The sequence below is a fragment of the Salvelinus fontinalis genome, chromosome 2, assembly GCF_029448725.1.
Source record: "Salvelinus fontinalis isolate EN_2023a chromosome 2, ASM2944872v1, whole genome shotgun sequence".
In the NCBI taxonomy this organism is placed as follows: Eukaryota; Metazoa; Chordata; class Actinopteri; order Salmoniformes; family Salmonidae; genus Salvelinus; species Salvelinus fontinalis.
Window position 1 is genome coordinate 65171233 of NC_074666.1, and position 142257 is coordinate 65313489.

General features: G+C 44.5%; 6 protein-coding genes across 17 annotated transcripts; 3 read left to right on the top strand and 3 right to left on the bottom strand.

The window, feature by feature from the left end:
- Window positions 1–737: 737 nt before the first annotated feature.
- sh2b1 (SH2B adaptor protein 1) lies at window positions 738–22461 on the top strand. Of its 6 annotated transcripts, XM_055941599.1 has the most exons (11): window positions 739–1075; window positions 1566–1617; window positions 2257–4452; window positions 5790–5891; window positions 6131–6222; window positions 6416–6498; window positions 10343–10489; window positions 10659–10864; window positions 14710–14884; window positions 15496–15586; window positions 20696–20815. In XM_055941599.1, the coding sequence occupies exons 3-11, from the start codon at window positions 2677–2679 to the stop codon at window positions 20715–20717; spliced, it is 2694 nt and encodes an 897-aa protein (XP_055797574.1). In that variant the 5' UTR covers window positions 739–1075; window positions 1566–1617; window positions 2257–2676; the 3' UTR covers window positions 20718–20815. The 6 variants fall into 6 exon arrangements, with proteins under 6 accessions (XP_055797553.1, XP_055797533.1, XP_055797543.1 ...); XM_055941578.1 differs by lacking the exon at window positions 15496–15586 and having other exon boundaries at window positions 738–1075; window positions 1566–1714; window positions 20696–22461; XM_055941558.1 differs by lacking the exon at window positions 15496–15586 and having other exon boundaries at window positions 738–1075; window positions 20696–22461.
- A 162-nt stretch (window positions 22462–22623) lies between these two features.
- atxn2l (ataxin 2-like) lies at window positions 22624–43303 on the top strand. Of its 2 annotated transcripts, XM_055941535.1 has the most exons (24): window positions 22624–22948; window positions 23226–23332; window positions 24553–24592; window positions 24840–24896; window positions 25069–25140; window positions 26893–27076; window positions 27255–27376; window positions 28242–28333; window positions 28620–28838; window positions 31587–31897; window positions 31988–32074; window positions 32183–32308; window positions 32455–32532; window positions 32641–32702; window positions 32788–33086; window positions 33988–34054; window positions 34303–34452; window positions 34582–34645; window positions 34809–34972; window positions 35208–35340; window positions 35535–35650; window positions 41099–41281; window positions 42411–42582; window positions 42675–43303. In XM_055941535.1, exons 1-24 carry the CDS (start codon window positions 22928–22930, stop codon window positions 42731–42733), a joined length of 2985 nt encoding a protein of 994 aa, XP_055797510.1. In that variant the 5' UTR covers window positions 22624–22927; the 3' UTR covers window positions 42734–43303. The 2 variants fall into 2 exon arrangements, with proteins under 2 accessions (XP_055797510.1, XP_055797520.1); XM_055941545.1 differs by lacking the exons at window positions 22624–22948; window positions 23226–23332 and adding an exon at window positions 23626–23750.
- A 489-nt stretch (window positions 43304–43792) lies between these two features.
- On the bottom strand, window positions 43793–80601 carry spns1 (SPNS lysolipid transporter 1, lysophospholipid). Of its 3 annotated transcripts, XM_055941761.1 has the most exons (22): window positions 78980–80601; window positions 77488–77706; window positions 75655–75857; window positions 71848–71999; window positions 71658–71724; window positions 71282–71424; window positions 70856–71008; window positions 70258–70447; window positions 69083–69148; window positions 68545–68643; window positions 67661–67829; window positions 62247–62286; window positions 61996–62027; window positions 61836–61893; window positions 61688–61737; window positions 61527–61559; window positions 59537–59579; window positions 58724–58800; window positions 56471–56572; window positions 52607–52696; window positions 50657–50746; window positions 43793–44674 (listed from the first exon to the last, which is right to left on the bottom strand). In XM_055941761.1, exons 2-22 carry the CDS (start codon window positions 77696–77698, stop codon window positions 44667–44669), a joined length of 2076 nt encoding a protein of 691 aa, XP_055797736.1. In that variant the 5' UTR covers window positions 77699–77706; window positions 78980–80601; the 3' UTR covers window positions 43793–44666. The 3 variants fall into 3 exon arrangements, with proteins under 3 accessions (XP_055797736.1, XP_055797729.1, XP_055797720.1); XM_055941754.1 differs by lacking the exons at window positions 43793–44674; window positions 50657–50746; window positions 52607–52696; ... (6 more) ...; window positions 61996–62027; window positions 62247–62286 and adding an exon at window positions 65391–66896 and having other exon boundaries at window positions 77488–77703; XM_055941745.1 differs by lacking the exons at window positions 43793–44674; window positions 50657–50746; window positions 52607–52696; ... (6 more) ...; window positions 61996–62027; window positions 62247–62286 and adding an exon at window positions 65391–66896.
- Window positions 80602–80696: 95 nt separating this feature from the next.
- Window positions 80697–86983, bottom strand: nfatc2ip (nuclear factor of activated T cells 2 interacting protein). 2 transcript variants are annotated; one of them, XM_055941964.1, is made up of 9 exons: window positions 86881–86983; window positions 86163–86276; window positions 85740–85794; window positions 85191–85308; window positions 84471–84554; window positions 84006–84258; window positions 82324–82468; window positions 81527–81639; window positions 80697–81278 (listed from the first exon to the last, which is right to left on the bottom strand). In XM_055941964.1, the coding sequence occupies exons 1-9, from the start codon at window positions 86959–86961 to the stop codon at window positions 81117–81119; spliced, it is 1125 nt and encodes a 374-aa protein (XP_055797939.1). In that variant the 5' UTR covers window positions 86962–86983; the 3' UTR covers window positions 80697–81116. The 2 variants fall into 2 exon arrangements, with proteins under 2 accessions (XP_055797939.1, XP_055797931.1); XM_055941956.1 differs by lacking the exon at window positions 86881–86983 and adding an exon at window positions 86582–86791.
- A 9232-nt stretch (window positions 86984–96215) lies between these two features.
- On the bottom strand, window positions 96216–109561 carry LOC129868280 (SAGA-associated factor 29-like). 3 transcript variants are annotated; one of them, XM_055942115.1, is made up of 10 exons: window positions 109343–109561; window positions 107027–107100; window positions 101867–101942; window positions 101282–101354; window positions 100870–100934; window positions 100598–100727; window positions 100217–100363; window positions 100030–100065; window positions 99721–99883; window positions 96216–99440 (listed from the first exon to the last, which is right to left on the bottom strand). In XM_055942115.1, the coding sequence occupies exons 1-10, from the start codon at window positions 109347–109349 to the stop codon at window positions 99324–99326; spliced, it is 888 nt and encodes a 295-aa protein (XP_055798090.1). In that variant the 5' UTR covers window positions 109350–109561; the 3' UTR covers window positions 96216–99323. The 3 variants fall into 3 exon arrangements, with proteins under 3 accessions (XP_055798090.1, XP_055798105.1, XP_055798098.1); XM_055942130.1 differs by lacking the exon at window positions 109343–109561 and adding an exon at window positions 109065–109213; XM_055942123.1 differs by lacking the exon at window positions 109343–109561 and adding an exon at window positions 109071–109212.
- A 1973-nt stretch (window positions 109562–111534) lies between these two features.
- nupr1b (nuclear protein 1b) lies at window positions 111535–112906 on the top strand. Its single transcript, XM_055942271.1, has 3 exons — window positions 111535–111771; window positions 111992–112129; window positions 112413–112906. The coding sequence occupies exons 1-2, from the start codon at window positions 111672–111674 to the stop codon at window positions 112117–112119; spliced, it is 228 nt and encodes a 75-aa protein (XP_055798246.1). The 5' UTR covers window positions 111535–111671; the 3' UTR covers window positions 112120–112129; window positions 112413–112906.
- The last annotated feature ends 29351 nt before the right edge of the window (window positions 112907–142257 follow it).

A 142257-nucleotide genomic window follows, 5' to 3' on the forward strand; every position in this document is an offset into this window, starting at 1 on the left:
TGTTTATTTTTGTATTTAAGATTTCCAGTATACATTTTTTAAATGAAAGCCAAATTATGATCACACCGGCTAATCCTTCTCTATTCTATTTTAGTCTATTCAATACTATTCTATTGTAGTCCATTCATCTATTTTAGAAAACTTTATTTGAAAACAATCACAGTAAGAAACTTAATTGTTACCTGGAAAGGATCAATATTGAGATTTAAAAAAAACATCTGCATTGGACCTTTAAACACATGCTGGTGAAATGAAAGAGAAATGCCATAGAGGATGAAGAGAAAGGTGGAACCTGAATTGACAGTAAGTACACACTGTGTATAAACAACACAATACTATAAGCAAGCTATAGAGACAACACCAACACCAAACACAGTAGTAGGTCTATGTGCTCATATGGTCACTGATACAGAAAGGCTGCATGTAGGTATACTATAGACTACAGTAATCACGGATCTATTCAGCTAGTTTGAAATAAATGATTTACTAATCTCCATAAGGATATATTTTAATTACAAAAACATTTTAAATTATATGCAATTATATAGGCTTGTTGTAAACATTCATGCATTTTTAAATAGAAAATCTAGTAGTTCTACTCCCTTCCCTGGGAGTAATTTACTCCTCACACAATTCACAGACGGTGGTGATTGTTTTTCAAAATGTTTTCAGTGCCCCTCCATTTTCCCACCATCCAAGTACCCTGAATGCAAACCCCGTCCCTGCAACTCCTCCTGCTGCCACCCTCTTCGCTAGTCTACTTTCCCTTCCCATCCTCTCTCTCCCACTATATCGCGAGAGATAGGGAGCACAGAAATATTCATGTTAGCATCAACTATTATAAAATTATATTTATATCGCGGATATATGAACGAATTGTATAAAACGCTGGAGCGTATCAATTACAATTCTAATGTAAGCCAACGCAAGATTACTAAATTCGTTGTTTTATTAATAGCTGGCTAGCTAATAATAATATCTAGGTAGCTAGCTAGCGATTCGCCTGTTGTCTGTAGCACGTATGGGAGGCTAGCTAACTGTAAGTGGACACTATTTTCAAGACAAGCGTGTACAAGTGGGTAAACATAACATTACTTCAATTAGCTAGCACCCCTTATTCAACGATAATAGCCATAGTCTAGGTAGCTACTATAACAAATGATAGCTCGCTACTATTAGCTGACTAAACCGCTGTTATTTAATTAAAACAGCTAACGTTAGCTAGGCTTACATTTTAGCTACATTGTTGAATATTGGCTAGTTAGCTACTTAGCTAACTGCTTCAAGCTGGTGCTTTTTTATTTAGCTAGCTAACATGGTTCTGTTAAGATGGATGGCGTTACTAGCTAGCTGTGATGGGTCGCTAGTTAGCGACCGTTAACTAGCTAGCTTAGTAACGCTTACGCTAACTAGATTGTTTATCACGCGATGTGCTGGCTCATGTTGCTAGTTAACGTTAGTTAAGCTAACATGACATCATTGTGTGTCATTTTGCCATGTCCATGCACTATCATTACTCTGTAATATCAGCTATCTAGTTAACTGTCTCTCCTCCTCTCCTTTAGGTTATTTTAGCCATCAAGCACTGGCCTCGAGTATCTGACTAGGCCGACAATGGTTTGTGAATTCCAGCTAACCTCGTTAGCCAGTAACGCCAGTACTAACCAGGCTCTCTGGATTGTTTACATCCAGCGCCAGTTTGCACACTAGCTGGGTAATGTTGTTAGCGAGCTAACTGGTTTCATACGCAGTCAGTTGTTTAGCTACAATAATCTAGCCAACAAGGTATTTTATTTATTTTGTTGCAAGTAAGGGGGTTAGTTAGCTATGCCACACTATATTTGGCTTTGCTACAGTGTGTGAAAGTGATTAAGCCACTAGTTATCCGAACACTGACAAATCAGTTGGTGTCTCACAAGCAACCATTTGGATCTTCACCACATCTAGCTACCTAAGTACCGTTATGTGAAGATATCTAGCTAGTTAATTGAATGGGTTGTTAGTAGAACGGGTTGCTTATCAATTTGTTTTTGTGGATGTAAAGCATTGACTCAATTTAAATCAATACTTGACACAACTGTTGTGACCACTAGTCCAACAGACAACTACAGGTGGCAACCGGTGCTAGGGGTATTTGTATTAGTTAGAGTGGATTAGATATTGTAGATCATATTAGAGTTGGTTATGTCTCTGGAAAATATATGTAACAGGTAATGTGATGTATCACCATTGATTGTGCTTGTATTGTTTTCACAGGCTGCAGTTGTGTTCTTGTGGATGTGTGGTGGACCGTAAGCAGGGCGGCCACTTGTGAACCTCACCTATTTACCTCGCCTCTTTGTCTTATACCTCCTCCCTGACACCGATTTTACCCTGTCTTTTATCATAAATATTTTTACATGTGTGAAAGCATGTTGCACAGAGACAGACCCCCTATATTTCTACCTCTTCGCAGTCTGTGCTCATCAGTGTGTTACAGTAGTCTTTTAGCTGAAGGTTCAAAATGGGGGTGAATCTACTCTATGCCTGGCATAGTACGGTACTTGAATTCCCACCCGTTTGTAAATTAGCCCTGATGAGCTGTGCAGGTTTCATTAATTAACCTTAAGTGATAAACCAAATAGCAGCCAGCTAGTTGGCCAATCAGCCCCCTCCCCCCCACGCCCTCCTGGTAGAATGAACGGCTCTCTTTTAACCCCACCTAGCCCGCGGGCAGCCAACTCCTCCCCGCTACCCCTTTCACCCTCCCCTTCTCCGTCCCCTCCATCCCCCTCCCTGTTGCCCATGTTCCCTCGGCCACCCCCCCTGCCCCCTCCCTTGGCCCAGCCTCACCCCTCCTCGCTGTCGGACACCCCCACACCCTCCCCCTGCCTGAGCTGGACGGAGTTCTGTGAGCTGCATGCCCGCATGGCGGCCGGGGACTTTGCCCGCCACTTCCGGGCGTTCCTCCTGGAGAACCCTCACTACTCCCCCGACTCTGCTGCTGCCTTCTGTCGCCGCTTCACTGACCGCTTTGTCCGACATTTCCAGAGCGAACTGGAGGGAGTGGCAGGGGCGCCGGGTACAGCACCTGGGATGGAGGCGGGGAGCTGGGCCCCCCAATCAGACGCCACGTCCCTGGAAGAGGAGGCGGTCTCTCCCACTCCCGTCACCGAGGGAGCCTCCTACCACTCCTGTGCCCCAGCCAACCCGGTGAGAGCCCTGCCCAAGCCTGCCTCCACACGACTGGTGTTGGAAACCAGAAGTGGGGACCAATTTCAAGACTCCTATGCTGTCACAACAGTCCTCCCCCCATCCTCCTCCTCCTCCTGCTCCTCCTCAGTGGGAGGAGGAAACAACGGCAGGCGGGAACAGAGGGGTGCCCTAGTTACTGTTAAACACTTCACTGGCGTCGGCACAGGCAATGGAGAAACGACAGCCGAGGAAGAGGAGGAAAGCTGGGCGGGCGTAACGGTCATGGAGGAGGAGGTGGAGCCAGATGAGGGGGAGGCGGAGCTGGAAGTTTGCTTGGACAATGAAGACCCCTCCCATATGCCCCAAACGCCTGCCTCCCCTTGCTCCGACACAACTCCTCCCCGCTCCAAGGGTAATGGCACCCCGGCCTCGGCAGGAAGCCAGTCCAAAACCAAACTGAAGAAGCGCTTCTCTCTGCGGAGTGTTGGGCGCAGCGTGCGGGGTAGTGTCCGGGGCATCCTGCACTGGCGCAGCTCATCCAGCGACTCCCCCCAGAGCTCCTCCCAGCTGCCCTCCAGCTACAGCTACACAATGGGGGTCCAGGACGCTGCCACCGGCTCTTCCTCCAAGAGGAACTCTGGCACTCAGCCCCCTACACCCACCTCCTCCATGCCTGTCTCTCTCTCCCTGCCCCTCTCCCTCCCCCACTCCTCCTCCTCCTCCCTGCCCCCATCTTCCTCCAGTAGTGCCACCTCCCTCTCGCTATCGGAGGCACGGGACCGCCGGCGGAGCAATGGTGAGGGGGGAGAGAAGGAGAAGTGGAGCCACCGGCTGGAGAAGCTGCGTCTGTCTCGCTCCCCGCCCCCCGTTCTCTCTTCGGCACCCACTTCGGCCGTGGTGTCACCTTCCGGCCTGCCCCCCAGCAGCAGCAGCAGCGCCACCCCGAGGAAGACGGGCCGGCTGGTGAGGGAGGGAGGAGTCAGCGTCAGCTCCTCCATGCCAGATGAGTTTGCCGGGAGCCACGGTGGTTTCCCTGGCTTTTCCTTCGGCCTGCTGCACCACGGCACACAAGAACACAACAACGCTGGTACTGGCTTAAACAACACCTCGTCCACTGCTAACGCCGCTCAGACAGCCGCAGTGCAGCCTCTCGTCCCCGGGGGCACTGTGGGCTGGAGGGGTGGTCGGTGGCACAAGTGCCGACTGGTCCTGAGGGAGAGGGACAAGGAGGGGGAGCGGGGCGAGGAGTACTATCTGGAGTTCTTCATCCCGCCTAAAGTGAGTGAGAGACCTGTTCAGTGCAACTCAATATTAGGAAGGTGTTCTAAATGTTTGGAGTATATAGCTGCCAAAAAAAATCATATTTGATAATGATACATTAATAATACGTTTGCAATTTTATTTTCATGTGAACATAATCAATGATGAAATTTAAACGTAATAATCCAGTTTGCATTTTCATGTTTCACAGTTTTTGTTTAATTTCCTACCAGATAAAACTGCCGTATTGAGAAGTAAAATTATTGGAAGATACATTTTGTAATTTGTAATTGTACTACATTATACTGATCGCATTATTTGTGACAAAAAGATTAAAACTTAATGCGCAATTTAACAATGCTTATTCTTAACCTACAAAGTACAACATTTTATTCAAATCGTTATTGGGTAAAACTATGTTATTCCTCCCATTTTCGATTTAATTTCCTCATAGTCATTTGTTATCCTGGCCACGTTAACAGTTTAGCCTGGCAATCGATCACTGTGGCTGGGATTGTCAGGGGAGGACCTGGATATTTGTCAGAGTCACAGGGTTGGTAGGGTTTTCAGACCTGTTAAGGAATTCAGGGAAGGGAGTAGATTAGTAATTGAGTCATTAAAACACTTTTTCAATATAATTTGTTGCAAAACCTAAGAACAATATGCTAAACAAAAATATAAACTTAACATGTACATAAAAGATACCAGAAATGTTCCATACGCACAAAACAATTATTTCTCTAAAATTTTGTACACAAATTTGTTTACGTCCCTTTTAGTGAGCATTTCCAAGATAATCCATCAACCTGACAGGTGTGGCATATCAAGAAGCTGATTAAACAGCATGATCATTACACAGGTGCACCTTGTGCTGGGAACAATAGAAGGCCACTTTAAGATGTGCAGTTTTGCCACAACACAATGCCACAGATGTCTCAAGCTTTGAGGGTGCAGGCAATTGGCCTGCTGACTGCAGGAATGTCCACCAGAGCTGTTGCTAGAGATCCTCGTTTTAGGTAATTTGGTAGTATGTCCAACCGACCTCACAACCGCAGACCACCTCAGGACCTCCACATCTGGGGGGAGGGGGGGGCTGAGGTGTATATCTGTCTATAATAAAACTATTTTTGTAGGGAAAACTAATTCTGATTGGCTGGGCCTGGCTCCCCAGTGGGTGGGGGCCATCAGTAGATTGTGTATCTTTGATGTAACACTGAGCCATGACAACCTATCAACATGCTCATTTGGAATGCTTGGAGATGAATGATGTCATTGGCAGGCATTGTGAAAATTACACTTTCTCTGAGTGCACAGATGTGTCTTATTCAATGTTCTTCTCTGTCCCCCTGTCTCAGTCCTCCAAGCCCAGGCTGACTATCCCATGCTGCTCTATTGTGGATGTGAGGAGCACCACAGCCCTGGAGGTGCCTGACAAGGAGAACACCTTCCTCCTCCAGGTGATGCTCTGCTCTGTCCATCCTTTAATTTCTCCTTTCTTGTTCTCTCTCAGTTCATTTTGTTCAGGTAGTCAGCTCCTGTTCAGCTTGCATCTGTAGACTGACTTGTATTTCGCTCGCTCTCTCACACCCTCTCTCTCACCCCTTCCTCTCACCCCTTCCTCTCACCCCCTCTCTCTCATCCCCCCTCTCTCTCACCCCTTTGTCACTCTCACTAACCCTATCTTTCTCTCTGTCAGTTGGAGGGACAGGTGCAGTATGTGATTGAGACGCGAGACGCTGTGCAGATGAGAGCCTGGTTGAGTGACATCAGGAACGGTATATGTATCAGGTAAGCAAATTGTGTGTGTTAAGTGAAGAGTTTTCTTTCAAGTCAGTGATTAGGGGGGGGGGGCAGTGAGTGAGAGTTGAGGGACCATATATATGCTTGTATTCACTGACTGTCAAATATTGATGAGGTCAACAGAAGAAGCAGCGACGCCCCAGCTACTGTAGAACAAGCTTTGTGTATCTTGACTCTACAGTGAACAGGAGGACATAGAAGCTGTGTGTGGGGGACCCATGGACATCAGTGGAATGCCAGAATTCAGTGACCGCCTCTCTCAAGGTGAGTGGGGCATGCCAAATCCCAAGCTACGACACCTCCAAGCTACTACTCTTAGACCAGTATATACCAACCAGTCAATCACAGTCCTAGTCAACTAGGCATTCCTAGTCAATCGCCGAACATTTCTTTGAGCTCCTCTTTTTTAAAATGTATTTTTGTTGCCTTGAGCCGTTGGTGGTAGATGCACTTGATTCGGCAGCCCTGTGCGCCGGGTAGGCAAAGTGTTCCCATTTTTAACCATTTAATTTGTCGGAAGGAACAAACTCTGCCTACCCGGTAGAGCTAAATCAAGTGCGCCTACTGCGCTGGCCAATCGGATAGCCGTGCCAGTAGCTTCCACTACCCCACAGCAAAGTTTGATACTAGCCTAAATGGGATTTTAATGACTTTTAAAACCCTGACCAGAGAGACTGCCAAAGAATACAGCAAATAGCTGCTGCTTTTACGATTCAACACTTTTCAAAACATAAAAAACGTGTATCGATGGGCCTGCGTTTTTATTATTATTAACGGCTCGTCGTGTCTATTTTAATGTCGACTAATAATTCACTTTCTCTGGTCATAGGAGCAACATGAATTTGTGCATGAGGCAGAAATAATGCGGTGTGACTCGAGTTTGGTCATCAGACTGTCTCCCCTCTCTCTGGTCAGTCTCACTGGAAAAAGGAGAGATCGGGGACCGTGAGAGGCGGACCGTCTGCTGCTCGCTCTCTCTCTCCCTCCATCCGCTGAGACTGACCATCAGATGCAGATACAACCAGACATGGAAACGGTTTGTGGGTTTATGAAATGCACATTCCTTTATTGAATATAATATGTGTATGATGCCTTGTCCTTCGGCGCCGTCGACGTAGCCTGTAGAGCGAAACGCAGGTTGTGAGTTCGCCGGGCCATTAATTTGTTTTTGGCAACAGCCATTTGTTTGTTGCACTGCATTTAATGTTTCTTATCATGCCTTTTCTTAACAGTGTTACAATTCAAGTGCACAGAGTTCGGTAATCACTATGTGAAGTAAAGTAATAATTTTAAAAACGTAGCCTACCTGTGAATTGTTTGTTCCTCTGTCATGCTCCTGCTGAGACGGGAGGTGGGTCAAACGGAGCTTCTTCTTCTTTGGGATTTGGTTGTCAAATCGCATCCAACTTTTAGGTGCATACACCGCCACCTACTGTACTGGTGTAAGGCCATTCACGGCCTACCTACATTCAATTATTTGATACGGTAATATATACAATTGAGACAAAGGGAAATTGCCCAGCCAACTATTAGCCCTCTCTACAAAACCCACCACCCCATTCCACTATTTAACCCTATCAAGTCCTACTTCTGACCAATGGTCTGAGAGGACAGAACACTACCACTCAACACCCCCCGCAACTGTTCTGCTGTAAAAGTGCTTCTCTGCCACCTCTATTTTCTGTGATTTTCTGCAGTACAATTAACAACCAAGGCTATAAATGCTAAAAGGTCCACTGTACTGAAGCACATATTCTTCCCATCTCTCAGGATCCCTCACCCGGTCCCCATCTTCCTCTACCACTCTCTTCACTGCTTCGGCATATGACACTTTCTGTACTACTCTAAGGCTACCTCAATGTCCCTTTCTCTCACCGGACACCTCCAAACTCCAGTTCCATGGGAACCCCCACAACTAACATGTATTACTTTCTCCTCCGATACCACACATTCCTTCGTCTCATGCCCTCCTTTCTCACATCAAGGCATCTCCCTCCGACACACTGCTGCAACATGCCCATAAACTTGACACCTAAAACACTATTTTATTTTTGGAACAAAAGCTATCACGGGGTAATTGACACATCCTACCATGACCTTATCTGGCAAAGACTGCATCAAAACTCAGCTTGACAGATGATGTCTTCTCCGTTGCTCTCCACCAAATCTACAACTCACCAAACGGCGGGAATCTTCCATTTCAACTGCTCCTCCTCAACACTTAATGCCATCCCTGTTATCACTCCTTTCAACGGCACCCTGCTCTGCAAAGCAAGTCATAATTGTTGTCCCTAATCGCGTAATGCGGAGCACCCACTCCCTCTGGGTGAATGTAACATAATAAATCATTACGAGTCCACTCCGAGTTAACTTCACCAACTCAACAGTCCCCAACCTGACACCACATATGGATCAGCCAAAATACAAGGATACATTCGCTCTACAAATCTCACTCCCACTGGGCCAGAATCATCCTCAGGACAAGGCCCGAATTCGGCGGTCCTCACTCTCGCCAAGGTTCCATCTCGGAAGGACTTCACGCCGACCTTCCTCACCACACCACTTCTCCTCTATATTCAACTTCTTCTCAGCAGTCAGCAATGCACCTGCCACCACAGTTAATTCATCCTCATTCTCATCACCTTCAATTTCCATGGGGCACTCCATGAGGCACTCACCATGGGGCACACAACGTTCAGCAAACTGCTCGGCCACACGACGCCATACATGCTGTTTGCCATCTGCCCGGTACAGTTGAAACTGGGATTCATCCGTGAAGAGCACACTTCTCCAGTGGCCATCGAAGGTGAGCATTTGCCCACTGAAGTCGGTTACGACACTGAACTGCAGTTGGGTCAAGACCCTGGTGAGGACAACGAGCACGCAGATGAGCTTCCTTTAGACGGGTTCTGACAGTTTGTGCAGAAATTCTTTGGTTGTACTAACCCTCATTTCGGGTGGCTGGTTTCACCCGCAGGTGAAGAAGCTGGATGTAGAGGTGTTGGAGGCGGCTTATGGTAGAGAAATGAGCATTAAATTATCTGGCAACAGCTCTGGTGGACATTCCTGCGGTCAGCAAGCCAAATGCACGCTCCCTCAACTTGCGACAGCTGTGGCATTGTGTTGTGTGACAAAACTGCACATTTTAGGGTGGCCTTTTATTGTCCCCAGCACAAGGTTCACTTGTGTAATGATCATGCTGTTTAATCAGCTTCTTGATATGCCACACCTGTCAAGTGGATGGATTATCTTGGCAAAGGAGAAATGCTCACTAACAGGGTACTAATTGTCCACAACATTTCGAGAAATAAGCTTTTTTTGCATATGAAACATTTCTGGGATCTTTTATTTCAGCTCAAGAAATGGGACCAGCACTTAACGCGTTTTATATTTTTGTTCAGTGCATGTTTATTGTGCTGTTCAGGCCTTTATGTAAGGTAATTGTTACCATTGATTTGTGATTAGTCTAAAATTGTACAGTCCGAGGTGAGGCCTGATGGGAATTGTATTTGAAACCCTGTCATTTCATTGGTTGCCATGCTGGCTGAACGCTATATTTTCAGCTATTGATTGAAGCTTGGTTTCTTTGGAGCTCAACTTATTATTTGATTAATTTTCCAGTTTATGTTCCTGTCCAGTTATTGTTATGTTTGTTATTTTTGATTGTACATAGTGTACAGTTTTCCGGCGGCTCAGAAACAGTTCTGAGCTGTAGATCTCGGCTTGCATTTTGAAAGTGAACGTGGCTCAGAAAAGGTTGGTGACCACTGCCCTAGACACTTAATCTGTAAGAATCTACAAACAGCAGACACGTAGCATAAGGTAAGGAGGAGCTACTACCATATTCCTTACCTATACAATCTTTTCAAATATGACTGCACAGGATAGGATCGAAGAGCCCATTTGGGATTGTTGTGACGATTTCCCTGTTTCACTATTTTCTGCAGCTTTACAAATTTACAGTTAGATCACTTAACACCTGATGCAGAAAGCGAGACGAAAAAAGTTGTTTTAACTATGAGTCCAACGTTTCGTTGCTGTTTGAAAGTAAAAGAAGTCTGGTTAAATAAATAATAAGACTGATGTTTTTGCTCCTGTCCTGTTGCAGTGTGTTATGGAGGTGTGGGCGGCTCCTCCCCGCTGATGGACCCTCTCCCTCCAGAGTTACCGCCCCGCGCCCCTCTGGACGAATCAGACGGACGTGTGGGTGGAGCCGGCCTGGGCACACCATTTGCGGAGACGCCAGATGCCACAGGTTAAGCCTGTTACTTACGCATTAGCACACACGCAAACGCACTCACAAACAAACACGCATACACACCAGAATGTACAGAGCAAGTCTGGCGACACCTTTTTTTTGGGGTCTAATCTTTTCATCAATCCCTCTCATCCATCCATCCCCTCATCCCCCCTCACCTCCCCAGGTTCCTTCCTGTTCTCAGACGTGGCGGAGGCGGTGGAGCACCCTCTGAGCGAGTGCCAGTGGTTCCACGGGACGTTGTCGCGCCTGAAGGCGGCCCAGCTGGTGCTGGCAGGGGGTACGGCCAGCCACGGCGTCTTCCTTGTGCGCCAGAGCGAGACACGCCGCGGGGAGTACGTCCTCACCTTCAACTTCCAGGGCAAGGCCAAGGTACACGAGACGGGAGAGGGAGAGTGTGTGTCAAATCAAATCACATTTTATTTGTCACATGCGCCGAATACACCTGGTGTAGACTTTAATGTGAAATGCTTGCTGACGAGCCCTTCCCAACAATGCAGAGTTTTAAAATGAAAATTGAAATAGTAACAAGAGGAGTACAGTATAATACACAAGAATGGAGCTACATACAGGGAGTATCAGTACCAGATCAATGTGGGGCTACATACAGGGAGTACCAGTACCAGATCAATGTGGAGCTAAATACAGGGGGTACCAGTACCAGATTAATGTGGAGCTACATACAGGGAGTACCAGTACCAGATCAAAGTGCAGAGGTACGAGGTGCTTGAGGTAGATGTATACATGAAGGCAGTGTAAAGTGACTAGGCATCAGGATAGATAATAAGAGTAAAATAAAGAACAGAGCAGCAGCAGCAAATTATGTTTATGTTGTCAGTCTGCGTGTAGGTGTTCTGTGGGTTTTGGTTGTGTGTGTGTGTATACATGCAAAAAACAAACGTCCCTTTTTCAGGACCCTCAAAGATAATTTGTAAAAATCCAAATTATTTCACAGATATTCAATGTAAAGGGTTTAAACACTGTTTCCCATGCTTGTTCAATGAACCATAAACAATTAATGAACATGCACCTGTGGAACGGTCGTTAAGACACTAACAGCTTACAGACGGTAGGCAATTAAGGTCACAGTTATGTAAACTTAGGACACTAAAGAGGCCTTTCTACTGACTCTGGGAAACACCAAAAGAAAGATGCCCAGGGTCCCTGCTCATCTGCGTGAATGTGCCTTAGGCATGCTGCAAGGAGGCATGAGGACTGCAGATGTGGCCAGGGCAATAAATTGCAATGTCCGTACTGAGACGCCTAAAATAGCGCTACAGGGAGACCGGACGGACAGCTGATCGTCCTCGCTGTGGCAGACCACGTGTAACAACACCTGCACTGGATCGGTACATCCGAACATCACACCTGCGGGGACAGGTACATGATGGCAACAACAACTGCCCGAGTTACACCAGGACCCCACAATGCCTCCATCAGTGCTCAGACTGTTCCTAATAGGCTGAGATAGGCTGGATTGAGGGCTTGTAGGCCTGTTGTAAGGCAGGTCCTCACCAGACATCACCGGCAACGACGTCGCCTATGGGCACAAACCCACCGTCGCTGGACCAGACAGGACTGGCAAAAGGTGCTGTTCACTGACGAGTCACAGTTTTGTCTCATCAAATCAAAGTGTATTTGTCACGTGCGCTGAATACAACAGGTGTAGACCTTAGCGTGAAATGCTTACGTACAGGCTCTAACCAATAGTGCTAGGTAAACAATAGGTAGGTAAAGAAATAAAACATCAGTAAAAAGACGGGCTATCTACAGTAGCGAGGCTATAAAAGTAGCGAGGCTACATACAGTAGCGAGGCTACATACAGGGGTGATGGTCAGATTCGTGTTTATCGTCGAATGAATTTAGTGTTACACCGAGGCCTGTATTCTGGAGCGGGATCAATTTGGAGGTGGAGGGTCCGTCATGGTCTGTGGCGGTGTGTCACAGCATCATCGGACTGAGCTTGTTGTCATTGCAGGCAATCTCAATGCTGTGCGTTACAGGGAATACATCCTCCTCCCTCATGTGGTTCCCTTCCTGCAGGCTCATCCTGACATGACCCTGCAGCATGACAATGTCACCAGCCATACTGCTCTTTCTGTGTGTGATTTCCTGCAAGACAGGAATGTCAGTGTTCTGCCATGGCCAGCGAAGAGCCCGGAGCTCAATCCTATTGAGCACGTCTGGGACCTGTTGGATCGGAGGGTGAGGGCTAGGGCCACTCCCCCCAGAAATGTCCGGGAACTTGCAGGTGCCTTGGTGGAAGAGTGGGGTAACATCTCACAGCAAGAACAGGCAAATCTGGTGCAGTCCACAAGGAGGAGATGCACTGCAGTACTTAGTATCTGGTGTGGCCACCCGCTGCATTGCCTGTTACTTTTGATTTTGACCCCCCTTTGTTCAGGGACACATTATTCCATTTCTGTTAGTCACATGTCTGTGGAATTTGTTCAGTTTATGTTTCAGTTGTTGAATCTTATGTTCATACAAATATTTACACATGTTAAGTTTGCTGAAAATCAACACAGTTGACAGTGAGGACGTTTCTTTTTTTGCGGAGTTTACATACACACGTGGGTCAGTGCAAGATACAGGCATTGCAGTTAGTTTGGGTACCATTATTTGACTATTTAGCAGTCTAGCTATTTAGCAGTCTTATGGCTTGGGGGAAGAAGCTGTCTCTGAGCCTGTTCCTCTGAGAGCCAATGCTCTGGTACTGTTTTCTGGATGGTAGCAGAGTGAACAGTCTGACTTTGGTGGCTGGAGTCTTTAGCAATTTCTCTGGCCTTCCTCTCTGGCCTGATGTAGAGGTCCTGGATGACAGGGAGCTTGGCTCCAGTGACGTACTAGGCTGTCCGCACCATCCTCTGTAGCGCTTTGCGCATTTGCCATACCAAGTGGTGATGCAGCCAGTCAAAATACTCTCGATGGCACAAAGGAACTTGAAACTCTCGACCCACTCCACAACAGCCCTGTGAATGGGCGGCGTGCTCACTCTTTCTCCTATAGTCCATGATCAGCTCCATGGTCTTACTGACGTCGAGGGAGAGGTTGTTGTCCTGCAGGTCTCTGACCTCCTCCTTGTAGGCTGCCTACCACCGCTGTGTCATCAGAAAACTTGTTGGTGTTTTAGTCGTGCGTGGCCATGCAGTCGTGGTTTAACAGGGAGTACAGGAGGGGACTAAGTACACACCCCTGAGGGGCCCTCGTGTTGAGGGTCAGCGTGGCAGAGGTGTTGTTGCCTAACCTCACCACCTGGGGCTGACCCGTCTGGAAGTCCAGGATCCAGTTGCAGAGGGAGGGGTCCAGTCCCAGAGTCTTTACCTTGGTGATGAGCTTGGACGGGACTATGGTGTTGAACGCTGAGCTGTAGCCCATTCTCTCATAGTTATTTCCCGTCTTGTCCAGGTGGAAGAGGGCAGTTTGAAGTGCAATTGAGATTGCTTCATCTGTGAATCTGTTTGGGTGGTATGCGAATTGGAGTGAATTTTAGTGTGTCTGGGATGGTGGTGTTGTTGTGTGTCATGACCAGCCTTTCAAAGCACTTCATAATTACAGATGCAAGTGCTACAGGGTGATAGTCATTTAGTCAGGTTACTTTGGAGCTCTTTGGAATGGTGAAAATGGTGGTCTGCTTGAAACATGTTGGGATGACAGATTGGGACGAGGTCTGCGCATGCTTTGAGAATGCGCCGTGGTATTTCATCTGGCCCATCGGCCTCGTGATTGTTAACCTGTTTAAACGTTTTGCTTACATCGGCCACAGAGAGCGAGATCACACAGTTATCTGGAAAAACAGTGTCTTTCACGCAAGGCACAGTGTTATGTTCCTCAAAGCGAGCATAAAAGGAATTTAGCTCGTTTTGGAGTTCTGCATCGCTGGGCAACTCATGGCTGGGTTTCCCTTTGTAATCCGTTATCGTCTGCAAGCCTTGCCACATACGACGAGCGTCGGAGATGGTGGAATATTATTCCACTTTCCTCCTATATTGTCCTTGTGTGAAAGAGAGTAAGACAGTATTGATGTTTACGTGTGTGTTGGAAAGTACCAGTGTGTTTGCATGTGAAATGGTAGCGGAAACATCTATACCACGTTAGGAGATATACCTGCTAAGTAGCGTCCAAAGCTAACCCATATCCCCCTCTCTTCTCCCTTCTTTTGTTTCTGCTCCTTCTCTCTATCCCCTTCTCTCTCTCTCCCTTCTGTCCGCTGCAGCACCTGCGTCTGTCTCTGAACGAGGACGGCCAGTGCCGGGTGCAGCACCTGTGGTTCCAGTCCATATTCGACATGCTGGAGCACTTCCGCGTGCACCCAATCCCCCTGGAGTCTGGGGGTGCCTCGGACGTCACTCTCATCAGCTTTGTGGGCGCCACCGCCGTCCGGCAGCCAGGTAACAGGTCAGGGGTGAAAGGTCACCGGATATTCCACTAGGATGAAACTACACTGGTTTTACACTGGCCTCTAAAGGCAATTCTTGGGTGTTGTATGTACGTTGTATGTCTGGTGTATGTGTTTTATGCATTATGATTTGGTTACACTATGCTATTACGTCAGTGAATCAATATAGTGTGCGTGTGTATCATCCCATTGAAAATACGTGTACAGGCCATAAGTAATGTTGTGTGTGCTAAAACATGGCCACTACATGATGTTTCTGTCAATGTCATTATAACATAAGACTGGCTGCTTTGCATCCTCATTCTGTGTCCATTACAGCATGCATGCTTAGGTACACACACTGGAGTGGCTCCGCATGGCTTGGTCCCATCAATTTGCACTGATGCTCCCTCCCATAAACCCCTGCCTCTTACAACTTCCCCCCCACACACAATTCCAAATCAACCCCTAGCCCCTACTACCCTCTGTCCCTAGGCCCTAGCACTGCCCTAGCACTCTACCTCCTTTCCTTCTACACCCTTCTTTCCACCCCCTCACCCCCGTGCCTTCCAGAGCTCTGATTGGCTGTCTCTTATTGTGTTTTCGTTGGGTCATTCTTCGCAGGCCGGGACAGGGCAGGCAGCCGGCCCACAGTCTGTGATGTCATCACCACGCGCCACCCTGACTCTCCATCAACCCCCATCTCTGACTGTGTGTAAGTGAGACCAGACTCCACAGAGAGAGAGACACCGAGTTAGAGAGAGAGGGAGATGTAGCGCGAGAGACCGGGAGAGAGAGACGGCAAGAGGGAGACCTGGAGAGAGAGACGGCAAGAGGGAGAGGTGGCGAGAGAGAGAGATCGAGAGGGGGAGAGAGAGAGAGACAGACCGAGACCTAGCAAGAGAGACAGACCGAGACCTAGCAAGAGAGACAGACCGAGACCTAGCAAGAGAGACAGACCGAGACCTAGCGAGAGAGACAGACCGAGACCTTGCGTGAGAGAGAGACCTTGCGTGAGAGAGGGACCTTGCGTAAGAGAGAGACCTTGCGTGAGAGAGAGAGACCCTGCATAAGAGAGAGACCTTGCGTGAGAGAGAGAGACCCAGAGCGAGAGAGCGAGAGACCCAGAGCGAGAGAGCGAGAGACCCAGAGCGAGAGAGCGAGAGACCCAGAGCGCGAGAGAGAGAGACCCAGAGCGCGAGAGAGAGAGACCCAGAGCGCGAGAGAGAGAGACCCAGAGCGCGAGAGAGAGAGACCCAGAGCGCGAGAGAGAGAGACCCAGAGCGCGAGAGAGAGAGACCCAGAGCGCGAGAGAGAGAGACCCAGAGCGCGAGAGAGAGAGACCCAGAGCGCGAGAGAGAGAGACCCAGAGCGCGAGAGAGAGAGACCCAGAGCGCGAGAGAGAGAGACCCAGAGCGCGAGAGAGAGAGACCCAGAGCGCGAGAGAGAGAGACCCAGAGCGCGAGAGAGAGAGACCCAGAGCGCGAGAGAGAGAGACCCAGAGCGCGAGAGAGAGAGACCCAGAGCGCGAGAGAGAGAGACCCAGAGCGCGAGAGAGAGAGACCCAGAGCGCGAGAGAGAGAGACCCAGAGCGCGAGAGAGAGAGACCCAGAGCGCGAGAGAGAGAGACCCAGAGCGCGAGAGAGAGAGACCCAGAGCGCGAGAGAGAGAGACCCAGAGCGCGAGAGAGAGAGACCCAGAGCGCGAGAGAGAGAGACCCAGAGCGCGAGAGAGAGAGACCCAGAGCGAGAGAGAGAGAGACCCAGAGCGAGAGAGAGAGAGACCCAGAGCGAGAGAGAGAGAGACCCAGAGCGAGAGAGACCCAGAGCGAGAGAGAGAGAGACCCAGAGAGAGAGAGACCCAGAGCGAGAGAGAGAGAGACCCAGAGCGAGAGAGAGAGAGACCCAGAGCGAGAGAGAGAGAGACCCAGAGCGAGAGAGAGAGAGACCCAGAGCGAGAGAGAGAGAGACCCAGAGCGAGAGAGAGAGAGACCCAGAGCGAGAGAGAGAGAGACCCAGAGCGAGAGAGAGAGAGACCCAGAGCGAGAGAGAGAGAGACCCAGAGAGAGAGAGAGAGAGACCCAGAGCGAGAGAGAGAGAGACCCAGAGCGAGAGAGAGAGAGACCCAGAGCGAGAGAGAGAGAGACCCAGAGCGAGAGAGAGAGAGACCCAGAGCGAGAGAGAGAGAGACCCAGAGCGAGAGAGAGAGAGACCCAGAGCGAGAGAGAGAGAGACCCAGAGCGAGAGAGAGAGAGACCCAGAGAGAGAGAGAGAGAGACCCAGAGCGAGAGAGAGAGAGACCCAGAGCGAGAGAGAGAGAGACCCAGAGCGAGAGAGAGAGAGACCCAGAGCGAGAGAGAGAGAGAGACCCAGAGCGAGAGAGAGAGAGACCCAGAGCGAGAGAGAGAGAGACCCAGAGCGAGAGAGAGAGAGACCCAGAGCGAGAGAGAGAGAGACCCAGAGCGAGAGCGAGAGAGAGAGACCCAGAGCGAGAGCGAGAGAGAGAGACCCAGAGCGAGAGCGAGAGAGAGAGACCCAGAGCGAGAGCGAGAGAGAGAGACCCAGAGCGAGAGCGAGAGAGAGAGACCCAGAGCGAGAGCGAGAGAGAGAGACCCAGAGCGAGAGCGAGAGAGAGAGACCCAGAGCGAGAGCGAGAGAGAGAGACCCAGAGCGAGAGCGAGAGAGAGAGACCCAGAGCGAGAGCGAGAGAGAGAGACCCAGAGCGAGAGCGAGAGAGAGAGACCCAGAGCGAGAGCGAGAGAGAGAGACCCAGAGCGAGAGCGAGAGAGAGAGACCCAGAGCGAGAGCGAGAGAGAGAGACCCAGAGCGAGAGCGAGAGAGAGAGACCCAGAGCGAGAGCGAGAGAGAGAGACCCAGAGCGAGAGCGAGAGAGAGAGACCCAGAGCGAGAGCGAGAGAGAGAGACCCAGAGCGAGAGCGAGAGAGAGAGACCCAGAGCGAGAGCGAGAGAGAGAGACCCAGAGCGAGAGCGAGAGAGAGAGACCCAGAGCGAGAGAGAGAGAGAGAGACCCAGAGCGAGAGAGAGAGAGAGAGAGACCCAGAGCGAGAGAGAGAGAGAGAGACCCAGAGCGAGAGAGAGAGACCCAGAGCGAGAGAGAGAGACCCAGAGCGAGAGAGAGAGACCCAGAGCGAGAGAGAGAGACCCAGAGCGAGAGAGAGAGACCCAGAGCGAGAGAGAGAGACCCAGAGCGAGAGAGAGAGACCCAGAGCGAGAGAGAGAGACCCAGAGCGAGAGAGAGAGACCCAGAGCGAGAGAGAGAGACCCAGAGCGAGAGAGAGAGACCCAGAGAGAGAGAGAGTCCCAGAGAGAGAGAGAGAGTCCCAGAGAGAGAGAGAGAGTCCCAGAGAGAGAGAGAGAGTCCCAGAGAGAGAGAGAGAGTCCCAGAGAGAGAGAGAGAGTCCCAGAGAGAGAGAGAGAGTCCCAGAGAGAGAGAGAGAGACCCAGAGAGAGAGAGAGAGACCCAGAGAGAGAGAGAGAGACCCAGAGCGAGAGAGAGAGAGACCCAGAGCGAGAGAGAGAGAGACCCAGAGCGAGAGAGAGAGAGACCCAGAGCGAGAGAGAGAGAGACCCAGAGCGAGAGAGAGAGAGACCCAGAGCGAGAGAGAGAGAGACCCAGAGCGAGAGAGAGAGAGACCCAGAGCGAGAGAGAGAGAGACCCAGAGCGAGAGAGAGAGAGACCCAGAGCGAGAGAGAGAGAGACCCAGAGCGAGAGAGAGAGAGACCCAGAGCGAGAGAGAGAGAGACCCAGAGCGAGAGAGAGAGAGACCCAGAGCGAGAGAGAGAGAGACCCAGAGAGAGAGAGAGACCCAGAGAGAGAGAGAGACCCAGAGAGAGAGAGAGACCCAGAGAGAGAGAGAGACCCAGAGAGAGAGAGAGACCCAGAGCGAGAGAGAGAGAGACCCAGAGCGAGAGAGAGAGAGAGACCCAGAGCGAGAGAGAGAGAGAGACCCAGAGCGAGAGAGAGAGAGAGACACAGAGCGAGAGAGAGAGAGAGACCCAGAGCGAGAGAGAGAGAGACCCAGAGCGAGAGAGAGAGATACCCAGAGCGAGAGAGACCCAGAGCGAGAGAGAGAGAGAGAGACCCAGAGCGAGAGAGACCCAGAGCGAGAGAGAGAGAGACCCGGAGCGAGCGAGAGAGAGAGAGAGAGACCCGGAGCGAGAGAGAGAGAGAGAGACCCGGAGCGAGAGAGAGAGAGAGAGAGACCCAGAGCGAGAGAGATCCAGAGCGAGAGAGAGAAAGAGACCCAGAGCGAGAGAGACAAGGACCGAGAGCGAGAGAGAGAGACCCAGAGCGAGCGAGAGAGAGACCCAGAGCGAGCGAGAGAGAGAGACCCAGAGCGAGCGAGAGAGAGAGACCCAGAGAGCGAGAGAGAGAGACCCAGAGAGAGAGAGACCCAGAGAGAGAGAGACCCAGAGAGAGAGAGACCCAGAGCGAGAGAGACCCAGAGCGAGCGAGCGAGAGACCCAGAGCGAGAGGAGGGGAGAGAGAGACCCAGAGCGAGAGGAGAGGAGGGGAGAGAGAGACCCAGAGCGAGAGGAGAGGAGGGGAGAGAGAGACCCAGAGCGAGGGACCTAGAGTGAGGGACCCATAGCGAAGAACAGCAAGAAAGAGAGAGGCAGCGTGAGAAACCTAGACTGGGAGAGACCTAGTGAGGGAAAAACGGCGAAAGAGAGCCAGCATGAGAGAGAGGGAGAGAAACCGAGAGAAAGACCTAGAGCGAGAGACACCTAGGGACCCAGAGCGAGACTGAGAGAGATCCCAGAGCGAGGGACGGCAAGAAAGAGAGAGAGGCAGCGTGAGAGACCTAGAGAGAGGAGAAACCTAGTGAGGGAAAGACGGCGAGAGAGAGAGAGATATCTAGAGTGAGAGAGACAGCAATTTAGGAAACCGAGAGAAAGAGCGAGAGGGGCCTACTGGGAGAGACCTAGTGAGGGAAAGATGGCGAGAGCGAGACAGTGACCTAGCGAGAATGATGGCGAGAGAGGGGCAGCGTGAGAGAGAGACCGAGAGAAAGACCTAGAGCAAGAGGGAGCGAGAGGGACCTAGGGCGAGAGGGACCTAGGGCGAGAGGGACCTAGGGCGAGAGGGACCTAGGGCGAGAGGGACCTAGGGCGAGAGGGACCTAGGGCGAGAGGGACCTAGGGCGAGAGGGACCTAGGGCGAGAGGGACCTAGGGCGAGGGACCTAGAGCAAGCCAGCGAGAGGGACCTAGAGAGAGAGAGACGGCCGTCGAGAGAGAGAAAGCGATGGAACGCACCATAGCGTGAGTGTAGAGCTAGCTAGTGGCCATTCACCTCAGTGTACTGCTCAGTCTTCCAGTGAAGTTAGTCTGTACTAACCTTATCTAGAACTGGACCTACCATAGAGTCTTTTTGAGAACACAGATCACTCCTAGAGCAATGACTTGAGAGACCACCCCTGCTATAGAATGTTATATCTGCTAAAAAGTTTAGGGTCATGTAGAATCTTCATAGAACATTTTCAGACGATGCGTTGTTTTGTGTTTTACATGAAATATATTTAATAGACGGGATCAAGGTGTGTGTGTGAGCACACAGTGTGTTTGTGTGTGTCTCGACTGATTCCATGACATGGACCTGTCACACAGACGTCGCGGCCATGACACTCACTCTGTTTCTCCCCCTCTTCCTCCTCCTCTTCTCCCTTCTCACCACTCGCTCTCTGGAAATGTCACCTTTTTATCTTGTCCCCCGCCCCGCCCGCCCGCCCCTCCTTTATTTACACCTTTTACCACTCTTTCTTTCTCTGCTTTTCTCTCTCGGCTGTTCTTTCCTCCCACCAGACTTGACCAGCAGACCCCGTAGCCCCCCCCAGCCTCCTCCTCCACCCCTGCCCCCCGGCCGGCCGCCACCCCCAACCCCACCCCAGGAACGAGGGAACGAGACCGAGCTGGGAGGAGGTGGAGGAGGAACTGCAGCAACTGCAGGAGGAGGTGAAGGAGTGGAGGACTGGGAGGAGAGGGAAGCTCCTCTTCGCCAACTGGAGGGGGTGGAGGGCGAAGAGCGGGAAGGAGGGAGGGCAAGAGCCATTGACAACCAGTACTCCTTCTTCTGAGGAGGGAGGGGGGTGTTTGTGCGAAAGGGAGAGTGGAGGAGGCGGGAGTCATAGCCATTCATAACCAGTATTTGTATTTTATTACGAGACTGTGAGGGGAAGGGGTTAGAAGGATGTACTAACACTATTAAAACACAAGCATTCTGGGAGATTTAGCAAGATGGAGAGAAAGAGAAAACGGGTGAAAGAGAAGAGAGAGGGATGGGAGCACCTTACAACACTAAGTACAGGTACACTAATGTTTAGCGAGATAAGCTTTTTTGCCGGTACACCTCTTGGTACGCTTTTTGTAGACTTTTGAATCCATTTATGGATGTAGGTAGTGAGAGATATCCTCTGAACCCAGCAGTACCATACCTCAATATCCTGCAGACATTCTAATGGCCAACAGTACACTTTCACAGAGGTAGAGATGGAGGACAACCATATACTTACAAGGTGGCAAAGAGACTAGGCTAGAACTGGCAGGCAGGATACATATACCTCAGTCACTCTTTCAACCTCACTCTTTCTCTCCGTCTCTTTTTCTCTCCACTCATTTTCTGGTTTTCTTTAATGGTAGAGAAGTGGCCAGAGGTAGAGAGAGCGATTATATCTATCCTTCAGATTTAAAAAAAAAAAAAACAAAAAAAAAAACACTTTATTATTGATAATAATGATATGATTAACAATAATGATAAAGGAAATAATGATGATGGTCGGAAATAATAGTATTAATTTTATTTTTTAAATGCCTTTTATTGTATGTTGTTTACTCCATGTAATGCGTAACACTTGTTCCTGCCCCCATTCGGTTATTTCAGTTGAAATTTGTTTGCCTTTTTAAAATATTCCTAAGCCTCATACTCAGTCTTTCCCTCACGCTCATACAGTCCTCTCCTCCTGGACCTCATCCAAATTTAATTTTAATGTGCAGAAATAGAAAATAAGATAAATATAATGGGGGGGGACATTTTTCTACTTGTGCCTTTCTTTGTTGTCACCTCTGTCGTACTCCTTCAACCTCCTACTCCTGGGTTGTGTGGCCATGTCCGTCTTTCTGCCATTCAGTTCAGTGCCTCTTTCTTTCTCTTTGTATCCCCCCTCCTTCCTCTCTTTGTTTATACCTTCACTTCTTCTGTTTGTCCTCTACTCCGAGCTTTGTCATCTTTTACACATCTTACCCCCCCTGTTCACCCGTTTCAAATGTTGATCTCTACTTGTGCCTTTCTGTCTCTGTCGCTCTCTCTTTTGCTGGGACCTTGTGTTGACGGTGGACAGGGTTTTGTCCAACCTGTGTGGTTAGTTTCAGGTACTACATTGAATTAAATGATAATATGATATAATATAATTATACTGAAACATTTTGGCCTCGTGTGCTGTTGCTTTGGTTCACTGTTATTGTTTCTTACTGAATAAAGGGGAAGGATGTAAAGGAATGTTACACTAATTCTTGCAGTTTTGTGTTGCCACAAAGTCCAATGGCTATGTCATAAAAATTCATGAAAACAAAAATTTGTTTTTGGGTCATATTTTAAGGTTAGGCATATGGTTAGCAATGTGGTTCGGGTTAGGTTTAAAATCACATTTTAAGAAGATACATTTTAGATATAGGCGGGGTTTGGCTGGAAACTAGTGATGACCGCAGTTTTGGGGTCTGTTTATCGTGTGCACGTTCTTAATTTGTGAATGCGCACGTACACGCCCCCATCAACCCAGTCAGCCACGCGCAGACTACAGCATCTTTGTGGTGCCAAACCGGCGAATTTGTTTTCCCCGAGTTTTAGAATTTGTTCAAGTTACAAATGACATGCAATCGGAGTAAGCCACACGCAAGAGTATATCTACGGAGAGGAAACGAAAAGGACGTGCTAAAAGTTTTAGCTACAGAAGGGACATTGCTTGTTCTTCTAGCTAGCTATAACGTGCAGGGCTGTACTACAGTAGCCAGATAAACTATCGATTGAGTTCCGAAGAGGCAATGTCTTTTCGTCGACAGAACGTGAGTTGTAGTTGTGTCAAGTTGCTAATGGTCACTTGCTGCAACATGTATTGGTTTCTGTGTGTATGCATTCTAGCTAGCTGGTTCGATATTTGTTAGCAGCTAGCTAAAAGTTGGCTAGCAAACGTGATCTTTATCGATGGTGTCCTGATTGATTTAATTGTACACTAGCGTGGTATCCAATCTGGCAATGTCAAATACTATTTAGTAGACTAAAGACATATTTCATCCGTATAACTGTTACTTGAGGTGTAATTATTGGCACGTGTCACACCAGCAACAACCCGGTTCAGGCGGACGAAAAACCTCCAATGGAACAGCAGGGCCAGCCGGTTTGCACCCTCATATCAGCGGGAGCAATACCAACAGAGTTGTGCCTGGAAGGTAAGCACATGTTCGGCCACAGACGTCAAGCAAGTCCGGGGATCTGCCACATATCCATAGAGGTTTACCGGTCAATACGAGGATTACAGTGGGCGTGCCCATGTCAAATGGAGGCTTTAACTCGTCGTTTTAAGCCAATTGTAACCAAGTAAATATAATTGATGTGGGTTGCGGCCAATGGGCACAGAGGTTCTACTAAATCGACATTGCTATGATTGACGGGTGTCCGAACCAATGGGATAGACGATACATTTTGATTGACGCCAATATGCCCATTCACTTTCTGTGGGGAGGGGATTATCCGTGTTTTGTTGTGTTTTTAAGCATTTGCTTTAGATTTTGTTTGGCCTGTCAAGTCGTGTGATTTTTCACAGAATCAACAAGACTGCGGAGTAACAGGGATGCACATGACTAAAAAGTATTAATACGTGTTCATTATTTATTGTATTCAAGGTCTCTCTCGATATCTATACATTCTTAAATTATTTACCAGTTTGCAGTTGGTTTCCTCTTACTAGCTGTCTTGTTTAGCTTGCTAGCTAACGTTAACTAGACAACAAACAGCTAGCTATTGTATTGTACCTAAACTAGCTAATGTTTAGATTTTTGATCTTTTGACAATCTCGCCAGTTACTCAATTGTTAGCCAGTTACTAGATTACTTTAGCTAAAATAGTTGCACGTTAGCTGGCTACCGCTAGTTAACGTGAGCTACATTGTTAGCCACATCGCTTTAACGTTACCTTCGGTTTTAGCTAACCCTAGTTAGCCAGCTTGTGTCAACACAATTGTTTTGGTTAAGCTTTGAAAACAATGTCGTACGGCACTGTAATAGAGAACAGAACATGATCCGCTACGGGGCTAGCTTGTTTCCCCCTCCCCCCACCAAATGTCAAGGCTAGCTAACGTAGATCACCGGCGTCGGCACGGGTTCGTGACGGTGATAAGTCTTTTGCTCTACGGCTGCATAGACGGGTCTTCTAGATCATCTAGCTAGCTTCATGCAGTCCTATGACAGATAGAGAACCACCAGGCTAAAAAGTCCACATTTGATCAACGCAAAATGTCCCGTGTCCATAATGCTTCGCAAGTTTGCATGTTAGTTAGCTACATTGAAAGTGGTGCAGCTGCCGGCCTGTTTCTTGCGTTGCAGCATTTTGCCCCGGAGCCAGCTACACCCATTTGTCTTGTCTGTTGCTAATGTTCTCTTTTCACATTCAGGACAAGAAATACAATGAAGCCGCCATCTCAGTCCTCTCCCGTAAGTCATATATCATGAAATGTAGGCTATCCAGCATGTATTACAGAAGTGCATAGCCTAGTACCCTTTTGATGACATAATGTAGGTTGTCTTTCTCTTTGTTTGCTTCCGTACTAGTGCACTATTGTATAAAGTGTAAACTCTAAAATGTTGAAAGGAAATTGCGTCTAGAGTAAAGTCACATTTTTTGGAGCTTTGACATAGAGGTCCATGCCATACTGAAGTCAGACATGCTTGTTTACAACAGGTATTTGAAGGTGTCTACAACAACACCAGGATGCTTCACTATCTCACAGCTGTAGTGGTGAGTGTTCATTTGGTCAAATAGGCCTGGTCCACCATGGTGCCTTACTTTGATGCAGCACATACACTATGCCCTAATGTGCACTATTTCCACTATTTAAGTTGTCGGCAACTGTCTAATGTATATCGTCATGAAATGACCAATAACCATATTATTGTTATTATTCCTCAAGGGCTCTACCTGTGACGTCCGAGTGAAGAGTGGAAATGTGTATGAAGGCATCTTCAAGACCCTCAGCTCAAGGGTAATTGTATACTTCCTTGTATTAGACCATACAGGGGTGTTCTGCATACCGACACGTTATAGACCACTCCTAGAAACATGGTTGTGGTCAGATGTTCACCTTGCGCTCTGGTGTATTCATTAGTCGGATTCGTTACAAAACCTAGTCAGTTGCACATCTGAATGCATTCAACCGAAATGTCTTCCGCATTTAACCCAACCCCTCTGAATCAGAAGGGTGCGGGGGTTTGCTTTAATCAACGTTCACGTCATCGGCACCCTGGGAGCAGTTGTTCATAGGCTCTGGGATTTGAACCAGCGACCTTTCAGTTACTGGCCCACTGCTCTTAACCGTTAGGCTACGTGCTACCCCTTTCACCGTTTACTCTAGGGACTAGTGTTATCATGATACCAGATTTTTTTAAACTTCGATACCATGTTTACTCGATATATCACGATAGATGCCAAAGTGATACCACGGCAAAGAAAAAGCATATTAGCTAAAGTCACAGAATGGCACCTGATCCAGACCGATAAACTCAGCTACTGTTCTATTCAACCGTTGGGCATCTTTTGAGCAAAATATTTTGACACTTTCTTTTAGGCACAGCCATGTGTATGCATTAATGAATCAATTTCACAATCCAACAATCAATTTGACTTTGGTAAAAACAATTTAACTACTTAACAACATAATGGTAATTTATTTGAATGGTAAATATCTTGATAAACTGGGTAAATTTAAGATGTAGCCTAGGCCTATCCAAAAACAAGGTCAATGCATATTCAAAAGGAGTGTGCATGCATTGAGTTACTGAGCTTATTTTGGCTGATTTCATGGGGCTACAGGTGACAATCTGTTTCTCTTACATTTTTGGACTTATTTTATTGTACCGATCAACATTGGCATTGAAGTAGCTTATTTTATAAAAATGTGCGCTGTATACCAGGAATGACATCATTCACGAGGCAAGAGGGGGACGGCCCGTAGGCGCACAGTCAGTTCGCCGAGGCAATGGATCATCTTTGTGAGAGAGACCGAAATAAAAGAATGGATAACGTTTTTTGTGGCAATCAACTTTGAAATCAGCATATTTTGCGTTATGGTTGGCGCTATAGTTCACAAAGCACTAGGGTAGTGAATTGATGTTAGCTTTACCTGTCAGCTAGCAAGGAAAGTTGGCCTGCAATAGCTGGAAGCTACTGGTATCATCTTGCATTGTAAAGTGTTCTAGCCTATATTAACATTGTTTTACGAACAGTAAGAAACAGTTTCAACATTTCTACATGCTGTCGTGTCGCGTTGCGTTATTAAAGTGTGTTAACTTGTGTGCAGCATGAGTGAGGAGCTAACATGATGCAGCCCAGACTCCCAGTGCAGGCTAGCAATGAGTAAGTGGAGCAGGCACAGTGCACACTATAATAAGAGGTCGGCTGTGCTGATAGACACGCTTGATCCGGAGACACATTTGACAGAAGTACCGTAAGTAACAAAAAATCTAGTACCAAACAGTTTTTCATGTTTTAGTATCGAAAAACTACTGAAGTTTCGGTATACCATGCAACACCAGGAGGGACCTGAAATTGTCCAATAGAAACTTGTCGTTGCAAAACGTCTTACGTTTGGAGTAAATGGATTCCGTTGCAAAATGTTTTGCAACCGACAGCGTTTTGCAATAGAATCAGCGTAAGGAATACACCCACAGGTCACATTGACCACTGCCTGCGGCCGCTCTTCACTTAACCTCTGTGGTTCTAATGTGTTTTTCTCCAGTGTGAGCTGGTTGTCGACGCGGTCCACAAGCGGAGTGAGGGAGGAGAGGCGGATGGAGACGGAGGGGGAGGCTTGCCCCCCTCTCTGCCCAGGATCGAGGAGATCACAGACACCATGATCTTCAGCCCCAGCGACCTGGTCACAATGACTTGCCGAGATGTGGATCTCAACTACGCCATTAGAGGTGAGAGAGTGCGATGTCAGTGTGACTGAAACTGATTCAAGATAAGGATGTGTGTTTAAGTAAGCAGTGGAACTGAATGAGACAGATGGGAGGGTGAGCCAAGTGTGTGTGTGTATCATTATGTACCACTAGTGACACATTAGATGACACATTATACCTTCAAGTTGGGGCTTTGTAGATGCTTTCACAGATACAGCAATCAGCTCATCGCGGGTGAACGGGGAACACCGGGAGAAGGTGCTGCAGCGGTGGGACGGAGGCGACAGCAACGGAGAAGGCTTCGACCTGGAGACGGACACGGTGAGGCGCGCTCACACACGCAGAGAAATGCATAGACACAGTAGCTAGGTTTCCATCCAATTTGTAACAGATTCTAATCTGCAGTATAAAAAAATCCCACCTCATTTGGGTTTCTATCAAACAGACTTGTTGCTGATTAAAAAAACAACTGTGTGATGACCTAGTGCACATGAACACTTGCGCTTCATTTACCATGTAAACAGAAGTTCAGTGGGTTTCCATCACATGTTTTACTCTACCGATGGTTTTGTCACACAAACTGTTGTGATAAATAGCAAACTATCCCAATCTGGTTTTAGTGCATGCTCTCTAGACAAGTTTGCTGATAAAGTTGACGGGGTTACATGATGATATAGATAAGAGCAAGAATATTTTTATTTTATAATGGCAGCCAATCATCATGTCACCAGTGTTCAAATAACACCCTCCATATTTATTGGACATTTTCATGAATCTCACCGTGCACTTACCCACAACGGGAAGTTCATAACTTATTTCATCTGCCTGTAAAGTCTTTATGCTTTCACACGTCATGACGGTAGTGGGTTACAAAAACGTAACATATCATTGCGTGACTCCCAAGTTTATTTCGACATGATGGTTATTATTTCAATAGTTGCACATCGCAGCTTTTCCATCGCAATTATGGCATAATCTATTTCACCGACCAAAAAATGGTGTAAGGACAAATTAGCTGTTTCTATTGTCGATATCAGGCCTTTTGAGTTTTTATTTAATAATTTTTGTCAAGTAATTAATCTGCATGAAATGGTTGGATGGAAACCTGGTTACTGCCGCGCTCACACACACACACTTGGTGAGCCATAGGCACACACTTACCGTACGGTTCTTCTGTCTCTGTCAGTCTAATGGCTGGGATGCCAGCGAAATGTTCAAGTTTAACGAGGAGACGTATGGCGTCACGTCCACCTATGATTCCAGCCTCTCCATGTACACGTGAGTGTTCTCCCCTCAGCTCTTTATTCTGATTGTGGAATATGCTCAGGTCACTCTGTCTATATAGCTCAGTATCATTCTGTGTTGTTTTCTCCCCATGTGATTGGTCTTTTGACCAATTTTATTTTATAATGGCAGAGCTGATCGGTCAAAAGACCAATTAGTGAAACAAATATCAGAATTGGGCTTCCTGTGTGAACACAGCCTTATTCACTCACATCTCCCTTTCTCTCACATGTTTTTGAATGACCTTGGAAGCCTTATCTCTGTCTTTCTCCCTCTTCAGTGTTCCCCTGGAAAGGGGCAGCTCGGATGGCTTCCGGCAGCGGGAGGCACGTGCGGCCCGCTTAGCGAATGAGATCGAGGGAAGCCCCCAGTACCGTCACCGCACCAACCTGGAGAACGACGATAAGAGCGAGGAGGACAAGTACAGTGCCGTGGTCCGAGAGAGAGATGAGGGGAGGGAGAGGGGCAGCCCTGGATTCCAGAGTAGTGCCGTGAGCAGGTGAGACCGTAAGGGAATCGCAGACATACACTACCGTTCAAAAGTTTGGGGTCACTTAGAAATGTCCTTGTTTTGGAAAGAAAAGCACTTTTTTTTTGTCCATTGAAATATCAGATTGATCAGAAATACAGTGTAGACATTAATGTTGTAAATGACTTGTAGCTGGAAACGGCTGGTTTTTAATGGAATATCTACATAGGCGTACAGAGGCCCATTTTTCAGCAACCATCACTCCTGTGTTCCAATGGCACGTGTCAGACGCCTCACAAGTCCTCAACTGGCAGCTTCATTAAATAGTACCCGCAAACCACCAGTCTCAACGTTAAGTGACGAGGCGACTCCGGGATGCTGGCTTTCTAGGCAGAGTTGCAAAGAAAAATACAAATATCAGACTGGCCAATAAAAATAAAAGATTAAGATGGGCAAAAGAACACAGACACTGGACAGAGGAACTCTGCCTAGAAGGCCAGCATCCTGGAGTTGCCTCTTCACTGTTTATGTTGAGACTGGTGTTTTGCGGGTACTATTTAATGAAGCTGCCAGTTGAGAACTTGTGAGGCGTCTATTTCTCAAACTAGACACTCTAATATACTTGTCTTCTTGCTCAGTTGTGCACCGGGGCCAGTTTGCACTGTTCTGTGAAGGGACTAGTACACAGCGTTGTACGAGATCTTCAGTTTCTTGGCAATTTCTCACATGGAATAGCCTTCATTTCTCAGAACAAGAATAGACTGACGAGTTTCAGAAGAAAGTTCTTTGTTTCTGGACATTTTGAGCCTGTAATCGAACCCACAAATGCTGATGCTCCAGATACTCAAGCCCAGTTTTATTGCTTCTTTAATTAGAACAACAATTTTCAGCTGTGCTAACATAATTGCAAAAGTGTTTTCTAAAGATCAATTAGCCTTTTAAAATGATAAACTTGGATTAGCTAACACAACGCTCCACTGGAACACAGGAGTGATGGTTGCTGATAATGGGCCTCTGTACGCCTATGTAGATTTTCCATTAAAAAACAGCCGTTTCCAGCTACAATAGTCATTTACAACATTACTAATGTCTACACTGTATTTCTGATCAATTTGATGTTTATTTTAATGGACAAAAAATGTGCTTTTCCTTCTAAATCAAGGACATTTCTAAGTGACCCCAAACTTTTTAACGGTAGTGTACAGGCACTTAGTTGTACACTCAATACATTGATGCATAAACACAGTTGGCAGAACTGTATCTGTGTGAGGATGTAGGCTACTCAATCAGTTGTATATAGACAGACAGACACAACAGTCTACATGTTGCAGTTATATTTTCGTTCAGTGCATGTGTTGGTTTCATGAGCTTTTTTCCATGTGCACCAGAAGCTTATTTTGCTCAAATGTTGTACACAAATTTGTTTACATCCCTGTTAGTGAGCATTTCTAAAATGTGCAGTTTTGTCACACATCACAATGCCACAGGTGTCTCAAGTTTTCAGGGTGCGTGCAATTGGCATGCTGACTGCAGGGATGTTCACCAGAGTTGTTGGCCCCTAACACGCTGGAGAAGTGTGCTCTTCACGGATGAATCCCGGTTCCAACTAAACTGGGCAGATGGCAGAAAGCATGTATGGCTTTGTGTGGGCGAGCGGTCTGCTGATGTCAACATTGTGAACAGAGTGCCCGGTTGTGGTGTGGTTATGGTATGGGCAGGTATAAGCTATTGACAATGAACACAAGTGCATTTTATCGATTGCAATTTGAATGCACAGAGATACTGTGATGAGATCCTGAGGCCCATTGTCGTGCCATTCTTACTCCACCATCACCTCATATTTCAGCAGGATAATGCAAGGCCCCATGTCACAAGGATCTGTACACAATTCTTGGAAGTTGAAATGTCCCAGTTCAGGAGGCCTCCCGAGTGACGCAAGGCACTGCATCGCAGCGCTAGCTGTGCCACTAGAGATCCTGGTTCGAGTCCAGGCTCCGTCGCAGCCGACCGCGACTGGGAGACCCATGTGGCGGCGCACAATTGGCCCAGCTTCGTCCGGGTTAGGGGAGGGTTTGGCTGGCCGGGATGTCTTTGTCCCATCGCGCTCTAGCGACTCCTGTGGCAGGCAGGGCGCATGCACGCTGACACGGTCGCCAGGTGTACAGTGTTCCCTCCGACACATTGGTGCGTCTGGCTTCCGGGTTAAGCGGGCATTATGTCATGAAGCAGTGCGGCTTGGCTGGGTCGTGTTTCGGAGGACGCATGGCTCTCGACCTTCGCCCCTCCCGAGTCCGTACGGGAGTTGCAGCAATGAGACAAGACTGTAACTATCCATTGAATACCATGCAATTGGGGAGAAAAGGGGGTAAAAAAAATATCCCGGTTCTTTCTTGGCCTGCATACTCACCAGACATGTCAACCATTGAACATGTTTGCGATGTTCTGGATCAACGTGTATGACAGTGTGTTCCAGTTGCTGCCAATATCCAGCAACTTCGCACAGCCATTGAAGAGGAGTAGGACAACATTCCACAGGCCACAATCAACAGCCTGATCAACTCTATGCGAAGGATATGAGGCAAATGGTGGTCACACCAGACACTGAGTTTTTTTTGATCCACGCCTCTACCTTTTTATTTATGTTATCTGTGACCAACAGATGCATATCTCTATTCCCAGTTATGTGAAATCCATAGATTGGGGCCTAATTTATTTAAATTGACTGTTACTCAGTAAAATCTTTGAAATTGTTGCGTTTATACTTCTCTCTCTCTCTAGGGAGGGTAAATACATTCCTCTTCCCCAGAGGGCCAGGGAGATGGGTGTGTCCCCCAGCAGCCTGAGGGGCGGAGCCTCTGGTCCAATACCCAATCGAACAGGAGTCCCCGGCTCCTCTAGGCCCTCCCAGGGTTCTGATAGGAGCAGCCCGCTGTCCGTCAGGGGCGCCTATTCTCCCCACCAGTCCCAAGCCAGCCCCCCGGCCCAGCCCAGTAGCCCTACCCCCTCCTCTTCCTCCTCTCACCCGATCCCTCACTCCATCTCTCACCCACAAGCTCTAGCCGATGCTTCACGCTCTTCTGTCAACGGAGGTAAGGCCTCTGTCTGTTTGGGTATTTTGAGGGAGGGAGTGTGCGTTTTTGTGTATATTGAGTTTTAAGTGTGCTCTTTCTGTGCATCAGTGTCATCCAGAACTTCTCCCAAAGCCCAGAGAGCTGTACAGACCAATAGAACTCTGCGCAACCCAAGTTCCCAGTCCTCACCTGCAGGTACACACACATACCTCATCTGAAAGTGCACACAAACACACATTTCCACCACTCATATTCTAGACTATTCACATCCCTCTCCTTTCCCTTCTTTCTCTCTCCCCGCAGTCTCTCGCTCTCCAAAACTAGACGACCCCGTTCTGGCTGGCCCTGCCTACCTGGACACTTCCTCCTCCTCGATCGCCTCGGCAACACCCAAGTCCTCTGGCCCCACCCCTCTGTTCACTGTGGATGGTGAGGAGGAGGAGGATTACTACACTATTATTCTTATTTATTGTTCTTTTGAAGTTAATTTTGTGAATAATGTAATGATTTCGGTTCCTTTTTCTACGTCAATATTTCTCCATCTGTCTCTTGCTATCTTTTTCTCTCACTCTCAGTGAATGAGATCCTGAGCTCAGCGGCTAAGGAGAGGACAGAAGGCCCAGTCAGCCCTCAGGACGGCAAGAGCGGCAAAGGTTAGCTCTCTCACTTCCTCTCCATTTGACTGGTGCCTGTCCTTCCCCTCATCTCAGGTCTTTTGAAAAGTAGATTTTTCTTTTCATGATTTTCTCTCCCCCTCTCAGTTCCCTCAGTCCTGCAGAGAACACAGTTGGAAGAGCTCCGGAAATTTGGTAAAGAGTTCAGGGTAAGTGTGTGTCTCGTGTCCATGCGTGCCTGTGTGTGACCCCATGTGTCTTATCTGATTCTGACACTCTCGCTCTCTTCCACAGCTCCAGCCCAGCTCCTCCCCTTCTGCTGGCCCCACTTCCTCAGATCCCGCCCAGCCCTCCCCATCAGACTCCGCCACCACAGCCGAGTCTATACCCGCCCCAGGCCACACCCCCTCCCAGGACCCCCAGACTGGAGAGGGGTCCTCCTTCACCCCGAACCCCACTACCCCTACCCCCTCTCCAGCCCCCAACACCACCTCTCAGTCATCAGGTCAAGACAGACAGGCTGCGGGGACACCCCAGCCAGCCAGGACCCCTGGCAGCGAGGAGGGCGGCGAGCGAGTGGAGGGCGTGGCTGAGTAAGTACAGTACATTACAGTACATTATTCCACAGTGTAGTACAATAGTCTACTCCTAAGTCAACCTAATACCTACAGTTCATCTGTTTATATGTAGAAGTGTTGATTAGGGGGTTTAACGGTTCACCAAACCCATGGTTCGGTACATAATACGGTTGTTGGGTCACAGGAAAAATGTAATGTCATTCACAATGTTCCTTGCATTGTCTGTTTTGACTGGATTTTTGTGTTCGGCCTCAACTTTCTACTCCGATGCTGCGTTTGTAACCATGTGGAAGGTGGGAAGTTACCCGTTGTGAAGTCGTAAATACTAGTTGGATGCATTCATGTAATTTGAACTCGTTGCAAAATGCCAAACGGCCAATGGCCAGCAAACTGTCAACCATAAACTAAAAGTACAGCTATCGTGCTTGTAAACAAATGGTAGAGTTTAAACACATGAGTAAATAGCTTTTTATAAATAATGTTTTGTTGCATTGAACTGCCGAAAATGCTGTTTTAGAGACCATTTCCTTAATAAGTGATGTCAGAGGTCAACATGTGGGAGAAGTGGGTGCTCAGGATGATAGACGAGTTTCCCCACTAGTAGTTACCAGCTTGAGGACTGTTCAAGTGGGTTTTTCCCAGTCGTATGTGGTAAATTCACCTTTCCCTCTTGGATGCAAACGCACAAAGAAAGGTACAGGTTCACAGTGCGGACCGAACCGAGGTCCCTGTACACCCCTATAGTCCCTGTACTCCCCTAGTGTTGATAAGATGTGTTGACACACTTATCTGTAGGTATTATGCAGGATCTGGATCTTACAATACCGTACATAACAATATGTTGATACAGTGTTAAGAAAAAGGGATTTGAAAGATGATTTAGAGTAGTCAGCTCGCTCTCCTTCTGTGTTTTTAGCCAGGTGAAGAAGTCGACGCTGAACCCCAACGCCAAAGAGTTCGTCTTCAAGGCACCCATGACCCTGGTCTGTCTCTCTCACACACACACACACACACACACACACACACACACACACACACACACACACACACACACACACACACACAGGGAAGTAGTTGAACAAATTCTCTCACAACAACCTGTTTGGCCAGGAGTTCAACTATGTTCACGCCAACTCACACACCAAATGTAACTGTGTGCGTGATTTGTTCAACTAAACACATACATTATCTCACAAACCAACCTAAACTGTGCACCTTCTCTCCTCCCCAGGTGAAGCCGTCCCCAGCCCCCACCCCCCCACGGCCCACTCCTCTCAGCCCCTCCGTGGTGCTCCAGCCCCCCCCGGGACAACAGGCCATCTACAGCACCCCCTACCTGTCCTACCTCTCCCCCGTACAGATACAGGGACACTCTGTACAGGTAAGACTGAGGCTGTGTTTGAATTTGGTCTCTGTGAAAAATAAGCATTAGTGTGTCTGGGGTGTAAAAAAAACAAATGGCGCGTGTATAAACTTGATGTTGGGGTCTAACCGTCCTTTTGTTTCCCAGCCTCCCCAGATGTATCAGTACACCATGTCCACAGTCCAGCAGGGGAAGTATCCCAGAGCCAAAGGTACACACACTCGCACCATTTTGTTGCCTAATCAATAGGTTGGTCGCAACACTGTCCTAACCTTTCTCTTTTTTAATTTAGCAACTGGGGAACATTTTGAAATCAACAAGTAAAGAATTAAAGTTACAATCAGTATGTTAAAAACCCTCTCTCCCCCCCCCAGGCCAGGTGGTAGGCCCTCGTCCGGACCACCACGGCTCTTCTCAGCCCCAGATGCTCCAGGCTGCAGCGTCTGCAGCAGGCCCTCCCCTGGTGGCCTCCCCCTACCCCCAGGCCTACCTGCAGTACAGTCAGGTCATCCAGGGCATGCCCCACTACCCCGGACAGGTAACTATTGTGCTAGTGGTGCTGGCGCTAATACTTATCCACGCTTATAACAGCATAGGTCCGGAGACCCAAATGTGTGTTGTGGATGGAAGTTTTGTTTCAATAGAAGCCTGACCTGCATAGGATTTTTTTTAAATATATATGTTTTGTTCATATAATTAAATGTTCTTATCGCACTCTTTTTCCTCCTTTCGTTCTTTATCCTCTCCCTCTCGCTCGCTTGCTCGCTCTATAGCCGATGTACTCCATGCTGCAGGGTGGGGCCAGGATGTTGACTCAGGCGGGCCACCCCCAGGCTCTGGGCCCCCCAGGCCCTCAGTACCCCGGACAGACAGAGGGGCCCCCGGGACCACAACCGGCCATGTATGGTAAGATAACGCACCGTCTCTGTTTAAAAGTACACTCAGCAAGACGTCATCATTTTAGTCGTGTACAGGACAACGTCCTGCTTATAGGCAGTCGCATCAATTCATTTCTTCTAAGACTGTCATTGTTCAAGGCTCTTTGGTTTGTAAATGATGTTTGAATCCACATTCAAGTTAGTCTTTCATCTGTTTCTTAGCTCCCCAGCAATTCTCCCACCATTCTAGCTCCATGCACCCTCCGCAGCCCTCCAGCACACCTACTGGGAGCCAGCCCCCTCCCCAGCACACTGCCCCCAGCCCTGGGCACGGACAGGTAAACCAACAGGCCCAGCTGTGTCTTTGTTTTGTCACATACACCGGATAGGTGCAGTAAAATGTGTTATTTTACTGGGTCAGCCATGGTAGTACGGCGCCCCTGAAGCAGGGTCACATCAACAGATTTCACTTTGTCAGCTTGAGTATTCAAACCAGCTATCTTTCGCTTACTGGCCCAACGCTTTAACCGCTAGGCTGTGTGTGTGGGGTGGGGGGGCGGCAATTCATGTAATGGTGTAGGACAGATTCTGTCTTGTCGGTATCTTTGCTGCATGTTTCCTGTGAGGAACCTGTAAATAATCTGGCACTCCAGCAGTGTAGGGCGTTATGCTTTAAGTAAAGTAACTTGTTACATAATCAGATTACTTTAATGAGTAGTCTTTTTACACATTACTTTCAGAATCGGGCACGTGTTTCCATGATCCGATCTTGATCTGTTCCCTCATTTAGTTCTCAAGCAAGCGTAGAAAGGCTGTTTTTAGAGAAATGTCATGACTGCTGCTGTCCACAGAAATGTATAGAGGGCGCACCTCTGATCTTTGCTATTGATCGCTTCTGTGATAGCAAAGCCCATAGAGGGTTTTTCCCATCTAGTAGAACGTGTGCCCTTTTATACATCTCTATGGGTCGTGAACGTGCGGTCTATAACCAGAACTGGTGGCTTGAGAGAGATTTTGATTGAAGAGAGAATCTGTTCAGATGTTTGGCTTAGTCAGGGCTGGTGTTATGGGCAGGCCTTAGTGGGCCTGGCCCACCCTACCCCGTACCACCTCGCCAATCCAAATGAAATATTGATATTTTATTTCACCGAGACGCACGCCGACAGAGACGCATCAATCTCAGATATAGCATCCAAGCGAGCGAAACGGCGCCCCTCTGTCTCAGTATGTGTTGTCGACTGCATAGAGCCCCACAGTGTCATAATACCCATAAAACCTAGCGGTCAAACAGGGAAATGGTTCCAATCGCTTTTCTTTTGCTTAACCTGCCATGACTTTTCTCTCGTACAAGGTGACTTTTATCAATATATTCGGCTCTCATTACACTGATTGGAAAATGCTAATAAACATTAAAGTAGACATCATGCAAGACTACAAATCCCTGCAAGCTCCTGCATGTCATCTCTAGCTGACACCTTTGCTAACCGGTATTGTGTCAATGTGAAACTTGCACAAGACGGTTCACAGAATTGTCAATTTAAAGAAATGTAGCCTATTCATTATTACATTTAGCTAACATTAGATAGTTAATCCAGAGATTTTTACCTTTGCCTCGATTCGGCAGTCTCGACCAGATCATCATGGCATTTGTAGTTTTTAATGATAGCCGCATTTTATTTTGCCGGGGGTAAATACAGGCGAATATATTGGTTTAGAAAAAAGTCGCCTTGTCCTAGAGAGATTTTCAGTTATCAAAACGTCAATGTTATTTTAAGTATTTCTAAATAGCATTATGGAAAAAATGAATGGTGGAAAAACAACCATTTCCCTGTTTGACCGCAAGGTTTTCAGGGTATGTTGACTCATGCAGGGGCTCCCAAGTGGCGCAGCGTTATAAGGCACTGCATCTCAGTGCTAGAGGCGTCACTACAGCCCCTGGTTCGATTTCAGGCTGTATCACAACCGGCCGTGATTGGGAGTCCCATAGGGCGGCGGACAATTGGCCCAGTGTCGTCTGGGCTAGGCTGTCATTGTAAATAAGAATGTTCTTAACTGACTTGCCTAGTTAAATAAAGGTTCAATAAAAATACAGTGCTTCTCTATTCCCACCTTTGGGACAACTCCCATCGTTAGAGCGGAGACATGTGCATCATTACATAAACATTTCTGGTTCCAAGCCAATTGGAAAGGAAAGTTTGTGGGTGCACTGTACCCCTAAATTGATGTTTTGTAAAAAATTATATAGTTACTCCATTCTAAATAAAATACTAAAAAATACTTCACCAGAGAGCATGACTTAGCCACAGAGTATCGTTAGCTTCTTTTTTTTTTTTTTTTTTTTTTTTTTATCTGTGGAGTGTGTAGGGCTATGGCTATTTGGGTTGCAAGCGTGGTAGAACTAGATGATTATTAAGTTGCGGCTGTCAGTGAATAGCTAAAATGTGTAAAGATGATGTGTCTAGAGTATCATTTAAAATGTTGAGACAAGGGGAGGGCTGTGTGGTGCCGATATGGGCGTCTCTCTCCAGAATGCATGCGCTCAGCTGTCTCCCGCCAATTCTCGCAAATTGTGTGAATTGTTGGCCCTTAGTTTATTTTGATCAATTCCCCGTTACATATGTAACCAGTGAGCCTAGTAAATGTACCGTTAATCCCCGTCATTTGGTTACATACATTTTTGTTATGTATTAGTCATTTACTTTTCACAACCTGCTACACTTGTGAGAAAGTTTAGTAAGCATTTTGTCTTTTGTTTGGAGTGCTCCATGTGAGCATGTCTGGTTTCTCTGTCCTGATGATGTTGAGCACACACAAGTGCCCAGTTGAGGATGTCTGATTGTCTTAACTCACCCCTAATAAGCTGCGCTTTTGCAAGTCTGCTTATCATGATCTCATATATCCAGTGGAAACATTAAAAAAAAGTCTGTCTGTCCCGAGCTCTGGGCCCGGAATAGACTAGTTGATACATTGTTACACTTCACTAGTGATAGCTCAAGTCAAGACCGATAGAAAGGCGGAGTAGAGAGATTAATGTGATTGAAAGAACCTGCATTCTCATCAGGATATTTCTTCCTGTTTTTATTTGTCGGCTTTAGGACTATGTATTTTACTTAGTTGACGATGAAAGTTATAGCTTACAGGCCAATGCAGCAAGTGGACCTATCTGAATTCCATGCGCTCATTTCTTTAGCTGACAATGGATCACGGTATATCTGTGTCCATGTGACAGAGGCTAGTGCCTTTGCATTAGCTGAATTGTAACTTTTAGATTATAATTTTAATTCAGATTTTGGATTAACCACATGATTTATTTAGTAAGTAGCATCTTTTTGGTAGAGCCGCATGGCTCGCCTTATTCCGTCAAACAAATGCTGAGATTTAGATTTGTTTTCATGAAAGTAAAGTAGTAGGGATACACGATATCGGAATCGGACAATATTAGCTAAAAATGCCAACATCGGTATCTGCCCATGTTGAGTTTATGCGATGTGCAAAACCGATGTCAAAGATGACGTGCATACGTACAGTGGGGAGAAATATTTGATACACTGCCGATTTTGCATGTTTTCCTACTTACAAAGCATGTATAGGTCTGTAATTTTTTATCATAGGTACACTTCAACTGTGAGACGTAATCAAAAAAAATAAATAATCAAATCCAGAAAATCATATTGAAATTGAACTTCAGGTCATGAAAATAAATAGCAGCCAGCTACTTAACCCTGTTGCCCAAAGATAACGTTATAAGCAGCCAGCTAGCTTCATCTGGCTAGTGAGGCTCGACCGGACCGGGTGATGTGTTATGAAGCTAGCCACGATAAGGATTAGGCACAATAGTTGAATACATATAGTAGAATTGTCGTACTTTTATTTTGAAGGCGAACTGCAAAATCCACTATTGTGCCTAATCCTAATCTTAGTCCCCAATAGTCCACTAATCTTTTCACCTCTTAACAGGAGCGGCAGGTAAATTGCTAAATTGTAATTGCTTTGCTACTATGGCCTATTTATTGCCTTACCACCTCACGCCATTTGCACACACTGTATATAGACTATTTTTCTGTGTAGCTGTTTGTGTCGCACTGCTTTGCTTTATCTTGGCCAGGTCGCAGTTGTAAATGAGAACTTGTTCTCAACTGTCCTACCTGATTAAATAAAGGTTAAAAAAAAAAAAAAAATTTTTTAAAGAGGCGGCGGGTAGCCTAGTGGTTAGAGCCAGTAACCGAAAGGTTGCTAGATCAAATCCCCGAGCTGACAAGGTAAATATCTGTCGTTCTGCCCCTGAACATGGCATTTAACCCACTGTTCCTAGGCAGTCATTGTAAATAAGAATTTGTTCTTAACTGACTTGCCTTGTTAAATAAAAAACAAAAAGGCACATCTCAATAGGTGGTCCAGCTTTCCTCATGACATGGCACAAGTGGCAGGGTGGGCTTCCCTCCTTTTTGTTCTCTATTGCTCCACAAGCAAGGGGGAGGCCGATGACATCACAAATTCCTATCAGACCGACTCCTTCGCAGTGTAAAAAAAAAACTATTTTGCTCAACATATTTACCCTTTAGTTGTGGGTACTTTACAGTATTTATACTTGGAATATTTATTTTCAACAGGAAAAGTTCAAAAATCACTGGAAGACATCTCACCAGCCTGTAAGGCCCCTGTTCAGTGTTTTCCATTAGCACCGGCTAACTCTACTTTTTCCACTTCAATAACTAGGCTACTTGTCCGTCGAGCCTTGTCCCGCTAGAATGAACAATATGGATCTTCTAGCGATCTATTGATAGGATAGGCGCCTGTCAGTCAAAGCGAGCGATGACGGGTAAACGCAGTCTGCTGTCTGTCCCGCCTGCCATTACAACTTGTGTGCGCTGTGGTTGGTTGCATTCAAATGTCTTTACACGTCCCATATAATGTAAGTGGTAACGATAAGTTGAAATCCACTTCGCCTAATTGTTTTCTTTGCATTTTTGTTTACGTAGCCAGCCACGCAGCGTCATGGCGCATAGGCTATATAGCCTAGTGTGCTTTGGTTGACAACTGAACAACTGTTGACTAGTTTATAAAAAGGTGTCGAACTGACTGAATAAAGTCGATCTATATCCGTTTGTCATTCATAAATCATGCAAAGTGGTTATATGTACATGGTATCGCATCGGGACAAGTAAAACAAAATATTTCCTTTCGTAGGATGTCGGGGCTTGCCAGACTGATGGACTCTTGTCAGTATGTGTATACTATCAAATTGCAACAGTTAATTTGGCTCCCTAATTTGCCTAGGCTTTTTTTGTGATTACTGCAGATACTGTAAATTATGAAAACATCTGACGATGGTGAATCATTACTGCAGCAGTGGGGAGCCTCATTCTGGTCCAAATATGATAATTAGGACCCTCATGGTATCAAACAATATTCCAAAATGTATTGACTCAAATCATCCAAGATTGTCTACTGCTAGAGCAAAAACAAATGTTCACCCCTTTGGGTCCCCAGGACCAGGATTACGAAACACTGAGTTTACCTTTTAATTTATGTTAATGTGGGGTATTTACTTAATTTAAATGACATTTTATTAAAAACAGAAATTAAGATTGGTGTGGCAATTCATATCTTGCAGTAAAACCGTGAACAACTTTAATCTCAAGATGCAAAATGTTTAAAGTTGAATGTTCTCCTTGAAAATAGTCCTGACCAACCTGTTTTTAGTCTACTGTATGTTCCTGTGTGTGTGAATATAGTGTTTGTCTCACGTATGTGATTTCCTAACACATTTGTCTTCCCCTCTTCAGTCGGGCCAGGGAGGCCCCCAGCCCCAGTCCATGTACCACTCTGGGCCCCTGCCAGCACCCACACCCCCTAACATGCCCCCTGGCCACAGCTCTCCCCAGGCCTCTTACCCCATGCAGGGCTACAGCCTGCCCACCCACCAGCCCATGGCCCAACACTACCCCGGCCTGGGACAGCTCACACAGGTAAAACACCAGACTACTCTGGACCCACAGCCCACATACATTCAACTCGCCAGAGAGTAACAGATTTAAGCAAACAATGATACAACAATAGATGTAGCACAAGTCAGAAGTATTTTTGTTTCAATTACGTAAGGCTGATTCACGCCATTGATCTACGTGCGTGGGTGGGGTCAGATTTTTATTCCAAATTTTTTGGGGGGGGAGCAGTGGACACCAGTTGGGAACAGGATTTCCTCACCAGGCTGTGTTTCCTAGACTCCCATTTGTGGTGAAGTTACGTTAGTCTTCCCTTGATAGTATATTATAGTTGTTATACTTGCCAGTGTAACCTACAACATTATCTCAATTTGATATGCTGCTTTAAAGTTCAAGACTAGTGAGACTTGCTCCCATATCAGCCTAAAATAGTGGTATATCAGAGGAAAGGCACATGGCTACGAGCTGCTTTTACTGTTTCAAAATAGCCTGGAATCAGTTATTACTTCAACAAAATACCTTTGTGTGAATTCTATTAAGGCAACAATGTTTTTTTTAAACAGTCACTGAGATTGTAGTTGGTTATCAATGCTACTTTGCGTAGCCTATGTAGATCGGATCAAGGAACCAAGCAACAGCTTCATTCCCTACATAACTTTAAGCCAGAGCCCACGACGTTCAGGCCCTACCCAGGCCCGATTGCTTCTGCCAAATGTAAGGCCCCGGCCCTGCCCGAAATAACCTCCATTAGTAAATCCATTAGCTGCTCCTGTCACTCGCTCCCTGCGCACAGCTTATGGTGGCTCTAAGTCTGGGTATCAATAACTACGGCTCAGGTGGTGCTGCTCTGCTCAATGACGAGACAGGAGAGCACTGTTAGCTACTTTTGTTCACTCTAAACTGACAGCTCGGAACATTATATTCTGTGAAATAATCACTCCTGTCTTATATTTGATGGCACTTCTGGCACCATGTCATGATCTTAGTCAGATTTGGAGCTCCAAAAAGTCGGCGTTCTACAAGGAACCACCCATTTTGACGGAAAACATTCGCGTTGCGCTCTGAATCGTTCTAGCGCCGTAGTCTGTAGATCACTAGTCTTGAATTTAAATGTTTTTTAGAAAGGGATGACACCATCTCGCTCTTTCTCCAGGCCCATGTTGCCCAAGGTATGTCTGGCCCCCACCACCAAGGAGGCCACGGCCCGCCCCAGATGATGCTGCACTACGCCCCGCCGCCACAGCAAGGCCCAGGCTCCGCCCAGCAGCACGGCCCTCCCCCCCAGCAGGGGGCGCACCAACACTACTACATCCAACACCCACAGGGTAAGTAACTTCAAGTCATGAAGCTACATCTCCAATAGAAATTAGCTTTACATTTACAGATCTTTGTCAGTGACTGTTGTTCTGTGTTCTAGCTGTACAGGTGCAGGCTCACCCCACCCAGCAGCTCTCCTTTCACCCCCCTGGAAACTGACACCCCTACCTACACCTTGAGGACCACAGAAGAAGCAGGACACAGGATGGAAGAGGGGAGCTGAGGCCTCCAGTCCCTCACTGAGTCTTTGACTGACCCAATCAAGTTGTTCTCTGATCGGCTAAACTGGTCTGAGAACTGAAGCACCCTTCTGGAACCACCGCAGCCACACTTCCCTCTCCTCTCGCCCACAAAATAAGCAACTTGTTTTTTTTCCCTAGAGTCCTTTTAGTTAAAGAGAGCCCATCAAAGGCTCCCTTTCTGCTACTCTGTTTGGGACGGAGAAAAAAATTGACTTATTTTGTTTTTATGAAAGCCTAGAAAGACTAAGTCGTCCTCGCTAGCTGGATCCATTTTTAAGTTGAGAGGATTGACATGGCGAAAGCATCGTCTCACAGTAGACTGAAGTGACTCTGCAGAGAATTATAGGAGTTATCAATGAAACTGGCTCCCTTTTAACCTGACCCACTTCCTCCCCATCTCCTTTTACAGGTAACCATTAATAAATAATGAAACTATTAAAATACAAAAAAATTGAAAAATCATACAAAAATAAAGTTTTAAACTCAACCTCATGCCGCCAGAACTCTTATTTTCTGTGCAAGAGCGAAGGTGAAATGGAATCTTGTTCATTTAGATTTATTTAAAGGTATATGTGAATTTCACCATAAACTGATTTGAACCACTAATCTTTAATAGTAAACTATGCCACGCATCACCACACATGGTTTAAGCCCTATTTGCACAGGATTAGTATAGAAAGGCGGCTATAATTTACCACAGCATGTCAGTTTTTCCAGATGGGATTCATTTTTACCAAACTGCCCCTGTAATAATTTTTTTCTCATTCAAAATTGACCATTATGACTGTAGGCTCTCTACAGGCATGAAGATATTTCACATCTTGGAACAGCCTAATATTGACCTAATGGCCTTCAGTTCAGAGAAAGTCATAGCAATAAGAATCACGAACTAACCTATGCAGACTTTTAATTACCGGACGTATATGGCACAATATCAACCACTTAATCTTTTAAAAGAAATATGGCACTAGGAAAGTTGTGACAAAACAATTTATTATTGGGGCTACATGCATAGCACTGTTTTAAGCAGCACCTGTTAAACTAATATCCCATCAGAGGACCCAACCTTGGATGGGATTATGAAAAAAAAAAAAAATGTATTACTAATATGGGACTGAAATTAGATGTGATTTGTGCTCATGCAAATTACACTAACTGAGCCCACCCAGTAAAACGTATCCTGTCCGAATAGGGCTATAGATTATGGCAAAGCATTTCTTATATAGTGACAAAAGTAACTTCAACTATAAAACCAGATTTGAATGTAGTTAACATGACTCCACAGTCAAAAAATATATATAAATACAGCTAAGAGAAAATGGGTAAACTAGAACGAACATTCTCAGGATTCGTCAGCAAATCCATACATTGAAAACGGTAATGCCGCAGCCGTCGGCATGGGTTCAAATCTGGCCTACTGCCCTTCGACACCACCTTTCTTTCCCCACTGACATCCTCTCTTTAATAGTCAGGAAAGAGCTTAAAGATAAGAAAAAAAATCATTATGGTTATAGCTGGTAGCTCACACAAGCAGCTGGGGCACCAAGAGAGGTGTTCGAAGGCATTTGCCCTACGCCATACAATAAATTTTACAACATGTCCTCCCTAGGCCTTATTACCGCATAGTTCGGAGAGAGATGGCTGGTGGATGAGATTAAGGTATTTTGAAAAGTTTCAGCCACAGCAGTGAGTTGCACAGTGCTCTTGCCCATATTGCAGAACCCCTATGTAGATGTAAGTTACGCTGTGTAGTCTTCCCTTTGACTGAAACTTGGTTGCACTCAAATGAAGCAGTGGAGTGACTCATCAATTTCCTCCCCGTCGGAATCAGCTACATGATGGGGGAGGCTTCACATATCTAAGAGAGAAAAAAAAGTTTCTTTGTTATGTAAAGCTGAGTTTCAGAATGGTATCACCCACCTGCTTGGTTATTAGATGGTCTAGCAGTTTAAAATGTAACACGCTTGTTTTTGCAACAATCTTATTAAAATCGGTTCATATACACCCCCAGGAATGAGGCTGTTGTACATTTTCTGACAATGGAGCACTTCTTTCATAGAATGTATGGGAATGACATAGTAAGGCATTTGTGAAAATTGTATAGCAATATAGTGGGGAAGCGGCCTTACGTTTGGACAATTAAGTCACTGCAGTAAATTAAACATCTGTCCTGTTCAGGACCTGAGTCTATGCAGACCGTGCATCATAGCCAATCAGATACAGTAGGCAAATCAATTTTTCAACACTGGCCTGCCATCATTCACTTTAAACTGGACTGTGTGATTACAGGCCGTAGCAAGTGTGCCTTTAGATCATTAGAACGCATTTGCCAAAAGCCACCTGACTGGATTTCTGCAAATGTGTAAATACTACAGGAGTCCTCCTACAGTTGCGAACTTCATAGCCCTATTGATGAAAACCATGAAAAAGGTAGGCTCGCTCCCTCAGTTGCCTATGCACAACAACTGCTAGCCTGAGCTAAAATCTAACGAGAACATTAGATGAACCCTCAAACTTTTTCAGCTAGTTGGGCATCAGAATCGTACTGATAAATGGGGAATAGTAGCCTGCTCGCCCTTCCGCAGCATGCCTGCCAATGCATGCTTGTCCCAACCCGCGTTTTGACAACTGAATGGAACTTTTATAAAATGTCCACTTATGTACATAGGATACATATAGCATTAACATAGCTCTAGTTACAACCGCCCTTGCTGAACCGCCCTTGCTGTCTCTGCCTGGCCAGTTCCCCTCTCTCCACTGGGATTCTCTGCCTCTAACCCTATTACAGGGACTGGCTTACTGGTGCTCTTTCATGCCGTCCCTAGGAGGGGTGCGTCACTTGAGTGGGTTGAGTTACTGACGTGATCTTCCTGTCTGGGTTGGCGCCCCCCCTTGGTTTGTGCTGTGGTGGAGATCTTTGTGGGCTATACTTGGCCTTGTCTCAGGATTGTAAGTTGGTGGTTGAAGATTTCCCTCTAGTGGTGCGGGGGCTGTGCTTGGCAAAGTGGGTGGGGTTATATCCTTCCTGTTTGGCCCTGTCCGGGGGTATCTTCGGATGGGGCCACAGTGTCTCCTGACCGCTCCTGTCTCAGCTTCCAGTATTTATGCTGCAGTAGTTTGTGTGTCGGGGGGCTAGGGTCAGTTGGTTATACCTGGAGTACTTCTCCTGTCTTATCCAGTGTCCTGTGTTAATTTAAGTATGCTCTCTCTAGTTCTCTTTCTTTCTCTCTCTCTGAGAACCTGAGCCCTAGGACCATACGTCACGGCAAACCGGGCATGATGACTCCTTGCTGTCCCCAGTCCACCTGGCCTTGCTGCTATTCAAGTTTCAACTGTTCTGCCTGCGGTTATGGAACCCCCACCTGTCCCAGACCTGTTGTTTTCAACTCTTAATGATCGGCTATGAAAAGCCAACTGAAAATTATTCATGATTATTATTTGACCATGCTTGTCACTTATGAACATCTTGGCATAGTTCTGTTATAATCTCCACCCGGCACAGCCAGAAGAGGACTGGCCACCCCTCATAGCCTGGTTCCTCTGTAGGTTTCTTCCTAGGTTTTGGCCTTTCTAGGGAGTTTTTCCTAGCCACTGTGCTTCTACACCTGCATTGCTTGCTGTTTGGGGTTTTAGGCTGGGTTTCTGTACAGCACTTCGAGATATTAGCTGATGTACGAAGGGCTATATAAAATAAACTTGATTGATTGAAACATTAAAAAAGAAGATAAATATGTCCAGCCTTTGCTGCCATGCATAATACGCTGCGACCCTAATGAAAAGGTATTTAACTCCAAATATGGTTTTGTTTGCCACTGCACCGATCACCGGTGCGGTTGAATGCAGCATTCCTGTATGGTGCCCTCAATGTATTGTCGTTGAGTATAATCGATTTGTTAATTGGACTGATAATCATAAACAAGATTGTCCACTTCCTCATTCTCTTTCCTGTTTTCGCAGAGATCGCAGCGTTTTATCCGTCTCATTATGTTGTATGTGCAGCACCATTCAAATTTTAGTGGTCGCATACACATATTTAGCAGATGGTATTGCGGTTGTAGCGAAATGCTAGTATCATTGCAAACAGGGCATTATTGGTCAATTTCTTATTAAACTAAATCTGAAAAGCTTTTCACAGGGGTTTTATGTATTTTTTTTTTTTTAAATGTAATTTTATTAACTCAACCCCTGTTCTATGTGCTCTTTATCTTATTTGTTGCTTTACCTCCACAGACGCTGTCATGAAGCACTTCCCAGGTGCTGGGGGACAAGTGGAACAAGTGGGAACGGCTTAAAACAGTAAATAGGCTGAATTGAGAAGCGATGAAAGAAAATGAATAGGATTAAATTCAGTTTTTGTTCAATTTTATTACCATCACTACTATTAGAACTGAAATTATGCTCCCGTAACGTGTATTGTGACAAAGGACATATGTAATAAACATGTGAATACTGTGTGTCACACATGAGCATAAGGTAACATGTGAATACTACATGTATCACATATGAGCATAAGTATTATACATACTGTAATAAGGTCAAATGTCACAAATTATTGTATTTTTCAACATACAAGTGACGCGTGGATGCATTTATGGGCATTTATTGCAGGTTTTGTTTTTGGTTAATCATTAAGCTTTAAATACCGAAGCCAGACTGCAGCATTTTAGTTGCCTAGCTAGTGGCATGTGTACACTGTAGCATGTGTCCGTACACTTCCCATCCACTGTGCGCTGTGAACGGGACACACGAAAGCAGCGCAATTTAAGTTGAATTCACTCATGCGAGCACATCACGCTGTAGTTTCATCAAGTAAATGACTCAATTGTTGATTCATTTAAACTTGCCTGTGAGACCTTTTCGACCCGCGGGCCTTGTGTGCTAGCCGATTAGCCACGTTATGACTGACATGTGATCATTGCCCTTGCTAGTTTGATTGTATTAACATTCCGAGCCTTAGTTACAGTCGTCCGTTTTCATTCCAAATATTTAGTAATTGAAGATGAAACAGTGCATCCCAAATGGGTGGAGGCAGCAAACAATGTATCAGGCCAGCTGTGATTTACAACCTGATAACAATATTTTTTGAACTACCAAGAAGTGTATTGGTGAATTGTATTTATTATAAATCCCCATTAGCTACTCTTCCTGGGGAACAGCAACATTAAGGCAGTTCTACCTTTTTTTAAACATTACAACATATTGTGTGCCCTCAGGCCCCTACTCTATTACCACATATCTATACCACAAAATCCATGTGTACGTGTGCACAGTGTGTATGTTATTGTGTGTTTGTATGCATGTGTCTCTGTGCCTATGTTTGTGTTGCTTCACAGTCCCTGCTGTTCCATAAGGTGTAATTTATCAAAATTTTACTGCTTGCATGAGTTATTTGATGTGGAATAGAGTTCCATGTAGTCATGACTCTGCAGTACTGTACGCCTCCCATAGTCTGTTCTGGACTTGGGGACTGTGAAGAGACCTCTGGTGGCATGTCTTGTAGAGTATACATGGGTGTCCGAGCTGTGTGCCAGTAGTTCAAACCGACAGCTCGGTGTATTCAACATGTCAACACCTCTCACAAATATAAGTAGTGATGAAGTCAATCAAATATGAGTAGAGAATAAGGTTGTGTCCCAAACGGCATCCTAATTCCTTTATGGTGAACTACTTTTGACCAGGGTCCATAGGGCTCATCAAAAGTAGTGCACTATATAGGGAATACGGTGTCATTGGAACATAACACTTAGGACTATGTGACGCCGCACAGGGGTGGAAGAGGGGCATTACTGCTTCATATGGGAAAGAGGCATTGGAAAGAATATGGTGTAATTGCAGACCACAACTCGGGGTGTTTCTTGATGTGGGTGTTCCCTGATATCAGGAAATGCCAATTGATAACTGCCATTGGTCAGTTCCGGTGTTATATAACTGATGGTTTCTGGACACAGATTTGTTTACATAGCAGGTTAGGATAATTAATGTGGCAAGTTAGGAGACTGAGGTTAAGGTTAGGAAAAGGGTTCGATTTAGCTACGGTGGGGGGGGTTCGATTAATCTCTCCCGGGCGCCCGTGTAGGTGTGTTTTGCACCAGGTGAAAGTTGATTGCATTCGTTTTGGAACCGGGCTGCCTCCCGGCATGAGCCAGGTGCCCCGTTCAAGTCCCAAAGCGTAGTTGTCTCAAAACAAATTGACGTAGGAGCATTTGAAGTAATGAGTAGGATTCTGTGTTTTCACATGCAAAAGTGATTGCTTTTGAGCTTTATCAGGAAAGTACCATGGGAATGCAGATGCCTTGAGCAGTCTTCCGCTGCGATACACACCCACCATAACAGCTCAAGAGGACAGAGTACTGATGTGCGTGGACACGGCACTCGTGACTGCAGAGCCAGGGAGATCCTGGACAAGTAAAGACACAGTACTGTCGAGAATTAAAGACTATGTAGTAAGGGGATGGTCACAACAAACAGAAGGACTGAAGTCACACCATTCAGTGTCAGGAAAACAGTGTTGAGTGTACAGGATGGTTGCATTTTGTGGGGAGCACTTGTGATTATTCCACAGCCAGCACTCCAGGCTATCCTAGAGCAGGGGGTCTCGCGTATAAAGCCTTGGCTCAGTTATTTACGGTGGCCAAAACTAGATCAGGAGATCGACAATCTAGTCAAGACATGTAACACGTGTCAGGAACACAGAAAGGCACCAGCAGCAGCTCCACTCCACCCATGGGAGTTTCCAGAGAAACATTGGAGAAGATTGCACATAAATTACACATGGCCATTCATGGGGAAAATGTTCCTGATAATCATTGATGCATATTCAAAACGGATGGATGTGTATCCGGTTAGTTCTGCTTCATCCACCACTACTATAGATGGCCTACGACAGAAAAAGAACCATGACAAACATACCAAGGGCTGAAATTTTGGAGGGAGAACTTGTCTTTATCAGAAATTTCAGTTGTGGGAAATTGGATTCATAGACTCAGTGACTTGTCCTGTTTCCGAGAAAGGTAAGGTGGTTCGCAGACATGTCGATCAGATTCTTGCCAGACGGGATGGAACAACAAGTGAGTGACCAGTTGTGATGGCAGAGGACAGGCTGTTCTCTAGTTATCCAAGTACTTCTGTGGTGCACATTCCACAGACAGAGACCGTAACAGAGGAAACAGTTCACCAAGAGGAGAATCTAGTTTCAGAGTCAAATACTGAACACTACCCCTAGTATACATCATCCACAGAGGCACGCAAAGCTTCCAAGCTGCTTAAAAGACTGAACTCTGAACAAGAAAAAGAAAACTGTGATAAATTGTTTTTAAAAGACTCACAGTAAAAGAGACTCATGAGTTAAATACTTAGTTACCCAAGCATGTGAAAATAAAAGTGAACTTGTGAAATGTCATGTTTATTGTTTAAAATGACTGACTTGTTTAGATCAGTAGAGTACATAACAAGTTTAAAATCATTGTTTCAGTTAATATAACCATTTCAGATTTTGTTTATTTGTATTGAAATCTATATTTGTATTGAAATCTTAAGCGGGAAGGAATGTGGTAATGTGGTATTAACACTGTAGCACTTGACTACCTATTGGTATCATTATTAGAGTATTGGAATGCGCCACAATACACACATTGAGAGGAGCTGTGACTACCTGCCTGTTACATCATGCTCCGGGTTAGTAATAAAGTAATCAACTCATAAAGGGCTACTAGCTTACTCCTCTCCCAAGGCATAAAGAGTTCCATGGGTTGTCAAAAAAAAGCAGGGATTCCTGATTAATCAGGAAAGATCACATCCCTGAAAAGTTATATTCTATTCAATGTACCAATGTGGGCCATACCTTTAGTATTGACATAGTCGTTGCCTTCTTCATCACTGTCATCACTCTTTTCCACATCGATATTCATGCTGCCCTCTGCTCCACTGTTTTCTGTGAACACAAACACAGGATTGAGGTATATACACAGTGCATTCGGAAAGTATTCAGGCCCCTTCCCTTGTTCCACATTTTGTTACCGTACAGCCTTATTCTAAAATGGATAAAATAAATAATATATTCCTCAATATAAACACAATACCCCATAATGACAAAGCGAAAACAGGTTTGTAGAAATGTTTGCAAATTTATAAACAATAAACAGAAATACCTTATTTACATAAGTACAGACCCTTTGTGAGACTTGAAATTGAGCTCAGGAGCATCCTGTTTCCATTGACCATCCTTGAGATGTTTCTACAACTTGATTGGAGTTCACTGGTGGTACATTCAATATATTGGATATGATTTGGAAAGGCACACACCTGTCTATATAAAAGGTCCCAAAGTTGACAGTGCATGTCAGAGCAAAAACTAAGCTATGAGGTTGAAGGAATTGTCCATAGGTCTCCGAGACAGGATTGTGTCGAGGCACAGATCTAGGTATGGGTACCAAAAATATTCTGCAGCATTGAAGGTCCCCAAGAACACAGTGACCTCCACCATTCTTAAATGGAAGAAGTTTAGAACCACCAAGACTCTTCCTAGAGCTGGCTGCCTGGCCAAACGGAGCAATTGGGGAGAAGGGTCTTGGTCAGGGAGGTGACCAAGAACCCGATGGTCAATGATAGAGCTCCAGAGTTCCTCTGTGGAGATTGGAGAACCAGAGCCCGAACTTCAACTAGATCTAATATCTCTGGAGACCTGAAAATAGCTGTGCAGCGACGCTCCCCATCCAATCTGACAGAGCTTGAGAGGATCTGCAGAGAAGCATGGGAAAAACTCCCCAAATACAGGTGTGCCGAGCTTGTAGTGTCATACCCAAGAAGACTCAAGGCTGTAATCGCTGCCAAAGGCGCTTCAACAAAGTACTGAGTAAAGGGTCTTTTTACAAAAGTATTAGATTTTGAAAATAATTTAGCAAAAAAATTCTAAAACCTGTTTTTGCTTTGTCATTATGGAGTATTGTGTGTAGATTGATGAGGAAAAAACACAATTTAATCAATTTTAGAATGCTGTAACGTAACAAAATGTGGAAAAAGTCAAGGGGTCTAAATACTTTCCGAAGGCACTGTATTGTCATCCATTTCACTCATGACTTCAACTGAATTTTAAAAAAAATTTTTTTTTTATTGCAATCTCCATGTGTTTAAGTGTTATTTGGATATCAATAAAAAAATTCAAAAGCATTCAACCACAATATGTCACAAAAGCCCCATTCGCAAGGGACTAGTATTACTAGAGAACGTTGGTTATGTAATTATTACCCCAGAATTTCAGTGTTTCCAGTGGACAATTTGGACGGGATTAGTTTTATCAAACTGCCATTGTAATTGTTTTTTCCCTCATTCAAAATTGACCGTTATGAAAATAATCCTGCATATCAATAAGAACCATGAACTGTAACCTATGCAGTCATTTAATTACCGGACATATTTGCCAATTTAAATCGGCACAATATTGTCCACCTTATCTTTTAAAAAGAGAAGTATGGCACTTGGAAGGTTGATATGTGACAAAACAGGTCCTTCACCCGTGGGCTACGTGCATAGCACTTTGTTTTAAGCATGAACTTGTTTCCATGTTTTTACCTAAACTAGGTGCAGCATCTGTTAAAACTTTAATATCCCTCAAAACACAGGGATGACGATCCAGGTTAGTAATAAAGTAATCCGTTTATAAAGAGCTCACTCCTTCCAAGGCATAAAGAGTTCCATGGGTTATTATAACTGTCAAAAAGGCAGGGATTCTTGATTAAATCAGGAACATCCCTAAAAAGTTGTATTCTATTCAATGTGCCAATGTGGGCCATACCTTTAGTATTGACATAGTCGTTGCTGCCTTCATCACTGTCGTCACTCTTTCCCACGTCGACATTCATATTGCCCTCCTCGTCACTGTTTTCTGTGAGAACACAAACAGGATTGAGGTATAGAGTGCATTCGAAATTGTATTCAGACCTTCACTTTTTCCACATTTTGTTACGTTACAGCCTTATTCTAACATGGATTAAATAGTCCCCCCCCCCCCCCCCCCCATCAATCTACACACAATATCCCATAATGACAGAGCAGAAACTGGTTATTAGAAAATTTTCCAAATGTATTAAAAAATTTATATCACATTGACGTAAGTATTCAGACCCAGTACTTTGCTGAAGCACCTTTGGCACCGATTACTCCTCTCAAGCTCTGTCAGGTTGGATGGGGAGCGTCGCTGTACAGCTATTTTCAGGTCTCTCTCCAGAGATGTTGGATCGGGTTCAAGTCCAGACTGGCTGGGCCACTCAAGGACATTGAGACTTGTCCCGAAGCCACTCCTGCGTTGTCTTGGCTGTGTGCTTTGGGTCGTTGTCCTGTTGGAAGGTGAACCGTCGCCCCAGTCTGAGGTCCTCAGTGCTCTGGGGCAGGTTTTCATCAAGGATCTCTCTGTACTTTGCTCCATTCATCTTTGCCTCAACCCTGACTAGTCTCCCAGTCCCTGCCACTGAAAAACATCCCCACAGCATGATGCTGCCACCACCATGCTTCACCGTAGGGATGGTATTGCCCAAGTGATGAGCGCTGCCTGGTTTCCTCCAGACGTGACCCTTGGCATTCAGGCTAAAGAGTTTCATCTTGGTTTCATCAGACCAGAGAAACTTGTTTCTCATGGTCTGAGAGTCCTTTACGTGCTTTTGGCAAACTCCAAGCGACCTGTCAAGTGCCTTTTACTGAGGAGAGGCTTCCGTCTGGCCACTCCACCATAAAGGCCTGATTGGTGGAGTGCTGCAGAGATGGTTATCAAATCAAATCGATTTATATAGCCCTTCTTACATCAGCTGATATCTGAAAGTGCTGTACAGAAACCCAGCCTAAAACCCCAAACAGCAAGCAATGCAGATGTAGAAGCACGGTGGCTAGGAAAAACTCCCTAGAAAGGCCAAAACCTAGGAAGAAACCTAGAGAGGAACCAGGCTATGAGGGGTGGCCAGTCCTCTTCTGGCTGTGCCGGGTGGAGATTATAACAGAACATGGCCAAGATGTTCAAATGTTCATAAATGACCAGCATGGTCAAATAATAATAATCACAGTAGTTGTCGAGGGTGCAACAAGTCAGCACCTCAGGAGTAAATGTCAGTTGGCTTTTCATAGCTCATCATTAAGAGTATCTCTACCACTCCTGCTGTCTCTAGAGAGTTGAAAACAGCAGGTCTGGGACAGGTAGCACGTCCGGTGAACAGGTCAGGGTTCCATAGCCGCAGTCAGAACAGTTGAAACTGGAGCAGCAGCACAGATAGGTGGACTTGTCCCTCTGGAAGGTTCTCCCATCTCCACAGAGGAACTCTAGAGCTCTGTCAGAGTGACCATCAGGTTCTTGGTCACCTCCTTGACCAAGACCATTTTTTCCCGATTGCTAAGTTTGGCTGGACGGCCAGCTCTAGGAAGAGTCTTGGGGGTTCTAAATTTCTTCCATTTAAGAATGATGGAAGCCACTGTGTTGTTGGGGACCTTCAATGCTACAGAATTTCTTTGGTACCCTTCCCCAGATCTGTGCCTCGACACAATCCTGTCTTGGAGCTCTACGTACAATTACTTCGACCTCATGGCTTGGTTTTTACTCTGACACGCACTGTCAACTGTGGGACCTTATATAGACAGGTGTGTGCCTTTCCAAATAATGTCCAATCAATGGAATTTACCACAGGTGGACTCCAATGAAGTTGTAGAAACGTCTCAAGGATGATCAATGCAAACATGATGCACCTGAGCTTAATTTCGAGTCTCATAGCAAAGGGTATAAATACTTATGTAAATAAGGTGTGTTTTTTTATTTGTAATAATTTTGCAAAAATTTCTAAAAACCTGGGTTCGCTTTGTCATTATGGGTATTGTGTGTAGATGGATTAAAAACAAAAAATCCTCATCAATTTTAGAGTAAGGCTGTAACGTAACAAAATGTGTAAAAAAGTGCTGGTGTCTGAATACTTTCCGAATGCACTGTACATGTACACTCCAGTCCACAACCCATGTGATGTTTATACTGATAAGCCTACAGGACAGATTTTTATTGCACCACATTGACATATCATATGTGAATACTCCAGACAGCATTTTATCAATAATATTTAATTGCCCATCAATACGCCTTTTCCTAAATTTCTAAACCTCTATAATGTTCTGCACATGTTTCACAAAAACACGAATGAGGAAATAAATCTGCTGCTGGTGGCAACATATACATGCAAATGAGTGCTCTATTCAAGCTGCATCGCTGAAGCGTTCCAGATTGAAATGTAAAGGCTGCGGAATTACGCTGCAAAACTGCACTTCTGCGATAAGGATGGATACAGCCCTTAAAATTAACAAAACTCAGTGTCCTAAACATACATATTTGTCATGCATTGGACTTGTGATCTCAACTGAAATGTTTTGTTGTGTAATATCCATGGGTTTAAGTGTCTTTAAAGCTCTATTCGCACGGGACTAGTATTACTATAGAATGTCAGTTCTGTAATTATTACCCCAGCATGTCAGTTTTTCCAGAGGACGATTGGGATGGGATTAGTTTTACCAAACTGCCCCTGTAATAGTTTTTTCCCTCATTCAAAATGGACCGTTATGACGGAAGCCTGGAGGCTCTTCTAGGCATGAAAATATTTCAAATGTCTAGGGATAGCCTAATATTGACCTAACGGCCTTCAGTTTAAACAATAATGCATATCTATAGACCCCTTTATGTGTTTACAAACATTGCCGCACGAGGGCGGTGTACGCAATTTGGTAGCAGAACTAAAGGGGAGTTATTATAGAACGCCAGCAACAACAAAAAAATGCCTCTATTTACATGTTGCTTACGAGTGCATTTCACACTACTTTTGGATTATAATTGGATTTTAAGGCTCCTTTGAATGTCCCGCTTAATATAATGTTTGTGTAATCATCGCAAATCAACTGCATTATACTTTTTTTTTTTAAACACTTCAGCCAGTAAAATGGCTCTTTGGCTAGCTTTTGCTACAGCCTACATCAAAGAGCATTAGCATTCTAGCCAAGATCACAACCAAACATAATCTTAGTGACTGTTCAAGCAAGAATCAAAACATAATTGTAAGAGTATGAGAACCCCAAACAGTTTATTTGTTTAAAAGTAATAAACTTAAAGCTAGGCTGTGTTGAATGGGCGCAGAGATGGCGATGACTTTCTTACTGTCACCAAGAGTCGCGAGCATCTTTGCGTGACGTCAATGTGTCGTGTACCGGAAAAGGGTCTATAAGAACAATGAACTGTAACCTATGCAGACATTTAATTACCTGACGAAGTTGTCAATTTATCAATTCATTGGCACAATATCGTCCACTTCATCTTTTAAAAGAGAAGTATGGCACAAAGAAAGTTGATATGTGACAAAACAGATCATTTATCTTGAGGCTACATGCATAGCACTTTGTTTTAAGCGTCAATTTGTTCCCATGTTCATACCCAAACTGGATGCAGCACCTGTTAAACTCTAATATCGCTCAAAAACACAGGGATGACAATCCGGGTTAGTAATCAGTTTTAAAGAGCTCACTCCTTTCAAGGCATAAAGAGTTCCATGGGTTATTACAACTGTCAAAAAAGCAGGGATTCCTGATTTAAAATCAGGAACATCCCTGAAAAGTTGTATTCTATTCAATGTGCCAATGTGGGCCATACCTTTAGTATTGACATAGTCGTTGCTGCCGTCATCACTGTCATCACTCTTTTCCACGTCGACATTCATATTGATTTTAATATTGCCAACCGCGCCACTGTTTTCTGTGAACACACAAACACACACAGGATTGAGGTATATACTGTATATGTACACTCTAGTCTAAAACCATTGTGATGTTTATACCGGTAAACCTACACAACGGATTTCTATTGCATCACTCACCTGCTCTTTGTCATCCGCTGATTCCACATTGACATATCATATGAACGCGATGTGAATACTCCAGACAGACAGCATTTTATTAATAATATTTCATGGCCCATCAAGATGCCTTTTCCTGATTTCTAATGTTCTGCACATGTGCTTCACAAAAACTTGAATGAGGAAATAAATGTGCTACTGCTGGCAACATATACATGCAAATGAGTGCTCTATTCAAGCTGCATCGCTGAAGCGGTCCAGATTGGGCACTGGAAATGTTAAGGTCATTTGAAGCGTTCACCTTGAATGCAGTTTTCGCCAAAGCGGGAACATAGCCTTTACATTTCAATCACGCTGTAAAGCTGAACTTCTGCGATAAGGTTTGAATACAGCCTTAAAATCAACAAAAACTCAGTCTCCTAAATCTACATATTGTCATGAATTGGACTTGTGATTTCAACTGAAATGTTTTATTGTGTATGTATTGTGTAATATCCATGTGTTTAAGTGTCTTTAAAGCCCTATTCGCACGGGACTAGTATTACTATAGGATGTCATTTATGTGGACAAAGTATACATTGTCATACTTCAGTAAAAGTAAATAGAAAATTGCTCAAGTAAAAGTCACCCAGTAAAATACTACTTGAGTAAAAGTATTTGTTTTAACTATACTTAAGTATCAAAAGTAAATGTAATTGCTAAAATATACTTAAGTACAAAAGTAAAAGTATAAATTCTTCCAAATTCTTTAAGCAAACCAGGCGGCACCATTTGATTTTTGCATAGCATGGGCCACACTCCAACATAATTTACCAACGAAGCACGTGTGTTTAGTGAGTCCGCCAGATCAGAGGCAGTTGGGATGTTCTCTTGATAAGTGTGTGAATTGGACAATTTTCCTGTCATTTTAAGCATTCAAAATGTAACGAGTACTTTTGGGTGTCAGGGAAATTGTATGGAGTATAAAGTACATCATTTTATTTAGGAATGAAGTAAAAGTCGTCAAAAATATAAAATAGTAAAGTACAGATACCCCAAAAAACGACTTAAGTGGTACTTTAAAGTAATTTTACACCACTGGTTAAGTAACCATTACCCCAGCATGTCCATTTTTTTTCCAGTGGACGATTCAGACGTTACCAAACTGCCTCTGTAATTATTTTTTCCCCCCCTCATTCAAAATGGACCGTTATGACCGAAGCCTGGAGGCTCTTCTAGGCATGAAGATATTTCACGTCTAGGGATAGCCTAATATGGACCTAATGGCCTTCAGTTCGGAGAAAGTCAAAATATTAATGCATTTCAATAAGAACCATGAACTGTAACCTATGCAGACATTTAATTACCTGACATAGTTGGCAAATTATTAATCCATTGACAATATTGTCCACTCCATCTTTTAAAATGAGAAGTACGGCACTAGGAAAGTTGATATGTGACAAAACAGATCCTTCACCCGTGGGCTACGTGCATAGCACTTTGTTTTAAGCATGCACTTGTTCCCATGTTCTTACCCAAACTAGGTGCAGCACCTGTTAAACTCTGTAATATCCCTCAAAACACAGAGATGACCTGTGAGTTTGCCGATAAACAGGACGTTTTTCGGGCTGGGACAATAAACTTCCTGCCAATTAAAAATGACTGACATGGCAGATTCGGATGGGACTAAAATTACGCATGTGGTGATTTGTGCTCCTGCACATAATCACACTACCTGAGCTCCCCAATTAAAACGTATCCCTCCGAATAGGGCGTAATGCCATGTGGATATCACAAAAAAAAAATGTATATATATAATTCAACCACCAATACCTCACAAAAGTCCTATTCGCACGGGACTAGTGTTACAATAGAACGTCGGATTTGTAATTATTCCCACAGAATGTCCGTTTTTCCAGTGGACCATTTGGACGGGATTAGTTTTACCAAATTACGGATGTGGTGATTTGGGCTCCTGCACATAATTACATTACCTGAGCTCCCCCATTAAAATGGATCACGTCCGAAAAGGGCTATAGTAATGAGTCATCTCTCCTTCCTACGTTACCTACCTGTGCTTTGGGAGCTTAGACATTGGTTGGAATGACACAGAGACCCAGTCCCAGGAAGAACTGATGGTAACACCATTCTATAAAGGAGCGAGAGAGAGGTTACACAAAACCCAAGAGACCCCAGTACTCTATAGCCACAGAAGACAGTCTACACAGTAACAATTGCCACTTTTTTCCAGGAAGTCCTGGAAATGCAAAGTGTAACATTCATAGTGAGGCACTGACATACAGTATACACTGAGTATAAAAAACATTAAGAGCACCTGCTCTTTCCATGACACAGACTGACCAGGTGAATCCAGGAGAATTCCATGATTCCTTATTGATGTCACTTGTTAAATCCAATTCAAATCAGTGTGGATGAAGGGGAGAGACAGGTTAAAGAAGGATTTTTAAGCCTTGAGCCAACTGAGACATGGATTGTGTATGAGTGCCATTCAGAGGGTGAATGGGCAAGACAAAATATTTAAGTGCCATTTCGAATGGGGTATGGTAGTAGGTGCCAGGCACACCTGTTTCTGTCAAGAACTGCAATGCTGCTGGGTTTTTCACGCTCAACAGTTGTGTGTGATTCAAGAATGATCACCCACCCAAAGAACATCCAGACAACTTGACACAATCTGTGGGAAGCATTGGAGTCAACATGGGCCAGTATCCTTGTGGAACACTTTCAACACCTTGTAGAGTCCATGCCCCAACGAATTGAGGCTTTTCTGAAGGAAAAGGGGGGGGGGGGGGGGGTACAACTCAATATATGGAAGGTCTTCCTAATGTTTGGTATACTCAGTGTATTTTGCTTAAATCAAAACTCACAGGTAGCCTGATCCTTGTTCATAGCTGTCCTCGTTGACATACTCTATAGAACAGAGATAGGAGACACACACACGGCTGTCAATCAATCATGTCAGAAAATAAAGTGCCTTTGGAAAGTATTCAGACCCCTTGACTTTTTCCACATTTTGTTACATTACAGCCTTATTCTAAAATGGATTAAATAGAAAAATAAGCTCAGCAATCTACACACAGTACCCCATAAAGACAAAGCGAAAAAACAGGTTTATAGACATTTTTGCAAACGTATTAAAAATAAAACCGAAATACCTTATTTACATAAGTATTCAGTCCCTTTGCTATGAGACTCAAAATTGAGCTCAGGTGCATCCTGTTTCCATTGCTCATCCTTGAGATGTTTCTACATCTTGGAGTCCACCTGTGATAAATTCAATTGATTGGACATGATTTGGAAAGGCTCACACGTGTCTATATAAGGTCCCACAGTTCACAGTGCATGTCAGAGCAAAAACCAAGCCATGAGGTCAAAGGAATTGTCCATAGAGCTCCAAGACAGGATTGTGTCGAGGCACAGATCTAGGGAAGGGTACCAAAACATTTCTGTAGCATTGAAGGTCCCCAAGAACACAGTGGCTTCCATCATTCTTAAATGGAAGAAGTTTGGAACCACCTAAACTCTTCCTAGATAGAGCTGGCCGCCCGGCCAAACTGAGCAATTGGGGAAAAGTGACCATCAGGGAAGTGACCAAGAACCCGATGGTCAATGACAGAGCTCTAGAGTTCCTCTGTGGAGATGGGAGAACCTTCCAGAAGGACAACCACCTCTGCAGCACTCCACCAATCAGGCCACTCCTCAGTAAAAGGCACACGACAGGCCGCTTGAAGTTTGCCAAAAGGCACGTAAAGGACTCTGACCATGAGAAACAAAATTCTCTGGTCTGATGAAACCAAGATTGAACTCTTTGGCCTGAATGTCAAACGTCACATCTGGAGAAAACCTGGCACCATTCCCTACGGTGAAGCATGGTGGTGGCAGCATCATTCTGTGGGGATGTTTTTCAGCGGCAGGGACTGCGAGACTAGCAGGATCCAGGCAAAGATGAATGGAGCAAAGTACAGAGATCCTTGATGAAAACCTGCTCCAGAGTTCTCAGGACCTCAGACTGGGGCGAAGGTTCACCTTCAAACAGGACAACAACCCTAAGCACACAGCCAAGACAACACAGGAGTGGCTTCGGGACAAGTCTCAATGTCCTTGAGTGGCCCAGCCAGAACCCAGATTTCAACCCAATCTAACATCTCTGGAGAGACCTGACAATAGCTGTGCAGTAACACTCCCCATCCAACATGATACAGCTTTAGAAGATCTGCAGAGAAGAATGGGAGAAACTCCCAAAATACAGGTGTGCCAAGCTTGTAATGTCATACCCAAGAAGCCTCGAGGCTGTAATCGCTGCAAAAGGTGCTTCAACAAAGTACTGAGTAAAGGATCTGAATACTTATTTAAATGCTTTGTCATTATGGGGTATTGTATATAGATTGATGAGGGAAAAAACTATTTAATCAATTTTAGAATAAGACTGAAAACCTAACAAAATGTGGAAAAAGTCAAGGGGTCTGAATACTTTCCGAAGGCACTGTATGAATGGTTTAATGTCCAAATATCTGAATGAATGTGAGTAGGTGCACATGTAGGCAGGTACAGTAGCCTAGCAGTTAGAGCATTGGGCCCGTAACCAAAAGGTTGCTGGTTCAAACACCCAAGGCAACAAGGTGAAAAATGTGTTGATGTGCCCTTGAGCAAGACACTTAACCCTGGCTCCATATGGCTGACCCTGTAAAACAATACATTTCACTGCACCTATTTGGTGTATGTGACAATAAAACACACACATTTTCACCTAAGGAGCAATGTGCCATTTTTCTAAACTTCTTCAGCAGTTACTGTACACACAAGTTTGAGGGGGATCAGTGTTATTGAACATGGTAGGGTATTTAACGTTCACATTACCATCTCTCGGACTCTCATAGCCGTCATTACTCTCTGCAAGAAAAAAAGCAAACTATTAAGAAGGAACTGAACTGTGACGTTATCGAGATAGTGGCGGAAGGAGGAGGAAAACAAGTGGAGAAAATAGACATTTGATGTAGAGGAAGAGCGAGACATCTCACCCTTTTCAGTCGGTGTGACAGAGTTCGGTCTCAGAACGATCTGTGGTGAACTGTGGGATAGAAAGGCAGGTACATTTCACTTGACAGGTAATATGAGTCATTGTCTGTCTGTGTGTGTGTGTGTGTGTGTGTGTGTGTAGTAGCTCACATGGGTGAAAGAAGGCTGGAAGGGGGAGCACCCCAGCTTGTGGCAGCAGAGGGGTTATCTGAGGACGAAGGTTCATCAACATCATCATCATCATCCATTTTTCTGAAGACGTTTCATGAAAAGATTTGGGTAGAACTTTAGTCATCACACACATACTCACATGGTGGGTGGGCCAAGCCAAATCCTGGGGTGCTGAGTGGGGAAGAAATAAGAGTGTTGGTAAATGTTTGTACATGCACGAATATCAATTGGAGATGTGTGCAAACATTCAGGCCCACTTCTGGTCATCCCGTCTGGTACACTTACACAGTGCACCGGACATATATTACAAGTGCCACACAAACTTTTGAATATTTGGTTTCATTTTTATTAAATAGGCACTGAATAGTTGTTTAATGAAAAAGTGCTTACTGCTGAGTGTAATCCTCACTGTAACGCTGCTGAATGGACGCTGCGGAGTAAGAAAATGATGTTCTGTAAAATGTCTTCCTTATTTCTAATTATTGACATTTAACCCTTATTTTACCAGTTAAGCTGACTGAGAACACTTTCATTTACAGCGACAACATTTACTACATAGAGACCAATTTAATTCAATACAACTTTATTGAGTCCCTCAAAAGGTACAGTAACGAAGCCTTGGTATTACTAGGCAGGTTGTGTCTTCTGCAGCTGAGACACAGGCCAGTCAACAGGATGAGTGACAGGACGACCGCTCCACTCAACAGCAACGCATACAGCTGCACAGACACCTCCATCACTGTCTGCAGGAATAACACAAGCACACAAACTCATCCAGTCAGATGACACTTTTGACACGACACTATTAAAGCATAATCATGCTGTCCTCTCTGACCCAGTTTAAGACTAGTCTTGGACTAAGAAGCAAGTTAAATGGAGATTCTCAATTTAAAGTGATTTTCTTTGTCCAAGACAAAATAATGGCCCCGAATGTTAAAACCTTTTTGAAAAATATCACCTCTGAATAGGAATGTGGTTGTCATTGTTAAATCATCATGTCATTTTCCTTCCTTGTGGTTTTTGATTCTCCATTTCACACATGCCTTTCTTGCTATCACTATCACTATCAGCGGTTCAGTTCAGCTTCCTAATGCCAGGAAACGGATTTCCTGCATTTTAAAGTTAAAGAAAATTACCAGCACACTCTTAACACACTGTATGTGTAAATCACACACCTTTCTGTATGTCACATAATATCTACAGTACCGTGGCACATAAAACTCCATGCAAAACTGACACATAAAATAAGACTACCTCAAGGACATGACTACAATGACACTACGGTGTGGTACCATAGGGCTGGCATTTACTAATTTGCAGAACCTTGCTCCCTCCAAACCGTTTAATAGGTAGTGAGTTGAACTCTAAAGGGCCCATCATTGTGACAAATGGTGTCTATTTTGTGTCACGATACTCCTCCTGGTGAGAGCCATGAGGAGGGTGGCATTTCTGCCAAATTCAGACTGGTCTAGATTTGGTAGAGAGAGGGGGGGGGGGGGGGGCGAGGGACGGCTGATCTGAAGGGCTAGCTTAGACCCAGTTCGGTGGTATAGTACAGAGCTGCTGAACCTGAGGGGTTCAGAAAACCTGGGCCCTGTGCGATTACGTTGAAGAACATTCAGATTCAGTCAGAAAGTAATTTATATCTATAACATTGTGAACATGTCTCCATTCTGAATTCATAGGTTAATCAACATTGCTGAGTACCAGGGATGGGGTCAATTCCAGTCAATTCTGGAAGTACACTGAAACTCCAATACTCTTCAATGCTTTTCACTTGGGGAAAATTTGGAATTTGGTTTACTTTCTGAATTGAAATAGAACTGACCCCAACCCAGGTGAATAAATCAACACGTTACTTCTTCACTTCTAGCTTATTCTCTACTAACCTAGAGGTTAAGAAACTAGGCATAAAGTAGGAGTCAATCAGTGGAGGGAGTTCTTACCAGCACGTGTTGTGTAGATTCCCAACAGAGCGTTAGGTCGTAGGTTGCTGATGATCTGCCAGGTGGTCAATGAGACTGGTTCTAAACCGGAGGTCGAGTTCCGGCCGAGTTGACCCCAATCCAATCCCCAGACCAGCTCAGTCGTCAGCTACACTGAGATGCGCCATTTTGGATGCATCTAATCTTCTGTCTGTTGCTCAAATCCCTATCCTACCACATGCAACTCTCCCTAGCTGTTCTTTTTGTTCACTCTTTTGAGTTTTCCCTCCCTTTCAGTTAACTGTAAGGAACCTTGACTATAGCAGCTTGACATTAGGTGCCTTCCTCGATGCACCTTTTGGTCTGTATGACCTGTTCAGTCGCCTCCTCCTTCCTTCCCTTCCTCACTCTTCTCATCAACTCTCCTACCCCACTGTCATCTCAGCCTCCCCCAAAGTGTATTTTTTCTATCATTCTCACAGTGTTGTTTCAGATCACCTCTCCCCACCACTGTACCTCTGATCTTATCGCCTCCTTCTCGCTACCTTGGAGAGACCGGAAAGGCACATTAAAATACAGGGACTGACAATGTTCAGTTCATGGTTCAAAAGATGGACCATCCTATAGATCCAAATCAAAATCCTACGCCGAGGTACCCCAAGTGTCTGTATTTGGACCAATGTTTATGCTGTAGAGGGAACCGTGAGAACAGCATAAGAAGTGACCAACATTCAGACACTTGGCTATCATCTGGTCCATGCGAGTCAATAATCAGTTCCCATCAACTAATAATTGAGCTGTCAGCAATAATGCTTTATTTTTTTGAATCAGGGATGTAGAATCTGAAAGTCAACTCAAATGTGTACGACAGACATGGAATGGCAAATCATGACAGGTGCCTCTATAGGGCTGTGTGTGTTCCCATCTTCATCAGTGTACTCATTATTATTCTCTCCAGACAATCGTTTTAGGGGAAATGTTTCCACCACTATAGATGATCCTCTAGCAGACCGCCATCAGAAAAGCTGGTTGGCATGGCACCCACACATATAAAATGGCTGCCAGGTGCCTCTGTGGTAGCGTTTAGTGTTACCATCCTGGTTCAACTGCCAGAGCCTCTGAGAAGATGCTAGTTCTCAGAAGAACACAAAATGTCAAACTGCTCTGGACACACACACAGTTTCGCAGCAGCGTAACGATTGAATAGTGTGAACGTTGCACAAGCGACTTGCTTTACCTCGCTCCCCCTCCCCCCAGGAAACCACACCAGCGGAAGGAAGCCATGAGCTCCTCTCTCACTCTCCATCAAAGAGAGAGACTGTGTAGACAACTGAAAAAACAAGGGTAGAGGAGGAATTCCTGAATAAGTGAGAGGGGCAGAGGAGAGGGAGGTCAGAGGAGACAAGAGAGGGAAAGGTGTAGAAAGGCTGAATGAGAGGTTACAGCTGCACTTGGTGTATTTGTGCAGCAGAGTATACAACCCCTCATTAAAACGTGGCTATGGGCTTACAGGATCCAAGCTTCAAAGACACACATTTATCACCTCTGCAAAGCACTAAGTGACATCTGCGCAGATACATAGAGAAATCATTCCAGGAGTCATCTCATCAACAGTCCATTCTCATCGTTTAATGTTTCAACGAAAGGTTACATCAAATGAAATTCATGTTAAAAACGAGCAACTTTAACTAATTATTTTAAGGCTTCACTTTCCAAAATAACCCTTTTTTATTTTTATAACGTAACAATCGCCTTCATTAAAAAAGGGATATTCATTTTCCTCAGACAACTAAGAAATGTACTCTGTAATAGACCCGATTTGATCTCCTGGTCGTTGTGACATCAGTGCCTCTATATGAGGTCACAAAAACCCAAAGTACACCTGACCTCCAAGATCATTCCATAAAAACACGAGTAATTGCTAATAAAAATAAAAAAAATAAAAAAAGGTCTTAAAAAACATAGATTACCTTCTGGAACATACATTTGTCCCTCCACCGCGTTCTAGGTCGCTGAGGGACAAATCTAGTGTTATTATTATAATATACCAAATGGGTCTAAAAACAGAACAAGCATGATTAGGCTTAATCTGTTAAAAATGCAACATCCCACAACCGATCGGTGGGTTTGGAGTCCAATGCGGGTACCACTGGCCTGTGCCTGCCAACTCCCTTTTTTTCAGTCTGATACTGTATGTAGTAAGTAGTGTGTGGTTACACTGAACGGACAAGCATCATATTTATAGTCTTCGTTTGTTGACGGGAGGATGATAGCACTGGTTGGAATGGCTTTGAAATGGGCCGGCCGTAGTTATTCCGTGGCCAATCGGAGCGCTGTGTTTCAGACCCAAGCAATAAGCACAGCAGCAGTAGTAGGGATGTAGTGGTTACCACTCAAATCAGAGCGCTGGGTGAAAAATATCCTGGCGGTTTTCCAGAGGTCTCTACCGTCGAGATATGGTCCCTGTGGAGTAACGGATGAGTGTCTGTCTAAGAGTGACACCCCTATCTGTGACCCTGTGACACATTGGCTTCAACAGGACATATAACGGGGGTGCACACATCAGAATGCAAAAAGGCTTTTCTGCTTCCTTCTTTCCCTCAGGTAAAGAAGTTGTTTCTCCTCTGAAGTTCCCTCTTTCTTCTATCCGGTCACCTCTTCCAGCCACAGAGGTTAACCTTCCACTGATGTGGCTCTTTGACTTCCTGTTTACTAGTCTGCATACATCTCTCATAAGTCACTATGTCTCATGCCAACATGTGACGCCAATCAGAAGTGGAATATCTTGTTGTTGACTACAAAAACACCAGGAAATTATGAGCGGAAGGTTTGGCAGCTATGACTCTGCCATGTTACTCAGCAGATAAAGGTATTAAAAACCATATCACATCAAATGTTACAAATAATAAATAAAAGTCTCTGTATAGGGCATTGTCCAATCAAAGACCCTAGTCGTAAAAACACTGCTGCGCGAATGGTCACAAACAGGGACCAATCAGGGCGCAGCATCTTCCACAGGAGCCTCCAACACCCCTTCTATCTCCTCAAATCAAAACACTGGACACTGGCACCCTCGTGGACCTGCCGCTCTTGGGTACAACAATTGGTTCATCATCTGTCAAGGAAAGAACATGCAGGACAGTTAAAGCATTGTATATTAATTATCAAGATGAGCAGAATGTGCCCTGGCAGTTTCTTATAACTGTTGCTAGCCTCTCTCTGCTAACACCACATGTGGTCTGTAGACTCATCACGACCGGTCTCATCTGTGGTTGCTCTCAACTATTGTTAGTCTCTCAATGCTCACTCAGACATATCTGTAGTTAGCAGGAGCAACAGTGTTGGGCCAGCAGCATAGCACCCTGCATCCCACTGCAGGCTTGCCTCTGAAGCTAAGCGGGTTAGCCCTGGTCAGCCCCGTAATGGGATACCAGATGCTGTTGGAAGTGGTGTTGGCGAGCCAGTAGGAAGCACACTTTCCTCTGGTCTAAAACAATATAATGCCCCAGGGCACTGGTTGGGGACATTGCCCTGTGTAGGGTGCCGTCTGTCAGATGGGACATTAAATGGGTGTCCTGACTCCATGTGATCAGTAAAGATCCCATGGTACTTACTGTGTCCTGACTAAATTCCCAATCTGGACCTCATACCATCATGGCCACCAAATCATCCCCAGCTTTCAATTGGCTCATTCATCCCCTAGAACTATTCCCCAGGTCATTGCTGTAAATGGAAATGTGTTCTCAGTCAACTTACTGGTAAAATAAGAGATTTTAGTTTTTTTGAAAGGCCCCTCATTGAATTTTACTACTTTGCATGCATTCATAGCTTCACCTGAGGCCCATGTGCGAAAACATAGCTTCACGTTTTGCCTCTCACCTGAGGGTGCGTAGTTTGTGGCACTTTGGCGGTCCTTCTCGATGAAGAGGGCGGTAGCCAGGAAGAAAGCCCCGCCCCCAACTGCCACAAAAGAGCAGGTGAGGAGGGAGAGCTGCAGGGAGCGGAACTGCCATAGGTACGAGTCAGTCTGCTTCAGAGAGTCTGACACCTGATGGATGGATGGAGGGAGGGAGAGATGGAGGGAGGGATGTTACACAGTAAATGAGGATCGTACTCTGTTTCTTTAGACAAAGTGTGCGTGTATCAAATTTTTAGGTATGCGTGTGTGTGTATATATATATATATATATATATATATATATATATATATCCGTTCAAAAGTCTGGGGTCACTTAGAAATGTCCTTGTTTTTGTCCATTAAAATAACATCAAATTGATCAGAAATACAGTGTAGACATTGCTAAAGTTGTAAATGACTATTGTAGCTGGAAACATCAAATTTTTTATGGAATATCTACATAGGCCCATTATCAGCAACCATCACTCCTGTGTTCCAATGGCACGTTGTGTTAGCTAATCCAAGTTTCATTTTAAAAAGGCTAATTGATCATTAGAAAACCCTTGTGCAATTATGTTAGCACAGCTGAAAACTGTTGTGCTCATTAAAGAAGCAATAAAACTGTCCATCTTTAGACTAGTTGAGTATTTGGAGCGTCAGCATTTGTGGGTTCGATTACAGGCTCAAAATGGCCAGAAACAAAGAACTTTCTTCTGAAACTCGTCAGTCTATTCTTGTTCTGAGAAATTAAGGTTATTCAATGCGAGAAATTGACAAGAAACTGAACATCTGGTACAACGCCGTGTACTACTCCCCAAACTTTTGAACGGAGAGTGTGTGTGAGAGATAACAATCACGAGACATACCACGCCTATGAGATAAGGACTCCCAGCATCTCCAAGCAGGTGAGAGAGAACGATCTGGAAGGCCTCAGCCGTGGAGCGACGCGTGGGGACAACCACGTACTGAGAAAGATGGTGTGAGAGTGGGGGGATAGATAGAGGATAATTGGCAAATGTTTTTTAATTTCTTATAAAATCGGCACAATACAAAAGTAACCTTGAGGTTGGAAGGTCAAACATGTGCACTAAAGAGTTACATTACTTGAAAAGTGTTGAAAAATGCCACTATCTAAATTCTTCAACAGAAACCAATTCCATATTATCCTGCTAGTACACATTTTTGTTGTAGCCCAAGACAAGCACACCAGGTGAGTTTGTCTGGGGCTTCAACAAAAATGTGTACTGTTGGTGGTACTCGAGGACTGGAGTTGGGAAACACGGCTCTAGACAGATTACGCTAATTTGACTACAAACACCTGTATATGGACATTGATTGAATAGGGCCCAACCACCTTGCGTTTTGATAGTGCGAGATAGGGGATTGTTATGCATCTGATCTCACCAGCAGGATGTCAGCTACGATGGCCCAGTTCATAGACAGGAAGGTCTCTCCCAGGAAGATAAACACCTGATCCCACAGAAAAACTGGTTAGACCACCATTACTATTACCATTCAATGGGGATACAACGCCAACAGAGAGGTAAGCGTGTGTGTGTGAGAGAAATCTGTCTTACTAAAACTGCATACATTCTATTTACGTACTGTTCAGTAAAATCGTATGCCGACAGCAACACGTGCTCCCGAGTGGCGCTGTGGTCTGAGGCACTGCATCTCAGTGCTAGAGGCATCACTACAGACCCTGGTTCAACCCTGGGCTTTATCACAACCGGCCGTGATCGGGAGTCCCATAGCGCGGTGCACAATTGGCCCAGCGTCGTCTGGGTCAGGGGAGGGTTTGGCCGGGGTAGGCAGTCATTGTAAATAAGAATTTGTTCTTAAATGACTTGCCTAGTTAAATAAAGGTTCAATATAACATACTAGGCTCAGCCATACTGAGAATGAGTCATCTAATGCGCAAATGCATTGATTACCGCCATTCGTTTATTTTGGCACTATATCTGAGTATCAGCTGTTGTCAAACACTAGCGATTCTCTCCCTCAATATTGTGTAGCAAATTCTACTCGATGAAAAGCCGAAATGAGTATAACACCCCTGACATTTAAACCAAACTAGATTTTATAAATTTCACGTACTATAAAACATTCTATCTTAGCACATGGTCATTTCCAGGTAAAAGGACCAACGTGAAGTTCCTAGGAGCATATCAAAGTAGGTGTCAAAATGAAAGCTAATTGTCCGAGAAAGTAAAGCATGTATACTGAACAAAAATATAAACGCAACATGTAAAGTGCTGGTCCCATGTTTCATCAGCTGAAATAAAAGATCCCAGAAATGTTCCTGACGTACAAAAAGCTTATTTCTCTCAAATTTGGTGCACAAATTTGTTTACATAGCTGTTATTGAGCATTTCTCCTTTGCCAAGATAATCCATCCACCTGACTGGTGTGGCATATGAATAAGCTGAATAAACAGCATGTTCATTACACCTTGTACTGGGGATAATAAAAGGCAACTCAAATCTAAGTCTCAGTGGAATTGTCCATACCCAAAATGCCTACTATTTAGAACGCAAGTATTCGGACACAGCCACACAGAGAGATGGGTGTTGACTTACGTATGTGGCGATGGGGCTGGCCTGAGCAAAGACGATGGCGAGGTAGAGGAAGGGAGCTGAGAGGAGGAGTCCTAGAGCACACACCAGGGGGTCAGCCCTCGGCGTCCTCAACCTCAGTCTCCTACTGACCTCTGCACCACTGGCCACGCCCAGGATCCCCGACACAACTGTGATGATGCCAAAGTACAGGCTGGGAAGGGAGAGAGTGAGAGAAGGTTTATAACAATTCATTCCACAGGAGACATTTGTTTACCCTTGCTGACTCATCTGTGTTTTTTTTAATGTTTTGACAATTGACTATTTCCTGATAAACTGGATTCCTTTTAAAGCAAAAGTTTGATGTCTATTCTCTACTGCTGCGCTCTATTCACTGACTCCTACTGTCATCCCAAGCCGTTGCAGTTATCAGGAGTCGAGTGTAGTAGTGGCAACGATGTTGTGATGATTCAATCTTATCCTGTGATTACAGAGGAGTCTGATGATCCCTTAACATTCTGACTGATTATAAAGTGCCATTGTTCAGCGCCTAGTTCCTGTGTGTCACCTGTTGGATGTCGGTGTGTGTTTGTGTGTTACCTATCAGATGTCTGTGTGTTACCTGTCGGAGGTGTCGCATGGCCCCTTAACGCAGGGGGGCCTCCCTTCGGTGAAGACAGCAGCTCTGAAAAGGAAGGCCGGTGCCCAGAGTGCCAAGGAGCCAGTCACAAAGGCCACTGCCGTGAAGCCAAACGTAGACAGCACAAAACTGGGGCTGCACACAGACACACACAAAGATATTGGGTTGATAATTATTCTATAGGACCAAAGATGCATTAGAATTGTGCAATGAATACAGAGCTATAGAGATATGGGTCAAAACATAGTGGACTATTATAGGGAACATGGGTGTCATTTCAGACTCAACTCCAGTCAAAAGTAGTGCACAATATAGAAAATAGGATGTGATATGATACTCAGCTCTGGTCAAAAGTAGTGCTCTACAGAGGGATATCATTTGACACTGGGCTTGTGATGGTGGACATACTTCCTGCAAAGAGCCTTCATGTCACCCAGCCAGCTGGTCCTTTGGAGAGTGTGCTCCGGTCGGGCCTCGATAGCACCCCTCTTTGGCTCTTTCACCACGAACAGCAGCAACACCACCGCTACCAGTCCTAATGCAGGAGTCACCTGGGGGGGGGGGGGGGGGGGGGGACACAGTTTTAAATGGCATAATTGATCTATCTGACAGATATAACTAAAACATGGACACATTGAATTTAAGAGTCAGATGAAAGACCATGCTTTTGTGCATGTTTGTATTGCAGTGTATTATTCCCTTTATGGTTGAGAGTGCATGTATTTCGAGTAACTTTTGTGTTGAGAAGTATAATATCCAACAACTCAGGGATTAGTTAACTCACCCGCAGGGCCCAATGCCAGTCCCCTGCCCAGTCATCAACCTTTGACCCCACGATGTAGCCCAGACCACTGAGGAAGGAAGGACAATGGAACAAACATTCACCACACATTTCGCTCCTCCTATCACATAAGCCAAGACAGATAACAAAGATGGACACAGATGTATTCATTATTATTTTCTATGACCCCCACCTGCCCACTGGAATGGCGAAATAGAAGACAGAGAGCATCTGCGTCCTCCTCTCCTTGATGTACAGGTCAGCGATGATGGTTGGGGCGATAGTGGAGTAACTGGCCTCCCCGACCCCCACCAGGCCACGCGTCAACAACAGGAGCCAGAAATACTGACAGGAGGAATGTGGGAGAGGAGGAAGGAGAGGGGAAGAAAGAGGGGAGGAGAGATGGGTGGAGAGGGGGAAGAAAAGAACATGCCTTCAGGTTAAGATTGAACTTTAATTTAAAATTAGGGGAGCTTATTGAGACCAGGGTCTCATTTTCAATAGTGCCCTGAGGACAACAAATTCAACACAAACATTCAAAACATTAAAAAAATGTAAATAAATGCAGGTACATTTTTCAACAACACATTTTTTTACCCCCTTTTTCTTGATATCCAATTGCGATCTTGTCTCATCGCTGCAACTCCCCAAAGGGCTCGGGAGAGGCGAAGGTCGAGTCATGCGTCCTCTGCATCATGACCCGCCAAACCACGCTTCTTAACACCCACCCGCTTTACCCGGAGGCCAGCAGTACCAATGTGTCGGAAGAACCACCATACAACTGACTACCGAGTCAGCCTGTGCCCGGCCCGCCACAAGGAATTTCTAGAGCGCGATGAGCAAAGTAAAGACCCCCAGGCCAAACTCTCCCCTAACCCAGACGACGCTGGGCCAATTGTGGGTGCCCTATGGGACTCACGGTCAAGGCCGGTTCTGACATAGCCTGGGATCGAACCCAGGTCTGTAGTGACGCCTTAAACACTGCGATGCAGTGCCTTAGACCACTGCGCCACTTTTTACATTTAAAAATGCCATTCTTATTTAACATATTCAACATTAAACTCAAACTGCCACCAGGTAATCAAGATGCAGGTTATTCAAAAAATGGGCTGCTTTAAATCTGATTGCGAGTTTACCTAATTCGGTGGAGACGGGAGCTTTAAAATGTACTCAAGCTTTACTCTAGCTCACATCTCTTCACACACGGAGACAGACAGACAAGCAGGCAGACAGAGAAAGCTTAGGAGTTGCCACACACACACTTATAGTTTGATGTCAATTCATATACACTGTCTGAGAACCAGGGCCTGGAACTAGAGGTCTTCACATGCCCAAACAGTTGGATTCGTCCCGAAATGGATCCGTGGCTTTCCCACCCGACCCAATAAGCATCAATTTATTTTACAAAAACGGAGACCCCTTCCGAATGGACCAAAGGTCAGTCGGACCCATTCTGAAAAGTACTGAGGAAAACAGACCCATGCTGGTTCAGATCCAAGAGAAAGAGAGCAAGAGAAAGAAATCTCCAACTGGGCACCATCTCCAGCCTACACCATCATACACTGCTCAAAAAAATAAAGGGAACACTTAAATAACACAATGTTACTCCAAGTCAATCACACTTCTGTGAAATCAAACTGTCCACTTAGGAAGCAAGACTGATTGACAATACATTTCACATGCTGTTGTGCAAATGGAATAGACAACAGGTGGAAATTATAAACAATTAGCAAGACACCCCCAATAAAGGAGTGGTTCTGCAGGTGGTGACCACAGACCACTTCTCAGTTCCTATGCTTCCTGGCTGATGTTTTGGTCACTTTTGAATGCTGGCGGTGCTTTCATTCTAGTGGTAGCATGAGATGGAGTCTACAACCCACACAAGTGGCTCAGGTAGTGCAGCTCATCCAGGATGGCACATCAATGCGAGCTGTGGCAAGAAGGTTTGCTGTGTCTGTCAGCGTAGTGTCCAGAGAATGGAGGCGCTACCAGGAGACAAGCCAGTACATCAGGAGACGTGGAGGAGGCCGTAGGAGGGCAACAACCCAGCAGCAGGACCGCTACCTCCGCCTTTGTGCAAGGAGGAGCACTGCCAGAGCCCTGCAAAATGACCTCCAGCAGGCCACAAATGTTCATGTGTCTGCTCAAACGGTCAGAAACAGACTCCATGAGGGTGGTATGAGGGCCCGATGTCCACAGGTGGGGGTTGTGCTTACAGCCCAACACCGTGCAGGACGTTTGGCATTTGCCAGAGAACACCAAGATTGGCAAATTCGCCACTGGCGCCTTGTGCTCTTCACAGATGAAAGCAGGTTCACACTGAGCACGTGACAGACGTGACAGTCTGGAGACGCCGTGGAGAACGTTCTGCTGCCTGCAACATCCTCCAGCATGACCGGTTTGGCGGTGAGTCAGTCATGGTGTGGGGTGGCATTTCTTTGGGGGGGCCGCACAGCCCTCCATGGGCTCGCCAGAGGTAGCCTGACTGCCATTAGGTACCGAGATGAGATCCTCAGACCCCTTGTGAGACCATATGCTGGTGCGGTTGGCCCTGGGTTCCTCCTAATGCAAGACAATGCTAGACCTCATGTGGCTGGAGTGTGTCAGCAGTTCCTGCAAGAGGAAGGCATTGATGCTATGGACTGGCCCGCCCGTTCCCCAGACCTGAATCCAATTGAGCACATCTGGGACATCATGTCTCGCTCCATCCACCAACGCCACGTTGCACCACAGACTGTCCAGGAGTTGGCGGATGCTTTAGTCCAGGTCTGGGAGGAGATCCCTCAGGAGACCATCCGCCACCTCATCAGGAGCATGCCCAGGCGTTGTAGGGAGGTCATACAGGCACGTGGAGGCCACACACACTACTGAGCCTCATTTTGACTTGTTTTAAGGACATTACAACAAAGTTGGATCAGCCTGTAGTGTGGTTTTCCACTTTAATTTTGAGTGAGACTCCAAATCCAGACCTCCATGGGTTGATAAATTTGATTTCCATTGATAATTTTTGTGTGATTTTGTTGTCAGCACATTCAACTATGTAAAGAAAAAAGTATTTAATAAGAATAGTTCATTCATTCAGATCTAGGATGTGTTATTTTAGTGTTACCTTTATTTTTTTGAGCAGTGTATAAACAAGCAATATTGGCCAAACCATCCACAGTTACATGTCCTTAAACTGCCTATAACAAATTACAAACAAACAATTTGTTGTGTTTCGATGTGTAGCATATTCCAAACTTGATAGTCTATTTTTTACTTTCCTAAAACAATAGTTGTCTACCTCATGGGTCGGAGATTTGAGCAATAGATGCATCTGGCCATTGCATGCATATAGGCCTAGGTGTCCACAGTACTATATATTTTAAAAATATATTATTTGAAGGAGCCAAGCTTAGGCTTAGCCCTAGAGAGACAGGGAGAAAGAGAGAATTGCCGATCCCATGTTTCCGACATCGACTTCTTTATACTTGTCAATTGGCTACTACTGCTATACAGATATAGGCGTACAGAAGGAGGCTAATTCGTTCATTTTCGATCCAAATCTATTCTATAGAAGTATTACATTTTCCGATTAAAGGAGTAACTCTGGTAAGCCTAAAACATTCTTCCTCATCTCAAGTTCAACTGTCAGTCAGTTGGAGTGTCTGTGTGCACTGCCTTCATATGCCTGCTGTAGCTATGCCTAATAATAGCCATACCACAGTGAAGAATTGAGTAACGTTAACATTTAATGCTAGTTAAGGATACTATAGGTCACGTTTCACATTGGATTTATTAACTACAAAAAGGTAAGATGTGTTTTTATTTCTAATTCCTTGTGCTGCTCTGCAAATTTTTTTTTTTAAAGCTACCGAAAGGAACGATATAAAACGTAACTTCTTTAGGGTTCAACACGGTTTTATTTTGCTAAATATTATGATTCTGTTCAGAACGAAACGATTGGGAAATAATTTGTTCCAACCCCTGCTGAAAATGATAGTTAGGAAGTGTCCCTCACTTCTTTGGGCGTGTAGGAGCTGGCGAGTGTCACGATGGACCAGAAGCCAATGCCCACACTCATGATTATCTTCCTGTTGTACCTGTCGCCCAGGTAACCAAAGATAGGAGCCAGGAACATGTAGCTGCAGATGAAGACTGTTTGGAGCAGCCCTGACTTCCCATCATTGATCCCAAAGTACTGCTCAATGTCAGGCAGAACACCTAAACAAGACAGAGACAGACCTGTGTTATATGGCATATGAGAAATGACTTATCCATAGCATTTCTTGTGGTTATGATAGTCTAATCCAACATGCTTTTTAGGAGTAGCATATGCTTCCGTAGCAAACAGATTCATGATTGTTCTTTGTGTGAAATTATCATAATATACACACTACCATTCTAAGTTTGTGGTCACTTAGAAATGTCCTTGTTTTTGAAAGAAAAGCAAATTTTTTGTCCATTAAAATAACATCAAATTGATCAGAAATACAGTGTAGACATTGTTAATGTTGTAAATGACTATTGTAGCTGGAAACGTCTGGTTTTTAATGGAATATCTACATAGGCGTACAGAGGCCCATTATCAGCAACCATCGCTCCTGTGTTCCAGTGGCACGTTGTGTTAGCTAATCCAAGTTTATAATTTTAAAAGGCTAATTGATGATTAGAAAACGCTTTTGCAATTATGTTAGCACAGCTGAAAATTGTTGTTCTGATTAAAGAAGCATAAAACTGGCCTTCTTTAGACTAGTTGAGTATCTGGAGCATCAGCATTTGTGGGTTCAATTACAGGCTCAAAATGGCTAGAAACAAAGAACTTTCTTCTGAAACTAGTCAGTCTATTCTTGTTCTGAGAAATGAAGGCTATTTCATACGCAGAATTGTCAAGAAACTGAAGATCTCGTACAACACTGTATACTAGTCCCTTCATAGAACAGCGCAGACTGGCTCTAACCAGAATAGAAAGAGGAGTGGGAGGCCCCGATGCAAAACCGAGCAAGAGGACAAGTATATTAGAGTGTCTAGTTTGAGAAACAGACGCCTCACAAGTCCTTTACTGTTAGCTTCATTAAATAGTACCCTTCAAAACACTAGTCTCAACGTCAACAGTGAAGAGGTGACTCTGGGATGCTGGCCTTCTAGGCAGAGTTCCTCTGTCCAGTGTCCCTCTGTCCAGTGTCTGTGTTCTTTTGCCCATCTTAATCTTTTATTTTTATTGGCCAGTCTGATATATGTATTTTTCTTTGCAACTCTGCCTAGACCTCACCCTGTAAAGTTTCAACTGAAATTGTCCAAGATTAATTAGCTAGCTAGCTTTATAAACAGTGCTGACAATTCCCTTCGGGCTAGCTAGATGAATTATATAGCCAACATTTATATTGATGCTCTGTTACAATAACCAAAGTGAAACCATGATGTATGACTGGATTGGATGTTGTATGCAATTTCAATGTTGTTTGAGTTGCTTTGTGTTTCAGCAAATTTGTTTGAGATAATCTCACTGCAACACTGCTTGACATAGGTGTTTTCAAAGAACCACCAGTCAAGGTGAGCTCCCCGCCTACAGCCTACTAGCTCCCCGCCCTCTCAGTCTCTTCAGACTTCCTTGTAGTTTGACATGAGAGAAAAACTACTTTTAAAAAATGAATAATTGAATCTGTGAAAAAATATTATGACTGATGTTTAAGTCACACATAAGGCTATTTTACATGGGAATCAGAATGACTGTTTGGGGGATTTAAGGTGAGGATCAATTTCTAAACACTTATGATATGTAGCTCCCCTTTAAAGAAATTTTAGGTGAGCGTTGGGTTAGGTAAGTGTTGGTGTAACGTTAGATTGTCAATACCAGCCACAGTGAACCTGTCCATGTAGTTGAGCAGGTTGATGAAACACAGGACAGTAACAGTGAACACAGCTCTCATGCTGGACACTCCGCTGGCTGGCTCTTCCTCTTCCCGGCGCTGGCTAGGCCCTGCACCAGGCTCTTCTGAACCCTCTGCCTCGCTGTCATCAGAGAAGAAGGGCGTGGTGTCCGAGGTGGGGTCGGCTAGAGACATCCCAGCTGCTGGAGAGAAAAAGGAAGGAAACAGAATGACGAGGAGGTCATTTTGGGTCAACAAAGTAGGCACCTTGAGTTAAATTAAACTCACGTGCAAAGAGTTCTGGCAAAAACAAAGGAGAGGGAAAATATGAGGAAAAATACCTAAATGAATGGCAGACACACAAATTGCATTTCAAAAGCGTGTCATTGTAAAACCAAAGCTAATGTGAGTGGTTTGATTGTGTTATTTAGCGAAAGGGAAAGTAATGTAATTTAGAGTCAGGGGAACAAGACAGTCAGAGATAATGTGGGAGAAGGGGGGAGTATAGAGATGTAGTCTTGTGATGTACGTTAACGAAACTAGCTTACTGTCATGTGAACATGGACAGCACGTGTCTGAATGTGTGTGTGCAGTGTTAAGACTTAGTGTGTATTAGTATCAGCATTTGTTTCAGCAAGAATGGACTCTTTTTAGAAAGAGTATATGAGGAAACCCAGGTAATGAAAGATACCATATATAGAACCATGAGTTACGACTTGAGTCTGGTTTCTGTATGGTTTCCCCGTTTCCTCGTGTTTTTTAACGTCACACAAAGACGAACTCTAGCTGGTCAACAGACTGTCGGTCAAGTTGTGCTGACAGGCAGGCTAATACACAAACATCCTCTTCAAAACAACAAGCTAAACTGTGCATAATTAACCACAAAACGATGTCTAGGGTAGAGGGTTAAAATGCATCGTCTGTTTACAGATGGCTAAATAAAATACTTAACGTTAGCATGTTAAACTAGATAATTTCAGACTGTTTAAAAACACACACAGTGATTGCAAGAAATCATGGATGTTCTTTCAACTATGGTTGACTATATTAATTTTATCTAGTTTGAGCAGGGTTCCATTGTCTTTGTAAGGTTGCAGAAGTAGACATTATGTAGTTAAGTTAGCTGGCTGTCGTTACGTGATTGCTGGACAGCAAATTATGTAGCTAGTTAGCTATTCCGACCCTATAGTCATGGGACCTTGGTTGGTTATCTTGTTGCTTGCAACCAGTGGCACCGTAAACAATTACCAATCGCCTTGTTAGCTGGCTAGCTAGCTACAAAACTAAAGCTACCTAACATATTTGGTCATTCATCAATGTCAATACGTTAGCTAGTTAGCTAATAATATGTAACAACTGTATTCCATAGCTAGCAGCCCAGTAGTGTAATCATACCGACTCTCATATACTTTGTAACAGATGACCATAATAGCTTTGTGGCTGTGTGAGTCAAAGCTACTGTTTGTCGTTGTTTACCTGGTGAACGCAGTGATGAGTCGGGATTGATGCGTCTTCGCGAATTTATATCTGTCTCGGGTCCTGTGTTGATGTCAGATCTGCTCTTGGGACTTATGGCATTAGCTTAAACACACTAGCGTCAACATTTCTGAAAAACTGGTCGGACGAAGGTAAACCGCTGTTTTTGTGAGGCGCAACTAGGTACTCTTAATCATCGCGGCGCAGCCATGTTGAAATTGTATCCAACTTCCGCCCCTCACTCACATGACTTATTACAACACCACCTCCCTTGGAAATCGACCAACAATGAAACTGATACCAGAGACTTAACACTAAATAGATAGCTAAACCAAAATACCTTTAATTGGCAAATAGTAAATAGTTTAATAATACATCCACAAAGAAAGAACCAGTGGAGGCAGCAACAGGCAGGTAGAGGGGGGGCAGGGGAGATTGGGCCCAGGGTGTCATCAGTCACGGTCCAACGCTTCGATCACACCGACGGTCTCAGGGCCTCCGGAAAGGGAGAAAGAGAAAAGATGCGGGTTAGTGAGAGCATGGCTAAGACCATAGTACACCACATGCACTGGGGTTAGAGAATAACCCACAGTGTTGTGGACACTAGATAATCTGACTAACACAAACAACCTGTTTAACCTCGCTGTGATACTGTAGGCCTACTTATGTTACTTCAATGAGTCAATTCAGGTAGCATTCAATGTCTTGCATTTGTGTTAACCATGGCAGCCAGCATTGTAAATAAAGAGATGTGCAGAAAGATAATCAGCCTCTTGTGTCTGTGGATCCTTTCCCCTTAATGTACATTTCATGTCAGCCAGGCCCAGCTTTTCAAAGATACAGCATTTATTTAAAGCTCTGGTTGAGTCTAATGCTTCAGTCCTTGTTTTGTTTTCTCTTATTATTACTTGGTAAATAAGCAATGCTGGGAGAATAAGGCTAGGAAAGTGTCCATGTCAACCAAGCCCATCTTTTTAAAGAAACACAATTTATTTCCATCTTTATTTGAGCAAAATAAGTTTTGTTGTGATCACAAGAAAATCCTAACAATTCAGGTAAAGAGCGGCACAGTCAGGCAGACAAATTTGAATGTTCTATCACAAAGTGAGAACAATTAGTTTCCCTTGCCGTTATATGGCTGCTACTTAGAAATACTATAACAGTAAATTAATAGATGACATTCACTGCTATAAACCTGTCTCCAATATAATCGCATAGTTTACACAGACCCAGCACAGACCTTTGACAAATAAATCTGTGTGAAAAGGTGTCCCATGGCATTTTTTTTTTTTTATCAACAAACTCAATGTATTCCGAACACTGGTGGTAACCATATAATCCCACTAATGTAGGTAGCCTACCTACTACGATGACCCCTCTGGTATGTTCTATTGTGAAATGTCTGGGACTGGTTGTTGTTTCACTGTTAATAGGTAAAATATTTTTGAGTGGTTAAGTCAAAGACGAAATTAACTGCAATACACTGGTCTGAAATATTTTAGCATAACTAGGCTACATACTAGGCATAACCACAAGAGGCATTTCTCCATATTAAAACATGTCACAGTGAAACATGCCTAGCTCAGCTCACTGGGGAATGATTACGGAACGCTCTTTGAAATAAGCGCTCGTATCGTCATATACCAACGGATTGAGTTCTCACCACACCAGTGTACAGGTCCATTTAAACACAATTCATATACAACATTACAGTGCATTCATTTGAACAGAGACATTTTTATTTCAAAATCGGTTCAAAACACATCTTGTAAATAAACACAATCATAAATTGACAGTGACAATATTGATAAGTGTTATTTGGACCAAGTGCAGTAAGTGCATCTTAAAAAAAACATAGCACTGGGACATCTTTCTATCCTTTTTTGTTTGTTGTGTCCATCGTATATACAACAAAATAATCTATGACGAGTTCTCAAACATTTCCTTGGGGACCTCCAGCCGTTTCATGTATTTTAACTATATCAGCTAGCACACCTGATTAAAATGGTTAACTAATCAAGTCCTTGACTAGGTGAATCAGGTGAGTTAGTATAGGGCTACAACACAATTTTGAAATGTCTGGGGATCCCAGAGGAGAGGTTTGAAAACGACAGCTCCATGAAAATACCACAGGTGTTTACACCCACACCTCAATGACATCACCGTCCTCCATGTCCAACTGGGAGGGCGTCTGGCTGTGGACAACCTTTGACCCGTCAAACTGGAAGCGCACCTTGCGTCTGGCATCCACAGACATACTGGACACATACTGGGAGAGAATGGAGCCCAGGGGGGCATCCTGAGGAAGAAAGAGAGGGAGGGAGCGAGAGAAGAATGAGAAATGTGAGAGAAGGGGAAAATGAGAGTAAGGGAATTAGGATGAACTCAGTTCTTTCTATTCTTAATTAACAGTTGAGAAGAAAAGGTGAGTTTAAGACCAAGGCTGTTCTCCAAACAGCTTCGTTCCCTCTGCCCTTGAACCTTATCCTTACACATTTGTGCTCAACCCCAAATTCTTAATTGTGAGAAACATTGGGTAATGCTCACTTTGTGTAGGGAATATTCCTGTGCTGAGCCTTTCTCCTTGGCCTGCAGTCGCACAGTGAGCATGTCACCATGCTCGGGCTCGTGTTTATCATCTGCTGCTATGACAACACAGTCTGACAGAAGGGAGAGTAGTATTAAAAGAACAGAACAGAAAAGAGGGTTTGTGATCAAACATTGAGTGGAGTTGCTGCCTTAAATTATGAAGCAATACATTAGAACACCAATTCTCAACTGGTGGCTGTAAAAAATAAATTAAAAAAATAATACTCCAGTCTGAACTTAAACGACTTAAATCAGCTAGAAAGTACATAGAAATGATCATGAATTTTAAAATATATATAATTCAATCTCAGATTTTTTTTCTTCCAATCACAGTATTTTCAATATAGAGCTATTAGCAGCACTATTTTGGTAGATTTTTGAGTCTCAAACCAGTTTATTATCATTCTTCATCAAGAATATGGGCAACATTTTATCATTGACAATGAAACAGGTGGGAATGTTGTTCCCTTGTCATATAATTGCTACATTTACATACAATATAGCATAAAAATTGTTTTCCAGATTTGGTGACTAGCGTTTAGTGTAGAAAGCAATCTAGCACAAAAGCACTCTTTTTACGCGATGCTAATATTGGGTTGTCACTCAGACAACCTGGTTCAATTTGTTTCCAGAGGCAACACCAGTTGTGAACCACTGCATTAGAAGGTGAGGTGCGACACTTTCCCTGTTGTAACGACTGTGTGAGACATCCAAGTGTGCATCCCACTAATGTACGCCACTATGAGTCATCTCACCTATGATGTCAGCGATGCCCAGGCCCAGCTCATTGGCTGTGGAGTGGACAGGAAGCTCTATGTCTCTCCTCAGTAACAGGATGCGGGAGGGCGGTACTTTGAGCTTGACTGACAGCTGCTCCACCGCTTTGCTCAGAGGCACCGTCTGGGAATGAAGAGCCTCAAGTTAGGAACTAGAAGAAACCTCCAGTGTACTTGTGTAGTAGCGGTGGCTCACTGAGCTAAGCTAACATGATGATGAGTAACCTTGCCTGACACCAGAAAACTTGTGTTAGCGCCCCCTGAGTTAATAACGCCAAAGGCTTTAGCTTAGTAGGCTTTGAGAGTCTTGTGGAGCACAGACTACCTGGGTTCAAAAGCAGTCACACTCATCACAATCGGCCGTGATTGGGAGTCCCATAGGGTGGTGCACAATTGGCCCAGTGTCGCCTGGGTTTGGCCGGGGTAGGCCGTTATTGTAAATAAAAATGTGTTCTTAACTTTCTTAGTTAAAGAAAGGATAAATACAATTTTAAAAATACATAATGCGACTGGTCTCAGTTCTGGCACACTCAGAAATCTCCTGATTCTTGCAATAAAAATTACACTGTCGCCAAGGTAACAGTTTTCCTAATTGAATTTCATAACTATGCTGAACAAAAATATAAACACAACATGCAACAATTTCACTGAGTTACAGTTCATTTAAGGACATTAGTCAATTGAAATAAATTAACTAAGCCCTAAACTATGGATTTCCCGACTGGGTAGGGGTGCAGCCTGGAAGGGCATAGGCACACCCACTTTAGAGCCAGGCCCACCCACTGGCGAACCAGGTCCAGTCAATCAGAATGAGTTTTTTTCCACAAAAGGCCTTTATTACAGACAGAAATTCTCCTCAGTTTCATCAACTGTCCGGGTGGCTGATCTCAGACGATCCCACAGGTGAAGAAGCCAGATGTGAAGGTCCTGGGCTGGCATGTTTACACATGGTCTGTGGTTGGGAGGTTTGTTTGACATACTGCCAAATTCACTAAAACAAAGTTGGAGGCAGCTTATGGTAGAGAAAGTAACATTACATTCTCTGGCAAAAGCTCTGGTGGACATTCCTGCAGTCACCATGCCAATTGCACACTCCCTCAAAGCTTGAGACATCTGTGGCATTGTGTTGTGTGACAAAATTGCACATTTTAGAGTGGCTTTTTATTGTCCCCAGCACAAAGTGCACCTGTGTAATGATCATGCTGTTAAATCAGCTTCTTGATATGCCACACCTGTCAGGTGGATGGATTATCTTGGCAAAGGAGAAAAGTTCACTAACAGGGATGTAAACAAATTTGTGTACAACATTTGAGAGAAATAAGCTTTTTGTGCGTATAAAACAATTCTGGGATCTTTTACTTCAATGAAACATGGGACGAACACTCTGCATGTTGCATTTATATTTTTGTTCAGCATTCATTCAGCCTGAATTGAACACAAAAGCCCTCTTTGATCCTCTAGATGAAGTCTCTGTTAAAGGAGATTTTTAGTCCAGGAATACATTTACTCTGAATCTGGGAAACTGGCCTCTAGAAGTTAATGTCCAAAACCGACCCTGGACCACCAGTTAATGACAACCTACATCTTTAACCCGAATCACGACACACTCACTTGAGCATCACTATGACACAACAGGAAGTGGTGCTCTTCCTGATTCTTACGGTTAACACAGGGATCTTGTAGAGGTCTGTCCGGCTGCGGAACTTGAGGGCGATCTCTCTGGATGTCAGTGGGCTGTGGTCTTGGGAGGGGGCGAGGGGCTGGCTCCTGGGCCGGGAGTTTGGGGACATGAGGATGATGTCATCATCGTCGTACTCAGTGAGAGGAGGGGAGTGGCATCCACGGCGTCCGGACCGCCCCTTGGCCTCGGGAGAGAGGTGAGAGCCCACAGCCTTTAGCTTCCTGTTGATCTCTCTGAGAGAGAGAGAGAGAGAGAGAGAGAGAGAGAGAGAGAGAGAGATAGAGAGAAAGAAAGAAAGAGAGAGAGAGAGAAATAAAGAGAGAGAGAGAGAGCCACCAGGGACAGGCGTTGACAGACCGATAAAGTGACTGGTGATGATATTGTAATTGCATTACTGAAAGGGCATTGCATTTCTGTCTCGGACATAGACAAAACGTCAACTCACAGAATCTTTCGATTGGCCCGATTGGATACTTTGACAAAAGGGCTGCCTGGAGGTGGGGGTGGAGAGGGGGTGCGGATGTCTACCCTGAGAGAGAGAGCATTTTAGGGGGGGAAGACGTTACTACACTAAGAATTGTGAGCCGCTCTGGCTCGCACAAGCCAAAGCTCATGCAAGGCTACTTACTTAAACTAAGAATTTGTCAAAGATGCATCAATGCAGAAATCACCCACCATTGCCTGGTTACTAAAACTCTAATTAGTTTGCCTAATTTCTGTTTGTGTGACAAAAGAAGCAAGTATAGTGTAGAGAATCATTGTACCATCTAAACCGCTGTGAAATATCTTTCCATAACCAAAAATATTGTATTTTTAGCGGTTTGAAGTTGGTGTACAAAACTGAAAGTAAAAGATGCAAAAACAAAACTTAAGAATGAGGAGCATAGAAATAGCTCACATAGAACAGATTTAGCACTTCTTAGACATGCTTTCCATAAAAATGACAGCTCTATAACACACATTTACAAGTGAATTTGGTCAGGTCCCCCAAAAAGTTCAATATTGCAGCTTTAAAACCATACTTGAAATATTGTACATAAATACAAATGAAATACACTACTGTCACCTTCTGGTTGCCTGGGGTAGTACAAAAACATGCTACATATACAGTTAACACAGTAAATGAAAGCAGAACAGAGTACACCTTTAGCAGCAAGTAACTCACAGATCTTTGTCCTCTGGCTCAGACTCATCCTCTGAGTCATTCAAGGCAATGATGATTGGCTTATTTTTCTTTGAGGGTGGAGACTTGGCCCACAAATTGACCTCCTCTGCACTGTCACCTAGGTAGAGAAATAAAATTTGGGTGGGTATAATTTGTGGAACGTTCCAACAGGAATCTGTTCCAAAAACTTTGTAATAAACAAGGTTGTCAACAAATAACACATAGAAAGTTGTATAGCGGCCAAATAAGATACCGGGTAGGGAGTGGGCTATTTCATGAAGTTTTTACTCACCACATTTATTCTGAAAAATGTCTATGGACAAACATTAAGAATAAGCTACTTGGTGAGTTGATGCCTATTCGGCAGCTAGTTAGCTAGGTGAATTGATCATGCTACTTGACAGTTTTTGTAACAGATTCTTGTTGGAACGTTCCACAAATTATACCCACCCATCAAACTCCATGTTCAGTTCAATAGACAGGGATTGAACAGGAATTAACTAGTAGCAGACCAGACCTCTGTCAGTCTGTGGTCTGACTAGTTCATACCTGCGTTAACATCACAGGCAAAGAGAGTTGGATTCAGCTGTAAGCTGCTGTTCACCTACAAACATAAATACAAAATGACCAGTATTTGGTAATGAAATAGATTTTACAAATAGCCCAGCCCCATTGCTTTGGCAAGGCAAAAAATCTGTGTGGGAGTTTTGCAATTGTTCATCTAAAGCAGTTGATGTACATATCCAAATATTTGTGTGGATGGATCAATCTACTTTGATACATTCAGGCAACACACTGATACAGAGAATCACAGACAAATAGACTTTGCCAGTCAATAAAATAATTAAAGCAAATGTAAATAGAATTGACTATGCCAGTAGCAGAGTAGTAAATAACTTCACACCATATAATTAGAATAATTAAATGGGAACAGGAATATGACTCATTTAATGGGATCTCTATGGGCCACACCTTGTTAGAGTAGATAGGCACGGTGGTAATAGACGAGGGGTCGATGATACGACGCCGTTTGGGTTGAGGCTTCACGGGGGCGGTCGACTCAAGGTCGCTGTCACTGTCAGAAATCTGAACGAAGGGGTGAGATCACACACACGCAGTAAGCTTTGATCCATGTTTTACATGCTGAATTAACGTTACTGTAAGTTGGATAAACTTGTAAACATTTGACAAACTAGCAAACTTTCATCGATGACACCATACACCCTTCAAATTAAAATAGGGACCTCGAAGCCAGTTCTCTTGCTTTTTTTCCATTCTTCCCATCTAATCAGCGACTGATATGGGTGCAATTAATTATCAGGTAGAACAGAAAACAAACAGTAGTCCGGACCTCGTAAGGTAAGATTTGAATAACCCTGCCATACACCAACCATCTCACTCAGCATGTCTAGTTTGATCGGCTCTATCACAGCCGGTTGGGGACGGCTGGCTTGGTTAGAACTTAGCATAAGCATAGCATATTATGCAAGTAAATAATGAAAATAAACATTGACGCTAGCAGCACCAGTAAACCTAGCTAGCTTATGCTAGCACATATCGCGCTATTGTTTTTAGCTAGCTGGCTACTTGAGTAAAGACTCGTTTGCGTACTTTTGTGCTAGATTGCTTTCTACACTAAACGAGCTTATCGGTGAGAACTTTTCTTTTGGACGTCCTGGAAAATAATTACCACTTCAGCCATTGTTTCCCTCCAATGTGATGATTTCACCAACCAATCGCAGTGTTTTCTGGGGGGAGGTTGTGACCTCATTCTGGACCAATCATCTCTGGGAAGAAGATGTTGTCACAGAGTTTCTAAACCCATAGGCGCAATATCGCAAGACTTTTGAGAACGCTTACGAAACAGACCAAGCAGACTAGGCCGGGGTATGAGAAGTCCATAAGAGACGTGAAACGTTATTCCTTAGTTGTTCGTTTTCTCAAAATCTAAAGGAACAACCTAGATTCGAGCCAATGTCCTAGGTAGTTGAACATGTTATCAGTGGTGGAAAAATTACCCAATTGTCATACTTGATAGGAAATTACTCGAAAGTGAAAGTCACCCAGTAACATACTACTTGAGAAAAAGTCTAAAAGTATTTGGTTTTAAATAAACTTAAGTATCAAAGGTAAATGTAATTGAAAAAATGTACTTAAGTATCAAAAGTAATAGTATACATAATTTCCAGAGTGCTGCAGCGGTCTTTTTTATTTTGTATTATTTAACCTTTATTTAACTAGGCAAGTCAGTTAAGAACAAATTCTTATTTACAATGACGGCCTACCCTGGCCAAACCCGGCAAAAGGCCTCCTGCGGATAAAACATAAAAAACGTAAAAAATATGAATATAGGACAAAACACACATCACGACAAGAGAAACACAACACTACATAAAGAGAGACCTAAGACAAAAGCATAGCAAGGCAGCAACACATGACAACACAGCATGGTAGCAACATAACAACAACATGGTAGCAACACAACATGGTAGTAGCACAAAACACGGTACAAACATTATTTGACACAGACAACAGCACAAAGGGCAAGAAGGTAGAGACAATAATACATCACACAAAGCAGCCACAAATGTCATTAAGAGTGTCCATGATTGTGTCTTTGAATGAAGAGATTGAGATAAAACTGCCCAGTTTGAGTGTTTGTTGCAGCTCCTTCCAGTCGCTAGCTGCAGCGAACTGAAAAGAGGAGCGACCTAGGGATGTGTGTGCTTTGGGGACCTTTAACGTGACTGGCAGAACGGTTGTTGTATGTGAAGGATGAGGGCTGCAGTAGATATCTCAGACAGGGGGGAGTGAGGCTTAAGAGGGTTTTATAAATAAGCATCAACCAGTGGAGTGGGTCTTGCGATGGGTATACAGCGATGACCAGTTTACAGAGGATTATAGAGTGCAGTGATATGTCCTATAAGGAGCATTGGTGGCAAATCTGATGGCCGAATGGTAAAGAACATCTAGCCGCTCAAGAGCACCCTTACCTGCCGATCTATAAATTATATCTCTGTAATCTAGCATGGGAAGGATGGTCATCTGAATCAGGGTTAGTTTGGCAGCTGGGGTGAAAAAGGAGTGATTATGATAGAGGAAACCAAGTCTAGATGTAACTTTAGCCTGCAGCTTTGATATGTGCTGAGAGAAGGACAGTGTACCGTCTAGCCATTCTCCCAAGTATTTGTATGAGGTGACTACCTCAAGCTCTAAACCCTCAGAGGTAGTAATCACACCAGTGAGGAGAGGGGCATTCTTCTTACCAAACCCCAGGACGTTTGTTTTGGAGGTGTTCAGAACAAGGTGAAGGGTAGAGAAAGCTTGTTGGACACTAAGACAGCTTTGTTGTAGAGCATTTAACACAAAATCTGGGGAGGGGCCAGCTGAGTATAAGACTGTATCATCTGCATATAAATGGATGAGAGAGCTTCCTACTGCCTGAGCTATGTTGTTGATGTAAACTGAGAAGAGCGTTGGGCCTAGGATCAAGCCTTGGGGTACTCCCTTGGTGACAGGTAGTGGCTGAGACAGCAGATTTTCTGACTTTATACACTGCATTCTTTGAGAGAGGTAGTTAGCAAACCAGGCCAAAGACCCCTCAGAGACACCAAGACTCCTTAGCCGGCCCACAAGAATGGAATGGTCTACCATATCAAAAAGCTTTGATCAATTAAAATTAGCAGCACAACATTGCTTAGAATCAAGTGCAATGGTGACATCATTGAGGACCTTTAAGGTTGCAGTGACACATCCATAACCTGAGCGGAAACCAGATTGCAGGTCTAAGGCACTGCATCTCAGTGCTAGAGGCGTCACTACAGACCCTGGTTGGATTCCAGGCTGTATCACAACCAGCCATGAGGGCGGCGCACAATTGGCCCAGCGTCGTCCGGGTTACGGTTTGGCCGGGGAAGGCCGTCATTGTAAATAAGAATTGGTTCTTAATTGACTTGCCATGTTAAATAAAGGTTCAATAAAAATAAAATAAATACATTTCAAATTCCTTATATTAAGCAAACCAGATGGCAACTGTTTTGTTCTGGGCCTGGTTTCCCATTGTTTGTATTTTTTACATTTACGGATAGCCAGGGGCACACTCCAACACTCAGACATTATTCAGAAACAAAGCATTTGTGTTTAGTGAGTCACCAAATCAGAGGCAGTATAGATGACCAGGGATGTTCTCTTGATAAGTCAATCAATCAATCAAGTTTATTTTATATAGCCCTTCGTACATCAGCTAATATCTCGAAGTGCTGTACAGAAACCCAGCCTAAAACCCCAAACAGCAAGCAATGCAGGTGTAGAAGCACGGTGGCTACGAAAAACTCCCTAGAAAGGCCAAAACCTAGGAAGAAACCTAGAGAGGAACCAGGCTATGAGGGGTGGCCAGTCCTCTTCTGGCTGTGCCGGGTGGAGATTATAACAGAACTATGCCAAGATGTTCGAAATGTTCATAAGTGACAAGCATGGTCAAATAATAATCATGAATAATTTTCAGTTGGCTTTTCATAGCCGATCATTTAGAGTTGAAAACAGCAGGTCTGGGACAGGTGGCGGTTCCATAACCGCAGGCAGAACAGTTGAAACTGGAATAGCAGCAAGGCCAGGTGGACTGGGGACAGCAAGGAGTCAACATGCCCGGTAGTCCTGACGTATGGTCCTAGGGCTCAGGTCCTCCGAGAGAGAGAAAGAAAGAGAGAAGGAGAAAATTAGAGAGAGCCAAGATTTTCAAAATGTTCATAAATGACAAGCATGGTCAAATAATAATCAGGAATAAATGTCAGTTGGCTTTTCATAGCCGATCATTAAGAGTTGAAAACAGCAGGTCTGGGACAGGTAGGGGTTCCGTAACCGCAGGCAGAACAGTTGAAACTTGAATAGCAGCAAGGCCAGGTGGACTGGGGACAGCAAGGAGTCAACATGCCCGGTAGTCCTGACGTATGGTCATAGGGCTCAGGTTCTCAGAGAGAGAGAAAGAAAGAGAGAACGAGAGAATTAGAGAGAGCATACTTAAATTCACACAGGTCACTGGATAAGACAGGAGAAGTACTCCAGGTATAACCAACTGACCCTAGCCCCCCGACACATAAACTACTGCAGCATAAATACTGGAGGCTGAGACAGGAGCGGTCAGGAGACACTGTGGCCCCATCCGAAGATACCCCCAGACAGGGCCAAACAGGAAGGATATAACCCCACCCACTTTGCCAAAGCACAGCCCCCGCACCACTAGAGGGATATCTTCAATCACCAACTTACAATCCTGAGACAAGGCCGAGTATAGCCCACAAAGATCTCCACCACAGCACAAACCAAGGGGGGGCGCCAACCCAGTGTGTGAATTGGTCCATTTCTGTCCTGCTAAGCATTCAAAATGTAACGAATACTTTTGGGTGTCAGGGAAAATGTATGGAGTAAGAAGTACATCGTTTTCTTTAGGAATGTAGTGAAGTGAAAGTTGTCAAAAAATATAAATAGTAAAGTACAGATACCCCAAAAAACTACTTAAGTAGTACTTTAAAGCAGGGGCATAACTTTCACTGGGGACATTTCCCCCCCACATTCCTAAAATTCATCTTTGTCCCCCCTAGTTTTGTCATTGGAATGTAAAACAAAACGAAGGCAATTGTGTGGTTTAGGACCATGCGGACGCCTCCGAGTGGTCGGGTAGGCTGTTTGGAGTAATAATTATGTAATAACTATGTCTCCCCCTACTTTTAAAACCAAAGTTGCGCCACTGCTTTAAAGTATTTTTACTTAAAGTACTTTACACCACCGCATGTTATTACTCCAACCTCGTGAAATGTGCAAACTGACATTTTTTGTCAAAAACAACTTTATATCGAAGGACTGCCATTGATTTGAATGCCTGCACATGCTCAGTTTGGCGCAAGACGATCGCTAGACCCGGTGACGTTTTTCTATGCATGAGCTTTAACTAGCCAACGTCGCTATGACATTGCCTACAAATGTGCTTCTTTATGCTGTACTGTCTTTTGTTCTGTTCTGGGCCTGGTTTCCCAAAAACATCTTAAGTCTAAGCCTAATTAATATGCTTCATCTTAGAACCAAATTATGTGCTTGCTTTCCGGGGAAAGGAAAAACACTACTATATTTCATCTTCAATAATTTAAGAAAAAATGATTGATTTCTTGAAAGAGATTGAACAGTCTACTCTATATTCTAACAATACGGTTGTACAAGATTTGTGTAAGATTCCCAGCCACTCACCACTCGTTAGTAAATCCAACTAAATGTTAAAAACACTTTTCATGTGTACCCAAATAGAGCCCAGTATTTATGCTGCAATAGTTTATGTGTCGGGGGGCTAGGGTCAGTCTGTTATATCTGGAGTATTTCTCCTGTCTTATCCTGTGTTCTGTGTGAATTTAATTCCCTCTAATTCTCTCTCTCTCCTTTTCTCTCGTTCACCTTCTCTCTCTTCTCTTGGATGACCTGAGCCTTAGGACCATGCCTCAGGACTACCTGGCCTGATGACTCCTTGCTGTCCCCAGTCCACCTGGTCATGCTGCTCCAGTTTCAACTGTTCTGCCTGCGGCTATGGAACCCTGACCTGTTCACTGGACGTGCTACCTTGTCCCGGACCTGCTGTTTTGGACTCTCTCTCTACCGCACCTGCTGTCTCTAACTCTGAATGATCGGCTATGAAAAGCCAACTGACATTTACTCCTGAGTTGCTGAACTGTAGCACCCTCTACAACCACTGTTATTATTATTATCTGACCCTGCTGGTCATCTATGAACGTTTGAACATCTTGGCCATGTTCTGTTATAATCTCCACCCAGCAAAACCAGAAGAAGACTGGCCACCCCTCAGAGTCTGGTTCCTCTCTAAGCTTCTTCTTAGGTTCCAGCCTTTCTAGGGAGTTTTTCCTAGCCACCGTACTTCTTTATTGCTTGCTGTTTGGGGTTTTAGGCTGGGTCTCTGTACAGCACTTAGTGCCATTGGCTGATGTAAAAAGGGATTGATTGATATACACTACTGTTCAAAAGTTTGGGGTCACTTAGAATTTTCCTTGTTTTTGAAATAAAAGCAATTTCTTTGTCCATTTAAAATAACATCAAATTGATCAGAAATTACTATAGGAGCTGGAAACGACTGATTGTTTTATGGAATATCTACTTAGGCGTACAGAGGCCCATTATCAGAATACATCACTCCTGTGTTCCAATGGCACGTTTTGTTAGCTAACACAAGTTTATCATTTTAAAAGGCCAATTGATCATTTGAAAACCCTTTTGCAATTATGTTAGCACAGCTGAAAACTGTTGTTCTGATTAAAGAAGCAATAACACTGGCCTTCTTCAGACTAGTTGAGTATCTGGAGCAAAAGCATTTGTTCCGATTAAAGGCTCAAAATGTCCAGAAACAAAGAAATTTATTCTGAAACTCGTCAGTCTATTCTTGTTCTGAGAAATGAAGGCTATTCCATGTGAGAAATTGCCAAGAAACTGAAGATCTCGTACAACGCTGTGACTACTCCCTTCACAGAACAGTGCAAACTGGTCTAACCAGAATAGAAAGAGGAGTGGGAGGCCCGGTGCACAACTGAGCAAGAGGACAAGTATACTGCTCAAAAAAATAAAGGGAACACTTAAACAACACAATGTAACTCCAAGTCAATCACACTTCTGTGAAATCAAACTGTCCACTTAGGAAGCAACACTGATTGACAACAAATTTCACATGCTGTTGTGCAAATGGAATAGACAAAAGGTGGAAATTATAGGCAATTAGCAAGACACCCCCAAAAAAGGAGTGATTCTGCAGGTGGTGATCACAGACCACTTCTCAGTTCCTATGCTTCCTGGCTGATGTTTTGGTCACTTTTGAATGCTGGTGGTGCTCTCACTCTAGTGGTAGCATGAGACGGAGTCTACAACCCACACAAGTGGCTCAGGTAGTGCAGTTCATCCAGGATGGCACATCAATGCGAGCTGTGGCAAAAAGGTTTGCTGTGTCTGTCAGCGTAGTGTCCAGAGCATGGAGGCGCTACCAGGAGACAGGCCAGTACATCAGGAGACGTGGAGGAGGCCGTAGGAGGGCAACAACCCAGCCGCAGGACCGCTACCTCCGCCTTTGTGCAAGGAGGTACACTGCCAGCGCCCTGCAAAATGACCTCCAGCAGGTCACAAATGTGCATGTGTCTGCTCAAACGGTCAGAAACAGACTCCATGAGGGTGGTATGAGGGCCCGACGTCCACAGGTGGGGGTTGTGCTTACAGCCCAACACCGTGCAGGACGTTTGGCATTTGCCAGAGAACACCAAGATTGGCAAATTCGCCACTGGCGCCCTGTGCTCTTCACAGATGAAAGCAGGTTCACACTGAGCACATGAGCACATGTGAAAGACGTGAGAGTCTGGAGACGCCGTGGAGAACGTTCTGCTGCCTGCAACATCCTCCAGCATGACCGGTTTGGCGATGGGTCAGTCATGGTGTGGGGTGGCATTTCTTTGTGGGGCCGCACAGCCCTCCATGTGCTCGCCAGAGGTAGCCTGACTGCCAATAGGTACCGAGATGAGATCCTCAGACCCCTTGTGAGACCATATGCTGACACATGCACATTTGTGGCCTGCTGGAGGTCATTTTGCAGGGTGCTGGCAGTGTACCTCCTTGCACAAAGGCGGAGGTAGCGGTCCTGCTGCTGGGTTGTTGCCCTCCTACGGCCTCCTCCACGTCTCCTGATGTACTGGCCTGTCTCCTGGTAGCGCCTCCATGCTCTGGACGCTACGCTGACAGACACAGCAAACCTTTTTGCCACAGCTCGCATTGATGTGCCATCCTGGATGAACTGCACTACCTGAGCCACTTGTGTGGGTTGTAGACTCCGTCTCATGCTACCACTAGAGTGAGAGCACCGCCAGCATTCAAAAGTGACCAAAACATCAGCCAGGAAGCATAGGAACTGAGAAGTGGTCTTTGGTCACCACCTGCAGAATCACTCCTTTTTTTGGGGGTGTCTTGCTAATTGCCTATAATTTCCACCTTTTGTCTATTCCATTTGCACAACGGCATGTGAAATTTATTGTCAATCAGTGTTGCTTCCTAAGTGGACAGTTTGATTCCACAGAAGTGTGATTGACTTGGAGTTACATTGTGTTGTTTAAGTGTTCCCTTTATTTTTTTGAGCAGTGTATATTAGTTTGAGAAACAGACCCCTCACAAGTCCTCAACTGGCAGCTTCATTAAATAGTACCCGCAAAACACCAGTCTCAACGTCAACAGTGAAGAGGCAACTCCGGAAAATGTCTAAGTGACCCCAAACTTTTGAACGGTAGTGTGTGTGTGTGTGTGTATATTTATATACAGTTGAAGTCAGAAGTTTACATACACTTAGGTTGGAGTCAATTAAACTCGTTTTTCAACCACCACAAAATGATTGTTAACAAACTATAGTTTTGGCAGGTCGGTCAGGACATCTACTTTGTGAATGACACAAGTAATTTTTCCAACAATTGTTTACAGACAGATTATTTCACTTATAATTCACTGTATCACAATTCCAGTGGGTCAGAAGTTTACATACACTAAATTGACTGTGCCTTTAAACAGCTTGGAAAATTCCAGAAAATTATGTCATGGCTTTAGAATCTTCTGATAGGCTAATTGACATCATTTGAGCCAATTGGAGGTGTACATGTGGATGTATTTCAAGGCCTATCTTCAAACTCAGTGCCTTTTTGCTTGACATCATGGGAAAATCAAACGAACTCACCCAAGACCTCAGAAACAAAATTCTAGACCTCCACAAGTCTGGTTCATCCTTGGGAGCAATTTCCAAATGCCTGAAGGTACCACGTTCGTCTGTACAAACAATAGTACACAAGTATAAACACCATGGGACCACGCAGCTGTCATACTGCTCAGGAAGGAGACGCGTTCTGTCTCCTAGCGATGAACGTACTTTGGTGCGAAAAGTGCAAATCAATCTCAGAAAAACAGCAAAGGACCTTGTGAAGATGCTGGAGGAAACAGGTACAAAAGTATCTATATCCACAGTAAAACAAGTCTTATATTGACATAACCTGAAAGGCCGCTCAGCAAGGAAGAAGCCACTGCTCTAAAACCGCCATAAAAAAGCCAGACTACGGTTTGCAACTGCACATGGGGACAAAGATTGTACTTTTTGGAGAAATGTGGCCAAACAGAAACTATTTTGCGATAATGACCATCGTTATGTTAAAGAAAAAAAGGGGAAGCTTGCAAGCTGAAGAATATTATCCCAACCATGAAGCACAGGGGTGGCAGCATCATGTTGTGGGGGTGCTTTGCTGCAGGAGGGACTGGTGCACTTCACAAAATAGATGGCATCATGAGGCAGGAAAATGATCTGGATATATTGAAGCAACATCTCAAGACATAAGTCAGGAAGTTAAAGCTTGGTCTTAAATGGGTCTTCCAAATGGTCAATGACCCCAAACATACTTCCAAAGTTGTGGCAAAATGGCTTAAGGACAACAAAGTCAAGGTATTGGAGTGGCCATCACAAAGCCCTGACCTCAATCCCATAGAACATTTGTGGGCAGAACTGAAAAAGCATGTCTGAGCAAGGAGACCTTACAAACCTGACTCAGTTACACCAGCTCTGTCAGGAGGAATGGGCCAAAATTCACCCAACTTATTATGGGAAGCTTGTGGAAGGCTACCCAAAACGTTTGACCCAAGTTAAACAATTTAAAGGAAATGCTACCAAATACTAATTGAGTGTATGTAAAATTCTGACCACTGGGAATGTGATGAAAGAAGTAAAAGCTGAAATAAATCATTATCTCTACTGTTATTCTGATATTTCACATTCTTAAAATAAAGTGGTGATCCTAACTGACCTAAAACATAATTTTTACTAGGATTAAATGTCAGGAATTGTGAAAAACTGAGTTTAAATGTATTTGGCTAAGGTGTATGTAAACTTCCGACTTCAACTGTATGTAAACTCAGCAAAAAAATAAACATCCCTTCTTCAGGACCCTGTCTTTCAAAGATAATTCGTAAAAATAGCTTCGCAGATTTTTATTGTAAAGGGTTTAAACACTGTTTCCCAAACACTGTTTCCCACACTGTTTCCCATGAACCATAAACAATTAATGAACATGCACCTGTGGAACGGTCGTTAAGACACTAACAGCTTACAGACGGTAGGCAATTAAGGTCACAGTTATGAAAACTTAGGACACTAAAGAGGCCTTTCTACTGACTCTGGAAAACACCAAAAGACAGATGCCCAGGGTCCCTGCTCATCTGCGTGAACGTGCCTTAGGCATGCTGCAAGAAGGCATGAGGACTGCAGATGTGGCTAGGGCAATAAATTGCAATGTCTGTACTGTGAGACGCCTAAGACAGCGCTACAGGGAGACCAGGATCAATACATCCGAACATCACACTTGTGGGACAGGTACAGGATGGCAACAACAACTGCCCGAGTTACACCAGGAACGCACAATCCCTCCATCAGTGCTCAGACTGTCCGCAATAGGCAGAGAGAGGCTGGACTGAGGGCTTGTAGGCCTGTTGTAAGGCAGGTCCTCACCAGACATCACCGGCAACAACATCACCTATGGGCACAAACCCACCGTCGCTAGACCAGACAGGACTGGCAAAAAGTGATATTTTTGCCAGACAGGACTGACAAAACGAGTCGCGGTTTTGTCTCACCAGGGGTGATGGTCGGATTCGGTTTATCGTCGAAGGAATGAGCATTACACCGAGGCCAGTACTCTGGAGCGGGATCGATTTGGAGTTGGAGGGTCCGTCATGGTCTGGGGCGGTGTGTCACAGCATCATCGGACTGAGCTTGTTGTCATGGCAGGCAATCTCAACGCTGTGCGTTACAGGGAAGACATCCTCCTCCCTCATGTAGTACCCTTCCTGCAGGCTCATCCTGACATGACCCTCCAGCATGACAATGCCACCAGCCATACTGCTCGTTCTGTGCGTGATTTCCTGCAAGACAGGAATGTCAGTGTTCTGCCATGGGCAGCGAAGAGCCCGGATTTCAATCCCATTGAGCACATCTGGGACCTGTTTGATCGGAGGGTGAGGGCTAGGGCCATTCCCGCCAGAAATGTCTGGGAACTTGCAGGTGCCTTGGTGGAAGAGTGGAGTAACATCTCACAGCAAGAACTGGCAAATCTGGTGCAGTCCATGAGGAGGAGATGCACTGCAGTACTTAATGCAGCTGGTGGCCACACCAGATACTGACTGTTACTTTTGATTTTGACCCCCCCCTTTGTTCAGGGACACATTATGTTCATACAAATATTTACACGTGTTAAGTTTGCTGAAAATGTATGCAGTTGACAGTGAGGACAATTCTTTTTTTGCTGAGTTTATGTATGTGTACAGTACCAGTCAAAAGTTTGGACACCTTTGCCTTGACGACAGCTTTGCACACTCTTGGCATTCTCTCAACCAGCTTCACCTAGAATGCTTTTCCAGCAGTCTTGAAGGAGTTCCCACATATGCTGAGCACTTATTGGGTGCTTTTCCTTCACTCTGCGGTCCAACTCATCCCAAACCATTTCAATTGGGTTGATGTCGGGTGATTGTGGAGGCCAGATCATCTGATGCAGCACTCCATCACTCTCCTTGGTCAAATAGCCCTTACATAGCCTGGAGGTGTGTTGGGTCATTGTCCTGTTGAAAAACAAATGATAGTCCCACAAAGCGCAAACCTGATGGGATGGCGTATCGCTGCAGAATGCTGTGGTAGCCATGCTGGTTAAGTGTGCCTTGAATTCTAAATAAATCAGTTTTACCAGCAAAGCATCGCCACACCACCATGCTTCACGGTGGGAACCACACATGCGGAGATCATCCGTTCACCTACTCAGCGTCTCACAAAGACACGGCGGTTGGACCCCAAAATCTAAAATTTCCACTCATCAGACCAAATTACAGATTTCCACCGGTCTATTGCTCATGTTTCTTGGCCCAAGGAAGTCTCTTTTTCTTATTGGTATCCTTTTTTTAGTCGTTTCTTTTCAGAAATTTTACCATGAAGGCCTGATTCATGCAGTCTCCTCTGAACAGTTGATGTTGAGATGTGTCTGTTACTTGAACTACATGAAGCATTTATTTGGGCTGCAATTTCTGCTCCAATGAACTTATCCTCTGCAATAGAGGTAACTCTGGGTCTTCCTGTGGCGGTCCTCATGAAGAGCCAGTTTCATCATAGTGCTTGATGGTTTCTGTGACTGCACTTGAAGAAACATTCAAAGTTCTTGAGATTTTCTGGATTGACTGACCTTCATGTCTTAAAGTAATGATGGACTGTTGTTTCTCTTCGCTTATTTGAGCAGTTCTTGCCATAATATGGACTTGGTCTTTTACCAAATATGGCTATCTTCTGTATGCCACCCCTACCTTGATTGGCTGAAACGCATTAAGGAGACATTTCACAAATTCACTTTTACCAAGGCACACCTGTTAATTGAAATGCATTACAGGTTACTCATGAAGCTGGTTGAGAGAATGCCAAGAGTGTGCAAAGCTGTCATCAAGGCAAAGGGTGGCTACTTTGAAGAATCTCAAATATGTCATATATTTTCATTTGTTTAACACTTTTTTGGTTACATACATTCCATGTGTTATTTCATTATTCTACAATGTAGAAAATAGTACAAATAAAGAAAAACCCTTGAATGAGTAGCTATGTCCAAACTTTTGACTGGTACTGTATATAAAAAAACATTTATTCTTACTCAGTGTCCATAGTCAACATACAAATTTAAAAAACTTTTTTTTTTGTTAACGTTTTTTTTTTTTTACATCACACATGCAGCATAGCCCGTTCCACAAGAAGCATAGTCATGTCACCACCAGGCCAATACAGACAGAACAGAGCACAGAACATCCTGCACTCTCACGATGATCATACAGATGAGCCATGATAACACACCGTTGGATATCAATACAACTCCCTAGATTGACTGAGCCTCACAGATAGCTGCCCAAACCTGCCCTCAGTGTGTCCATACGTGTGGCTAGGGTATGGAACCCATTGTTATTCTGGGGAGAGGGGTGGTTGGAAACACTTGTCTTGGAACACTTGTCTACACAGCATCTTCAGTCCCCTTGATTTCGACTGACTCCCTCTTCTCTTCTTTACTTTTTTTTGTTCTCTTTGCAGGCCACCACGTATCTCTGAGCTACGTTGAGGGGCGGGGAGTAGCCGTCTGCGTACGACGTGTCCTCAAACAGCACTGAGTAGTCGTCCTGGGGCTGAGAGGGCAGAGAGAGCATGGTGGTTAGTGGAGAGAACAGGGTTCACTGATTTGGGGTCAGTTTAGCATTTTCCCCACTAATGGTTAAGGTTAGTGTTAAGGTTAGGATTGATGGAGGGGAAGCTGCCAAGCGAGGGGCCAGCCTGGATGCAGGGTTTGGTGTACAGTAACATTAACTCCAACTGAACCAGCTTCGTGTAGTTTCGTCATCAAATAAAATGTATTCAAATGACATCAATCAGTCCCCCCCTCCCCTCCTCTCCCTTTCCTTGTCTCACCCGGTGTGGGTGTGTGTGGATGAGGGCTCTGTAGAAGCAGGTGGTCTGGGGGTAGAGGGCCAGCACCAGCTGGTCTTTACTGAACAGGGCCTCCGGGTCCGTCTCTGGGTTGGCCTTCCACTGGGGCAGGGGGATGATACGCCGCCTGCTCAGGGTGTGTCTCCTGGAGGAGGATGGGAGATTGGGGGGGAGAAGTAGAGTAGATAATTGTCATTGCATCCGAGGTAAGAATTTCAGGGCATAAAATATAATGTACTACAAGGCAAAATAGTAGGAAGAGAAATAAAGAAAATGAAGACAATGACTTACTCTTTTCCTTCCTCATCAATGTCATCCACTTCGTACCTGAAGGACAGAGCAGAAGAATACAACTCAAAACAGTCTGTGTTGTAGCTGATTGGCTAAAAGTGTTAAAGGCTGTAGTTGATTGGTAACAGTGGGATATGGCTGTACTTGATTGGCTAGCAGTGGCTGGAGCTGATTTGCTGATAGTTACTTGTTGGTGGAGTGGCTGTAGCTGACCACCTCGGCCAGGATCCACTGTTCGTCTCCGTCCACGGCCTTGACCCGCGCTGCCACCTTGTCCCCCTGCTTGGCCACGTAGTCACTGCTGGCTGGCATCGCCCCACACAGGGGAGGAGGACTGGAGAGGAGGAGGAGAGGGGGATACAGGGATGGGTGGAGGGTTTTAGGAGTGGGGGGAGTAATATAGTAATGGAGGACAGAAAAAAGGGGCAGGTGGAAGAAAAGTGGGGGAGGTACAGAACTTGAACTGTGCACAATAAGAACACAGATTTTCATTTACCGTTGTAAAAAATGTTGCTATGTTGTGCAGTACTGAACAGGGCTCAGGAGAGACTGAATCATCAGACCCTACCTGTCTCCTGGCTTGCCGATCCACAGCGGGAGCGTCATGGCTGACTGTTGGAGCAGTGTCATCAGCACCCCCCTCCGCATGGTCTTCCTGGGGGGGTCATTGTCGCTGTTCACCCCTGCCATCTTAGCCGCTGGGGGAGAGGAGAGAGAAGACAGTGAGGCATGGGCTGCATCTCAATAGTATACAGTGGCTTCTTCTCAGTTCGTCTCCTCTCCTTCTAAAATAGGATATAGGCTATTATGATAATTCAGTCACAGCCATACTCTCCTTACCTATTCGCCTCTCCTCCAATAAGGATTTGATCTCTGCAATTTTGTCGAGGGCATGACGAAGAATACTGTGGGAGAGAGAGTGGTGTCCGAGTTATTACTTTGGAATGGAGGTGTACTTACTTACTCCACATGGTGGCGATGATTTCTGAACGCAAGACAAAAACACATCTAATCACTGAACTACCACAGTTGCATAGGTGAAAGGAAACATTACATTAAATGGCTTACACCAAACCTATCATGTCAGATCAGCAGACACTCCAAGGGGCATAGTGCAAGCGGCATAGGGATGTCAGTGTAGGCTACCCTGATGAAGACAGCTTGTCTGTCGAAACGTTGGTTATTAAATTATTGCATCTGAGCTCCGAGAGTGGGCGGCTCGCCTTTTCTTTTTCAAGTGTAGGCTACCGACCTGCACTCTGCCTCAGCGTCTGCTCTGGCTGTGGTGTAGAGTCCCCTCAGCTTAGTCCGGTAATAAGGGGAGGCTGGGGGAGATGGGGACAAGAATAACACCTTATTACACTGTGTGTGTGTGTGTGTGTGTGTGTGTGTGTGTGTGTGTGTGTGTGTGTGTGTGTGTGTGTGTGTGTGTGTGTGTGTTTGTCTATCCTTGTGGGGATCTAAAATCCCCAAAAGTCCCCACAAGGATAGTATAATAAAGAACATTCTCCCTCGTGGGGACATTTCCCCACGTCCCCATGAGGACAAAGGCTATTTTAATCTTAGGGTTTACGGTTAGGATAAGAGGTTAGTAGTAAGGTTTAGGGTTACAAGTAAGGGTTAGGTTTAGGGTTTAGGGGTAAATAAGATTTTGAATGGAAATTAATTTTAGGTCCCCACGAGGTTAGAAGAACATAATGTGTGTGTGTGGGGTAAAGAGTTAGCCAGACGACACATGAATAGAAACGGTGTGTAATTGTAATATGAAGAGTTCTAAAATAGTGTTTCAGTGTTGATGGACAAAAGGGGAATGTGGGAAGGCGAGGTAGAGGCTCACTCTTGTTCTCAGTCTGCATCCTCTCGTGTGTTTTCTGGATGTTGAGCAGGTTGTGTTCACTGCGCGACCGCTCCTCCTGAAAAAGAGAAGGAAAGGGATTAGTATTACAAAGTGGTTGTTGCATAGATGCAACATGACGCAGTATATCAGCAAGAATAACATGTCATGTGCACACAAAACCTCAATGTATTACACTGACTTATGTTTTGGCAATTTATTTAAATAAATTAAATATTTTTGAGGGTAGATCAGCATTAATATTGAAGATAGATTGTAGCTTCCATCAATGTAATTGTCTGCATCACTTCCAATCGCCCATATATCTTTTTGCAAATAAATACACACACACACACAGTTGAAGTCGGAAATGTACATACAACTTAGCCAAATACATTTAAACTCAGTTTTTCAGAATTCCTGACATTTAATCCTAGTAAAAATTCCGTCTTAGGTCAGTTAGGATCACCACTTTATTTTAAGAATATGAAATGTCAGAATAACAGTAGAGAGAATGATTTATTTCAACTTTTATTTCTTTCATCACATTCCCAGTGGGTCAGAAGTTCACATACACTCAATTAGTATTCGGTAGCATTGCCTTTAAATTGTTTAACTTGGGTCAAAAGGTTTAGGTAGCCTTCCACAAGCTTCCCACAATACGTTGGGTGAATTTTGGCCATTCCTCCCGACAGAGCTGTTGTAACCGAGTTAGGTTTGTAGGCCTCCTTGCTCGCACACACCTTTTCAGTGCTGCCCACAAATGTTCTATAGGATTGAGGTCAGGGCTTTGTGATGGCCACTCCAATACCTTGACTTTGTTGTCCTTAAGCCATTTTGCCACAACTTTGGAAGTATGCTTTGGGTCAATGTTCATTTGCGACCAAGCTTTAACTTCCTGACTGATGTCTTGAGATGTTGCTTCAATATATCCACATAATTGTCCTGCCTCATGATGCCATCTATTTTGTGAAGTGCACCAGTCCCTCCTCCAGCAAAGCACACCCACAACATGATGCTGTCACCCCCGTGCTTCGCGGTTGGGATGGTTTCTTCAGCTTGCAAGCCTCCCCCTTTTTCCTCCAAACATAACGATGGTCATTATGGCCAAACAGTTCTATTTTTGTTTCATCAGACCAGAGGACATTTCTCCAAAGAAGTACGATCTTTGTCCCCATGTGCAGTTGCAAACCGTAGTCTGCCTTTTTTATGGCAGTTTTGGAGCAGTGGCTTCTTCCTTGCTGAGCGGCCTTTCAAGTTGTGTCGATATAGGACTCGTTTTACTGTGGATATAGATACTTTTGTACCGGTTTCCTCCAGCATCTTCACAGGATCCTTTGCTGTTGTTCTGGGATTAATTTGCACTTTTCGCACCAAAGTACATTAATCTCTAGGAGACAGAATGCGTCTCCTTGCTGTGCGATATGACGGCTGCGTGGTCCCATGGTGTTTATACTTGCGTACTAGTGTTTGTACAGATGAAGGTGGTATCTTCAGGCGTTTGGAAATTGCTTCCAAGGATGAACCAGACTTGTGGAGGTCCACAATTTGTTTTCTGAGGTCTTGGCTGATTTATTTTTGCTTGTCCCATAATGTCAAGCAAGGAGGCACTGAGTTTGAAGGTAGGTCTTGAAATACATCCACAGGTACACCTCCAATTGACTAAAATTATGTCAATTAGCCTATCAGAAGATTCTAATTTTCTGGAATTTTCCAAGCTGTTTAAAGGCACAGTCAACTTAGTGTATGTAAACTTCTGACCCACTGGAATTGTGATACAGTGAATTATAAGTGAAATAATCTGTCTGAAATAACTTGCCAAACTATAGTTTGTTAACAGGAAATTTATGGAGTGGTTGAAAAACAAGTTTTAATGACTCCAACCTAACACTTATGTAAACTTCTGACTTCAACTGTACACACACATATATACATATATATGTATGTATATATGTATATACACTGCTCAAAAAATAAAGGGAACACTTAAACAACACAATGTAACTCCATGTCAATCACACTTCTGTGAAATCAAACTGTCCACTTAGGAAGCAACACTGATTGACAATAAATTTCACATGCTGTTGTGCAAATGGAATAGACAAAAGGTGGAAATTATAGGCAATTAGCAAGACACCCCCAATAACGGAGTGATTCTGCAGGTGGTGACCACAGACCACTTCTCAGTTCCTATGCTTCCTGGCTGATGTTTTGGTCACTTTTGAATGCTGGCGGTGCTTTCACACTAGTGGTAGCATGAGACGGAGTCTACCCACACAAGTGGCTCAGGTAGTGCAGCCTATCCAGGATGGCACATCAATGCGAGCTGTGGCAAGAAGGTTTGCTGTGTCTGTCAGCGTAGTGTCCAGAGCATGCAGGCGCTACCAGGAGACAGGCCAGTACATCAGGAGACGTGGAGGAGGTCGTAGGAGGGCAACAACCCAGCAGCAGGACCGCTACCTCCGCCTTTGTGCAAGGAGGTGCACTGCCAGAGCCCTGCAAAATGACCTCCAGCAGGCCACAAATGTGCATGTGTCTGCTCAAACGGTCAGAAATAGACCATGAGGGTGGTATGAGGGCCCGACGTCCACAGGTGGGGGTTGTGCTTACAGCCCAACACCGTGCAGGACGTTTCGCACTTGCCAGAGAACACCAAGATTAGCAAATTCGCCACTGGCGCCCTGTGCTCTTCACAGATGGAAGCAGGTTCACACTGAGCACATGAGCACATGTGACAGACGTGACAGAGTCTGGAGACGCCGTGGAGAACGTTCTGCTGCCAGCAACATCCTCCAGCATGACCGGTTTGGCGGTGGGTCAGTCATGGTGTGGGGTGGCATTTCTTTGTGGGGGCGCACAGCCCTCCATGTGCTCGCCAGAGGTAGCCTGACTGCCATTAGGTACCGAGATGAGATCCTCAGACCCCTTGTGAGACCATATGTTGACACATGCACATTTGTGGCCTGCTGGAGGTCATTTTGCAGGGCTCTGGCAGTGCACCTCCTTGCACAAAGGCGGAGGTGCCGGTCCTGCTGCTGGGTTGTTGCCCTCCTACGGCCTCCTCCACGTCTCCTGATGTACTGGCCTGTCTCCTGTTAGCGCCTCCATGCTCTGGACACTACGCTGACAGACACAGCAAACTTTTTTGCCACAGCTCGCATTGATGTGCAATCCTGGATGAACTGCACTACCTGAGCCACTTGTGTGGGTTGTAGACTCCGTCTCATGCTACCACTAGAGTGAAAGCACCGCCAGCATTCAAAAGTGACCAAAACATCAGCCAGGAAGCATAGGAACTGAGAAGTGGTGTGTGGTCACCACCTGCAGAACCATTCCCTTTTTGGGGGTGTCTTACTAATTGCCTATAATTTCCACCTTTTGTCTATTCCATTTGCACAACAGCATGTGACATTTATTGTCAATCAGTGTTGCTTCCTAAGTGGACAGTTTGATTTCACAGAAGTGTGATTGACTTGGAGTTACATTGTGTTGTTTAAGTGTTCCCTTTATTTTTTTGAGCAGTGTATATATATATATATATATATACACACATACATACACACATACACACATCTTTAAAAAATATATATTTCCTTTATTACTCTCCAACCCTACCACCCCTCCCCCAATTGGAGCAAACGAGTGAACAACACATGGGTGGGTTAATCCTAGATTAATTTAAACCATGTTGGTGCAACGTTGGTGCCTTAGGCCTGTCTTTCCAGCTTATACATACTATATAGATTTCATGGACACAGTCTATTTTATACATTTTATTTTGTTTTTAACTTGTCATTCCTCTACCCTCAACCTCTCCCATATATTTCTGATGTCCATCCGGTTTGATTTCTATTTGCCATATCTTTCAAACTGTGCTCTTTCAAAAAAGTTCTTAACCTATATACGTTTTACGGGCCCAGTATGTTTTATATTAGTTATCTTGTTATTAGTCCCAAAACAAGCTACATATGGACAGTACCAAAACAAATGATCTAATGATTCTGCATCTTCGCAGCAAAATCTGCAGAGCTGGAAAGGTTGTATCCCCCATATATATAACATTCTGTTCGTTGCAAGAATTCTGTAAAATAATTTAAATGGAAAAATTCAAAGTTTTGAATCCGGCGTTGTTTTGCGTATCAATTCATAAACCATACGCCATGGAATTGGTACGTCAAAAATCTCTTTTGCAATCTATATGGCACAGCTGTACATTTTTTGGTCCTTAAATTAAACAGATATACTTTTTTATTTATCACAATTTTCTTTAAGCAATGATGGTCTTTAATGCAGGTCCGACAGACAAGTTCCTTACTTTTCCCCCCTTCCACTTTCCTCTTCCATTTTTGCTGTGTTTTAGTTAGCTGCATGTATGACATAACTCCTCCAGTCGTATTTATGATATAATTTATGAAGATTATACTTTTTATTTTATTTTAAATCTAAAAAGTATGTTTTTTTAATCAATTAGTATATTTGAGTTTAACAACAATACTTGTAGTATTATTTGTTCTGTCTTTTCTGGTGGATTAAATTGAAATTGCAACCAACTTTCTATGGCTTGTTTTAAAAATAGCAATATTTGGGAGATGATTTCCTTTTCAAATAACTGAAAGTGCGAGGTTGTAATCTGAATAATGGCAAAACGGCCTTTCTTGAATATAGTGTGAGACATTCTTACTTTTGCTAGAGAACCCGTTCGGATTTAAGTACAACTTTTGTATGACTGCAGCCTTTATTGAGAGGTCTAATGCTTTAATATTTAATCATTTCTGCCCTCCAAATTCATATTCATTATATAAATAGGCCCGTTTAATTTTGTCCGGCTTGCCGTTCCAAATCAAATTGAATATTTTTTTCCTCATTTAATTTAAAAACTGTTCGCTAGGTGTAGGCAAGAACATAAGCAAAAAGATAAACTGGGATATGACTAAAGAGTTTTCAGGGAAATTTTGATAGGTATTACATTACTCCCAAATGTGACTTCAATCCCTATGATGGCATGATGTAAAAATAAGAGCCATAGGAGTCACATTTAAATATTACTTGCTAGGTAGCTATTTATTTATCATATAACCGTCCTCCACTGTGGTCCCTGAGTCACTGGTCAGTGCTCCCAATGACAACATCACTTGGGCGTAGCAATCATTGGTTGAGACTTACCTGCGTCTGCTTGATGAGTTGATGGAGCTCTGTTAAAAGCTCTGCGATTATGGTGTCTGCCGGCATGATTTTGCCTGTGGTAACGAGATGTCCAAAATGCATTCATCAAATTAGTTTCACTTGAGTTTAAGCAGCAACATGATAGACATGCCTTGCAGACATGATAGCTAGCCAGGAGATTCCAAACCTACCGTTACGCTTGTTTACACTGAGTTGCACTGGGGTCGGAACATCATCATAGTTAGATTAAGACTCTGGGGATGAGAAATTGTGTTGTACTCCGAATTACCCCATTATCCCAACTGTTACACCGGGAAGAATGAACGACTGCCTTTTTTCCCAGAAAGCTGCCCTTTTCGTCCTCATGCTATCCAGCAGTAGCCATTATGGAATGACATGTTGCGTTAGACAACAAAGGAGCTGATTGGCTGACACTGCCATTCCAAAATGGTGGCGGTGGCTACTGCTAGCTAGCATGAGGACAAAAAGGGCAGTTTTCCCAGAAAGCTAGCAGATTTCAATCTTCTCGATGTATCAGTTTGGTCCAATGCTGCAGTTTTTCTCTAAATATCAAATAACTTCTGGGTAACAATTAAGTACCTTATTGTGACCGTTTTCAATTAAAATGGTCAAGAAACAAAAATAGCTTCTTAGCAAATAGCAATTTCTCAGGCAAGAACTGTTAGGACTGTCTGGGAGTGGTCTATGAGGGGCGGGGAAAACGGAAAACTATCTGTTATTGGCAGAGAGGTTTGGAACTCACTCGCTTTCTGAGGGGATTCAATTAATCTGGCCTGGGCGCACGGATAGTCGTGTTTTGCAACGGGGGAAGTTTATTTGATTTGTTTTGGAACCGGGCTTTTGTTAGGACTGTCTGAGAATGGTCTATGTGGGGCGGGGAAAATGGAAAACTAGCTGTTATTGGCAGGGAGGTTTGGAACGCACTCGCTTACTGATGGAATTCGATTCATCTGGCCTGGGCGCCTGGATAGGTGTGTTATTCAACGGCTGAATGTTGATTGCATTTGTTTTTGAACCGAGCTGCCTGAGCCATGTGCCCCGTTCAAAGCCCACGGCGAAGTTGGCTCAAAACAAAAGTGACGTATTTTAAGCACGTGGAGTAATGAGTTGGATTCTGTATCTTCACATTCAAAAGTGATTGCTTTTGATAAAAACACATTATCTGCCTTTCCAATAAAAACTAGTTTGAAAATTCAAACATAGATTTCATGGAAGAGGTGTTGTATGTTACTGGATGATGTACCATGCTGCCTTGTTGACAACATGACCGGCATAGATCACTACTCAATTTTAGAAGGGTTCTCCTCCCTCACCGCTTTCCCCATTCATGTCACGGGCCATAGAAACGTGCCCTGCAGCTCAACATAATCTAATAACGCCCATTGGTCTATTAACTCATTTACCACCTGGTGATGTCACCAGGCAGGCAAAAATTCCATCCCACCAAAACAAGCTGAAATTTCAGGAGGTATTTTGAAAGAGCTCTTACACTAAAGGCATTATCATAATTTTCACAATATTATTCCACCTACATTGTGTGGGAATATATTGTAACGACCCTGGGACGTTACAATATATATACACAACTCAGGAAATCACGTTTTTGACAGCAGTGGGCATTTAATCTAACAGTGAATGCGTTCTGACCCCAGTGCAGCTCAACGTAAACAAGCGTAACGGTAGTGTTGGAATCTTCTGGCTAACATAGCTAGCTAGCTAACAGTAAGGTTACATTACTAGGTAGTTGTATTGTTCGCAACGTACGTCACATTTACTTTGTACTTGCAAGTTGTCTGCTAGCTAACGTGGTCAGAACAAACATATTGCAGGAAACTAGCCAGCTAAATTGTAAAAATCTAGCAAGCTAGCTTCGCTGGCTAAATAGCTAGCTAGCTTCTATGATGACTTAAACGTGATCTTTCCTTTTTATCAACCACCAAACGCAGTTTATTTTGTGGAGTAAAGTTACATTTTGATAAATTGTTATACAACATGTTTAGAACTATACATTCCCTACCTTTACCTTTGGTAGTTAGGTAGCTTGTTAGCTTTCATTCGTTTCAAGGCCTACTACGGACTGGCAGCGAGGACAAACCGTACTACCCCAAACGTTTGTCTTACGCGTCTTTCAATATGGCATCTCGGCCATAGACTGTATATAAATAAGGCCTCTCTCTACCATATGTGTGTTCCAATGTAAAATAAATAAATATATATAATAATCACACGTAAATATAATTGTTTGAATTCGTTTAGCAAATGTTTACAACCCATGTAATTTACTTCACCACTTACATTCCATCTTCCAAACATCTCTCCTCAATGTTTACATATTGAAACATACAGACAGTTCTTTTGAGGCGTTCTCTAGTAAACACATTAAATCGGACTGTAATGTTCTGTTCTTTTTCTGAAGCTTGTGTAAAATGTTCCGTCAGCAGAATTCTGCGAGGGAGTGGAGGGAGGTTTGGCCTCTGGAAACAAACACCAGCTATAAACACTATGGTGAAGAAAACAGCTACATAAAGAGCAAAACAATCACTAAGAACAAAACTCAATAGACAACTAATATGAATGTAAAGCTAGGTAGACAGTGCCCTAATGTAAAGCAATATATTGTATCTATTCGATATTGCTAGTTGGGTGTGTGTGGAAGGGGGGCAAAGGGTGGCGAGGTGGTGATACTGAAAAGTTAATATTCAACGCTGTCATGGAGAAAATTAGGTCGTAAAGTGGACCATAGACAGACACAGATAAGTGTTGGCTCATCTGCCATGTGTCTAAACTGTCTGGGACGCTCTGTGCTGTTTATAATTGTGTGTGTGTGTGTGTGTGTGTGTGTATGTGTGTGTGTGTGTGTGTGTGTGTGTGTGTGTGTGTGTGTGTGTGTGTGTGTGTGTGTGTGTGTGTGTGTGTGTGTGTGTGTGTGTGTGTGTGTTCAGTGTGTTTGTTGAGAGTCGGCTTAGTCACAGCTCATATGGGTAAGCTCATATTTCAGCAAATATTTATTGAACAGAGTGCCCACATGACTGAGAAATGCCAAGAAAGTGTGGAAGGAGGAGTCACAGAAAGAGTAAGGGGAGAGGGAGAAAACATTGAAGTAAAAAACAGGAATGTTGTTGGACAACTGAGAGATAGCCGTTGAAAGGAAACAAGCACAAATGTAAGAAATATGAATTGTGGGAGTGAAAGAGAGATAAGAGAGACTGGGAGAAAGAGAGAGTGAAGCCTAAACATGTCACCCCGCCCCTCTCAGCTCTGACTCCAGTTTATGGCCAGTACAGGACTGTTTATGACTGTTTATGGAGGCAGTGAGGGAAGTAAAACATGCCAAGAACTCTCTCCCTGCTTCAGCACGCCTGCGTCAAACCTTCCTTGCTCAAAAACAATTAGGTCATATCCAAAAGGACTGGTTTGTGGAATATTCAAGCCAGGCTTTAGGAGAAGAGGCTACTTTGAGACGTTTTACTCATAGCTCCTGGTTCAAGGCCTGTAATTTATTTGACAGCGTCAGAACATGAGTATATTTATGTGAGGGAAGGGCCTTTCCTCATCGTTTTCACAGATACAGACAGTCATGTGTTTATTTGTCATGACTACAGTCTGAATCATTCTATCTAGGACATATATATATGTATATATATTCCTTTATGTAGGCATACAGTACAACATACATTTAATTTCCTCTCTATTAACATGCACACGTGAGAACACACACACAATGGGATTTCATGGGTGCTATAGAACTGCGATCAAAATGGGTTCAATGCATACTGAACAATCAAAATCTGTCTAACAACTTAGCATTGTCACCAAAAGTTGGTTCACCCTGCTCACATTCACGCACCTCACCTTAAAGCACCCTTTGGATTGGCCTTGACAGACAAATGGAGGTCATACAAAGAAAAGGGGGGGGCTGTTGGAAAACGTGAGAAGTGTAAGCTTTGAACCACAGGTGTTGATAAGACTGAAAGAAAAACATTGTTAATCTAATCTTTGTCTCCGAGGAGGGAGGAGTTGATAGGGCAGAGAAACCACGTCGGTGAAGGAAACTAGGTGCATTTAGAATTAAGAAATTAGTTAATTGCCCATGTAAAATAAATTACTATTGGAAGATGACCAATAGAAAGAAAGGATAAAGCATAATTGTGCAATGGAATAGATTACACGAATGCAAACAGGCTACTAATAAAGAGAGAGAAAGACGACATGTATCACGAGATGTAGAGCACATTAAATCAATAAAGGGCACCTGATTAAAATAAACAAACATGGTTGACCTTAAACTACAGTGACATATGTTATTGAAAGTTGGCGTCAAACATTTACCAAAAACTCATGCAACGTTCACTGACTCAGGCAAGGGCCAATGACTCATAACAACACTGGGAGGAGGACTCAACAAAACTGGGAGGAGGACTCAACAAAACTGGGAGACATGGAGAAAGGGAGGAGCGACCATGCTTTATAAAGCACATGGGCAAGCGCATAAACCACTAATTTCGAGAGTTGAAAGAAAAAGAAACACCCGTGGAAAATAACTGCTTTCTAACGTTGTTTTTGTTGCTGTCCAGAGAAAAGTTAGTTTACAGTTACTTTTTATCTGTTCAACAGAAGAGTCGCTATGTCAAGCTTCGTAGACGTGAAGAATGTTGAGCCAACCCACTTTGAAGAACAACACTACGACGAATATGAATATTATAACCTTTCAGAAAAATACACATGTAAGTATCAGTAATTCTTATGCTTGTTTGTGCAATGAATTTTCAAGTTATGAACACCAAATAATGGTCACCGCAAAGAATTGAAAAATACATTTCTAATTCCTCAACGTGTCGTAAGTGGCCCATGTTGACTGCTATGACGTTGCATTGGGCGCAAGTGGATGTGTTTTGTTGTTTTCAAAGTCTCACAATCTGAACTGTGAACTCGCACTGTTTCCAGGTGGCGCTAGCCGCAAGGGGAGGTCAAAGAAGGAAGCCAGCGACAATACCAACCGCCCCAACCCCGGAGGCCACGAGCGCAAGCTCGTAGAGAAACTTCAGAACACTGAAAAGAAGGCCAAGGTGTGAGTAAATTGAGGTAAGCCCCCCCTGCACACAATCTTTGTATACACTTCACCATTTTAAACATGAACTCCCACATCTGGGGCTCAGGTGTGGGACTAAATGTAAAATTTGAGAAAGTGAATATTCAACATTTGATCTACAGTGAATTCTTCTCTTTTTGTAGGTTTATTGTCCTACTAAATACTATTTTCAGGCATTGTTTTGATCCTATCTCAGTACTCTGTTCCTACCACCCTCATATAGCAAACGGTCAAGTAGGCAGAACGTAACCAAAGTGCGTTTGTCTTTCCCTTCAGGACAAATCGGACGGCTAACCCTGGCAACCGACCATGGCCGCCTTGGCGACAAAACAAGATGGGCAGACGGTGAACTCCAATGTAGAGGGGGTGTGAACATGAGGACGAGTCACATGCTGCCAATGAGTCTGACTGTAGCTTCAGTGAAGGGAGATTTAAGTCCTCTCCTTCATAGAGCTGATGGTACGGTCGGTGGGAGTGGCCCCCATATTGGTTATTCATTTCAGTCATGGGTAGATCTCCACTGAAGATGATGTAGACCACTTGTGCAAGTGTTTTCTGAATGACCTTCCCACGCAAGTGGGGAGTAATGGGGTTGGTGGCAGGATGCATCTCTTTTCAGTATCAATGTGGTTTTGTTTTTAAGTCTTAATTGACGATGCTTGTCACTTAATGTTTTTATAAACCAAAGAGGTTCTGAAAATGGATTTATTTTTAAAAAGTGTATTGAAAATAAATGCTTTCATAAAATATATTAAAAGTCTTGGTTTAAAGTGGTTCTCCTTTTCACATCCATTTAACCCAATTTACTTAACAAAAGGCACATCTCAATAGGTGGTCCAGGTAACATCACTGACCAGTGACTCAGGGACCACAGTGGAGGACGGTTATATGATAAATAAATAGCTACCTAGCTAGTAATATTCAAATGTGACTCCTATGGCTGACATCACAACTTCCCATCCAACCAACACTTTGAATGCCCTATTCCTTGAAGTTTGCAGTTGTATAAACACTATTTTGCTTAACCTATTTTTATATTTTGGTGTGTGTACTTTACTGTCTATATACTTGGGATATTACTTTTCCAACATCCCTGGAGGATGTCTTATGAATTTGTCTTCGTGGAAGGTGTCATGGGCTGCAATCTTCAAACAAGCCAATAGGTGGCAGTAATAGATTTGTTTCAAATTACGGTCCTCTTGGGAATGCTCTAGTTTAGAAAATTTCTGCCAAAGAATTAAGGGATTACTGTCAAGAAATTGACAATTTGAAGAGCCCTTGACATAACAGAAAATGCAAAAGAATAGCAATTTGTATGACTGCTCATTCAACTGTTTAAACTAAACGGATAATGAGAATAACTTAAGTATGGTGCTTTGCATCTCTTCATCTGAAAATGTAGGCTACCCTTGAACTGAAATTAGTTGATGTTGGACAGGGTTTTTATATTAGGTTAGTTTCACGTGTCCTTCAAGGCGGCATAGCCTACATGGCAGTTTGTCTTGTTTTGAAAGTAATTCCCTATTTCTAAATTGAAAAATGTTTTTGCTGTCAAATGCACTCACAAGTGTGACAAATAAAATTAGATTTTTGATTTGATACAGTGCTGTTGAGGCTACTGTAGACCTTCATAGCAAAACAGTGTGTTTTATTCAATTATTTAGTGATGTGAATATATTTAGTATAGTTTTATCTAACTTTTTTAATGTTTAACTATTTTTATTTTTATTAAATACACTGAGGAGGATGGTCCTCTCCCTCCGAGAAGCCTCCACTGCTTGATACTTAAAACATAAATCGATACTGTCATTGTGGTTAAAAAAATATGCATAATACTTGTTGGATGTGCATTTGGTGTCCATCTGTTGTTGGTTTACAGCAGGGTCTCGTTAGATTTAACAGAAAAAGCATCAAGGTCTTTTTTTAATTTTTTTATATGTTTTTGTGCCTTGGATTGGACACAAGTCTACTGGGGGTGAATATCGGATAAACTATTGTGCAACAACCAACACTTTTCCTATGAATTATTCTGGATATAATGACAAATTACATAGCCTAGTGGGTTTCTTCACAATATGATCTGGTAATGAAAGAACATGTCAAATACATTTTGTTTTCCATGTTACACCTGCAATTTTAAACAATACAAGGGGCTTGAAGTAGCCTAATTGAACTTGAATTTGGAGCGCAGAAATGCAAGCACTGGAATAGGCCTACCTTTAAAATCAGACATTTCCTCAATTCGGTACTTGAAAAGTCATTGTAATTATTGTTGCCAATTTAGAAATTCTCCCTATAGTTATCCGTGATTTCATTTTTGATCAGTTTCTGTGAGTGATATGGCCACTTTTGTTTGTTTCCCGCCGCTTCAATTGAAGGATGTTGTGCTTCTCTGTTGCGGTAAAACCACATGTGGTTATTATGTGGATGACAACATCTAACGCTGGCTTCAACTTGGCTTTCCATACAAATTCTTCCATTAAAATAGGAACCTGTTTTAATTCGTTTTTTAAAATACTTTTTGCATTCTTTTTGGGGGGAGGTGAGGTTCTATATTAGGCCCTATAAATTATACAATTGTATAACATTGAGGTCCTTGAAAATTACAATTAAGTGCTTGAAAAAGTCCCTTAAAGTCCTAGAATTTGACTTGACAATGTCTGTATGAACCCTGCTTAAAGAATGTATAGTCCTAGGCCTATGTTGTTGTATAGGTAGAGTTATGGGCCAATTTGCATATATTCATTTTAATTCCTGTAAGTACACATGTCTAACTGCATGACAATGCTTTTTATTTTTTGTTTAAAACCATATTAAAATGTTGGTCCCAGTGTCACACATTGGCCCCATTATATTTATAAAAAGAACCATTAGCAGAAATCAAAACATGATCATGTAATGAAAACGTATACATGAAACACAGGGGAATATACATTCATATACACACATAATGTAGCCTTCTTCTGCATGTACATGCACACCCACAGTTGTCAAATTCCCCCTGCTGTCTTCGGAGAGTGTACCTCAGCGTAACACGAACTAATCGGATTATATAAATCACCCCATCATGTCCTCTTGAACATAGACACACACACACACACACATACACACACACACTTGCATCATCAAACAAACAGAGATATTGTCAACAAACAGACAGATGTTAGCTCATTTCATGTTCGTACTTCACAGCTGATCAAAACAGAAGACAAGGCTGCATTTACACAGGCAGCCCAATTCTGTTCTTTTTTTCGCTAATTGGTCAGATCAGCTGTTTTGCTATTGGGAAAAATATCAACATTTGACTGCCTGTGTAAACGCAACCATAGTCTGGGACAAGTGATTGGTTTGTTGATGAATTATAGATGTTTCTGGCATACATCCAAACATACATAAATAAGTTACAGCTAACAGAAGATAAACATCCATTGGTCTGGATGCTACAGTCTGTTTCTGCTTCAGCCAACTTGTCATTGTCATGCCAGTTCCAGATCCCATTAGAGTTGTTCAATACATAGCCTATGCATTGACTTGTCAGTTATTCAGGCTCGATGTGTAACGACAGGAGAAATCACAAATTCACTACTCCCCTCCACTCACTCATGATATAGGTGCCAATAGGATTTAGGCTTATATAAAATCAGGGGTTAAAAATATGCATAGAAAGGCAGAAATATAAACCATTTGTCAGATTGTTGCATGACTTGTGCATCGTCACATCAACTGGTTTAGAGGAATGGGAAAGAAGAGAACACTCACCCAAACGGTGTGCCCCCCCCCCCCCCCCCCCCCAATCTGCAGTGGAGTTACCGGTGATTTTAGAAGTTGCCCTGGTTGCCTAGCAACTAGCCCTTGGAAATTCCGAAAGAGACCACTGAGACCATGGTGAGTGCATGGTGGAGTGTGTTAGAGAGATCATGTGTGTATGTCTGTGCACATGTTGCTGTTGTATTATACACTATACAGTGCATTCGGAAAGTATTCAGACCTCTTTCCTTTTTCCACATTTTGTTACCTTACAGATTTATTCTAAAATGGATTAAATGAAACATTTTCCTCGCCAATCTACACGCAAAAGAACCTTCTCGTCTGTTATCATCACAGCTGTATATATAACCCCTCAAGCAGATACCACGACGGCCCTCAAGGAACTTCCCTACTCTATGTAAACTGGAAACCATATATCCTGAGACTGCATTTATGTTAGCTGGGGATTTTAACAAAGCAAATTTGAGAACTAGGTTACCTAAAAATCTATCAGCATATTGATTGCAGCACCCGCGCGGGCAATACACTGGACCATTGCTACTCTAACTTCCGTGATGCATACAAGGCCCTCCCCCGCCCTCCCTTCGGGAAATCTGACCACGACTCCATCTTGCTTCTACCGTGCTATAAGCAGAAACTCAAACAGGATGTACCCGTGACTAGAACCATTCAACACTGGTCTGACCAATCGGAATCCACGCTTCAAGATTCTTTTGATCACGCGGACTGGGAAATGTTCTGGGCAGTCTCAGAGAATGACATAAATCTATACGCTGACTCGTGAGTGAGTTTATAATGAAGTGCATTGGAGATGTTGTGCCCACTGTGACTATCAAAACCTACCCTAACTAAAAACTATGGATGGCGGCATTCGCGCAAAACTGAAAGCGCGAACCACCGTATTTAACCATGGAAAGAGGACTGGGAATATGGCAGAATATAAACAGTGTAGTTATTTCCTCCGCAAGGCAATCAAACAAGCGAAATGTCGGTATAGGGACAAAGTGGAGTCCCAATTCAACGGCTCAGCCACAAGACGTATGTGGCAGGGTCTACAGGCAATTACGGACTACAAAAACAAAACCAGCCATATCACGGACACCGACGTATTGCTTCCAGACAAATTAAACACCTTCTTTGCCCTCTATGAGGATAGTAAATAAATACAGTGCCACCGACTCTGCCCGCTAACAAGGACTGCGGGCCCCCATTCCTCTTCTCCGTGGCCGACGTGAGTAAGACATTTAAACGTGTTAACCCTTGCAAGGCTGCTTGCCCAGACGGCATCCCTAACCGCGTCCTCAGAGCATGCGCAGACCAGCTGGCTAGTGTGTTTACAGACATATTCAATCGCTCCCTTCAATCGACACCATTATTCCTGTACCCAAGAAGGTAAAGGTAACTGAACTAAATGACTATCGCCCGTAGCACTCACTTCTGTCATCATGAAGTACTTAGAGAAACTAGTCAAGGATCGTATCACCTCCACCTTACCTGCCACCTTAGACCAACTTCAGCTTGCATACCACCCCAACAGGTCCACAGACGATGCAATCGCTATCACACTGCACACTGCCCTATCCCATCTGGAGAAGAGGAATACCTATGTAAGAATGCTGTTCATCGACAACAGCTCAGCATTCAACACCATAGTACCCTCCAAGCTCATCATTAAGCTGGAGGCCCTGGGGCTCAAACCCGCCTTGTGCAATTGGGTCCTGGACTTTCTGACGGGCCGCCCCAGGTGGTGAAGGTAGGAAACAACATCTTCACTTCGCTGACCCTCAACACTGTGGCCCCACAAGGGTGTGTGCTCAGCCCCCTCCTGTACTCCCTGTTCACCCATGACTGCGTGGCCATGCACGTCCCCAACTCATTCATCACGTTTGCAGACGGCACAACAGTAGTTGGCTTGATTACCAACAACAACGAGACAGCCTTCAGGGAGGAGGTGATGGTACTCAGGAAAACAACCTCTCACTCAACATCAACAAAACAAAGGAGATGATCGTGGACTTCAGGAAACAGCAGAGGGAGCACCCCTATCCTCATCGAAGGGAGGTTGGAAAGGAAGGCCAAAAGGAAGGCCAAAAAGTTCATCAAGGACAACAACCACCCGAGCCACTGCCTGTTCACCCCGCTGCCATCCAGAAGGCGAAGTCAGAATCAGGTGCATCAAAGCTGGGACCGAGAGACTGAAAAACAGCTTCTATCTCAAGGCAATCAGACTGCTAAACAGCAATCACTAATTCAGAGATGCTGCTACCTACATAGAGACTTAATAGTCACTACAATATAACATTCATAATGTTTACATATCTTACATCACTCATCTCATATGTATATACTGCATCTTATACCATTTATTGCATCTTGCCTATGATGCTCGGCCATCGGTCATCCATATATCAATATGTACATATTCTTATTCCACCCATTTAGAGTTGTGTGTATTAGGTAGTTGTTGGGGAATTGTTAGATTACTTGTTAGATATTACTGCATTGTTGGAACTAGAAGCACAAGCATTTTGCTACCCTCGCATTAACATTTGCTAACCATTTGTATGTGACCAATAACATTTTATTTTATTTTATTTGAAACCTGTTGTTTAACAAATCTACTAGGTCCTTCAAAAAGTTGGCGCTGGCTTATCAGCTCAATATTCGTTACTAAAAACATTTACTTGGAGATCTACTTCAATTTTGGACACAGTTCCACGTGATGGAAACAGATTATTGTTTTAGATGACATTACCTTCTTACTTAAATCACTAGTGTTACCCAAACTATTGAGTAAGGGAAATTGTTAAAAAAAGTATCTTATTCAATTATTGATACCTCTGTCCCAAATGTCCCACTATGTCCTTTACTGTTTGAGTTCAGCGAGTACCACTTATTTTATTATTCTTCATTAGCTTTTTGTCCACAGGAAGCGTTTCTCTAACCCAAACACCAGATGGCAGCCTCTAATATAATGTCCCAAGACTCAATCCCTCTGTTTGTCATGTGACCTTATATTGAAACATTTACTTCCTCAAATTACTAAGATATTGCATTATTAGCGTCCTATCTGAAATGCACTAATATTACCATTGACTTCGTTACTTTCACTAGTCTCCATATCTGTTTCTTTCAACTAGGACTTCCCAATAGCAAGACCCTCGCAATCACTACTGCTAATACACACGGATCACACTCAAACAATGTTCTGCTTTTACCCTTATTGTAAGGTTTTAAAACAAAACAAACACGATAACTTTCTCCATATTAGAAGGCATTTTAGTCTACCCTAGCAATGTTAGTCTATATATTTATTACCAATTTCTGTTGGATATTCACTTTCTGCTTCACACTTGTTAAATGTATACTGTCTTAAAATTAACATGTAATGTCCTGAATTTATAAAAATACATCGGCCAATTCAGAAGGGAAGAGATAAACTTTCTGAGATCAACATGCATTAGAAAAAGGCTGGCACTGTCTATCAGTCCACTGGGCTGTCCATAATAAGTCTGGCACCTGATGTCACACCCTGATCTGTTTCACATGTCTTGTGCTTGTCTCCACCCCCCAGCAGGTGTCTCCCATTTGTCCCCATTATCCCCTGTGTATTTATACCAGTCTTTTCTGTTTGTCTGTTGCCAGTTCGTCTTGTCCCGTCAAGTCTTACCAGCGTGCTTTCCCGTTTTCGAGACTGTCTAGTTACTGTTTTCTAGTCTTCCCGGTTCTGACCATTCTGCCTGTCCTGACCCTGCCTGCCATGCTGTACCTCATTGACTCTGTCCTGGACTACTGACCATTCTGCCTGCCCTGAGCCTGCCTGCCGTTCTGTACCTCTTTGACTCTGCCCTGGTTTACTGATCTCTGCCTGCCCTGTCCCATTATATAATAAATATTATGAGAACTGTACTATCGCCTCCTGTGTCTGCATCTGGGTCATATCCTGAGTCGTGATAGTACGAACTGGCCATGACTGACCCAGCAGACTCAGACCAGCTCTGCAACACTGTCTCCTCTTAAGGAGCCACCATTAGAAGACACAATGATTTGATACGGAACCTTATGGAAGGATTCCACACTGTGGCAGAACACCATGACCAAACCTTCCACACCTTACTGGAGCAATTCTGCGGGCTATCTAATAGGCAGCAAGCCACAATGGTACCCGCCCAACCTCTCAGTAACCCCGCTACTAGCGGTGCTTCTCCCCTTCCTACCCCGGCTCTCCGAGAACCCCACTTACCACCTCCGGAGTGCTACGCTGGGGATCCTGAAACATGCCGGGCATTTCTCTCCCAGTGTTCCCTCATCTTCGAGCTGCAGCCCTCTTTGTTTCCTTCAGATCGCTTGAAGATAGCGTATCTTACAACGCTAATGTCTGGGAGGGCGCTCGCCTGGCCTACGGCGGTGTGGGAGTAACAAACCGCCGTGTGCCATAATCTGGAGGCATTCGTGGCGGAGGTAAGGAAGGTGTTCTATTCTCCGGTGTCTGGGAGAGATGTGGCTTGGAAGCTACAGCAACTGCGTCACGATTCCCATAGTGTGGCTGACTACGCGGTAGACTTTCGCACGTTGGGAACGCAAGAGGGAGAGGAAGTCTGTTCCCAAACACCCTCGTTTGTCCTCGGGTTTTTCCCTCACCTCCGAAGAATCCCCGAAGTCCCCGACACCTACACTCCCAAGAGATTCCAAAGTTACCCGAGTTCCCTCGGAATCATCGAGGACTGTCGCCTTGTCTCCTCCGGCGCCCATGCAACTGGGCAAGGCTAGATTATCTCCTGAAGAATGTTCATGCAGACTGAGCTCTTAAAGCTGTCTATATTGTGGAACTTCGGGACATTTCATATCCACCTGTCCAATTAAAAGCCCAGGCCCATCAGTAGGTACGAGTACTCGCACTCCTCTGTGAGGTGACCGGTCTAAATCTCTCCAGGTGCTTCTGGACTCTGGGGCCAACGAGAATTTTATGGACACTGCCCTGGTGTCGGAGCTGGGGATCTCCACACAATCCCTCTCCGTTCCCATGGACGCCAAAGCATTGAACCAGCGCTCTATTGGCAGGATCAATCGCAGCAGGATCAATTGCCTATCAACCTGAGAGTGTCAAGGAATCACAGTGAGTCCATGCAGTCCGTACTCACTGAATCTCTTCATGCACCCATTGTTTTGGGATTGTCATGGCTCCTGAGGCACAACCCCCTGATTGACTGGGCTACGGGTTCTATCCTGGGGTGGAGCCAGTTCTGTCATGCACATTGCCTCAAGGCGGCGCAGCCTGCCCCTGGACGTCCTCCCGTGGGCTTGGGATACTTCACTCCACCATCCCCGCGGAGTATCAGGACCTCCGGGAGGTTTTCAACAAGGCCCGGGTCGCATCTCTTCCTCCGCATCGACCCTATAATTGCACCATTGACATCCTCCCTGGTACTACACCGCCTCGGGGGAGGCTCAATTCCCTGTCTAGTCCAGAGACCAGTACATTGAGGGCTCTCTGGCTGTTGGGAGCATTTGTCCTTTGTCCTCCCCTTCGGGCGCAGGGTTCTTCTTTGTGGAGAAGGACAAAGCCCTGTGCCCGTGTTTCGACAACCGGGACCTCAATGACATCACGGTAAAGAACCGTTATCCTCTACCACTCTTCTTCTCTGCGTTCGAGCCTCTTCAGGGAGCGACTGTATTTTCGAATTTTGACATTCGGAATGCCTACCATCTGGTTCGGATTTGGGAAGGAGACGAATGGAAAACAACCTTTAACACAGCTAGTGGGCATTATGACTATCTGGTGACGCCATTCAGATTGACCAACACTCCCACAGCATTCCAGGCTCTGGTCAATGATGTGCTCTGTAACATGTCCTTTCTGGGATACGTCATCGCAGCGGGGAACATTCAAATTGATCCTGACAAGGTGAGAGAAGTGGTTGATTGGCCTCAACTCACATCCAGAGTTCAGCTGCAATATTTTCTGGGATTTTCACATTTCTACCGCCGCTTCATTCGGGACTACAGCACCCTGGCTTCCCCCCTCTCTGCTCTCACCTCACCCAAGGTTCCGTTCATGTGGTCCCCAGCTGCTGACCGGTCGTTTCTCGGATCTGAAGCATCGGTTCACCACAGCCCCCATCCTCGTCCATCTGGACCCGTTCCGTTAGTTTGTGGTAGAGGTCAACGCTTCTGACGTTGGAGTGGGGGCCGTCCTGTCTCAGCATTCTGCCCGGGACCAAAAGCTGCATCCCTGTGACTTCCTGTCCCATTGTCTCAATCCCGCTGTGAGGAACTATGAAGTAGGAAATCAGAAACTTCTGGCAGTCAAGATGGCGTTGGAGGAGTGGAGGCACTGGATTGAATGGGCACAACATCCATTGTTGGTGTGGACCGACCATAAGAATTTAGAACATCTCCGCACCACAAAGTGCCTCAACTCAAGGCAGGCAAGTCATCTCCTATGACCCAGGGTCCAAGAATGTGAAGCCTGATGCTCTCTCTCACCTGTACAGTTCTGCTGCCACATCATTTGACTCTGAGACCATCCTCACTACCTCCTGTCTAGCAGTTACACTAGTCTGGGGTGTTGAGAGCCTGGTCTGCAAGGTGCAACATTCCCAACATTCCCAGGGCCCCTGCTAACCGGATGTTTGTCCCAGATTTGTCCCTGGTCCTGGAGTGGGCTCATTCCTCTAAGCTATCCTGCCATCCTGGCTTCCGCCGAAACCTGGCCTTCCTCCAACAATGCTTTTGGTGGCCCAATATGGTTTCTGATGTCTCCACATTCGTCAAACATGCATGGCGTGTGCTCAGAATAAGACTCCACGGCAAACTCCGGCTGGCCTCCTTCAACCACTCCCTGGTCCTCATCGCCCCTGGTCCCATATATTCATGGACTTTGTCACTGGTCTCCCTGATGTAAGGATGGTCAACACCCCCATCCTTACAGTGGTAGATAGGTTTTCTGAAGCCCCCCCCCCCCCCCCCCCCCCCCCCCCTCTTATCGACAGCCATCCGGCGTACACGGTGAGGCGCCTCCTGAGTGTTCGACCTCTGGGCAGGGGTTTCCAGTTTCCAGTTTTAAAATTGTATAAACTGCCTTAATTTTGCTGGACCACAGGAAGAGTACCTGGTTGACTGGGAGGGTTATGGCCCAGAGGAGAGGTGCTGGGTCCCCACATGGAACATCCTGGACCCAGCCCTCATTGCTGAGTTCCGCCGCCGGCACCCGTTCAACCAGGTATGTGCCCGGGTAGGACACCAGGTGGCATCCCTGGGGGGGGTTCTGTCACGCACTGATCTTTCACCTTTCTTGTGCTTGTCTCCACCCCCCACCATGATCTACCATTATCCCCTTGTATTTATACCAGTCTTTTCTGTTTGTCTGTTGCCAGTTCGTATTGTCAAGTCTTACCAGCTTGTTTTCCCGTTTTCGAGTCTTTCTAGTTACTGTTTTCTAGTCTTCCCGGTTCTGACCATTCTGCCTGCCCTGACCCTGAGCCTGCCTGCTGTTCTGTACCTCTTTGACTCTGCCCTGGATTACTGACCCCTGCCTGCCCTCAACCTGCCCTGGCATGTCCCCTTGTATAATATATATTATGAGAACTGTACTATCCACCTCCTGTGTCTGCATCTGGGTTGTGATACCTGAGACGGGTTAGACTGGGAAACAGAGCCAGTTTTCCGACTCCGTCTTGGGGAGTGGTTAGATTTAGCCTATTCACAAATCGGTTTAGTACTTCATTACTTGGGATATCAACAAAACATCGGGATATAATAACTTGTAGCCTTATTAAGGTTAGTTAACAAGTCTTTACATGTTCAACATTCATTGGTTCATTTTAACAGGGCATTGGTTTTGTTTCAAAATGTATTACCGGGTGGAGGAAATCTCATAACCGTTTATAGTTTTATTGGTTAGGGGTAAGTCAGTTCCTTTACCAAAAGTGGATATGCGCCAATCTTTGTCTGAGACTTTATTTCCCAGACCCTTTAGACAGTCATACAATGCTTGAACCTTATCTTTATCAAATTAACCATAAAGGGACCACCCTGAACACCTTTTACACCCCTTACGTATGCCTACGTGTGGGTGTGCAAATTGTATATTATTATTATTTCCATTGTTACTTAATCAAATCCCTAGTAACCCACTATACTCTTCTTCACAAATTTCTCCTTTACACTAGTGTTCTATTCATACAGACATTTACATTTTTACACCAGTATTCTATTCAACAGCATATTCGGGAATAGTACTCTCTCCTTTCATCTCTTCACATACACACGTTCTAACGTTATAAATCAACTTAGGCATTTACATCCACACCACCAGCAAAACGATCACAGCGCAGCCATCCCGAGAGGTACACATATCATGTTCAAGGAAATCTCAGTGTCCGGGGATATCAATGAACAGCCATTACCCATCTCAGCTGTTACCATTTCAAACTTTTCAATGGCTTCCCCTGTCAGTGCTCACTACCTGTAGATCGATGGGCGGTGGTGGACAGAACCCCTAGATAACGGAAAAGATTGAAAATCTCAGCTCACACAGATCTGGTTGGGGTATTCAATTCAGACACGCACTTCTTTCACACCGAAGCTAGTCCCCTGCAGACCACGTAGACACTTCAAATAAATGCCTACAGACACCTGTCAGCAGGACTTTCTCATGGTACCGTTACTTGCCCTCGCTCTAGTCTTCTCTATAAGACTAGCTCTAGCCTTCTTCTGTCATATGTATCTTCTGTGGTTCCTCTATATTCTCTACAGTCGCCATAGTATCTACAGTATCTATATTCAGTACAGTATCTATAGTCTTGCGTATCTATAGTATCTCAGTATCTATTGTCTCAGTAATCTATGCAGTCTTAGATGCTACAGTTTCTACAGACTCTATAGTCTTACCGCATACATATAGAATAACACCTCATGCTATTACTTAACTTAAAACAAGTGGTACCTTTTCATGTTTAGTTTAAAAAATATATATATATTTTATACAAATTCATTTAAATGTACTTACTGAAATTCAGTCGCCGTGTCCCTCAAATGTTCGCGGATGATGTGTGTCCTCCTGGGAAGCTCACAGTAAGGGTCTGGTCTGGGCGGGTCCTCGTCGTCTTTTGGTCAGACGGGAATTTCACCTTACACTTCCTAAAATGCGCCACCGGATGGCTAATTGTTGTGGAAATTGTCACCAGGTAAACATGAAGTCAATCTTAAATGAATAATTCTTTATTATCAGCGAAGTTGGAGGTGACAGTCAAACTTAGATGCATAAAGTACCAATCTGAATTGAGCTCTGCCGGGGCAGTCCCGTTAGGTTTCTTATATACTGCTTACACAGACAGACAAGTTATATTTGCATGACTTAGCTCATTCCTTATTCATAATTAATGAATCATTAACATTTGGTTCATGCATGTGACCGACCAATATTTCACATGGCTTCTTCTCTCCAAGCTGAGACCTTGAAACTGAGACACCCATTTCGGTTCTCAAAACATTGTTTTGGGCGTACTGCCAAATCGCTAAAACTGATAGTGAGGATTCCTCCCAGGCACGATCAATCAGTCACTTGCATGATACCAGTCGAATTGGTCATTAGAAAAGCACAAATATAAAATGTTCCTTCACATGTGATATTTCAGTTTGACATTTTAACTAAAAACCTGTTTTTGCTATGTCATTAGATTGTAGATTGATGAGGGTATTTAAAAATATATATATTTTAGAATAGGGCTGTATGTGGAACTAAATGTGGAAAAAGTGAATGAGTCTGAATACTTTCCGAATGCACTGTATCCCAAAGCAACTGGCAGAGAGTGGGTGTTTTGTTATATGTAACAGCAAACCAATCTGTGGGTAAAGCGATGCTACGACTCAAACCCAACAAGGTATAGCTTTCCTTAGAGGAAAAGACATATAACAACTCTGAGATGCAAATGAAAGCAATGTACAGCTAGATTACAGTTGAAGTCGGAAGTTTACATGCACTTAGGTTGGAGTCATTAAAACTCGTTTTTCAACCACTCCACAAATTTCTTGTTAACAAACTATAGTTTTGGCAAGGCGGTTAGGACTTCTACTTTGTGAATGACACAAGTCATTTTCCAACAATTGTTTACAGACAGATTATTTCACTTATTGTTTACAGACAGATTATTTCACTTAATTCCCTGTATCACAATTCCAGTGGTTCAGAAGTGTACATACATTAAGTTGACTGTGCCTTTAAACAGCTTGGAAAATTCGAGAAAATTATGTCATGGCTATAGAAGCTTCTTATAGGCTAATTGACATCATTTGAGTCAATTGGAGGTATATGTCACGTTCCTGACCTATTTATGTTAGTTGTTATGTGTGTTAGTTGGTCAGGACGTGAGGTTGGGTGGGCATTCTATGTTTTCTGTTTCTGTGTTGGTTTTGGGTTACCTGGTATGGCTCTTAATTAGAGGCAGGTGTTTGGCGTTCCTCTAATTAAGAGTCATATTTAGGTAGGCGTTGTCACAGTGTTCGTTGTGGGTGATTGTCTCCTGTGTCAGTATGTATGTTCGTGCCACACGGGACTGTAGCGTTTGTTTGTTTTCGTTTCGTTTCGATGTCGTCTGTTTCCTGTACGTAAGTTTATGTTTAGTTATGTAAGTTTATGTTCAGGTTTCGTCAACGTCGTTTTCTTGTTTTGTAGTTTTGAAAGTGTTTTGTTTCGTTTCGTGTTGCCATCGTATTCATAATAAAGATGGCTTATTTCCCGCAAGCTGCGTTTTGGTCTGAAGATCCTTCTCTCCACACCTCGTCCGAGGATGAGGAGAGAGACAGCCGTTACAGAATCACCCACCACGATAAGACCAAGCGGCAAGGGAAAAATAAACGGAGTAAGGGACAGGAGAAAAACAAGGATTTCTGGACATGGGAGCAGATAATGAATGGAGAAGGTCCCTGGGCTAAGGCAGGAGAATATCGCCGTTCTCAGGAAGAGAGGGAGGCAGCTAAAGCCCAGGAGCGGTGGTTTGAGGAGGCAGCAAGGAGACGTGGCTGGAAGCCCGAAAAGCCATGGGAGCAGCTGGAGGCACTGGGGAGTGCAGAGGCTACCGGAGAGAGGAACCGGAGCTATGAGGGAACGCGTCTGGCACGGAAGCCCGAAAAGCCCGTAAGTAATTCCCAAAAATTTCTTGGGGGGGGCTAAGAGGTAGTGGGCCAAGGGCAGGTAGGAGACCTGCGCCCACTTCCCAGGCTTACCGTGGAGAGCGGGAGTATGGGCAGGCGCCGTGTTACGCAGTAGAGCGCACGGTGTCTCCTGTACGAGTGCATAGCCCAGTGCGGGTTATTCCACCTCCCCGCACTGGTAGGGCTAGATTGGGTATTGAGCCAGGTGTCATGAGGCCGGCTCAACGCGTCTGGTCTCCAGTGCGTCTCCTCGGGCCGGCATACATGGCACCTGCCTTACGCATGGTTTCCCCGGTTCGCCTACATAGCCCGGTGCGGGTTATTCCACCTCCCCGCACTGGTCGGGCAACCGGGAGTATTCAACCAGGTAAGGTTGGGCAGGCTCAATGCTCAAGAGTGCCAGTACGTCTCCACGGTCCGGTATTTCCGGCGCCACCTCCCCGCCCCAGCCTAGTACCTACAGTGTCTACACTACGCACTAGGCTACCAGTGCGTATCCTGAGCCCTGTTCCTCCTCCACGCACTCTCCCTGTAGTGCGTGTATCTAGCCCGGTGCCTCCAGTTCCGGCCCCACGCACTAAGCTACCAGTGCGTCTCCAGAGCCCTGTACAAACTGTATCTTCTCCCCCTACTAATCCTGATGTGCTTGTCCTCAGCCCGGCGTCACCAGTGCCGGTACCACGCATCAGTTATAGAGTGGGCTTTGAGAATACAGTGTTCCCTGTCCCTGCTCCCCGCACTAGTAGGAAGGTGCTTATCCTTAGCCCGGTGCCTCCAGTTCCGGCACCACGCACCAGGTCTACAGTGCACCGTATCCGGCCAGAGCCATCCGTCTCCCCAGCGCCATCTGAGCCATCCGTCTCCCCAGCGCCATCTGAGCCATCCGTCTCCCCAGCGCCATCTGAGCCATCCGTCTCCCCAGCGCCGTCTGAGCCATCCGTCTGCCAGGAGCCTGCAAAGCCGCCTGTCTGCCATGAGCCTGCAAAGCCGCCCGTCTGCCATGAGCCTACAGAGCCGTCAGCCAGACAGGAGCCGCTAGAGCCGTCAGCCAGACAGGAGCCGCTAGAGCCGTCAGCCAGACAGGATCTGCCAGAGCCGCCAACCAGACAGGATCTGCCAGAGCCGCCAACCAGACAGGATCTGCCAGAGCCGCCAACCAGACAGGATCTGCCAGAGCCGCCAACCAGACAGGATCTGCCAGAGCCGCCAACCAGACAGGATCTGACAGAGCCGCCAGCGAGCCATGAGCAGCCAGAGCCGTCAGAGAGCCATGAGCAGCCAGAGCCGTCAGAGCGCCATGAGCAGCCAGAGCCGTCAGAGCGCCATGAGCAGCCAGAGCCGTCAGAGCGCCATGAGCAGCCAGAGCCGTCAGAGCGCCATGAGCGTCGAGAGCCGTCAGCCTGCCATGAGCGTCGAGAGCCGTCAGCCTGCCATGAGCGTCGAGAGCCGTCAGCCTGCCATGAGCGTCGAGAGCCGTCAGCCTGCCATGAGCGTCGAGAGCCGTCAGCCTGCCATGAGCGTCGAGAGCCGTCAGCCTGCCATGAGCGTCGAGAGCCGTCAGCCTGCCATGAGCGTCGAGAGCCGTCAGCCAGCCATGAGCGTCGAGATTCGTCAGTCAGCCATGAGCTGCCCTTCAGCCTGAAAAGGCTAGATACCCAGAACTGCCCATCAGTCCAGAGCTGTCTCTCTGTCCGGAGCTGCCTTTCAGTCCGGAGTTGCCCCTCTATCCTGATCTCCCTCTCTATCTTGATCTACCTCTATATTCTTATCTATCCCTCTGTCTTGATTTATCTCTCTGTCCCGGTGTTGTCCTTATTAGGTATGTTATTAAGAGGATTTTGTGGGGGAAAAAAGAGGGTGGACATTCTTGGAGGGAGGAAGCTAGGATGGATTATGGTGGGGTGGGAACCGCGCCCGGAGCCTGAGCCACCACCGTGGTTAGATGCCCACCCAGACCCTCCCCTAGACTTTGTGCTGGTGCGTCCGGAGTTCGCACCTTGTGGGGGGGGTAATGTCACGTTCCTGACCTATTTATGTTAGTTGTTATGTGTGTTAGTTGGTCAGGACGTGAGGTTGGGTGGGCATTCTATGTTTTCTGTTTCTGTGTTGGTTTTGGGTTACCTGGTATGGCTCTTAATTAGAGGCAGGTGTTTGGCGTTCCTCTAATTAAGAGTCATATTTAGGTAGGCGTTGTCACAGTGTTCGTTGTGGGTGATTGTCTCCTGTGTCAGTATGTATGTTCGTGCCACACGGGACTGTAGCGTTTGTTTGTTTCGTTTCGTTTCGATGTCGTCTGTTTCCTGTACGTAAGTTTATGTTTAGTTATGTAAGTTTATGTTCAGGTTTCGTCAACGTCGTTTTCTTGTTTTGTAGTTTTGAAAGTGTTTTGTTTCGTTTCGTGTTGCCATCGTATTCATAATAAAGATGGCTTATTTCCCGCAAGCTGCGTTTTGGTCTGAAGATCCTTCTCTCCACACCTCGTCCGAGGATGAGGAGAGAGACAGCCGTTACAGTATACCTGTGGATGTATTTCAAGGCCTACCTTCAAATTGTGCCTCTTTGCTTGACATCATGGGAAAATCAAAAGAAATCAGCCAAGACCTCAGAAAACCAGACCTCCACAAGTTTGGTTCATCATTGGGAGCAATTGCCAAACGCCTGAAGGTACTACGTTCATCTGTACAAACAATAGTACGCAAGTATAAACACCATGAGACCACGCAGCTGTCATACCGCTCAGGAAGGAGACGCGTTCTGTCTCCTAGAGATTAATGTACTTTGGTGCGAAAAGTGCAAATCAATCCCAGAACCACAGCAAAGGACCTTGTGAAGATGCTGGAAGAAACCGGTAAAAAAGTATCTATATCCACACTAAAACGAGTCCAATATCAACATAGCCTGAAAGGCCGCTTAGCAAGTAAGAAGCCACTGCTCCAAAACCACCATAAAAAAGCCTGACTACGGTTTGCAACTGCACATGGGGACAAAGATTGTACTTTTTTGGAGAAATGTCCTCTGGTCTGAGGAAACAAAAATAGAATTGTTTGGTCATAATGACCATCGTTATGTTTGGAGGAAAAAGGGGGAGGCTGGCAAGCCGAAGAACACCATCCCAACCGTGAAGCACGGGGGTGGCAGCATCATGTTGTGGGGGTGCTTTGCTGCAGGAGGGAGGAAAATTATGTGGATATATTGAAGCATCATCTCAAGACATCAGTCAGGAAGTTAAAGATTGGTCGCAAATGGGTCTTCTAAATGGACAATGACCCCAAGCATACTTCCAAAGTTGTGGCAAAATGGCTTGAGGACAACAAAGTCAAGGTATTGGAGTGGCCATCACAAAGCCCTGACCTCAATCCCACAGAAAATTTGTGGGCAGAACTGAAAAAGCGTGTGCGAGTAAGGAGGCCTACAAACGTGATTCAGTTACACCAGCTCTGTCAGGAGAAATTGGCCCAACTTCACCCAACTTATTGTGGGAAGCTTGTGGAAGGCTACCCGAAAAGTTTGACCCAAGTTAAACAATTTAAAGGCAATGCTACCAAATACTAATTGAGTGTATGTAAACTTCTGACTCACTGGGAATGTGATGAAAGAAATAAAAGCTGAAATAAATAATTCTCTCTACTATTATTCTGACATTTCACATTCTTAAAATAAAGTGGTGATCCTAACTGACCTAAGACAGGGAATTGTCTACATGGATTAAATGTCACTAACTGTGAAAAACGGAGTTTAAATGTATTTGGCTAAGGTGTATGTAAACTTCCGACTTCAACTTTACATTTTAAAATGAATTACAAATATATCGTGTTTTTATTGTCCTATTAGGATGAAACGGGGCCCAACCCTAAATCCTAGATGCCCATCTGAGCGACCTACCTACTAAGAAGTCCTTCGTAGGTAAGAAGTCCTTAGGGGTCCAACCCTATTTCCTTCTTAATGTGTTTGAGCCAATCAGTTGTGTCGTGACAAGGTAGGGGTGGTATACAGAAGATAGCCCTATTTGGTAAAAGACAAAGTCCATATTATGGCAAGAACAGCTCAAAAAAAAAAAAAAAAAAAAAAAAGAACAGCTCAAATAAGCAAAGAAGACAGTTGTAAATCCTGCAGTGCCTTGTGTCACGATCGCGGATTTTAGAAAAACAACAAATGTCGGTACGTATAAATGTCTTATATCGGCTGTAAGCTTAAATTCTTGTTAATATAACTGCACTGTCCAATTTACAGTAGCTTTAACTGCGAAAAAATAGTTTGAGGAGCGCTCCTAACAACAAAACAGATTTTCACCGCTATAGGTTTGATAAATTCACCTCTGAAGGTGAAATGTGTACTTACATTCTGAATCTTCCTATGATTCATCATCCAAAGGGTCCCAGAGATAACATGAAGTGTCGTTTTGTTAGATAAAATCATTTTTCATATCCTAAAAAGGTCCATATAGCATGCACGATCGATTTTGTTTTTTGATTTTGTATTTCCTCGTTCAATTTGCAAAGAAAGGAATCTGTGAAAATCTAACCATAAACGTTGTTTCAACCAGTCAAATCACGTTCATATGTATTCCTCAGAGATCCTAGAACGTAACCAGACTTCACTATATCATTAGGGGTGTAGTATATCCTATAGGACACCAAATTTGGTCATAGAGCGACGCCTTCATGGCACGCCGATGACGCGGGCAGTCTTCACTTGTCAAATAAGCACCAATCGGGGTCAAACAAAGCTAGCTAGATAGCCAATGAGCTGGGCTTTATGGGAGGAACCCCTGTATCTGTCGCAAAATTTAGCTGCTAACCTTGTGCGACAGCATGCCTTTTCCTTTTGGACAAAAATTATAAGAATATTCAGAGTTATTAAGTTATGAAAATTGGTTGTTTTGCAAATGTTGAACTTACAATATGGCTACGAATACTGGAAAAGCTAAATCAAAGTCCAAGTATACAGATTTGACGATATTCTTGCAGAAAAATGTAATATGAAAGCAAATGTCTCCTTCACGATTTGCCCAAATGTACCTGGTGACTTCACACTAAATGTCATGTAGTTCACTCATTCTTCAAGTTATCTGTCTTTGCACATACACATGCCATCTTGTGGACACCATCGGAATTACAACCAGAGTGATGGCTAGAAGTGGGACCTTTCTGTTGCATTTCAAAGATGGCGGTAGAAAATGAGCAGTTGATTTTTTCTTTGTATTTTCTTCTACCAGATCTATTGTGTTATATTCTCCTATATTCAATTCACATTTCCACAAACTTCTAAGTGTTTCCTTTCAAATAGTACCAATAATATGCATATCCTTGCTTCAGGGCCTGAGCTACAGGCAGTTAGATTTGGGTATTTCATTTTAGGAGAAAATTGAAAAAAAGGGGGCTATCCCTAAAAAGTTATTAAGGTCAGTCAATCGGGAAAATTTCAAGAACTTTGAAAGTTTCTTCAAGTGCAGTCGCAAAAACCATCAAGCGCTATGATGAAACTGTCTCTCATGAGGACTTCCACAGAACAGGAAGACCCAGAGTTACCTTTGCTGCAGAGGATAAGTTTATGAGAGTTAACTGCACCTCAGATTGCAGCCTAAATAAATGCTTCACAGAGTTCCAGTAACAGACACATCTCAACATTAACTGTTCAGAGGAGACTGCGTGAATCAGGCCTTCATGGTCGAATTGCTGCAAAGAAACCACTACTAAAGGACACCAATAAAAAGAAGAGACTTGCGTGGGGCAAGAAACATGAGCAATGGACATTAGATTGGTGGAAATCTGTCCTTTGGTCTGATGAGTCTAAATTTGAGATTGTTGGTTCCAACCGCCGTGTCTTTGTGAGACGCAGAGTAGGTGAACGGATTATCTCCACATGTGTGGTTCCAAACGTGAAGCATGGAGGAGGAGGTGTGATGGTGTGGGTTGCTTTGCTGTTGACATTGTCTGTGATTTATTTAGAATTCAAGGCACACTTAACCAGCATGGCTACAACAGCATTTGTTCAGCGATATGTCATCCCATCTGGTTTGCACGTAGTGGTACTATCATTTGTTTTTCAACAGGACAATGGCCCAAAACACACATCCAGGCTGTGTAAGGGCTATTTGACCAGGAAGGAGAGTGATGGAGTGCTGCATCAGATGACCTGGCCTCCACAATCACCTGACCTCAACGCAATTGAGATGGTTTGGGATGAGTTGGACCGCAGGGTGAAGGAAAAGCAGCCAACAAGTGCTCAACATATGTGGGGACTCCTTCAAGACTGTTGGAAAAGCATTCCTCATGAAGCTGGTTGAGAAAATGCCAAGAGTGTGCAAAGCTGTCATCAAGGTAACAGTGGCTACTTTGAAGAATCTAAACTATAAAATATATTTTGAATTGTTTGACACTTTATATGTTACTACATGATTCCATATGTGTTATTTCATAGTTTTGATGTCTTCTCTATTATTCTACAATGAAGAAAATAGTAAAAATAAAGAAAAACCCTTGAATGTGTAGGTGTGTCCAAACTTTTGACTGATACTGTATATATTTTTTGTAAGTTACTTTATGAAGACACAGACTACTTCTGTACGTTTATACTGTTTAATATAAAGTAATAAAAGCCTTTTATTGAACACACATGCTGGCTAACATGCTGATCACACCACTCGCGTTACGTGCGCAAGCGTTGCAAAATAAATGCACACATACATGTTATTCAATAATTTAATCCAAACTGCTTGCGTGTGTCAACGAGAGTCTGCGATGCCAGGCGCTAAAATACAACTTGGTTCTATTTTTGATGCTTGAAGTGCTGCAAGTCCCGCCTCTCCCATCTCCTCATTGGTTTTTAGCAGCATATAACCACGTGGGTGATTGAAAGATGAACTGAGGTCCACACTCCAGTCCAGTTGGTGGTGGTAATGCACCTTAAAGTTGGTTTGCCAACCGCTATTTAAAGTCCAAAGAAGAAGAAGACTGAATGAGGAGCGATTACTATAAACTAACTGGGTTTACCCTTTTATCTTTGCATTAATTGTCAGAGTAGAGGACCTTGTGCATTTCAGGTAAAATAATGACCCAATGTTTATATACCAGGACAAATTAGCTAGCAACAGCAAGCTAGCTAGCTTAATTCCCATGAATATTTAATGCATTTCGACCTGTCCCCAAATGAATATAGTTGGTTCAGTTTGGTTTTATATTTAAACCTTCGTGTCCTGATGGCGTCTGGTGTGACTGGACAAAAGGAATTTGGGTGCAATGCGGCATGCGGACACACGCACGCCCGGTCTTGTCAGCATGTAAAGCATACCTAGGCTTCCGCCTTCTTCCCGTGACATTCCAGCCCCCCCTACTGCTCAACATTAACATTACACCACATCTCCCTTTCTGAAGAACAAAGGGTGGTAGTAACTTTGTCTCAGCAGGTCATAAGGGGTTATTCACTTCTCTGCCTGATCTTGTTCTCACAAAGGCAGGTGTAACCTGACAGTTTTCAGAAGTATGTCCACCTCAGGTAGCTGCTGTTGGCTTTCTTCACAGTTGTTCTTTGTAGCAGGCATAGGCACCAAATGATGGCGGTGTGCCAGTGTGCTTTGTGGCTCGCTGATAAGGTAAGAGCAGGGATTGCGATGTGGAGATGTCACTGTGCCCTGTGCTTTTGCTTCATTGTCTCCTGGTGACAGTCTGGAAAGGTCTCTCACCCTATGTCTCTTGACGTAGCATTTTGCTTCCATCCATCTCTTCTCTCTTTCCTTGAGTTGAACTTTCCTGAAGTCTGGAAGTACTGGTTCTAATGTGGCTGGTAATGTAATACACTCTGCTAGACTGTATCCATTGCTCAGAGCTGTAGATCTCTAGGCAAGCAATTTCAAATATGGATCCGCAGCCTTCTTCAGCAGGTTTTTGACCGCCTGAATGGCTTGTTCAGCCTCTCCGTTGCTCTGGGGAAACCGAAGGCTACTCGTCACATGCTCAAAACATAGTCTGTTGCGAAGGCTTGCAGGTCTCTCCCTGAAAACTGTGGCCCATTATCTGTGACTAAAGTCTCTGTTTTCCCGTGGCGGGCAAAAATAGATTTAAAATATACAATGACATCTGTGGACCTCGAAAGACTGAGCTGAGCTATATCTACACACAGTATCTTGAGAAATAGTCGACCACCAGTAAGTATTTAATGCCGCTCAATGTGAATAGGTCTGCACCTAGTTTCTGCCATGGTCGGTCTGGTAGTTTGGTTGGCATGAGTGGTTCTCTCACATTTGTTCACTCCTTGACACACAACCTGCAGTGCAAGACTAACTTGCTTAACTGACTGCTATGCCCTGGCAACCATACTGATTGTCTAGCATGTTCTCTGCATTAGACTACTCCCTGGTGTCCCTCGTGTATTTTCTCGAGCACATTGTTTCTCATTGTAGATGGTATCACTAACCTAGTGCACTGTAACAGAAGACCCTCATGCACAATCAACAGAGCTCTCTCAGTCCAGTAGTGCTTTAGTGCCCCGTCCAGTCTGGGTCCGGCCATCCTTCTATGCAGTGTCTCATCACTTCTGAACCCGGCAGATGGTGATCACTCGTGGGTAAGTTCTCTATTATTGTGTCGATATAGATGTTTGTATCCTCCAGCAGTTCACCATCGGCTCTGCTCCCACTGTTCAACACAGTTGTGCGTGAGAGCGTATCGGCTGTTGTTAGGTGTTACGTTCCCCAGTTTCTGTGTTCTGTTTTGTATTTGAGTGTGTGTTTCAGGAGATGGCTTCCTGAAGTACTCCCCAACCAGCTGATTGGTCAACCCCAGGCTAATTGGTGATTGGAGCTGACCCCACCCCCTCGTCAAGAAGCAGCTGACACTAATCACCATTGCCACCTGAAGATAAAAGCCAGTGTTCTGCCCCAAGAGAGGGGGTAGGGAGAGGAGAGAGATGAGATAAGGAGTAGAGATTTGGAGATTGAGAGAGAGTAAAATTAGATTGTGATATAGTGTTGGTTGTGTATCAGAAAGTGTGGTATGTACTGTTGTTGTTGGTAGCAGTTCTGTTGTTGTTGGTAGCAGTTTTTCTATGTCCTGTGTTTGTGAGTGTTTGTGAAATCGTTAATAATTACTCTGTTTCGTTTGTTCCCAGGGGGGAAGGAGAAGGCACTTTGGGAGTGCTTAGGCAAGAGGCCCGAGGGCATACATATACCCGTAGTATATTTACTGTCTAGGCACACTAGGTAAGACCTGGGCGGACCACCCCCTGTATTTTGGTTAGGGCACCAGGCGGTGTTAAGTTAGGTAAGTTAAGTGGGTAGGCAGGTTAGATAGGAGAGGGGGAACTTTGATATTTACTTTCTTTGCTTTGGTTCCGTCCAGCCCCTTTTCCCCATATTACCGTGTAAGAAAATAAATTCTAGTAAACGGTAAATTCTGCTTTTGTGTCATCCTTACTCGCACCTACAGTCCATACCTCTTGCACTTCAGAGTTGAGTTGTAGCAGGGAGTTGCGTTCCCTCTTCTCAGAGACGTGCGTAACATAATGGGGGCTCATCCGGGATTCCATTAAACCCACCGGACCCTGCTGCACTGAGCTCTCTGTGGTTAGTGATTGAGGTGTGATGGTAGGTTGTGAGTTTGGATGACTTGTTTAGTTTGTGTGTTCAGTAAATTGCTGTGTACAAGATGGCTGCCTCAGCCATCTCCAAGTTCATTGATGCGCCCTCTATTGATTGTTTGGTGAGGTTTCGAAAAGTAGACCTTTTAGCTATAGCTGACCATTATGGATTTGTTATCCCTGAGAAAGCCCTAAAGGCTGAGCTTTTGGTGCTAGTCAGGGAGGGTTTAGTGAGAGAAAGAATTCTCTCATTGCAAGGAGAGGAGACGGGTAGACCTTCTGATGCCAAGTCGGAGGACAGGGCGGAGGAAGGGGTTGCTCGTACCCCCTTTACATTGCCTCAATTCTATCCTTTATCTTCTGCTTCAGGTCGTTCAGACGGGACCGCTAGGCTAAAGGTGAGGCTGGCCCGGTTAGAAATGGAGCAAAAAGATAAAGAGAGACAAATGCATTTTGATCTTGAAATTAGGAAAATAGAAGCCGACAAGGAGGTGAGGATCCGACAGCTAGAGCTAGATGCTGGCTCCGGTACGACTCCAAAAGCTGCTCATCATCAAGCCCACTTTGATGTAAGTAAAAATATAGCTTTAGTCCCACCATTCCGAGAGTCGGAAGTTGATTCCTATTTCTCTGCGTTTGAGCGTGTGGCCGCTGCGCTACATTGGCCACTCGAGGTTTGGCCGCTCCTGTTACAATGTAAATTGTCTGGGAAAGCCCAGGAAGTAGTAGCTGCTCTCTCGCTGGAAGACAGTTTACATTACGAAACAGTTAAAACTACCGTGTTACGGGCTTATGAGTTGGTGCCTGAAGCTTATAGACAGCGCTTCAGGAACCACAAGAAACCCTCTCACCGTACTTTTGTTGAGTTTGCTAGGGACAAAGAGTCTCTGTTTAATCGATGGTGTTCAGCCAGCAAAGCTAACACCTTTGCTGATATTCGGGAGTTGATGCTGTTGGAGGATTTTAAAAACAACCTCCCTGATAGAATTGTAGTTCATTTAAATGAACAGAAAGTGGTGACATTGGCCCAGGCAGCAGTGTTGGCAGATGAGTACGCTTTGACACACAAGACTGTCTTTGGGGCACCTCGTTTTGAAGGTAGACTGATTACGTCATCAGTGCCTCATTCAGGTCGTTTTTCCTCTGACAAGTCTTTTCATGAGATCCGTGAATGTTTTTACTGTCACCAAAAGGGTCACGTGATTGCGGACTGTCCAGTTTTGAAAAATAAACCGAAACAGTCCCAGTCACCGTCCCCAAAAAGGAAAAGCTTGGGTTTAGTCAAGTCTTTGGCTCGTCCGTTGGTCCGAGGTATTGATTCAGCATTTGAGAAACCGGATCCTGTTTATGCTCCGTTTATCTCTACCGGTTGTGTTTCCTTAACTGGAGAACAAGCTGATCAAAAGCCAATTAAAATCTTACGAGACACCGGGGCGGCACAGTCAGTAATCATTACTGATGCTTTACCCTGGTCTCCTGGAACGTATTGTGGCTCACATGTTATATTACAGGGCATAGAGACAAAAACAGTACCTGTACCATTACACTGGGTCCACTTAGTGTCAGATTTGGTATCAGGACGTTTCCGTGTTGGTGTAGTGTCTACACTGCCAGTAAAAGGAGTCACATTGCTATTAGGGAATGATATTGCTGGTGGTAGCGTTACTCCTGTGTTAGAGGTAGTAGACAACCCAGAAATCAGAACTACAGATGAGAAATTGGTTCAAGCATTTCCCCATGTTTTTCCTGCTTGTGTCTTAACGAGGGCACAATCTCGCAAGCTTGGCGACGTGGTGGATTTGGCTAGTTCCATTTTTTAGAATGTTGAAGTAGAAGACAACGCACCGAGTATTCCTTCTGCAAGTCCGACAGTTTTTACTCCTGTAAAAACTAAGGAAGGGGACTGCGAAATCGCACCCCAATTACATGACATTCTTTTGTCTGTCACCCCTGAGAAGGTGATTGAATGTCAAAAAGGAGACACCAGTCTTCGCAAGTGTTTTGCTTGGGTAATTTCCATTGAGGAAGCTAAAACTAGAGAGACTGCCTACTTTATGGAAGCAGGAGTTTTGATGCGTAAATGGGCAGCTCATGACACTGTTAATGACTGGAGTGAAGTGTGTCAAGTGGTTGTTCCTACACCGTTCCGACAGCAGGTGCTGTCACTCGCCCATGACCAGGCGTGGTCTGGACATTTGGGGATCACAAAGACTTATAACCGGGTCCTTCGTCATTTTTTCTGGCCAGGTTTGAAGTCTGACGTGGTCCAATTTTGTAAAACATGTCACGTATGTCAACTCACTGGGAAAGCGAATCAAACAGTTCCTAGAGCACCGCTCTACCCGATTCCTGTGGTGGGGGAACCGTTTGAAAAAGTGATAGTTGATTGTGTAGGTCCGTTGCCGAAAACCAGGTCAGGTAACCAGTTCCTATTAACAATAATGTGCAGTGCTACTCGATACCCAGAGGCTATTCCTCTCCGTACTATTACGGCTAAGACTGTGGTGAAGGCACTGGTGAAGTTCTTCTCTACGTTTGGACTCCCTAAAGTAATCCAAACAGATCAGGGATCCAACTTTATGTCCAAAATGTTTTCAAATGTGTTAAAGACGCTGTGTATTTCCCATCAGGTCTCAAGTCCGTATCATCCAGAGAGTCAAGGGGCTCTCGAACGCTGGCATCAGACGCTGAAGGCAATGCTACGCAAGTATTGTATGGATACCAGTACCGATTGGGATGAGGGGGTGCCCTTTGTCCTATTTGCTATTAGGGAAACGATACAAGAGTCCTTAGGGTTCAGCCCTGCTGACCTTGTGTTTGGACACACCCCACGGGGTCCGCTGAAAGTTTTGAAGGAGCATATCTTATCTCCTACACCGAGTAGCGCCCCTAAAAATGTGTTGGATTATGTCAGTAAGATGTGGGAGAGACTGCACGCCGCATGTGCGTTGGCCCAAATATCTCTTTCCTCTTCGCAAAAACGCATGAAGGTGCATTATGACAAAAAGGCTTTTGGCCGTTCTTTTGCACCAGGGGATCAAGTTTTAGTTTTGTTGCCAATTCCTGGCTCATCTCTGTCAGCATGTTTTTCTGGACCATATCTGGTGGAAAAGAAACTCAGTGACACAAACTATGTGATAAAGACCCCAGATCGAAGGCGTTCTTCCCGTGTGTGTCATGTTAACATGCTAAAAGAATATTATGTACGTGACTCTCCAGACAGCTCCTCAAGTAAGCCGGTCCAGCCCGCCGTCTCCAGTGTGGCTGCGGTGGTGCTGAAGCCTGGCTGGGACCTAGAGGAGGATAAGGAGGATGGGTTGGAGTTACGCCATACGTTACAGCAGTGTGAACGCCTATGTAATTCAGAGATGCTGAAGAAGTTACCCTCTCAAATGGAACATTTGGATAGCGATCAAACTAAGGACCTTATCCTATTGATAAACAGTTTTCTCAGTGTGTTTCAGGACGTTCCAAGTCGCACGTCCATCTTGGAACATGACGTGGATGTGGGCAACGCTGCTCCTATACGTCAGCATCCGTACCGGGTTAATGCAAAGAAAAGGGAGGTAATGAAAAGTGAGGTAGCTTATTTATTGCAGAATGACATGGCAAAACCCAGTAACAGCTCCTGGAGTTCCCCATGTATTCTTGTTCCTAAGCCTGACGGTACGTCCCGCTTATGCACGGACTATCGTCGAGTAAATGCAGTTACAAAGTCTGATTCTTTTCCTCTACCTCGATTAGATGACTGCATTGATAGAATTGGCTCTGCTGCTTACGTTAGTAAGTTAGATTTGTTAAAAGGTTATTGGCAGGTGCCTCTGACCTCTAGAGCTTCTGACATATCGGCTTTTGTTACGCCTGATAACTTTGTACAATACACTGTGATGCCCTTTGGCATGTGTAATGCACCTGCTACTTTTCAGCGTCTAGTTAACATTGTGTTTGCAGATGTGCCAAATTGTACTGCATACCTTGATGATGTGGTGATACATTCGTCTACTTGGTCTGATCATCTCTCCACTTTGAAAAGTGTGTTTCAGCGGTTGGAGAATGCTTCTTTAACCCTCAATTTGGCCAAGTGTGAGTTTGTGAAGGCTACGGTGACTTACTTAGGGAAACAAGTGGGACGAGGTCAAGTGCGCCCAGTACCTGGCAAGGTGGAGGCAATTGTTGCTTTTCCTGCTCCCACGACTCGACGCCAGTTGCGCAGATTCCTAGGGATGGTAGGGTACTATCGTACATTCTGTAAGAATTTCTCGACGGTAGTAGCTCCCCTTTCATCTCTGCTTAGTCCCAAGGTACCGTTTAGGTGGTCCAAGGACTGTAACCATGCTTTTGAGTCCGCTAAAGCGCTACTTTGTAGTGCCCCAGTGCTTGCCGCCCCCAACTTTGACAAACCTTTTAAGTTGGAGGTTGACGCTAGTATAGTGGGGGTGGGTGCGGTTCTCTTACAGGAAGATGAAGACGGAGTGGATCGGCCCGTCAGTTTCTTCTCCCGTAAGTTCAACTCGTGTCAGTCAAGGTACTCCACAATTGAACAAGAGACGCTAGCTTTATTGCTAGCCTTACAGTTCTTTGAGGTATATGTGGGATCCAGTGCCTTGCCTGTAATGGTCTTTACGGACCATAATCCTTTAGTGTTCTTAAAGCAAATGTACAATCAGAACCGCCGCCTTATGCGGTGGCCTCTGATTGTACAAGGATATAATGTACAGATAGCCTATATGAAGGGCTCAGCGAATGTGGTTGCTGACGCTCTATCACGGGTTTACTAACTGGGGAAGCGTTGGTTTTTGTTATTACAAACTGTATGTTTGCAATTTTTGTGGTGGGCGTGTTACGTTCCCCAGTTTCTGTGTTCTGTTTTGTATTTGAGTGTGTGTTTCAGGAGATGGCTTCCTGAAGTACTCCCCAACCAGCTGATTGGTCAACCCCAGGCTAATTGGTGATTGGAGCTGACCCCACTCCCTCGTCAAGAAGCAGCTGACACTAATCACCATTGCCACCTGAAGATAAAAGCCAGTGTTCTGCCCCAAGAGAGGGGGTAGGGAGAGGAGAGAGATGAGATAAGGAGTAGAGATTTGGAGATTGAGAGAGAGTAAAATTAGATTGTGATATAGTGTTGGTTGTGTATCAGAAAGTGTGGTATGTACTGTTGTTGTTGGTAGCAGTTCTGTTGTTGTTGGTAGCAGTTTTTCTATGTCCTGTGTTTGTGAGTGTTTGTGAAATCGTTAATAATTACTCTGTTTCGTTTGTTCCCAGGGGGGAAGGAGAAGGCACTTTGGGAGTGCTTAGGCAAGAGGCCCGAGGGCATACATATACCCGTAGTATATTTACTGTCTAGGCACACTAGGTAAGACCTGGGCGGACCACCCCCTGTATTTTGGTTAGGGCACCAGGCGGTGTTAAGTTAGGTAAGTTAAGTGGGTAGGCAGGTTAGATAGGAGAGGGGGAACTTTGATATTTACTTTCTTTGCTTTGGTTCCGTCCAGCCCCTTTTCCCCATATTACCGTGTAAGAAAATAAATTCTAGTAAACGGTAAATTCTGCTTTTGTGTCATCCTTACTCGCACCTACAGTCCATACCTCTTGCACTTCAGAGTTGAGTTGTAGCAGGGAGTTG

Bases quoted from the DNA above. Each gene is read 5' to 3' on its own strand.
- nfatc2ip (XM_055941956.1), bottom strand. From the start codon at position 86,665: ATGCTTATGCTAAGTTCTAACCAAGCCAGCCGTCCCCAACCGGCTGTG. The intron at 84,555-85,190 runs GTGAGTTACTTG...TCTCTCTCTCAG, and splicing joins GAGCCAGAGGACAAAGATCT to GGTAGACATCCGCACCCCCT. The intron at 84,259-84,470 runs GTGAGTTGACGT...TCTCTCTCTCAG, and splicing joins CGGGCCAATCGAAAGATTCT to AGAGATCAACAGGAAGCTAA.
- sh2b1 (XM_055941578.1), top strand. From the start codon at position 2,677: ATGAACGGCTCTCTTTTAACCCCACCTAGCCCGCGGGCAGCCAACTCC. The intron at 10,865-14,709 runs GTACACGAGACG...TGTCCGCTGCAG, and splicing joins ACTTCCAGGGCAAGGCCAAG to CACCTGCGTCTGTCTCTGAA. The intron at 14,885-20,695 runs GTAACAGGTCAG...TCCTCCCACCAG, and splicing joins CACCGCCGTCCGGCAGCCAG to ACTTGACCAGCAGACCCCGT.
- atxn2l (XM_055941535.1), top strand. From the start codon at position 22,928: ATGTCTTTTCGTCGACAGAAC. The intron at 28,334-28,619 runs GTGAGTGTTCTC...CTCCCTCTTCAG, and splicing joins TCCAGCCTCTCCATGTACAC to TGTTCCCCTGGAAAGGGGCA. The intron at 31,898-31,987 runs GTAAGGCCTCTG...TCTGTGCATCAG, and splicing joins ACGCTCTTCTGTCAACGGAG to TGTCATCCAGAACTTCTCCC.
- LOC129868280 (XM_055942115.1), bottom strand. The intron at 101,355-101,866 runs GTGAGCCTCTAC...CATCTCCCCCAG, and splicing joins GATGCAGACTGAGAACAAGA to CCTCCCCTTATTACCGGACT. The intron at 100,935-101,281 runs GTCGGTAGCCTA...TCTCTCCCACAG, and splicing joins GACGCTGAGGCAGAGTGCAG to TATTCTTCGTCATGCCCTCG.
- nupr1b (XM_055942271.1), top strand. From the start codon at position 111,672: ATGTCAAGCTTCGTAGACGTGAAGAATGTTGAGCCAACCCACTTTGAA. The intron at 111,772-111,991 runs GTAAGTATCAGT...CACTGTTTCCAG, and splicing joins CCTTTCAGAAAAATACACAT to GTGGCGCTAGCCGCAAGGGG.
- spns1 (XM_055941761.1), bottom strand. From the start codon at position 77,698: ATGTCTCTAGCCGACCCCACCTCGGACACCACGCCCTTCTTCTCTGAT. The intron at 61,560-61,687 runs GTGAGATGTCTC...TTTTTCTTGCAG, and splicing joins TGTCACACCGACTGAAAAGG to AGAGTAATGACGGCTATGAG. The intron at 52,697-56,470 runs GTATGGCCCACA...GTGTTCTCACAG, and splicing joins CGACTATGTCAATACTAAAG to AAAACAGTGACGAGGAGGGC.